This window comes from Lotus japonicus, chromosome 4 (assembly GCF_012489685.1).
Source record: "Lotus japonicus ecotype B-129 chromosome 4, LjGifu_v1.2".
Taxonomy (NCBI): Eukaryota; Viridiplantae; Streptophyta; class Magnoliopsida; order Fabales; family Fabaceae; genus Lotus; species Lotus japonicus.
This window is the reverse complement of record NC_080044.1, coordinates 44754326-44858148: the sequence shown is the minus strand read 5'-3', so window position 1 is coordinate 44858148 and position 103823 is coordinate 44754326. Positions and strand designations below refer to the sequence as shown.

At 36.2% G+C, this 103823-nt stretch overlaps 8 protein-coding genes and 1 pseudogene across 8 annotated transcripts; 4 read left to right on the top strand and 5 right to left on the bottom strand.

Moving 5' to 3' along the window:
* The first annotated feature begins 9460 nt into the window (after positions 1 to 9460).
* On the top strand, positions 9461 to 13178 carry LOC130713840 (uncharacterized). The gene is made up of 3 exons (XM_057563656.1): positions 9461 to 9826; positions 10701 to 10816; positions 11954 to 13178. The coding sequence occupies exons 1-3, from the start codon at positions 9819 to 9821 to the stop codon at positions 12295 to 12297; spliced, it is 468 nt and encodes a 155-aa protein (XP_057419639.1). The 5' UTR covers positions 9461 to 9818; the 3' UTR covers positions 12298 to 13178.
* Positions 13179 to 15798: 2620 nt separating this feature from the next.
* Positions 15799 to 18049, bottom strand: LOC130712798 (ABC transporter E family member 2-like; annotated as a pseudogene).
* Positions 18050 to 24006: 5957 nt separating this feature from the next.
* Positions 24007 to 26612, bottom strand: LOC130714090 (GDSL esterase/lipase At4g28780-like). Its single transcript, XM_057563965.1, has 5 exons — positions 26366 to 26612; positions 25822 to 25949; positions 25435 to 25677; positions 24740 to 24992; positions 24007 to 24422 (listed from the first exon to the last, which is right to left on the bottom strand). The coding sequence occupies exons 1-5, from the start codon at positions 26610 to 26612 to the stop codon at positions 24190 to 24192; spliced, it is 1104 nt and encodes a 367-aa protein (XP_057419948.1). The 3' UTR covers positions 24007 to 24189.
* A 4354-nt stretch (positions 26613 to 30966) lies between these two features.
* LOC130710472 (probable trehalose-phosphate phosphatase J) lies at positions 30967 to 31498 on the top strand. The gene is made up of 2 exons (XM_057559753.1): positions 30967 to 31071; positions 31219 to 31498. The coding sequence occupies exons 1-2, from the start codon at positions 30979 to 30981 to the stop codon at positions 31372 to 31374; spliced, it is 249 nt and encodes an 82-aa protein (XP_057415736.1). The 5' UTR covers positions 30967 to 30978; the 3' UTR covers positions 31375 to 31498.
* A 12247-nt stretch (positions 31499 to 43745) lies between these two features.
* LOC130714623 ((S)-ureidoglycine aminohydrolase) lies at positions 43746 to 51154 on the top strand. The gene is made up of 13 exons (XM_057564534.1): positions 43746 to 43922; positions 44012 to 44131; positions 44937 to 45024; positions 45104 to 45180; positions 46015 to 46054; positions 46200 to 46266; positions 48249 to 48334; positions 48597 to 48678; positions 49073 to 49129; positions 49267 to 49305; positions 50160 to 50230; positions 50794 to 50847; positions 50995 to 51154. The coding sequence occupies exons 1-13, from the start codon at positions 43889 to 43891 to the stop codon at positions 51062 to 51064; spliced, it is 885 nt and encodes a 294-aa protein (XP_057420517.1). The 5' UTR covers positions 43746 to 43888; the 3' UTR covers positions 51065 to 51154.
* A 1560-nt stretch (positions 51155 to 52714) lies between these two features.
* On the bottom strand, positions 52715 to 53615 carry LOC130710055 (uncharacterized). Its single transcript, XM_057559208.1, has 3 exons — positions 53425 to 53615; positions 53157 to 53323; positions 52715 to 53057 (listed from the first exon to the last, which is right to left on the bottom strand). The coding sequence occupies exons 1-3, from the start codon at positions 53580 to 53582 to the stop codon at positions 52903 to 52905; spliced, it is 480 nt and encodes a 159-aa protein (XP_057415191.1). The 5' UTR covers positions 53583 to 53615; the 3' UTR covers positions 52715 to 52902.
* Positions 53616 to 53717: 102 nt separating this feature from the next.
* Positions 53718 to 55508, bottom strand: LOC130712797 (uncharacterized). Its single transcript, XM_057562611.1, has one exon. The coding sequence runs from the start codon at positions 55506 to 55508 to the stop codon at positions 53718 to 53720; it is 1791 nt and encodes a 596-aa protein (XP_057418594.1).
* A 10672-nt stretch (positions 55509 to 66180) lies between these two features.
* LOC130712796 (uncharacterized) lies at positions 66181 to 67272 on the bottom strand. The gene has a single exon (XM_057562610.1). The coding sequence runs from the start codon at positions 67270 to 67272 to the stop codon at positions 66181 to 66183; it is 1092 nt and encodes a 363-aa protein (XP_057418593.1).
* Positions 67273 to 79590: 12318 nt separating this feature from the next.
* LOC130712795 (uncharacterized) lies at positions 79591 to 81550 on the top strand. The gene is made up of 3 exons (XM_057562609.1): positions 79591 to 80160; positions 80236 to 80793; positions 80978 to 81550. The coding sequence occupies exons 1-3, from the start codon at positions 79591 to 79593 to the stop codon at positions 81548 to 81550; spliced, it is 1701 nt and encodes a 566-aa protein (XP_057418592.1).
* Positions 81551 to 103823: the final 22273 nt, after the last annotated feature.

Below are 103823 nucleotides of genomic sequence, written 5' to 3'. Positions count from 1 at the left end.
ACAAGTCCCTGGACAGGTGTCGACCCTCTAATGGATGCCAAAGTCGGGCAAATCAGTCTCTGTCAGCTTCTTTTGGAAACCATGTGTTTCTTCACCTCTTACCCATGAGATCAGCAACCAAAAACATAGAGAGATGAGAGTGAAGAACGGCTTAAGAACCCTAGGTTTTTCCTCCATTGCAACGGCACTGTGAATCGAAGTTAACCGGAGTTGTGATCGACGTTGGAAAGCTTGTGGCAGAGAGGTTTTGTTCTCTTGCTTTCAGGTATGTAAAGTTCGTTCCTTTCATCTGCATGTTTTGAAATTTACAGTTAGGTTTCATGATTTGAGCTTGTTGTTGGTTGATTGAAGTAGTTGTGAAGCTTGTTTAGGGTTTTTGAAGAAAAGATTCCATGTTTAGTTAAGCTGTGACTAAAAGTTTTTGGGTTTTTGTCGGTTAACATGGTTGGGAGATGAATGTTGATATCTTTGATGTGTTAAATTGCCATATGTCCTTTCTACTTGGTCGATTATGTTGTAGTGTGTAAATGCCTAAATTTTGAATGTGGAACCCTTCAAATATGTCAGATTTAGTGTTCTACAAAAATTTTGTTGTTGAATGCAGATGGCTTCCAGGGTGAATTTGCTTTTGCACCATGGTGGACAACTCATAGTAGACAAGGAATCTGGAGCCTGGGAATATGACAATGGTGAAGTTTGTGTGTTGGGAGGACATTGATGGTGACACTTTGAATACATTCCTTGTGGAAGCAATGGCAAGAGAGCATGGTTATGAGAGCTTCAAGAATACATGGTGGAGGGATGGTGGAGGGGATCTTAACCTGAAGAAGGTTGATGGAGATGGTGTTGTGATTAACATGATCTCACTGGCCAAGTTTACTGGGGGATGTTTACATTTACTTTGAGAACCCTGAGTTTGAACCAGTCACTGTTCTGTCACCAGCACCAATGCTTGAGTTTGATGTGGTCATTGATCATGATGATGATCAGCTACTGTCTGGCCATGGAGTTGGAATTGGAAATGTTGGTGTTGAAGAAGCAGTGGTGGAAGAGGTTGTGGTTGATGAAGTTGTGGTGGAAGCGGCTGTGGTGGAAGAGGCTGTGAGGGAGGCTGTGGTAGATGATGTGGATCAAGAACCTGTGAGGGAGGCTGTGGTTCAACAAGAACATGTGAGGGAGGCTGTGGTCCAACAAGTTCATGTGGATAAATAACATGTGAGGGAGGCTGTTGTTGAAGTGAATGGCTCCAAGCATGACTTTTCAGCTGATGTTGATGCAATTTTAGTTGACATATTGAATGAGGAGAATGTTGCACAACAAGCTAAGAAGGGCAAGGGTAAGAAAGTTAGTAAGAACAAGCCAAGCAAGGGTAAGGGTAAGGGTAAGGGTAAGAAGAGAAAGAAGGTGAACAACAAGAGGAAGGGAAAGAGAAGAAAGGATGCGGATAGCAGTGAAACTGAATCCGCTTCTTATGGAAGTACAAATTCAGACAGTGCACATGACGAGCCTGCTGACCAAGTGGAAGAAACTGAATGGTCATGTGAAGAAGGGGCCATGAGCTATCACAGTGAAGAGCTCATGAGTCCTGTGAGTTCAGGTGATGAGAGAGAAAGTAGGACTCGTATTTTCCCCAGTACAAGGCACAACAGGGTGGGAAAGTGTTTTTGCAGCTTGGTATGGAATTTGAGATTTGACAACCTTTAAAGTTGCAGTTAGGGAATACACAATTGATGCAGGTAGGCAAATGAGATGGGAGAAGAATGATAGCACCAGGGCCAGGGTTGTATGCAGGTCACTAAGTTGCCCTTGGGTGATCTTATGTGCTTGGAGCAAGCCACAAAAGTGCTTTCAAGTGAAGACATTTGTGGAGACACACACTTGCTGCAGAACATTCAGGAACAAGCAAGCCAAAACAGCTTGGGTTGCTTAGAAACTTCAAGCCATATTGAGAAATCATGCCAACATTATCTCACCATGAAGCATTTGATGTTATGAAGGAAGAATATGGCATCCATCTAGATGATGTAAAACTTCCCAGGAGGTCACCCAAACAGACACAAACACAAGAGTTGTTAACCCAGTTCGGCGAAACTTCCCCCTGTGTTGTGGTTAGTATCCTTTGTAAGGCACTTGTTGTAACATCTCGATCTGACGACTGGCCTCACGCTAACAACACGAGTCATTTCAACGCGCTTTGTCCTCACATACGCGCTTCCCGGGAAAACTTCCCAGGAGGTCACCCATCCCAATATTGCTCCAAGGCAAGAACACTTAACCATGGAGTTTTTATTAATTAGGCTCCCGAAAAGAAGATGCATCTTGTTGTTATGAGTAGTACCAATCAAATCATTTATGCCCTCCTCAACAGTATAGTCTCATACCTATACAGTCTCAGAATACCTCTTGTTCAGGTGCGAGATCGGTTCATTCATGTGCCTCTCCGCCTAGAAGCCTGTCAGGAGCCCCTCCTTGTCTGTGCCGCACTGCACATGCGATCACTCCCCGCCCTCGTCGGCCCTGGGTGTCACAGATGACACCAAGATTTACAGAGCACTAAAAATGGCAAGGAAAGCTGTAGAAGGTAGTGAAAAGGAGCAATATGCTAAATTATGGGACTATGCTCAGGAACTTAGAAGGAGAAATCCTGGTACAACTGTTGCAATGGATACCATTCCCATCACTGGCTCCAATCCACAGTTTCAGAGGATTTATATTTGCCTTGCTGCTTGCAAGAGAGGGTTCAAAGCTGATTGCAGACCTCTTATAGGTCTTGATGGATGCTTTCTTAAGGGTTACTTTAGAGGGCAACTACGATCAACAGTTGGACAAGATGCTAACAATCACATCTTTGTGATTGCATATGCAATAGTGGATGTGGAGAACAAGGATAATTGGTTATGGTTCCTAAGACTCTTGCATGAGGACCTTGGAGATTACAGACAACATGGATGGAACTTCATTTCTTATATGCAGAAGGTTAGTGAGGACTATATTGACTGTTCTCGAATATTATAAGGACTATTTTGGTTTTAAGTTGTGACATTGAAGGACTAATTTGGTTGATATCTAATCCTTATTTAACTTTATTACTTGCATTGTTTTGATACACTTGCAGGGTTTGATTCCAATAATGCAGGAGGTGATGCCAGGAGTGGATCACAGATTTTGTGCAATGCATCTGTGGAGAAACTTTACAAGCAATGGAAAGACAAAGAATTGAAGAATGCAGTCTGGGATTGTGCTAGAGCAACTACTGTGATAGACTTCAACAAGAAGATGGACATGGTGAAGAGGAAGAGTGAACCTGCTTGGGCATACCTGGACAAATGGCCAAAAAATGCTTGGACTAAGTCATACTTCAGTGTGATAATATATGCAATAATGCTTGTTGTAAGACCCAGGATTTTAGAATTAAATAAATAATTAATTTCCAACTCACGCATAGGATTCTGTGTAAGCGTGAGGGGAACTTGACTTGTTTTTAATGTTTGGATTAGTATTATGAAGAAGAAAGTTTAGGAAATGACATAAAATAGTATTGTAGTCACTATACGTTAGCAAAGGGCTAATATGCTCTTAAAGCACTGTAGAAACGATATTCAAAAATATTCAGAGGAATATAAGAATTCCTCTTATTCCTTTCCATGACAAGTGTTTCGACACGAAACCCTGGACTGTACGAATGATCAATTTCAATTCTTGGAAGTCTGCCGAAACTGAATCCTTGATAGCTCAAGAACCTTAAAGTAAACTGTAGATGAAGACCTTTTCTATTTGGAGCTTCAAACGAAGATTTCACACGCATACACCCATTTCTTTCGATGTTTTAGACCTTTCTTCGGAAGGAAGTTTTCTCTTCCGACATCAACTGCAAAAAGTAACTTTTCGGGTTAAATCTATTAACACCGTTAGTGAATCATTTGCTTAAATTCCAAGAAGCCTGTTTCGAGTTCTAGAATTACGTCGCCGAATTTTATCTTATAATTCACAGAGGAATGCACAGGAAAAATCGAAATCGCGAAATTTTCATTTTCCCGCGTTTTCCATCTCCTATAAATAGCATAAAAACTCAAAATTCTCCACCATTCACCATTGTTGGCCGCGAGCTTGAGGAAGGAGAGGGGATGAGAGTTTTTCGCTGTTTCTTGCCTGATCGTCGCTTTGTTCGTTGCTACGGGTAGACCTCGAGGTACTGATGTTATTCCTTACCTCTGATCGTAAATTCTGTCGCTTTTCTCTATGTCTTTCTGTGCTCAAAGTTTTGAGTTTTTTGTAAAACTGTCCAAATAACTTGGTTTCTTTGTCAAAACCTCTTCTCTACTAGGCCAAAAGCATGAATATCCGGTTGTTATTCGTCGATTCTCGCCGAATCATCGTAGGAATTCAAAAACTGCTCAAATACCCATTTTTATGCTGAGGTTCCGCTTTTTGGATCAAAAACTCTCGACTGAGCTTAGCGTCAGTAGGATTAGTTGTCATAAATGTCGTTGGTATCAACCTCATCCAATTTATTTTTCAAAATTCCGATTTTGAGTTTCCGAGCTAAACATCTTGACCAAAATACCCCTAGTTGCATTTCGAATTCTAAAAATTTTAAGTGTTTCACTGGCCTAGATATCGCCTAACAATACCTAGGAATTAAATTAGATCGAAGAAAAAGTTCGGGAAACCCTATTTTGAGAAGTGGCCGAAACCTGTTTGTTATGGTACCGTGTCCAAAAATAATTTTTTGGTTTGTATGGTCTGAGCTATAGCGTAGCTCTTTCAATTGTCGAAATTTTTGCGTCGATTTCGTGTCATTCCGAGTTCTGTAGCTCAAGTTATGCACGTTTTAGCAAACGAAGTTATGTTGTCTATTCGTGCCTAAATAGGAACTCCGAAGCTTTAAAAGCTTTCTTTTTGGTTTCGATTAGTATTATTAGATTGTTTGTTTCTTATGGAGTTTGTGTTGATGAGATTGTGTTCCTATGTTCTAGGTTCGCAACTTCCATGCACAACTTCTACTCACGAAGGTAAGGGTAACTCAGTTTTAGCTTGTTGTTGAGTCTTGCATGCTTTTATGCACTGCATGCGTCTGAGATGAAGATGTTTAAATTTGATTGGCATTTGATTATGAATATTGTGCTGATCTGGGAAAATGTTTTCTGGAGGCTTCGGCCGAGTGAACTTATTGAGACGTGTGTCTCCGTTTTCTGAGAGGCTTCGGTCGTTTACTGGTTTCTGTCATTACTGCTTCTAGTGAATAGGACATGACTATGTTTTAGAGCACTGAATTATTGTTTCATCGCTCGATAGAGCTTAATGTGTTTGTGTGAATGTTGTGATTATGAATAACATGTGGTTACTTTGAATTGACTATTGGATTGGGAGGTGTTGTCTGACTTGGCATATAAGGCTTAAGGTGAAAGTGGCGATGAGGAGGTGTGGTCCTATCATTGTCCCGCCCTGTGTGGTGATATAAGTGGCGATCATGAGGTGTGGTCCTATGATTGTCCCGTCTTGTGAGACGCTATAAGTGGCGATCAGGAGGTGTGGTCCTATGATTGTCCCGTCTTGTGAGACGCTATAAGAGGCGATGATGAGGTGTGGTCCTATCATTGTCCCGTCTTGAGAGACGATATTGATCGATCCATTTTGATAGCAACATATAGTTGCATTATAAAGTACTAACATTTGATCTTATATTGTCGACATCTGATCTGACTTGTTGAGGTTATTGTTATTTGATTTGATGCTATATTGCTGAGGTTGTTGAGATCTGATTTGATGTTATATTGCTGAGGTTGTTGATATCTGAGTTGATTTTATGTTGTTTGATATATGTCGTTATCTATCTTGAAATAAGTTGCTAGTTTATGTGCCATGATATGCACTTAAATCTGAATAGCATGCTTTTCCCTTTTATACATGGTAATTGCATGGAGTTAACCCTTTCTGTTTGCTACTTGTTGTTTGGGCGCTTAACGCTATTAGGCGATGGAGATCCTTCCGCCGAAGCTTAGCTACTCGAGTTGAAGATCGGGTTGTAGGCGGTGGAGTAGAGGTGTAAGAAGCAGCTTTGTTTCTCTTATTGTGGACTATGTTTGAGTCTCCTTTTCTATATGAGAACTCTGTTATTAAATCCTTGCTTCCGCCACTGTTAAAGTGCACATACATATTCTGAACCTTACTTATGGTATGGTAAACTATTATTACAATATATTGGGAAACATGTTATTTAAATAAAGTTATGTTATGTTTCCAACCCTATGGCTGAAGTGTTTAGTCGTTTTCAGAAAAAAATTCCCTTGGATTTTAGGGATTGCAAAATAGTCCTTAGACTTGTTAGGTTACTAATGTGATTCCTCAGTTGAGAAATTTGGGCGTTACACTTGTGAGGTCTTCAATGCCAAGATCCTAAAGTATAGAGGGAAACCAATTATAACTCAGCTGGAGGAAGTAAGATGCTACATAATGAGGACTATGGCAAACAACAAGATGAAGCTAGTAGCTCACAGAGGTATGCTAACACCAATCCAACAGAGTAAGCTGGATAAGGAAAAGGTAATGAGTCGCCCTTGGACCCTTGTATGGGCTGATGATGCAGAAGGGAATAGATTTGAGGTTCAGTGTCATGACACAAGAGTGGATGTCAAATTGCATGAAGGAATTTGCACATGTAGAAGTTTGGCAACTCACAGGTATGCCTTGCAAGCATGCAATTTCTCACAAAAATGAAAGGCCAGAGAATTATTGCAATGGTTAGCTGACAACAGGTGCATACAATGCTACTTATGAGTTCTATGTACAACCAATACAGAGCCAAGAGTTCTGGGAGGCTACTCCATACCTGGAGCCAGTTCTACCACCAATGAAGAGAAAACCTGGGAGGCCAAAGAAGTGTAGGAGAAGGCATAGCACAGAGGCAACAACAGTTGGGGGCACAAGGTTGAGGAGAACATATACAGAAATTCAGTGTTCTAGGTGTGGTGGAGTCAATCATAACACTAGAGGCTGCATGAACTATGGTTGTCCACTAATGCCTACAGGATGGGTTCCTCCACCACTTGAGGAAAATGAGGAGGGTAACCAAACTGAGATTGATTTATCACATAATGCACCACATGAGGAAAATTTATCTCAGCCTATCATAGAATGCACCACAAAAGAACTAGGGTTTCTGATTTGGGGCTCCAAGGTTAAGAATTTGGGGTGATTTTGTAGATTAGGGACGAGGACTAAATTGACGGGTTAGAAACTTTCATTCTGACCGTTGGAGAGCCAACTAGGATGCCAACGTGTAAAAAAATGTGACATGTGGTGTTTTCCGTTTGAGGGACTAACGGAAAACTGAACCAAGGACTAACTTAACCGACAACAACACATTCAAGGATGAAAAATGCTCATTTTCAAAGTCTGAGGACCACTCTGTGATAAGTGAACACATTCAAGGACCATAATGACTGTTTACTCAATAAAAGTGTTTTGGAGTTGATCTCAACTGAAATCTGAACACACTCTTAGTCAGTTCAAACTACATTGTTATTCCATTTGGTTTTAATGCCATTTTTGTATTATACAATACAATGTTGACACCAAACATTGGATAAATTCATAATGTACTATAATGTACTGTATGAACTTATACTATCATGCATAATACGACGTACCAAACGAGCTTTAATTTTTTGAGGTACTACTACTTTTAAGTATTGAATTATGTTTTTAAAATGGGACTAGTCATTGAATCGGTGAAGACACTAGATAGTGGTTCAACAATGGTTGAATCTCTAATAATTAGATATATATATTTTCAATAGTATATTATATATTAAATAATTAGGTTAATCGTCTACTTGGCTCATGTCTTTGTCTCGTCGTCTGAAATTAGTTCCTCCCCGAAAAATTTGCAAATCTGGGTCCTCTCGTTTGCAATTTGTATGGAGCAAGTCCTCGCCGGAGTCCGAAGCTCCGACGAGGGGTGATTTGGCTTGCTGACTAGTTTAAAAATGCTTACGTGGATTTAAAAAATAAAAATAAATTACACATCATAAAATTTAATTTACTTAACAAAATTAAAAACAATTAAAAAATTAATTCTCCCAAAAAACAATCATAGTAAAATTAAACCCAGAAAATCAAAACATTTTTATCTCCTTCATAATCATCTTCATCATCTCACAAAGATCTTCATCTTCTCCATCCCATCATCTTCATCCCCTTTTTCAATGCTCAAATTAAAACAAATTAACCCAACAAATTAATACCCCAAATCAAAATAAACCCCAAAATAAACCTCCAAATCCCTAAATCAGAACTGTTCCAGCTTCTTCTTCCTCATCACCTCTTCGACTTCAACTTCTTCTTCTTGTTCCAGCTCCTTCACCCAGCAAGCAAGACCAAACCCAGCAACACCACCCATACCCAACAACCAAAACCAAACCTGTTTCTCAATCCAAGTCTCACCACACTAACAGCGAAGCTGCTCAATTGCAGGAGAGGAAGAAACACGTGAACCAGAGCAGTAAAGAGAAAGGGGTACAACTTTAGGGAGAATCATAACCAAACTGGAGAGAAACCCTAATCCCAAACTCTGACACATGAATTGGGTTGAAGGTGAAAGAACGAACCCAGAAGCGTGAATCTGCATCGAAACCTAACGAACCCAGAAGCGCTCGGTGGCACGCCTCGCCGGCGAAGCTCGTCCTCTGATCCAACGTCTTCTCCGCGGTGGCCTTTGTAAGACCCTGAATTAAATAACTAGATTATTGTTTTATTTTCAATATACTAATTAATTGAGCTTTTATATTCTATTGTTTTTATGTTTGATTATGACAAGTGTTCCATTACGGAACTCTTGACTGTAAGATCGATAGGTTTCGCTTTCTGGAAATCCGATAAAGTTAAACTTTATCTCCGCAGGGACTTAAGCGAGACCCTGAACCGTGTTCGAAGCCCCTTTCAGAGTTTTTGTCCGCGTTGTTTTAATCCTTTCATCTGTAGAAATCTTTTCCGTGAAGGAAGTTTAGGGTTTAGCTCATCCGGAGAATATTTCCCTAATCAGTTATGTGCCAGATTTTGGAGCATGTCGTTTCCAAAATATTTTCTCCTCAAATGATTATAATTATTATTGTCATTTTTCCTATAATTTATACTTAGCTCAGACGCATAATAAGACGACGTCATATTTGCTCTAATTGTCTCACAATTATTCTTTAGCTCAGTTTCTACTCATTTCTTGGTTCATGGATCGTTTTATTTTGCTCAAAGTGATTCAAATTTATATTTTACCATTTCATAGAGTTCCTCTTAATTTTTGGGATAATAATATATCACCCCTATATTTTTCTCTTAACTCTATGAGCTAAGTCATTCAGTGTCTAAATCAATTCGTACCGGTTTTAAAAATATCTTCTCAAAATATCTTAAAACATCTTATGAAAATATCTCCCCTAAATATCTAACCATCCATCCTATCCCTCCATCCACTCTCATCCTCGACTCAATCTCACTCTCTCCTCATTTCTTCTTCTTCTCGTTTTCTCCTCTGTGTTGCAACCCGTCACAATGTTTTCTTTCTTCTTCCTACCATTCTCCCATGCCAACACCTTCTCATCACCAACATAGTCTTCTTCCTCTCTCTTTCTCTTTTAATTTTCTTTCCCTGGGCATCATACAAACGCACAGCACCACACATCATCATAGCTTTTTCTCATTCCTTTACCAACAAAACACCACCACCATCATTAAATCACGTGGACAGCACCACAACACTACTACAAGCTTGCCATCTTCTTCTTCAACATATCACCACCACTCCTCACTATCATTATCTTCTCATGTTATGGTATAAAACCTCTTCTCCTTTTCTTTCATCATGTTTTTAGTCAATTATAATTATCCCTTTAGCTTCCATACATAGTGCTCTCATTAAAGTTATGATTATGGAAATGATTTATTGAACCATGATTTTTGTTTCTAAAAAGGTTGAGTTCTTGTCTTTGTAAAATTTTCAATTAGAACTTTTTCCAAAGTGCTTTTACAAATGTTATTCCCCATCACCGGATCTATGGATTTCACCGATTAGTTTTCTAAACAGTTGTTTTTTGAGTTAAGTAATTTTGAGATTTTAATGATTTTAATCTAAGCCTTGATTATTTATTTTTAAATGTAAAAAAAATGGCTTTGAAAGTGATTTTAGGAAAAAGGAAAATTTATACATAGTTATGTAGATGTGGCCGAGCCTATGGCATGTGTTTTGGGTTTGGAAAATCAATTCTGAAACTTGTTTTTGTTTAGTGAAAATCATAAGTTAAGTTTGAGGACTAAACGTTTATTGTGGGAAAACTTTAGGATTAAAGCACAAGAGGCTGAGAAGTTTTGGGTTAAACCGAAGTTTTAAAAGTCTTGGGGTTTTTTTGATAAATTTATTAAAGATTGAGGGTTGAAAAAGAACTTACTTTTATGTGAGGACCTTTTCGTGATTATGTGCTTATCAAGGGACTAGGGTTGAATTATTTAAAAGTTGAGGAGTTGTTTGCGAAATGTGTTTTTTTAAGGACCTTTCTTTAAAACTCACAAATATTTTTCTCTTTGGACTTTAGTCCTTGAAACATAAAGCATTTGAATTAGCCTAAGTAAGTTAGAAAGATTAGCTAATCTTGTTTTGGAACTTTAGATGTGACCTTAGAGGCTAAGGTTTAGTATATGAACTTGTGAAGGGTACGAAGGACGAAGCGCCTCGCAGCGAAGCTAAAGAATAGAAGGAAGCGAGCCGACGTGGAAAACAAAGATGTGATTGGATTGAAGTTGCAGTTTAGGAAGGAAATTGGCAAAGGTAAGGGTAACTCAGTTTTAGTGTGTCATTTGAGTCTTGCATGATTTATTCGCACTGCATGCGCTTGAGATGAAGATGTTTAAACTTGATTGGCAATTGATTGAAATGTTGGTATGCTTTCAATGTTGTTTGCTTGCTTATGTTGACTGTTTCTGAGGCTTGTGCCAAATGTTTTCTAAAGGCTTCGGCCGAGTAAACTTATTGAGACGTGTGTCTCCGTTTTCTGAGAGGCTTCGGCCGTTTACTGGTTTCTGTCATTACTGCTTTCTAGTGGATAAGACATGGTTATTGTTGATTGATTTTGGCATATAGGGCTGAAACTTAGTGGCAGTGCAGTGGTTGTTGTTCCACATGCCTGTCCCGTCTTTCGAGGCGTTATTAAGTGACATCCAGTGGTTGTCGTTCCACATGGTTGTCCCGTCTTTTGAGGCGTTATTTAAGTGGCATTCAGTGGTTGTTGTTCCACATGTCTGTCCCGTCTTTCGAGGCATTATTAAGTGGCATCCAGTGGTTGTCGTTCCACATGGTTGTCCCGTCTTTCGAGGCGTTATTAAGTGGCATTCAGTGGTTGTCGTTCCACATGTCTGTCCCGTCTTTTGAGGCGTTATTAAGTGGCATTCAGTGGTTGTCGTTCCACATGTCTGTCATGTCATGTATGATGTTATAAGTGGCGATGAGGAGGTGTGTCCTATCATTGTCTCGTCTTTCGAGACGCTATTCATTGACTCATATTGTTGGTTTTATTGATATCTGATTTGATGTTATATTGTTGAGGTTATTGATATCTGATTTGATGTTATATTGCTGAGGTTGTTGATATCTGATTTGATGTTATATTGTTGATTTTATGGTTATCTGATTTAAACCTAAGGTGTTAAGTTGTGGATATTTGAGTAAATATATGTTGTTAAGTTTTTTGATATCTGAGTTAAAACCATATCGTTGATTTTGCTGATATATGATTTGATTTCATGTTGGTAGATATACGGTGTCATCTATCCTGAATTAAATTGGTAGCTTACTTACCATGGCATGTATTAGATTTGAATAACATGCTTTTCTCTTTTATATGTGGTAGTTGTATGAAGTTAACCCTTTCTATTTGCTACTTGTTGTTTGGGCGCTTAACGCTATTAGGCGATGGAGAATCTTCAATGGAGCTTGATCTTCGTACGAGTCTGAGAGAAGAACTTGAAGAACTGTGGATGACTCGAAGAATAGAGTCGGGTGTAGGGCTAGAGCCTTGGGTTAGAGAGCTTACCGTTATTGGTTTAAGCTTGCATAAAGATTTTAGGAATTTATATTTGAGGTTTCGGGTAGGTTCCGATGCAATTGCTTTCCTGCGGTTCCCCGATGTGGAGATCGTAGGGAGTATGTCGGATTCATGGTGTCATTGCATAATAGGTTTTTTGTTGAGTTGTTTCTATTGGCTAGGTTTTGTAGTTGGGAGTATGCATGACATATTTTGGAAATACATTTGAAAAGAAAAAATATACTCGTGTTTATACATTCGTTTGGAAAATATTGCATATTTATTTTATTAGCTTGTTACCGTAACCCTTGAAATTCGGGGCGTTACAACCTTGATCTTCATTTTCTGGTCGATTTGGGTTTGTTGCTTTTCACGTTCTTGGTTTTCTGGTCGATTTGGTTTTGTTGCTTTTCACGTCCTCTAATTTGGGTTTTTTGCTTTTCACGTTCTTGCTTTTCACAGATCTTGGTTTTTCACGTTCTTTTCTTCTGTGTTTCTGGGTGTTTTTCTTCTCATCTTTTTCAAGGTCACCATTTTCTTCACTTTCATACCACCAACCACACCAGCATCAAGGGGGAAAGGTGAACAAGTGGCGATGGTGGGGTGAAGAAGTGGTGGGGTGGAGAAGAAAGGAGAAGCAACGGCGGTGGTGGGCTGAAGAAGTGGTGGGCGGCTTGTTAGGATGGAGAAGATTGGAAAAATTTGTTTCCCTTATTTTAGGGTTTAGGATTAGTTTGTTGTTTTTTTAAACTGGGTTAGTTTGTTAATTGTTTTTATTAATTACATTAGAATCAGTTTTTTTTTTATTTGAAAGTTAGGATTAGTTTTGTTAATTTAATTAAAACTGATTTATATTTATTTTTTATTTTTTATTTTTCTTTTCCTTGACACGTCAGCCTCATTTATCCAGTCAGCATGCTTATTCATCACTCGCCGGAGCGAGGACCTGCTCCAGACTTATTGCAAACGAGAGGACCCAAATTTATAAATTTTCTAGGGAGGGACTAATTTCAGACGGCGAGACAAATACAGGGGCCAAGTAGACGATTAACCCTAAATAATTTTTTTAGCATAAAATGTTTAAAAGTTAACTCAAAAGAAATTTTTGACCAAAATAAAATCATTATAATGTATAATTGAGGAGGGATCCATTAACTCCAGGAGTAAGTTTTTTAATTGACTCCAAATCTTAACCCTCAATTTTATTTAAAAACAACGAATTAGATTAATACCTTTTTTTTTATAAGCATGAGATTAATACTTAAAAAAGTATCACGTGACATCTCTCCTGTTTTTTGCTTCAGCAATCCTTTTTCAGTTTTTCCCGTTCCCTCATTTCCATGTTCATTCCTGCTTCGCGCCGCTAGTGATCTTAATTTCTCCCTGTTCATTCATCATTCTTCTTTGCAAAGATTCAGACTCTAATTTTTTGTGATGCTATTTTGATCTTTGGAATCAAAAGTGACACAAAGCTTAAAGCCCACCTTCAATATACCAATAGAAACACAAAATACGATTCCAACTCTCTAAAACAGAGCTTCTAGACACGGAAAAAAGTATTCTCATAATACTCTGAGCCATTATATTCACTCTTCAGAACTTGTTCGGCAGTTCCATGTGTGAGTTCGCAAACCTGGGAAAGATGGGAATGAAATGGTCACATGAGAAATTTTAGAGTATTAATCTCAGTCGTTGTTTTTAAATAAAATTGAGGGTTAAGATTTCGAATCAATTAAAAAACTTATTCCTAGAGTTAATAATAGATTCCTCCTCTGTATAATTTATAGATAATAAATAATTGAAAAATTAGTCATTTTGTTTGGACTTTCTAAACATGCCTTATTCAATTCGGTACGACTTACTATAAGTAAATATTGAATTACGGCGAATTTTTAATGATGGTCTCAAAACTATTGGTAACATGTTTTTTTTTAATTAACTTACTAATTACTAACGGAAAAGCCCACCGCTAATTAGAAGTTAATATTTTTTGGGATTAGTTACTACTAAATTACTGGCGGAAAAAATCGTCGATAATTTTAAAGTTTGAAATCGCCGCCTATGGCTTGGTGGACTTTGAAAATTTATTATCGACGCCTTTAACCACGGAAACAACAATATTATTGACGAAAAAATATGCGGGTAATTTCAAAATTTACGCCTACAAAAAACTTAATGAACTTAAAAAAATTAAAAAATTAGTTAACGAAGTATAAATATCCCAAAAAATGTGTTGGTAAGCTACCGACATATAAATTGTCGATAATTTATAAATACGAGTTTGCAGACCATCTTTAAATAATGATAAATTTAAAGACCGCAAAATATTCCTTTTGTTGCATCTAAAAATGTCAACTCGACATTTTCATTCGCAACAAAATGAGTTTTTCTGGTGTGCAGAAATCAATTACCGACGAAAATAAACTGTCGGTAATTGGTTGATTTATTTCTACTTTTTTTTAACATATGAGTTCTTTCCACAAAGTTGTGGGCATCACTATTACTATGAGCTTAAATGGTGAAATGTCACTCTCAACTACCAGGTTTGCTTGAGTTCTGATGTTTGTTTTAGTTTATGAACTCTATCAAAAAATTTGTTAGATCTCAATTATTCTCAAGGTTCCAGTGACTGTTCAGTACTGATTTGTTTTCTAGAAAATAAATTTATATTGAAATTGTATTGAGAGATTGGTGCACTGAGTGTGGAGGCTTTAATAGCAGCAATCTCTAAACGAAGTCTAGATTGACAAAGGGGAGAAGAGGATCATGGCCAAAGGGTGGTGCATCACCTCACTCACTGTTTCTTATTCTGTTTCCGGCTTCGTTCAAAATTCATTCCAAGTCATCCCCTAACAAATGAACAACAGAGCAGCATACTGATTAATAAAATTCAAATATGAAACACCAAAATCACAAAGCATAAAATTAAGACCAATTTAGCGAAGATGTCATTATTTTCTTCCTTAAAGATAAGAGTGGAATGAAGTTTACCTTTCTAAAGAGTGCTTCTCTTTCTCCCAGCAAATTCGAAAATTCCTCGATAGTATACCACTATAACAAATGAACAGAGTAGCCTACTGATTAATAAAATTCAAATATAAAACACCAAAATCACGCAATTAAGACTGATTGGATCCTCTAGAGTAAGGGATCCACAAAGAGCAGAATGCAAGTGATAACAAATCCATAATTTGTTATCATCAACCATATTATTATAAAATCAGTTGACATTTCTAATCAAAAGATATAAAATTCATAACTTTTATCGATCCTAAGACGTCCAATAGAACCGAATGAGATCAGGGAAACAAGAGATCAAACCCCTACAAATAACTACATTGGTCAAGTATGAATTGGTGAAGATGCCATTCCTATGGACTGCTTACTCATTGTAAATGCAAATTAGAACTTTCAGAAACTTATAAAAGGTAAACTACTTTTGAAAAAGAAAAAAAAAAACTTAAAGTCAAGGTAAAGATACAAACAAAGACTCTCAATAGAGAACAAACATAAGAGTCATGAAGCTCAAATTCTAAAACTGCATTTAGGAAAAATTAATATGAATAGTAAAAAACAAATAAATAAATCAGTCCAATCAATTTGCAGAGATGCACTAGGAAGATAATCCAAGCTGGAGTTAATAATATCAGTTGTAAGTAAGAAACATCTTCTGTTGGAATATTAATCATAAAAATGCAAAAAGCTTTGAGGATGCAACAACAGTTAAGGTTTAATTTGAGAAAGCTATAGGCTGGACATTCACCTTACTTTCAGGCTCTTTTTCTTCATATTCAGTGGTAGAACTCTCCTTGTTTCCATCAGCAGCATCTTCGACATCAGGCTCCTCATCGCTCAAATCATTTTCAGTTTCATTTGCCTCTTCATCAGTCCTAAGTAAATTATAGAAATAAAAATAATAGCAATAATTATAAACGATTAATTTCATCTGAAACCAGGCAGGCACTATTACTACAAAATTTACAGAAGTACTATATTGTATGAAGTATGCTTACTGAGCAATTTCATCAGTTTGTGTTCCCCAGCTACCTCGTCCAGCGCCTTCACGATTTGAATCCAATTCTGCAAATAGAGCAAGAGACATTATCAATATTGAGAAAAAAAAAAACAAGTTCACCAAGAGAGAAGCAGAGAATATTAACATAGAAGAATACGATCAGCATTTATAAATTAGGATTGCAAAAATATAAATGCACTATAAAACAAATCAATCTTCAATCCTGTTTATGACACACACAAACAATTAAGTGACAAGAAAACGCTAATAGTAATATATGCATTATTAATGCAGGCATTTGAAGTAACTTGAGGCGCAATGTGTTTAGAAATATAACTTCTATCAAATTGCCGCCTTCACCGAAAGAATGCAATAGCTTACAAGAAAACTTAGATAATTAATACTGTCATCTTGTCACCAACTATTATTTCCTAGCATCCAAAACAAGAAGACATCAAACAAACCATAGAAAAAATAAAACACTAACATTGTACACATGCATCAGACACAGACAATAACCAAACCATGGATAATCAACTACATAGGTAGACACAGAACATATGGTCTAACTTGGCATTTTTATAAGGAAAAACTTTATTTTTCAAAGGCTTCTATTTAGGCCTAACCCGGCCTTTTTATACACCTTACCTGGCCTACTAGCCTATTTAAAAACCTGTTTCTTTTGAAGGTCTTGGAGTAGGCCAAGGCCTATTTCTAAACAGACTAAAAGTCTAAATAGGCTAGAATCTGTTTAGAAGATAATTACTAATAAAGGCCAACCATGATAAAAAAAAAAGACATATCCAAGTAAAATAACAACTTGTAATGTAGAATAACAACTAAACTAGAATTTGACCTGGATGATAATAATTTCCTCTCAATGTCTCGTATAGTATCGACTCTTCCAAAAGATTCTGCAACAGTAGCAGCACAGATCAGTAGCACGACATATCACAAAAATATTTTGAAATTTTAACAAACATGCATGAATATGAATAGAGAGTAAAAAAGAAAGTTACCGCCGTGGACTGTTCTTTTGGAGGAGCTGCAGTACAATCAGTTGCAGGATTACCGTCACAAAGAATAACTTTGTCGTTAAGTTGAAGTGCCATGAAGGTATTAGATTCAGCCACAAAAGCGGTTTTATTTGCATGAAGAATAAAGCTCTTAATGACTTTGGCAGTGACCTGTCTCTCTTCTTGAGTAAGATATGCACTTGGCTCATCTATCAGATAGATGTCTGCAGGCTTTCCGAGACACATACATAAATGAAGTCTTTGCAACTGTGAATCAGTCAGATTCACAACTTTTTGGTCCATAAATTGATGGATAAGAAGCGGCTACAAAACATCTGATTCAAAGTACTGGGGATCATCAGGAATTGTTTGGCGCAGCAAGTTTCTAGCAGTTGAGCGTAGTCCTAGTATCATTGGAAGGCCAAGGCCAATCCTCTGAGGCTTGTATGAAACATTATATTTAGGCATTTGGAATATCATCATGTCAGGCGTTAAGAAACCACCCTGTGAAGAATGAATGAATATATGAAACCTATACCATTGATTAAAAAAAGAATGAATGAATATATAGCAACTGTACCAACCAGCAAACGAAGAAGTGTTGTCTTTCCTGTGTCCTTGACACCCTGAATGACAATAATCTGAGATTGAGTAAATTCTCCTCCAGATGAATGAAGCTTGAAATTGCCTACAGTTTTGACCATGTTTGGGTATCTGTATAGAGCAGGTTCTGTTGGAGCTGGAGCCTCTGTATCATGGTTGTTGTGTTGTTTCTATAATTTTTTTTTGCTTTTGTTTTTCTTCTTCTTCTTTTTGTTTTTACGTTTAGTAATATTGACATTCTCATCGTTTTTTACTCCTCCCTTGATGATTGTGGCTAGAGAACGGTTCAAAAGCTGGCTCATGCTCATTGTACTCCCCATGAGAGAACAAGATATGAAATTCCCCATAATGATTGAATAAGATCAACGATTAGAGTTAAAAAGAGTTTGTGTGTGTATTACAAACCCTTAAACTTTCTTATCATATTTATAGAGAGAACAAGGTTGAGGATAATAGGGTTTCGTTTTGTCCAGGACGTTTCCTTGTGAACTAAGGCAAAGACTGAGAGAGAAAACTGAAAAGAGTCTTTTGGCGTTTTGGGTCATCCACTGCCGTTTTAATTTGGTCCCTTTTCTTTATACAATTTTTTTTAAAGTATGTATCTGCTTTTTTATCACTTCATCTTAAATTTTAATTGTATATTACTAGTGCTTTTTACCCGCGCACGCACGGGAAATTTATTTATTGTATTTGATACATCGGTTAATATTTTAAATTATAAAATATTTAAGATGCTAAGAATGTAAGAACAATCATAATATAATATAAAGATGTAGATATTTAAAGAGCATAAGCCAAAAGCTTTAAGTTTTGCATATGTGAGGTATAAGTGTATAACTGAATTTTGTTTGTGAAGATGTATACTCGTGTTGCATAAAGGGTAATGCTTTTGTGTTTTAGATATGTAACAATACATAAATATATAAGTATTGTTTAAATTATTAAAAATTCATTTAAGTTATAGAAAAAATGAATTTTTATTTTTTTAACTCGTACAAATTTTCATTTTACATATAAAATGTTCCTCCCGTGGGAACTCTTAACCCTATAGTTTAACTTAAACAAAAATACACTATATATGTATTAACTAGTGTTTTTTACCCGCGCGTTGCACGGGGAATACATCTATTATATTTGATAGGTCAATTAATACCTTGATCATTAAAAATATAATATACAACTGATGAAATAGAAGAGTATGAAATGATGAGCAAAGTGGACAAAAAGTCTTAAATTAAAACCATTGTTGCATAGATTGAACTTCGTACAATTGAATAACTAATAAAAAAATTGGTTAACCAAATCTCAAATTATGCAAAACATATTAGGGGATGTGGTTTAATGATGGCTAATAAACAATAGCTGCTTTAATCTACAATGAAAAAAAGAGAAAAGATTCTTTATGCACGTGATTATGCGAGTTCATTTTTTACACAATAAAATAAACTAAGTTTGACCCATATCAACATGAAGTCGTTTCACATTCTTCATGAGCCTAAAGACAATAACACAAATTATAGATATGAAGAATCACCAATAAAGCATTCAGAACACATTTTAATCTTAGAAAAAAAAGAATGTACCGCGAAATTTGTTATTGTATTTGATACATTAATTAATACTTAATGAAGGTACTTTCTTGTTAAAATATATTTCTTCCCGTAGGAGAATTTAACTCCTATAATAATTTGTACAAAAAAATTAAAGTGGACTATATTATTCTGTAGTAAAAAATTAACATCAAACTATATTATATTATGTTTTTCTTGTAACAAAAAAAAATTCCGATGAAATCTTATTAACATTTATTTTTATGTAGAAGTATTTTCATGTAAAATATTCTTCCTATATATAAAAGCTTTTAGGCTCTTTCTAATACATTTAGATCCAGCTTCTCCTTACTCTCAAGATGCCTGAAAGTCTTTTCTCAAGTCTATCTGGTGGGTAATATCGATGAAGATGATGACACCCACCATACCTTGCTTGCTTCAAGGTCGATCTCTTGTATCCTCCTCCTGCCGAAGACTTTAAGAGTAAACCTTGCCATTTTCCAGGAGGTTCCCTTCCATTGTGAGGCTGCAATCCAGCGGGTAGCTTCGGTGCCGCATGTGGATCAGTGGATGCTTCGATGGTGGTTCGTGATCCTCATGGCCCGGTGCGTGAAACGATTTGGAGGAGACCACCGTGAGGAGTCTTCAAGGTTAATTTTGATGGAAAGCATATGCGGTTTCTGGCATGGGGATGGTGGCTAGGAACCATGACGGTTTGATCCTTGCTGTTCCGGCGGGGGTTGTAGAGCGGCCCTCCACAGTGGTGGAGGCTGAGGCTTTAGCCTTCCGGTGGACGATTGGATTGGCTATTAACCTTGGGTTCATACGGGTTTGCTTTGAGACAGATTGCCTCACTCTCTTTCAGATGTGGAAGAAGCCTCCGGACGGGAGGAACTTCTTAGCTACTATTTTTAGTGATTGCTTTCAGTTGTCTCGTTCTTTAGATTTTGTGTCTTTTGTTCGCCGTTCAGGCAATGCTGTCCGAACTTTTTGGCCAGGAATGTTGCCTCATACGCCGGTTTGGTGTGGATTGAGGAGGTACCGCCTTAAGTCGATGTTTTGTAACCGCAAACCTTTTGGCATATATGCCCCCTATTTAATTGATAGCAGGTTCTTTAAAAAAAAAGATTGGAAAAGAAAATAGCAACAACTCTATCAAAAAAAATATCAAACTCCCTAGCTATACAACACTAACCAAAGGCACATTTAGTTCCTCGTTAGATAACTTCTCTTCTATTGTGAGAGTCTTATTTTATTTTTGAATTATTTTAAGAGTATTAATTAATTTTTATTGAATTTTCGTATTTTTATTTAATTCAGGATTTTATGAGTTTTTATTGTGATTTGCTAGATTTTGGTAGTTTTTATCTATCTTTAATTAGTACTCTTTTAAATTTTAGATTTGATTAGGATTTAGGTTGTTTATTTCTTGATTTTAAAAAAAAAAATCACGTGTCAATTCGTTAGATAGAAAATTCCACGTGTCACTCTCAGGTTTATTCTCATAAAAAAAATTCACGTGTCAATTCGTTAGATAACTTATCTTCTATATTGTGGGTCTTTTATTTTATTTTTGAATTATTTTTAGAGTATTAATTAATTTTTATAGTATTTTTATTGAATTTTTTTATTTTTATTTAATTCAGGATTTTATGAGTTTTTATTGTGATTTGCTAGATTTTTGTAGTTTTTATTTATCTTTAATTAGTACATTTTTAAATTTTAGATTTGATTATGATTTATGTTGTTTATTTTTTGATTTAAAAAAAAAATCCACGTGTCAATTCGTTAAATAGCTTATGTTATGTTGTGAGTCTTTTATTTTATTTTTGAATTATTTTTAGAGTATTAATTAATTTTTATGGTATTTTTATTGAATTTTTGAATTTTATTTAATTCAGGATTTTATGAGTTTTTATTGTGATTTGCTAGATTTTGGTAGCTTTTATCTATCTTTAATTAGTACCTTTTTAAATTTTAGATTTGATTAGGATTTAGGTTGTTTATTTATTAATTTTATCTTAATTACTTCTTTTAAAACTTTTTTTTCTATATGTTTACCAAATTCTACTTCAATATAGAGCTTTCATACAATAGTCCTCCATCATATAATGAATTTAGGCATACCTCAGATTTAATTAAAAAATGATTCAAATTTTCCCTATAATTTTTATAACTATATAAAAAAAATTCAAAAATATATAAAATACGAAATATGTATTATATGTCATGCTTGGAATCTTTTTTATATTTTAAGTAATTCAAATTTTAATTAAAAAATAATTAAAATTTTAAAATTAATATTCTCTATAATTTTTATTACAATAGTGAGTTTTCATGCAAACACTGAAAATAGTGATGTTTGCCCAAAAGTTGATTTTTCCACACCTTACACTAAATAGATTATATAGAAATCATTCTTACATGAGTTTTTCATCAAACATTGACTTGACTGAATGTAATAAATAAAATAGTATATAATTGTTGAAAAAACCACTAATGCTTTATCCTTCATTCCATTCTCCCATTCCTTTTATGATTATGCAGATTTAACTTGACAAACCAAGCATTTGAAAGTCATTTTTCCATAGGAATAGAAATAAAAGGAGACCATGTAAAAAAATACACAAAAAAATCTACAACTTCTTCTTCCTCTCCCCTCAATTCTTTCACTCCCTCAATCCACTTCACTGACAATGATTAGGTTAATCAAAACATACACAAATCAATGTTTCACCTCCTATAACATAGGACACAAATTTTAGATGCAAATTAAGAAAAACGAATAAAATAGAATCACATACAAAGGAGAATCATAAAACATAAAAAACAAATCAAAATATTGCAAAATTCCATATAGAATATAAAATGGACTCACCATCCATGGCTTCCAAAGAATATCTTTTGGTGGAATATCTATAAATAAAAAAACCTGAAGAAAAGAATTTGACATTAGCATGGCAAGTGATGAACGAAATTGACCTTGAAGTCAAACATGAGTGAATGAAAGTTAAATGTAAAGTAAAATAAAATTGAAAAAAATAAAATCTAAAATTTTAAAATGTACTAAATAAAAATAGATAAAAACTATTAAAATCTAGCAAATCACAATAAAAACTCATAAAATCCGGAATTAATTAAAAATCCGAAAATTCAATAAAAATACCATAAAAATTAATTAATACTCTAAAAATGAATCAAAAATAAATTAAGATAAAATCAAGAAATAAAAAACCTAAATCATAATCAAATCTAAAATTTAAAAATGTATTTTTTTTATTAAGGAGAAATAAGGTAAGGAAAAATCAGGGCACATGTGGCACGTGGGGCCAAGGAGAAAGAGCTTACATGTAAAATATTAGGTGAGAATTAATCTGGGAGCGACACGTCACTAACTTGTCCTGTGAGAAGAAACCCAAAGACAGAAAGATAGGAAAACCTAGAAAGTGCCGGAAAGAAAACAGGACAGAGCAAACAAACCAAAAAAAAATTCCTATATATTTCATAAATTTTGTAGGTACCTTGCAATATTGACTCAAACTTGGATGACTTGGTATAAACACAAAATGATGTCATACTTTATGATTTATCATTTACAATCCTGATTAGTGTTACTATCACATCCTTTTTTTTCCATAATATGTGTTTATCGTTTGCTTTATTGGTGATTCCTTATATCTATTATTTGTGTCATTGTTTTCATGTTCATGAAGAATGTGAAACGATTTCATCTTGATCTCAATCAGGCTTAGATGACAAGTCTTTTGGTCCACTTTGCTTAGCATTTGAGACCCTTCTATTTCATATGTTGTTTAATATATTTTAAATAATCAAATAATTGATTGATGTATCAAATACGATAGACATATTCCCCGTGCAACGCGCAGGTAAAAGAACACTAGAATTTCCCCTTCTATATTGATTTATGAAATTTATAAGATTTTGTTTCTCTGATAAATGAGAATCCATTGAGTAAGATGATTTGCATTTAAGTCTGCTCTGAAACCTAAAAGCGGTTGTTGTTTGTATTTGCGTATAATTTTCAATTGTATGTTTTAATTTTAAAGTACTATAATGCTATCTACGTGAGATTTTGTTTTATATAAAAAGTATCATTATACTTTTTTTATACAATCATTATATTCTAAACTAATTAATTGATATTATTTTAATAGAATAAATTTAATATAATTAACTTTAGTATTATTTTCAAAATTTTAAGAGTGTATATTTATATAAGTATATAACTATAATAATTTGATAATAAGAAAAGTAAGAGGAATACAAAATATTAATACATATGTACTATAAAATTATGACCTGAATTTATTAGTGCTAACAAATTAGAGTTACGAGATCTCACGGGGAGAAAACATTTTACATGAAAATGAAAATTTGTACGAGTTAAAAAAAAATAAAATTCATTTTCTATAACTTAAGTGTATTTTTAATAATTTAAAAAATAATTATATATTTATGTATTGTTATATATCTAAAACACAAAAGCATTACCCTTTATGCAACACGAGTATACATCTTCACAAACAAAATTCAGTTATACCACACATATGCAAAAATTAAAGTTTTTGGTTTATTAACTTCTGTGTTTTTCAAAATTTGTGCTCTTTAAATATCTACATCTTTATTATGATTATTCTTACATTCTTAGCATCTTAAATATTTATAATTTAAAATATGAATCGATGTACCAAATATAATAGACATATTCCCCGTGCAACGCGCGGGTAAAAAAGCACTAGTATTTATTTATTCAAACACATCCTTAACCTACACCATTTATCTTATAGGCATAGTAAAAAATACTCTGTTTCAAAAAAAAATACCCCTCACTATATAGTCGCCATCCTCTAGTTTGTTTTCAGCCAAAACCCCCTCACATAATCAATTATTAGTCTTGTTGCTTTCTGTTAATCAAACTAGATCTTGGAGTCCAAGGCCATGATGGTGCTGAGGTTCATGGGGCTGATAATGTCACTAGATCCATTAAACACTCCCTCAGCAATGAACTCCAAAGCACGCTGGCTCGGATGGAAAGCATCCCAAAATGCATAGACATCCCGGTCAGGGCAAACATGTGACAAGGGGGTGCACGGTCCTAGCCCATTGTATGGACCTTGACCACAACATGCAATCTTTGAGGTTTCAAAACCTGCATCAGAATTGACTTTGACTTAGAATTGAAACAATTAAATTGGCTCATATTTCTCATAATTGGTTTTTTCGGTCAGAAGTCAAAGATACTCACATGAGTTTTACATCATAATTAATTTTGACTCCAAAATCAATTTTAAAATTGTTAATTGTAGAAGGTGTTACGAACGTGCACATAGTAGTGTATGTTTGAAAACCTTTCTTCATGTGATTATGAAATTAAAATTAATTTTGAAGAGAAACTGATGAAGAAGAAAAAGAAGAAAAGGACATCCAGAAAATAAGAAGAGAAGAATAATGTTGAATAGAACAGACCATATGCTTGAGGATTGGTGACGAATTCTGCATGCACTGTGTTGGTATTGACAGCAATAAAAATGTCAGAGCCTAATTGAGAGTTGAGATCTCTGGTCATTTGGATCAACATAGAGGTGAAAATATCTGCAGCTTCCTGTATCTCTGGCACACACTCACCGTCACTACTTCTCGCGGCAAGCTGAGACGGAATGCAACCTAATGGACCGGTTCCTGTCACCAGTACTCGACGAGCCCCCAACTCGTACAACCTCTGTATTAACCGTTGAGATTGTGATTATATACTTGCACATGTATAATAAAGTATTCAGTTTTTTCAAATCTCAACTCTTAATTGATCAATCAAAGAATGTAATGACTTAATTTACCATCTAAATGTACTCAAGCCTGATAATGACGGTTTAATTAACCATCTAAAGAATTTTGGGTTGCTTTTACCTTAAAGATGTTACATGAATGAATTCCTTTCAATTCAACCTCAGTGGTATTGTCCTAGATTCAATGGGGCCAGCTATATAAATTCAAAACTTAAATTTTCATGATGCAATACACATGTGGTGTGCATATATATGTCCATAGACATCAAGTATTTGAGAAGTGAATGCCATGTTTCAACCACCAACTCTGTGACAGACATCCAAGCCATAGAGAAAATACAAATTAGTAACAAATTAACAAAGATAAAGATTAATCACCATGAGAATATTTTGGTACTCAGAGATAAGGAGTTGAGAGAACTGAGGGACTGTGAACTCGTGAGACCTTGGAGTGACAGGAAGAAAGAAATAGTTGTTAACAAAGTCGTTACCACCAAGTGTCATGAGGTAAAGAGCTCCATTCACAATGTTCTGAGCTTCGTCAGCCCCAACAAGTGCACTTAACCTTTGCTGGTACTCCTCAAAATATGAAAATTGCTGGAACATTCTGATGATGTCCACCTGTTTGTAATAACACAACATTGTTTATGTCAAGTAAGTTCATCACTACAGCCTTTCAGCCTAATTCCAAGAATAGGTAAAAGAATTATAGCATTGGCAAGGACTAAAAAGACTAATATAATGTTATATTTAGCAGAGACTTACAAATTGGATTCCAGTGTCATTGAGGATTCCAATCCCTGCAGAAGCAAAGTTGGCACCAAGCAAGAGGTTTTGTCCTTGAAATTCAGGGCTCAGGTATGGCAATGGGGGTTCAGACCCAATTTTCTGGCCTACAATAACATTCACATTCCACATGAATCAATATCATCGTCATCACGTGTCACCCATCATGAACCAACTATCACAAAAATCGAAACTATTGGGTGAAAATACATGAAGCGTGAACAATGGGAGCACACTCATCTATCTTGTACTGAAAGACAACTTTTTTTAGAACAAGAAAGAAACACACTTTAGATCAGTTGGTCATATAGAGAGACATTGATAATATTTCAAATGGTTTGTGTCAGCACCACATGTAATTGTAATGTAACAAACACTCAATAAAGAAACAAATGCAACATGGATCATAAGATAAACATGGGGTTTTCAATTAATTTTCAGAGTCATCACAAGTTAAGTATGAATATGACTTGAACATGTGAATATGTCCATTATATATGTATGGTGTGAGTGAAGTACTTACAGATAATGTCAGGAAAATTCAAGCCATTGGAGAAGCGTCCAGTGGGGAGATGAGAGGGAAAGTCAATGCCATAAGGGGCAGCGTCAGCACGTGCCGGAGTTGCCAAGTAATTGTTGTTGCCACTATCAACCAATGAGTCTCCAAACACAAAGAAAGCACGAGCTGCTGCCTCTGTTGCTTTTGGAGGAGCAACCACCGCCATGGTGGCCACCACCACCACTAGGAGGACTCTGATCATACTGGACATCATCACCTCAATTTTGTTAGTGTTTCTGAAATCTAGGACAGACTTTCAATGGTCTTATATATTAGCGACGTGTTTATTTAAAATATTTTTTACATTATATAATTTCTTTTAGAATTGAAATAAATAAATAAAGACATTTCAATAAATATTGCTCCTACAGTTTTTTTTGCATGTGTAAATAATTAATGTTACTCAAATTTAATAATTAGTATTGAATAATAATATTTTTGGTTACAGGAGGATTTTTTCTAAAATTATTAAAGCTTTTTCTTACATTGGCAAATAGAAAAGTTATTAAAGCTTTTGACAATGCAGTTTTTTTTCTTTCAATTTTCAATTTTATCATTTAATATATTTATTAAAAAAGGAAATTTGTTATTACTTCATGTCTTTTAATAGTTAATGTATTTATTGCAAAAATTAAATATTGATTACCACCATGTTCCTTTTGCTTTACCTTTGTCCCTACTTAGAAAATTGAAATGATCATAAGTTTCATAACCTTTCAGTGATACCAGTGCATATTAATATAGGATTGCCCATTAATATAACCTTTCTTTTTAAGTGTGTGTTTGGTTTCAAATCGGGAGAGGCCAAACGTGGATTCAGAAATCCAAAAGCAACTATTTCTTGCTTCTGTAAACGTGGATCGGAGCCAAACGTGGATCCTGAATAGGTTTTCCAAACACACACTAAGTCCAATAACACATGCTACATATTTGTTCTGTTCATATCATGTCACAGGACAATAAATGTGAGAAAAGCTGCCCCTACTTAGTACTTACTGCTTACTGACGACATGGAGTAAAATTACGGGATGTACTCCACCTCAACAATATTTTTACTAATAAGAAACATTAAAAACAGAGAACGAGAAAAATTGAAGTTCAGCCTTACATAAAAGAATTTTAATACATTCATATTCACATTTTTCTAATCTCTTTTTTTTCTATCACATTATCTATTATATTTTACATTTCTCTCTACTATTTAGATGCATTTGTGTCTCTTTAAGGGCGATGCACTTATGAATGCTTGGAGTATCCGTGGTGGTCTCTTTCCAATAATGAATATTGAAAACGTAATTGTCACTTGCATTGACTTGAAATCTTTATCACCTGACAGTCTCTGAACATTAGTTGCTCTTCAAAGGGTAATAACTAATACAATCCAATTTATTAGGTATATAAATTTGGGTATATACCCATGTGAATTGCATAAATGGCTCAGGTAAATGTAGATAATCAACTTTTCCCTCCTTCTGAAAATGCTCAAAATGTCACACTGACTCTCACTTATAACAATGTGCACGGACAATCCCCTCTGGAAATTTCCTAACTTTGCTTTCAAGCAGAGACATAGTACATGTAATATTATCTTACAAGTAAGCTTTTGGGTCGTTTTATGAGATTAATAAAAGAGTTTAATAATTATATACTGAATAAAATTGTGAGATTCTCCTATATCACAATATTTTAGATGACACTAATATTATCTTACAAGTTGTCAATTATTTTAAGTTTTCTTATTCTGATATTGATTATTTAATTTATTGTTTCGTTTACTTCAAGTTACTTTAGAGATGACATGGAAGAAACCTCTAATAAAATTTAATAGACATTCAATTAGATTTTACTATTTTATTTCATATCATAATTAAATTGAAATTTTAAAAACATAAAAGAAGTAAAATGAAAATATGATGTTTTTTTGTTGACGCGCCACCTAATATGGACTAGTAAAATACTAGTCTAACTTTGCACCAACATTTTTTACCGGTGACCATCTGTCACCTTTCCAGTTACTTTTTAGAAGAAAAAAAAATCTCATTATTCTAGTTTCTCCCCTATTTTCCTTAATTTCCGCCGGAGAAGGGGTTTCGATGAATTTTCTCCACCATGGGCTGCGCCAGCTTTAACCCTACCGACACCACTTCCTTCCATGTAGTTGAGCTCAGATCTGCCACCCTTATCTCTAGCCCAAGTTCGTTATCGATCCGTCGTTGCTTGCTTTGAAAGCTCTGTTCAAAAGGGTCCTTTTTTATCCCTCTTTTCCCAGAGTGAATTTCTGGTGATGTTAAATGAAACTCCCTATTCAGGGTGCCCTTTAGTTTATATTTTGAAATTTCATCTTGTGATTCATCAAGCTTGAAACTTTGGGGAAATTTCATCTTGTGATACAGAGTGAGAGCAGGATGGAAGAGAGATCAACGAAGAGGAGTAGAGATCGCGAAAGGAGAAAAAGAACGGGCTTAGATCAAGTGGATTGGCTCTGAGGCAGTGATGGGTTTGTAGTGGCAATGCCAAGGGAGGATTCTTAAACCAATACAAAGGTGGTTTCGGCGCGGTCTGCGGAGGCAAGCATCGGCGGAGGGAGAGGCGAATGAGGGCAAAGACAGAGTGGTCTCTGCTCATGATAGTGGGTGACCTGAATCTTGCAACCCTATATTTCAATAATCATTTTTTTTTGTTTTTTTGTTTGATCATAAAATAAAACATAAAACCGGGTAACTGAGTATAGTAGGTGAAACTTGATGGTGCAAAATTGATCCAATTTGCAACGGGTGCATATTAGGCGTCACCTTTTGTTGAAATGAAAATATGATGTAACTGAGCATCTGTATAAAATAATGGTGGCATACAATATTATATATTCTTTAGTCAAGTACGTGGGATTTGATTTAAGACTCCAACATGACAACATTACTAGTTGTTGATCTCGATAAATTTAGGGTGAAGACTACAGTGTCTCCCTTTTTAGGGATGCACCGGTGTCCCCCAAAATTTCAATGTGAGATTACAAATTTGTCCCTTAATATTGTGGCAATTTACAACCTACACTAGTGCTTTTTTACCCGCGCGTTGCACGGGGAATATGTCTATTATATTTGATACATCGATTCATATTTTAAATTATAAATATTTAAGATGCTAAGAATGTAAGAATAATCATAATAAAGATGTAGATATTTAAAGAGCACAAATTTTGAAAAACACAGAAGTTAATAAACCAAAAGCTTTAATTTTTGCATATGTGAGGTATAACTGAATTTTGTTTGTGAATATGTATACTCGTGTTGCATAAAGGGTAATGCTTTTGTGTTTTAGATATATAACAATACATAAATATATAATTAATTTTTAAATTATTAAAAATACACTTAAGTTATAGAAAATGAATTTTTTTTTTTTTAACTCGTACAAATTTTCATTTTCATGTAAAATGTTTCTCCCCGTGAGATCTCGTAACTCTAATTTGTTAGCACTAATAAATTCAGGTCATAATTTTATAGTACATATGTATTAATATTTTGTATTCCTCTTACTTTTCTTATTATTAAATTATTATAGTTATCTATCTATCTATACTATATATAAAAGCAAAGTTTCTGCAGCCTTGAGGGCAAATCAGTCATTCAACACTTTAATGCACAACAATCTAATTTTTAGCATGGACATTTTAGTAAAAGTATACATTATTTCCTCAAGATTCGATCCTAGCCGTTTATTCCTCAATCACATTTTCCCTCAGCCTTTTCCCTTTCTTACGTTTCTTTTTCTCCTTCCGTTCCCACAGCCTTCCGTTTCGTTTTCCACTCGCTTCCGTTTTGTTTCTCAGCTGTCCGTCTTTTCCGTTCACTTGGAAGTTGGAATGTCTCCACTCTGCATCTTCACTCTCTTCACCTCTCTCCCTCTTACATTTTTTTGTTTGCAATGTTGAGGCCAGAGATTCCTCTCCCCATTACATCGCAAGGCCCTCTCTTTAACCCCAAAGTTGTGGCTGTCGTTTTTGCCGCAGCGGCATCGGCGACGAGGTGAAGACCCTGAGGGCTCCGGCGGCGTGCGAGGTAGGGGAGATAGGTGGTTGGTGCAGAAGATGTAGAGGACACAACCTGTGCCGTCGTCGATGGCGAACAGGGGAAATTGTTCCGTCCATTAGGAACTTCAGTTTTCGGTGAGTTTAAAAAAAAAAATTCATTGTTTTTCTATTGCTTTGGCTTTTTCTCCATTGTTTCTTTGCGTGCAAACCTTTGACAGCATCTTCCTGTTTGATGTTCATGTGGTTATGGATATGGAACTTCAGTTTTCGGTGAGTTTAAAAAAAAATTCATTGTTTTTCTATTGCTTTGGCTTTTTCTCCATTGTTTCTTTGCGTGCAAACCTTTGACAGCATCTTCCTGTTTGATGTTCATGTGGTTATGGATATGGATTTGACATGTTGTTCTTTCTTCAGTTTCTGGCTGAGACTTTATTCTTATCTTAGTTTTATGAATCAAAGAGATTATTAAACTTGACATAAGTTCAACATCCATGATCAGGTTATGGAGATACGCCCAAATGTAAACTGGGATAAAGGTCGTGCATTGATGTATTTGCTTGACACTCTTGGATTTGAGAGCTTTAACGATGTTCTACCAATTTACCTTGGAGATGACAAAACAGATGAAGATGCTTTTAAGGTATGGTTAGTTAAAATAGGAACCTCATTTAGTGATTTGTTTTGGGGAATGAATGTTAATTAAACCACTCTAGGCAACATAACTTAAACATAAGGTGCTAGCAATTGTAAAGTTAATTATGACTTGATGTGGATGCAATGCATACAGGTTATAAGACACATTGGAAGAGGATTTCCCATCATTGTTTCTTCAATTGTCAAGGAGACCAAGGCTTCATATTCTCTGCGTGACCCTGCTGATGTGATGACTTTCTTGACATGTTTAGCAAAATGGAAGAAGAACATGTTACAGAAAACTAAATAGACTTATGAGATTGTAGGCTAATTTGTTCCTTTTTAAATTTAACAAATTATCCTTGAGTTTGTATGTCGAGACAAGGACTTGAGGATGATAATAATAGGAAATGATTCTGTAGATGTACTTCAGCTCTTCAGATTTTTATGGAGTATCATAGTTCTAATTTTACAAAGTTACTTTTACTTCTACAAATGTTTAAACGGCCAAGATTGAATCCTTGCAAAATCATGTGGAGTTTTACTGATTACTTATTACGTGAATGTACTAATGTACTCCTTCAGCTCTTTCTCCTTGATGCTACTGCTTTCATGTCTCGAGAATTTGGGTTTTTCTGCATCACATTCACATCTTCCAAGCCCTACGGCACCGATCTGCATACCAATTGCAAGGTATTATGCTTCTTTCTCTGGATCCCTACATCTCATGTGCAAGTTAGCATCTTTGCCATTAACTGCATTCTTTTGTTCTAGGTTTATGCATTTCCTTTTTAACTTTCTTGCCTGCTGAGTGTTGAATTGCTCCTTTTTTTCCTTTTGCATTTGATCATGCTTGCAGGCCCTAATCTAAATGAAGGATACGTGATTTACTTGATGAACTTCAAAGTTAGGTATCACCTTGATGATATTTGATAATTTTCTTATCCATTTTCTTATATTTAAGTACCAATGTCTTTCCTTTGTCTTTTGTCATAACCAATTTTTGGTTTTACTTATTCCTCTTTTATAGCTTTTAATTTTCAATGGGATATATATGCATGATGATGATGAAGTGAAAAGTAGTGAAAAGTTGATGAGAGGTAAAAAAGCAACTAAAAGGATGAATGATTACATAACAAATTTTGCCTCTGCTATGTTCTGGCATCTATACATCCTAGCTGTTTGGATTTGTGCACCCAACAAATTTGGTGCACAAAAACCACTTAACTAAGATACTAATTGTGGGAAGAAGTCAAACTGATTATGATCTCTTTTGTGCACCAGAATCAGATAACCCCAGAATCAGTACCCAACACGTTTTCTGCACCAGCTTGGCTTCTTTCCACATTTGTGTGTTTCTGTCTCTATCTCTGTAATAATGTTTTTATTTTTTAGATGTGCAGGTTGGGTACTGAGTTATATCTATGAGAAGTTTTTAATTTCATTTCTCTCATTATTTAGTGCGTATAGTTTTCCTTTCTCATTTCTCTCATTGTTGAGCAGACCTGCAGAATGCTAAGATAGTTTCCCATTTGATAGATTTATGCAACTATCTCTTAAATCTGGAAGATGGTAGTTGGGGCTAAAAGAGAAAGCTGCAGAACTAATGTCAATAAGCTTCATTGTGATTCGGTTATGACCACCTACAAAATCTGTTTCGCGAGAAGGATACATGCTAAAGGATTTATACAATTTAAATTCTAGGTAAAGTCCCTTTAGAGTTCTGATTATTTGATAGTTGTGGATGCCAGTTATCTTTAAATATTAAGTTAGAAAGCCCTATCTTATAAAATTTTGACTACCTCGCTCTCGCTTTCAACAAATATTTTTTCAATTCCACTTACCCTTTAATTATTCTGTTAGAAAATTCAATTTTTTTAGAAGTTCATTATATGATGATAGCAGTGGATACTAAAGGGAATAATCTTTGATATTTCAAGTTAGATAATTAGGGAAAGGAAATAGACAAATCAATGTTAACTATTTCAGTGATTCTGCTTGGACAGTTATGTTGTTAATGGCTGACTATTTTGTTGCTATGTATGTATGTGCAGCTCAACTGAGTTTGCAAATTGCATGTATGAGTACAAGATTTGATGACCCCATGGTTCACAGAAGTTGAATATATTTTTGTTTATCAAATCAGAATATGGAGAGGAAATTTTATTAAGTGTTAGCTCCTGTCTTATCTTTATATAAGCCGAAAGTTGTGGCAGTGAGAGTTGTAGCTATATCATTTATAGGTTGCTTTGTTGCTCTGATTTTTTTTCCATTTATATTTATTTCTCCTCTCTTCCCCACCATTTCTTCTTCTCCTCCCTTCTCTCAGGCTAATTCCTATCGATCTTTACTTTCTGCAGTTGATTTTGGGGAGGAAGCAGGGGTTTTGTCTCCCAAAAGATCCGTCTCGAGAAAACGAAGCAAGAATGAAGCAAACAGTGAAGGGGAAGATCATTTTCTCCAACTGTGGTAAGAACCCTTCTTCTAAATTTTTCTACCATTTGTTTTGTGGAAAACGACGTGAGATGGAAGAAATCCACAAAGAGCAAGATCATTATCTCCAACTGCGGTAAGAACCCTTCCTTTTTCCCTTTTTCTGCATTTTGACTTCAGAGTTCAGACTTCTAATTTTCCTACGATTTGTTTTTTCACATTAGGTTGTTGTCTTCTTTATTCTTATTTCTCCTCATCCACTCCAGTAAGATACAGTCTTTATTCCTCAATTCAATTTGTTTTTCACATTATGTTGTTATCTTCTTTATTTTATTCCTCATATGAGTGCATGATTTCAAAAATGACATCTTATGAAGAAGTATCCCCTGGCTCAAAAAAAGTTTTCCAATACTATAATTCATGTTATTCTCTCCTCATACTGTTATCTCAATTTATTCTCTCCTAATTATTAACAAAATCTCTCTTCTACTTTCTATTAAAATGATATTGTTTTTAGTTTCTTAAGGCCAAGAATTGCCACTCATACATTTACAAGTTTCAATGCCCTCATTTTGGAAGATCTCTCTTATAAGGTCTTATAAGGTCAAATGTGACATCTTCTTTTTCATTTATATGTGCTTAGTGTGGTTATTGAAGAATTTAGTGATTACATATTAGTAATTAATATCAGTTAGGGAATTCCAGAGGGCATGATTAGTTAGTTAGTATTTATACAAAACATTAATCCTGAAAAATAAAAGGTGACAGTTTAAACATTAAATATCAATGACAATAAAAACTTTCCACTAACCCTTTCCATTACAACAATTATAAGTACTAACTTTCCACTGACTCTCTTATAAGTCCAACTATTTTTCTTCTCTATTTGTGGCCATTCAATACACAAGCTGATTTATTGTTGAATGCATATAATGACAGGAGTGGAAAAGGGAAAGGCATAAGCCAGGTGGGACAACTCCTATTGAAAAGAACGAAGAGGGGGGAAGAGAAGGAAGAGGAAGAAGAAGAAAAGGATTATTCAGAGAAGCCGGACAACAATAGTGTCATAAATGACTTTTCTTTGTTTCTTCAACTTTCTTGATATGTTTCCAAGTGTTACTTGCTATACTTAATTTAAGGGTATGCTATGAACATCATGTTATTGCATCAGAAAGTTTGAGCTTTCTGCTTTCTTAATTTGTCTAGCCACCATTGTAATATATCAGCTATATTCAATATTAATTGAGTTATTCATGGTGAATTGACAAAGCTAGAACTTTATTATTGAAGGGAGATTTTTTTTTTGATAAATTGAAATGCATATTTTTTCATGCTCCGAGAGGGTAACAGTAATTTATATCATTTTTGTAAGTGGTTAATTAGTTCGTTATATTGCATTAGTTTGTGGTTAATTATAATGATAAAGTAGTTAAATTAATTTGATGTTTGAAAAAATTCCTTAACACATGATCAATTAGTTTAGATTTCTAGAGGTGGATGTTTTAACATTAAACTTTATAAGAATGCAAAAATTATTCACCAAAATAAATGGTTAATATCAGTTACAGTGTTATATGGGATATTATAAATGTGGATGTTAAAACATTAAAATTTATAAGAATGCAATCTCACCAAAATAAATGGTTATTATCGGTTATGATATTCCATAGAATATTATAGATGTTTAATTTTTTATAGAATATATAAATTAATATTTATATTAATCTTAAGAAAGTGAATATCTATGACGAAAATTCATGGGAATTGATAAAATATTGTTTTATATTATATATTAATTAATATTATTATTGATATAAATATTAATATTAATCTTAAAAAATTCAAATCCCTATCACCTACGTTTTTTTTATTTAGTGTTTAGTTAAATTAATTACACACTAAATAAAAATTAATATTTATTATTGAACTCCATAAGACATGGTAAATTCTTTTATTTGTAAAATATTTTAATTAATATTAATAATAATCTTTTAAAAACTAAAGGTAGTTTTTTCTGGGTGAAAAAGGTAGGGATTTAAACATTAAATCTAATATGAATATCAAAATAAATGTTGGACTAATCCTTCCGACTTCATCAAATTTATAGTTTTTTTTTTTCAAAAAAATAGTTAATATTTGTTACTTATCAAATTATTAATATTAATATTAATTGTTTAGTTAATAATTTATACATCAAATAAAAATAAAATATCAATTATGAAACACCATAAGACAAGATAAATTTTCTTGGGATATAAAATATCAGTTAAGGAATTTCACAGGACATAGAAAATTAATATCAAATTTATACAATATATAAATAAATATTAGTATTATTCTTTAGAAATTAAATTTTAAAATTTTAACATTAAATTTGATATGAATGTTACAATAAACTTTTTACTAACCGTGTCACTTATACTTAGATATTTTTTTGGTGTTTATTTAATTTACACACTAATTAAAAAGTTTAATATCAATTACAGAAATCCAATGGGTAAAAAGATAGGAATTATTGGGTAAAAATCTAAATATATTTATCTCATTATACTAATTATTGTGTTCTTCTATTTTTTTCTTATATTTCGGGAAAGCCAACGGGTCAATCAAAATATCAAATTTAACTCTTAATGTAATCATTCTATTTGAAAAAAAAAATATTAGTATAATTATTATTTACTCCATGTCTTTTCTATAATATTTCATCTCTCTAAAATAAACAATTATTTTTTTTGGTACATCGAAAAGATAAATTGTACCCGTCAGTAATCGATCCCTGAATCTTCCCCTATCCAATTAAATAGTTCAACATTGAAATAAATGTTAAAACACAAATTAATATAATTATTACGCTACTGCAAAATAAATACAAAGACATACCACACACAAAAAAACACTTCACAATTTAAGTTTATTTATATTTAAAATTTTTAATTTTTTTAATGCATAACTTTTTTTATACTCGATAAACAAAATAATACCCCTGTGCAACACACGGGTACAAAGAAATTTGTTTCCTCTATAAAAAAACTAAATTAAATAGTGCAACATTAAACACAAAACCCAAGAATAAATTAAATAGTTGTGCTTCTACAAAATAAAAGGAACACATTCTTCATGGAGAAATTTTACAAATTTGTGTTTTCTTATATAAAAAATTATGTATGTCCTTTTAATTTATAAATTATATTTTAATAAACATAACACAAATTTGAAAAAATTTCATACAATAAACAAAAATGAATATCCCCGTGCATCGCACGGGTCAAAAGTACTAGTATACTTATATAAATATACACTCTTAAAATTTTGAAAATAATACTAAAGTTAATTATATTAAATTTATTCTGTTAAAATAATATCAATTAATTAGTTTAGAATATAATGATTGTATAAAAAAAGTATAATGATCCTTTTTATATAAAACAAAATCTCGCGTAGATAGCATTATAGTACTTTAAAATTAAAACATACAATTGAAAATTATACGTAAATACAAACAACAACCGCTTTTAGGTTTCAAAGCAGACTTAAATGCAAATCATCTTACTCAATGGATTCTCATTTATCAGAGAAACAAAATCTTATAAATTTCATAAATCAATATAGAAGGGGAAATTCTAGTGTTTTTTTACCCGCGCGTTGCACGGGGAATATGTCTATCGTATTTGATACATCAATCAATTATTTGATTATTTAAAATATATTAAACAACATATGAAATAGAAGGGTCTCAAATGCTAAGCAAAGTGGACCAAAAGACTTGTCATCTAAGCCTGATTGAGATCAAGATGAAATCGTTTCACATTCTTCATGAACATGAAAACAATGACACAAATAATAGATATAAGGAATCACCAATAAAACAAACGATAAACACAAATTATGGAAGAAAAAAAAGGATGTGATAGTAACACTAATCAGGATTGTAAAAGATAAATCATAAAGTATGACATCATTTTGTGTTTATACCAAGTCATCCAAGTTTGAATCAATATTGCAAGGTACCTACAAAATTTATGAAATATATCGGAATTTTTTTTTTGGTTTGTTTGCTCTGTCCTGTTTTCTTTCCGGCACTTTTTAGGTTTTCCTATCTTTCTGTCTTTGGGTTTCTTCTGTTTGGTTTTTGTCTGGCTCGATCTTTGGGTGTACTTTCGGGTTTTTTCCGCCGGTGTTGGTTGGTTTGTATTTCCTGCTTAAGAGTTTGCTCTCAAGCCTTTTGATATTTTATATATATATATATTTATCTTTCAAAAAAAAGTTTGACTTTTTTATTAGTAGTTTGTCAACACTACTTTAGTTGCATATAATAATGAAATGTGTAAGAAATATATATTGATTCGTCTACTTGAAATTTGTCTTCTAAAGGAGAAGAGCCGAAATATATAGGGAGTTTATGATCTTTTATAGTATATCAAGTAACAATTTTGTGTCTAAGGGTGATGATTGTCCTATTACCACAACGTGATTCCACCCTTAGTACATTCATTAAAAAATTATTCCTTTTTTGAAAATGGAAGAAATAGCACGTGATTCTTTTTCTAAAAATTCAACGTGTCAATACATTAGATAACAACTGTGATTCTGTTACATATTTAATTTTTAAAAAAAAGTGATTATTAAACAAAAGATGAAATAGAAGAGTCTGAAATGCTAAGGAAAGTGGACAAAAAAGAATCACCAATAAAGTAGATGATAAATACATATTAATCATGGAAAAAAAAAGAACGTGATAGTAGCACAAATCTGAATTGTGAAAGATAAATCATAAAGTATGACCTCATTTTTTTTATTTCAAGTCATCCATGTTTGAGCCAATATTGCAGGGTGCCTACAAAATTTAAGATATATATCAGACTTTGTACATACTTGTTTTAATCAATAAAGAATTATTTTATTGTAAGGGAAAATAGAACGAACCTTAAACCGACAATAATATTTTTGCATCAGATGTTCATCAACTTGTAAGATGTCATAGACATCATGTTAACAATGAAATAAAGTTAGGCCACTTAGAAGTCAGTTTGTATTAAAAAAACTATTAAGATAAAAAATTAAACTAACCACTCATATGTTCTCAAAAACTTCTTGGTAGACAACATTGCGCTTGGAGTTTGAAACTACCCCTTATTTATCCCATAGTGTTTTTTACCCGTGCGTTGCACGGCAAATTGATTGTTGGAGTTGACATTAATAAAAAATATAACAAAATGTGATGAGTATAGAGAAATACGTGTGGTATAGAGTAAATTATATAAGTTGTTTGTATGAGAGCTGTGATAGTAGAGAAAGAATGACGTAGATTCTCTCCCATCGTTGGGTTAAATAGAGAATAAGAGAGGGAATTAGTTTGCCATGAATCGACATTTAAATAAAAATAAAAATATCAAAATATAAAAACAATGATAGGCTTAGTAAATTAATAAGATTACTCCCTCCCAATAACCAAAAAAATTAATAAGATTACAATTGGAAAGCTAAAAAAATTGATCAAACTTTGTTCTATGTCTACTCAAAATGAGAAGATTGAAAAAATACATTGGACCCACAAAATCTGCCCCCTTTATCTCTCATCCCTTGCCAATCAAACACACTAACTCTTATCTCTCTCTCTCTCCTCTATTTCTCTCTTCTCTTTCACTACCATATCAAACAAAGCATTAGAGAACCTAGTTGAATAGTTTAGCAAGGCTATAACAAAATGGCATAGGTGTTCTTGGAAAATAATTTTAAAATTTCTTTAAATTATTTTTCAAATCTTATCTAATATAGCTTTTGTTTGAAAGTAACATATCCACTTCATTAGCATTCTTTGTGTGCAATCACCCTCCTCTCTCTCTCTCTCTCTGTCTCTCTATTCTCCTGCCTACAACTCATTTCCTTCTTCTAGCTTCTCATACCTTATTTCAAGTAGTGCCTTGATTTCTTTAACGCATTTGATTCAAATTAGCCTAATTAAACCAACCAAAACACATAAAGAATAAAATTAAAAATAGACACATAAGTAGCTTCAAACCAATACATTAATCTTATGAATCAAATGCTAGACATAAAGAACTTTTAACTAAAAGGATTCATTCTCCTACCTCAGAAATTAAAAGCATTAAGCCACATGCTTTTCCTTCCCAAACTCTATCTCGAGCCTTTAATGTACTTCAACAATTCTTCTCTAATTTTTTTTTTGAAATCTCCTTCATTCTTCATTCCTTAGCATAGTCTGAGAAAACAAATCATAATATGTCTTAGATCAAGAAAATCATTTCAACCTACAATATTATATCAAGAAACTGATTTTGGAGCAACACGCGTAGGTAGATTGGCGGAACCATCACCTATAACCCGAGTCAAAATAACATTAGACATAAACAAAACTATGCAAAGAAGGAATTTGAAGAGGAAAAGGGAGAATGCTCACCACTTTTTCCGGCCAGCTCTCCAATTGAGTCATGGAACTTGACAAAGAGGGGAGTCGAAGCCATCATTATAAATTTAGTAAGGAGTAGTAGTAAATCTTCTTTCAAAATATAATTTATTTAAATCTTAGATAATTAGGGAAAATCTTTTAAAATTCAGGTTTCAAGATAAAATAGCACAACATAAGAGAGGCTATCTAACAAATTGACAATAAAAACAAAACAAAATCTTTAAAAAATATTTAATAAAAATACGATAAAAATTCGGATTTTTTAGAGTATTAATTAATTTAAGATAAAAATAAACAACCTAAATCCTAATTGATTTATACTCTAAAAATAACTCTAAAATAGAATAAAATATTTCCTGTAGAATCACATACAAAGGAGAATCAGAAAACATAAAAAACAAATCAAAATATTGCAAAATTCCATATAGAATATAAAATGGACTCACCATCCATGGCTTCCAAAGAATCTCTTTTGATGGAATATCTATAAAAAATAACCTGAAGAAAAGAATTTGAAATTAACATGGCAAGTGATGAACGAAATTGACCTTGAAGTCAAACATGAGTGAATGAAAGTTAAAGGTAAAGTAAAATAAAATTGAAAAAAACCATAACATATTATGCAAGCAAAGGAAGAAAATAATTTGAAACCTCCATCTGCAACCTTTCCAATCAGTCCAAGGCAGCAAATCGGAGGGATGCGATTGCAAGTCGATGGCAAAGTGGTTCCGTTGAGAGATGAGACGATTTTGTGGGGGTGGTTCCGTTCAGTGGAGAGATGAGATGAAAATTGCATGAAGGAGATGAATTCCATGGAGGAGATAGTGGAGGTAGGCAGGGTTTTAAGAGGGTTTTTGCTGATGGGATGTATTATTGATTTAAATCACTTATCACAGATTTTATATTAAGATAAAATCATGAAATAAACAACATAAATCCTAATCAAATCTAAAATTAAAAAATGTACTAAATAAATATAGATAAAAACTATCAAAATCTAGCAAATCACAATCAAAACTCATAAAATCAGGAATTAATTAAAAATCCGAAAATTCAATAAAAATACCATAAAAAAATAAATAATAATATAAATTAAGATAAAATACAGAAATAAACAACATAAATCCTAATCAAATCTAAAATTTAAAAATGTACTAAATAAAAATAGATAAAAACTATCCAAATCTAGCAAATCACAATAAAAACTCATAAAATCCGGAATTAATTAAAAATCCGAAAATTCAATAAAAATTAATTAATACTCTAAAAATAAATCAAAAATAAATTAAAATAAAATCAAGAAATAAAAAACCTAAATCCTAATCAAATCTAAAATTTAAAAATGTATTTTTTTATTAAGGAGAAATAAGGTAAGGAAAAATCAGGGCACATGTGGCAAGTGGGGCCAAGGAGAAAGAGCTTACATGTAAAATATTAGGTGAGAATTAATCTGGGAGCGACACATCACTAACTTGGCATGTGAGAGCGACACGTCATGCTAGAAGTTGTTCTTTTCTAATATATATAAAATTTAAAAGTGTTCTAAATAAATATAGATAAAAACTATCAAAATCTAGCAAATCACAATAAAAACTCATAAAATCCGAAATTAATTAAAAATCCGAAAATTCAATAAAAATACCATAAAAAATAATTAATACTCTAAAAATAAATAATAATATAAATTAAGATAAAATACAAAAATAAACAACATAAACCCTAATCAAATCTAAAATTTAAAAATGTACTAAATAAAAATAGATAAAAACTATCAAAATCTAGCAAATCACAATTAAAACTCATAAAATCCGGAATTAATTAAAAATCCGAAAATTCAATAAAAATACCATAAAAAATAATTAATACTCTAAAAATAAATCAAAAATAAATTAAGATAAAATCAAGAAATAAAAAACCTAAATCCTAATCAAATCTAAAATTTAAAAATGTATTTTTTTATTAAGGAGAAATAAGGTAAGTTAAAATCAGGGCACATGTGGCAAGTGGGGCAAAGGAGAAAGAGCTTACATGTAAAATATTATGTGAGAATTAATCTGGGAGCGACACGTGTTTATCTTCTAATCTCCGCACGACACATTTTAATCATCAAATTATCATGCCTTTATATTTATTTCTTTTTAAAACTTTCAAAAAGTTATGAAAAAAATAATGACATCATATTGATTTTTTATTTACAACTCATAGGAATTAGACTTCGACCTATGAGTTCAAACAATCACTTTTTATCTATGTGTTGCACGAAAAACTTTCTCTTGTGCTTAAGACATGTTCAATACCATACTTTAGCAATATTTTCAGATACTAAATGACATACTTAATGAGAGATATATAATGCTACATAATGTGTTCCTCTAATTTAATTTCCCTCTATTTATAACTCATCTCGTCCTAGTACTATGTAACTACTATAATAACATCTAACTAACCTAGCAGTCCCTGATTAATTTCCCCTTCTATTACATCCTTACATGAGTTTGAAAATTTAAGTAAACACACTTCTCTTAGGTGATAAATGGAAAAAATATAGAAACAACTACAGCCCACAACTAATGAGAAACTCTGCTAAATTCACCTAGCAACCATCAAATCTCTGCGTGTCCATGGTAGCTCTGTGGACCCTCAGCACCAGATCAGCTCACTTTTCCTGGAATTAATATTTAATAAAAATAAGACAAATTAAGAAAAAATCAAGAAATAAACAACCTAAATCCTAATCAAATCTAAAATTTAAAAATTTACTAATTAAAGATAGATAAAATCAAGAAATAAACAACCCAAATCCTAATCAAAACTAAAATTTTAAAAAGTACTAATTAAAGATAGATAAAAATACCAAAATCTAGCAAATCACAATAAAAACTCATAAAATCATGTACATATATGCTTTTTTTTAATATTTTTAATATCAAATGAGAATTAATCTGTGTGTGACACTTCATCAATTTGGTATGAGAATTAATCTGGGAGCGACACGTCATTAAATTGGCCTGAGAATTAATCTGGGAGCGACACCTCATCGAATTGGCCTGATGGAAGTTCTTCTTTTCTAATATATATTAATTAATATTAATTGATTGATATTGATATTGATTATTATCTACTACATCTTATTGACTTACGAAAATCTCATTATTTATAAAAATATATTATTCTTTTACTTAAAAAAACGTATAATATTCTTTTAAAAACTAACATATATTATTTTCTTCTGGAATCAATCATCTTCACGTTCAAAAAAATAAATAAAATCAATTATGTGTTAAAAAAAGTAAAATACTTTCATCTTCAAAAATTTAAAAACTAACCGACATATAAATTGATTCTGTCATTTTTTTAACCTATCATCTTAAAAAGGAGAATAATAATCTTAAAAAATCAAAATTATAAATAATAAAAATGTTAATAATACACATATAATGTTTTTTTTTGAAACAATACACATATAATGTTAATGGTATTTCTAGTTTCAAAAAAAAATAGTATTTCTAAAATTAAAATTTTTGAAACAAAATTTAATCATCAAATTTCACTTTTAACTATAACTCAAGTGGTAAGAGCTATCTGTCAAAAAAAAGTGGTAAGAGCTATAGACATAAGAGTTGGTTGAGATGAAGGGTAAATGATGTTTGAACCCTGAGAGGACTAATTTACTAACATTAATAACAACTAACATTTGCCTATATAAAAAAAACTTATATCATTTTACCAACATTCATTTTTCTTTTCACTTTGGGTTCATCCAAACAACCTATAAATCATCATATTTTCTACTCCCTTTTCTTTCTTTTCATTTTCGTTTCTCTTAATTTTCTTCTACATACCAAACACACCCTTCTAAGACCAAAGAAGGGAGAATTGTTGGTCTCCCTTTCTCTCTTCCACCACCCAAATTCACACATCCTAGCCACTCTTGGTACTCCAATCTCTTTTTCTGCTTCTGAAAATGCCGAGTATCTTTGTCTTTCTCCTCGTTCTGGGTACTCACTTCTTTCATTCCACTCTTGGTACTGTTTGCGAAAAGGAAATACACTGCAGCACTCATGTTTTGTTTTTTCTGTGTTTTCAGGCCTGTTTAAATATGCATTGGCTGAAGATGGGTTTTGCTCTGCTCCTTCAGTTCTTAGCTTGGAATCAGAATCGAAGCCTCTTTATTGGAAAGCTGCAAACCCCACTCTCAACATTCAAGGTTGGTCTAATAGTTTTGTTCTACAAATTGTATTTTGGTCTAAAAAACAAATTTTTTAAATTTTTATTATTAATGTGTTGATGTAAGTTGTTTAGTGAAGCAAGAAGCAAATAGAATAGAAACTACTGGTGGTCACTGATTTGATTTTCCTTGAAAGTTGAAATCTTTATGTGCTAGTAGGTTACTTGTTAAGCTGAAGGAGAGTAAGAGTTGAGTGAAGTTGCTATGAAATTTATGACTCGGGTGGAACTGGAAATAATCAAATTAATCCTGAGTTACATAGTACAATACTTGTTTGTTGCTTAACTAGTTCAAATAAGCACCTATTTATGTGTAGATATGTTTTTTGTGCATGTTTATGTTTATCTGTGTACCCAATAGTTCATTTATTTAAAAAAAAGGAAAGGCTTTGACTAACTTCAACAAATTCATGATAAAGCTAGTTTTGCAGTCAAATACTCACATGTCATTCCTATGGCAAAGTTTGATTGAAAGCTCAAATAAGCACTCATATGAAATTTTTTCCAAGACAAAATTGTGGCATCATTACTAGTACTACTATGAGTTTAATATTTTTGGTAGCTAAAAGAATTGGCCTGAGTGGTGAAATGTGACACTCAACTGCCAAGTTTGATTGTTGGGCTACTTGCCTGAGTTCTGATCTTTGTTTTATTTTGTGGACTACTACCAAAACATTTGTTAGATGTCAAGGTTCATGTGACTGTTGAGTGCTGATTTATTTAAAAGAAAAGGAATTTATATTGAAATTGTATTCAGATGACTTTGTTGGGGTTTTGTTTGTCAGATTTTCCTGGATTCACACGCAGTGTTTATAAGAGAGATTACGCCTTGATATCACCAGAGAGTCATGTATATAGCCCGTTACCTGATTGGTATCCTTGACTTTCCTTATTTATTTTGGTGAAGCTTTTTAAGCCTCTTGCTGTATGGTAACTTGAATTGCTTTGACAGGATAAACACGTCTGGGGCATATTTAATTTCACCGGAAATGGGCTCTCACTTTGTAATGTACCTTGCTAAGCTGAAAGGTTGGATTATGAGTTATGACTCATTTCGAGGAATCTATTGTATTAATTTTGTTGCTTAGCCTTAGATATGGGCCTCATTCTCATTCATCGGATGAAATGTTGTTGCTTCAGCATGGGGGAATAGATTATTCTAGACCACGTATATTTGCTCACATTCTAATCTTATGATGCCATTTTCTTCTCATATACAATGATGCATAATTTTTATGCTGCTTCTTTTCTTCAGTGAATATGATATGTAAAAGCATCCTTCACATGCTAGATCAAATATCATTGAAAAAATGAAGTGACATGGTAAATATTGAACTCATGAGTAAGACTATCAAAGAAAAAAGTTTTAAAGTGTCAGAAAATCTGGTTCATCACCCACTGAGGCATCATATTATATTTCTCTATAATTGAAAATAGTATTTATATGGTCCAATACTTCATGTCATACTGGTTTAAGAACTGCTGTCACATACTTCACGTGTACAAATCAAAGCCCTGCTGCACCTTAGCAAACTCTCTTTCTTGGATTGCATGATTCAGTGTCATTATATCTGGTACCCTGTTTATCATAGTCCTGGAACTAATTCTCAGTCTGAATACCACTTTTCTCTTGTATCAGCCTAAGTTTTAATATCTTATTCACTTCTCCTTTTAGGGATCATAATGACATATGGTTACAGTTTCCATTATATCCTCCAAGTATACTTTGACACTGTCCATTTACTCATCTATATTGACATTTCATTTGTGACGTTTAGTGTATAATGTACTGTGAAATTTATAGTTTGTTACAAGACGGGATTAGCTGGTATGCTTCTGATCTATGCTTTTCCCCGTTTGCAGAGAATTCAAAATCTGGATTACCGCTGCATGATGTGGAGAGGTTGTGAACTTGTTATTTCAGTTTTTCAATTTCTAAATCTACTGCTCCCCAATTCCATTCCATGATACTCCAAACCATTTGACACTGTTTCTGGTTTTTAATGCATGTTTGATATATTTACAAGATTGTTTCGTGATTCATGTAGATTCATCTTCGTGGTCCAAGGTTCTGTCATGCTCACTATTGCTCCTGGTGTTAGCCATATACTGAAGGTAATGCGTTTTTTATTGCATGTAAATGAAGTAATTCTGTTAGATTAATCACTTATTTTCGAGTACTTTTAAATTAATGTCCCTAACAGTTAATATATAAATCTCAAGTTTGATTGATGTATCTTTGAAATACCATTAGTTCCTTTTTTTTTGGTAATAGAAGATGGGTATGTTGTGAGATAGTGTTAGAAATTAATATATAAACCATTCATGTGCTTTTACCCAACAACTTAGCCTTTAGGGATGTTGGTTCATAACATGATATCAGAGCCTCTATGACCAAATAGTCTAGAGTGTGATCCTTGTTGCCTCCATTATTCTAATAAAAAGTTGAATTTCAGCACAAGGTAGATGGACCTGTGCATTGTCCATGTTTCAAGCTCAATGAGGTCTTGCGTGAGGGGGCATGTTAGAAATATAATATAAAACTGTTCATGTCTCTTCACTAACAACGTATCCTCATCTCTTCTTGACAAAGCATCCACCACCTGGCACCTGGTTAGTGCAACCTAATATGTAAATAATGCCGAATTCGTATCTTGAGAGTTCAGCAAACCAATTTTCATGGTTCTGCATGATGATCCATTGCTCAGGTAAATGACAAAGGATCTTTTGATATGTACAAACCTCTGTGACGAAGTAGATAGAATGCTAGGGTTCGATAGCTAAAACCAGGGCCATTAATCCATTCTCATACACTGATGACTCACCTCAGCAAAGAATTTTAGAGCGCTTCGCTGAAAAATGCTATAGGCCTTTTTGTTGGGACAACACATCACTGAGATCTATCCCCAAACCATCACACTCTGTTATGAAGGTTTACCAAAATCCAGCGTGCTAAGATAGGGACCGGGGCCACTAGTTGCTGCAACTGATTTAAGGCTTTCTCAGCCTTTGATGTCCATGGAGAGTTCCCTCTTTTTAGAATTGGACCGTAGTCTTGCTTGAGAGACTCAGCCGAAGATTCCAAAGCTTTAATGCTGGACTCCATAGCCTCGGTCTTGGGATTCAGTGGTGGGACAAGGGTCCCAAAGAAGAAAGGTAACAGAAAGAGAGAGAACTGATAGGGGGAGTAGTGATTAATGAAAAAAGGGAGGATCCCCCAAGGGCTTCCCCTTACAACTGATATTGGTTCTGTTATTCAACGGATATCATGAAATTTGACAGTCCGACTAATAGTAATAACCTAAAAACATAAACCTAACTAATAGTAACTGCCAAACTAACTTTGCTCCTGTTCTAATAGTGTACACCTTCCAAGCCCATGCCCCCATGGGTTGGGCCCTTTCAGTGACAAAAGTAAAAAGGGTAGGAATGAAGCTACAAATTGAAAGCAGCCTAAAATGCTTTCCTATTACTTACATTCTATTATTTGGTTTTCTCAAATTTTTAGCTGAGATTGTAATGCAAGACTGTCTCCTTTGGTGAACCCTGTTTTGAGCTTATATAGAGGAGAAAATATATGCAATATATATATATATATGTATATATATATATATATATTTCCCGCTAGTGTGCCACCTATAACTAACCCTACATTATTTGCACACTGCTCAGAGATGTGAAGTATGACTGACTCATATTGATTAACCGCTTAAAATATGATCTCTTATTTTATTTCTTACATTCTATAACTTTGTTTTCTCAAAGTTTTAGCTTTGTGATTCTAATGCAAGACTGGCTCCTTTGGTGAACCCTCTTGTTTTCAGGTTATAAAAAAGAAGCATAGAAATAAATATTAATTATTTCTCACTATCATAATACTTAACCTTAGTCTATTTGTGCACTGATTAGCTATGTGCAGCATGCAATGCAACCTAAATTAGTGAAAATATATTGCTACTGTATTAGTTCAGGTGTATTTTGTTTTTTTCCTTGCTACTAGCCTATATATCATATAATCATATTCTTAAGAAATTTGATGATCAATATATTCTTTTAAAAGGGGATATAGATTTTTGATGCAATGTTTTGACTTCCAGGTTGATTCTTATGCTTATTTGCCTCCAAATTCTGAACATTCAATTGAATGTGATGCTTCTGCCACTATTGTGATATTTGAACGAAGGTTTGTACTTTTCCCCCCTTTTACAATTTATAAATATGTCTCATTCCTTGATCTGATCATTATGAGAATTGAGAATATATGTAATTAATTATTTGTATGGAAAATGTATTGATGAACCCATTTTATATTTCATGATTCTTCGACAAACATTCATAACATAAGTTGGTACAGTTAGACAACGTATTTTTGTTGAATAAATTCAAACAGCAAGCAGTCACATGAGTACCCTATTGACTTACCAAAGATGTCTATACCCTGTCAGATATGCTCCACTGCCAAATCATGTCCCGGAGCCACTGGTTAATTCAACAGATAAGCAGCCACTCCTTGAAACTCCAGGCGAGGTAAGTTGTTCCAATATTCTAAAAGGCACTATGCTTTATTTCTTCTTTTTATTTAAATTCAACTATTATATTTTCCAATTTATGATGATAGTTCATAAAAAAACATTTATACTTCGGTTACAACTATTAATGTCATTGTCTGGAGTAACTCGTACATGCTTTGGGGTTCAGGCCACTATCAATAATGTGACTCCATATCTAATTACTCTCAACATGTCACTGCCTACTGCCTAGCCTGGCTTTTCTGGGTCTATTACACCAAATGATATTAATTTATCAAGTCTGAGTGTTTTGTTTTACTCTCTTTTTCTCTCTCTCTCTCCTTGACAAACAAGATTGCAAATTGTATACATGTACCCATGCACTTTTTATTCCATAGTGTATGCATTATCAGGTTTTTGAACTGCGGAAGCTACTTCCAACATCTTTGGCATATGACTTCAATATCCATGTAAGCTCTCTGATGTACTCAAACTCCAATTCATTTGGCAAAATCTGCTATTCATTGCATTTAATTTTCATATAATCATGGTTTCTGGTCAATTTTATATAAATGTTTCTGATGTACCCAACAAACTGTGCCTGCAGATTATGGATTTTCAACCTGGAGAGTTTCTCAATGTGAAGGTAATCTTCTGTTCCTCTGCTGGTGAATTAGTGATATGGATATGCTATGTATGCATGCCATACAGATGCGTTGAGAATGTGGGTCATTACAGTGGGGATGTGCGATAAACACCTCATATTTATTGGGAAAATCAAATATATGAAGTTTGTGTTATACACTGTTACAGTTTTTGTCCTAAACTTTCGGAAGTTGCTGTTAATATGTGTAGTTTTAAGTTGTGGTCATCATGGGTTAGGTGATTACTGGGATGCATTTAATGTAGACTTCCTGATTTAACCTATTATTTCAAGGTCCAATATTTTTAAATATCAAATAATAATGGTCTTGATCACCAATGTCCTAAGAGCAACAATAATTAAGGATTCAAGAAATATAAATTATTTATTGGAAATCTCAACTGGGAATACACCGCTAACTTAACTTTCTTTGAATATTTACTATTTTTTAAATCTTAATCATAGTGTTTAGGGTACATGTTAACATTCTAAAAAAGTTTAAGTTGTTTCTTGTGATGTCACAATCGTAACTTGTATAAATCAAGGACCTGAACGATTAAAATTAACATACTTATGGATATAAGAAGTTGTATATTTCATTTTTTTCTCTTGACGATGAAGCTCAACTTATCACATACAAAACTATTTTTTATCAAATAATAATAAAAGAGAATAGACACCCTTAATCCTTAATGCAGTTGCACTTCCATTAGATTGTTTTTTATATTAGCAGGGGCATTTTCTTGTCCATGTTAGGATCTATCATACACTTCATATGAGTTCACAAGAGTTAGTTTGTCTTCTATGAAAGTTTAAAGGCCTTTTTAATTTTTATATTAACTATGTGTCTTTTGCAGGAGGTCCATTATAACCAGCATGGTTTGCTGCTATTGGAAGGGCAAGGCATTTATCGCTTGGCTGATAGTTGGTAAGATTTACTGACCTGAATTGACAAAAATAAAGTAAAATAGGCCTATATGCTGCATGGTGTTCAAGATAGTGGCATTCTTTTTCTGTGCTTCAGTTAAACTTAACAATTGCTACAACATTGAAAGAGAAGTTTTCACTGGCCTATGTGGAAGTATTGTGGATGGTACATACAAAATCTATGACTTTGTGCCATGTCCATCTAACCCCTTGAGCTTTCGGGTTGAATTGTGGATCTTGGCCTTATAGTGGCTACCAATTGTGTTAGAGCTATTGAAGTATTGAATTTACCGGGGCAGGTATGAATTTATGTGCATCCTGGTTGAGAGAATTACACGTTCTCTTGATTAAAGTCTCCCAATTGGGATATAATAAGTCTATGCAGTGTCCCTGCCAGATATTTGGGCTAGATGTTGGCTTGTGTTTTTCACTGAGTTATTGGATGGAATATATGGGTTTATTCTTTCCAAGACTCACATGTTACAGGTTATATTTATTCTGATCATTAAAAGCTGATACTTTGCAACTATTCTATTGATGTTTTTGTGGGTTGTCTGTGAATAGGTACCCGGTTCAAGCGGGTGATGTAATTTGGATGGCACCATTTGTCCCACAATGGTAAATTACATGAAACTACACTGTTCCCCTGTCTTTCAGTTTCCTTTTGAAGATTTTGAGTACATTCTTAACAGTACATCATTACATTATAAGCAAATTCATATCATCTTACAACATAATGTTCTTAAAAATCTGGTGCTGTTTCAGGTATGCTGCCCTAGGGAAAACTCCAACACGGTATCTTCTGTACAAAGATGTCAACAGAAGCCCATTGTAATTGTGATTTTGATAGACTGTTGGATAAGTGACATGAATAATAGTGGCCACCTTATTTGATGATCTAAATAAAAGTTGTTACTTGGATACATTTATTAGCTGTCACATGCTTGATGTTTTGTGTTTATATTCATTTTAATTTCATTTTATATTAGTAATAATTGAACACTACTAAATTATCTCTAGGGATGAATCCTTCATTTTCAATGCTAAGGACTAAGGAGTTTTCAAATAGTCTTTTGAAATTAATATATTTAGAAATCATCTATCAATTCTCTCAGAAGTGTGAAGATATATGAATGATTTCAAATTTTTATAAGCAGGATTAGGACAAAGCCAATAACTTTGGAAACTGAAGTGATAAGATCAGAATCTAGGCCGCTTGGTCATACAAATTCTGAGATTAAACTATAGATACTCCTTGGTCTTACAAATTTAGAGATTAAACTATAGATACTTCATGGTCTTACAAATTTTGAATAGAAGAATTGAATTGATAAGGTGGAATGGAGTCATTTGGAAAATATGAGGGGGACAATGGAAGAGCAAAACTGTTGAGGAAATCAACTGCTTCAAAGTCAACAGTCAAAGTAACAGTTGTCTGAAAAGTAGAGGTTGTGAAGGCATTGGTGAAAAATCCTCATGACTATTTGGCATTATGTGGTATAAAGCCCTAGAGCACTTCATACATATAAAATTGTGCTTTGGCAATGGGAACACTGGAACAAAATTAAGAATCCCCTTTATCCTATCTTTTGTTTTATGATTGTCAGTAGCATTATCATCAAATGATGTTTAATCTTCCTATGGCTATCATCTAGGAGCCAAACAAAACCAATTGGAATATGGATTAGAATAACTTGTGGTATATGAGCTTCCGCGTGCCTCAACAGAGAGTTTATGTGAATGAATCTGAATTGGCCCTACACTTTAGAGATATATTAAGCAAGATTATGTGCACATATGCTCTCCACCTCATATGAACTTGAGCAGGAACATTATCATATAAACATTATCTACTTTTGTGCAAGAAAGTATTTCATCTTTTACATATATTTTGAGTATCTGAAGTTATCACAAGCAGCGTTTAATACTATAGTTCCTTGCATTAAGTCTTTATTGGTCACTAAATTTGATTCCATGCATTTTTAAAGCTTCTCTTTATTTGAATCAATTTTGAAACTCAGAAGCTACTCACATAAGCTTCTTCACATAATTGATTATGACTTTTGAATCAACCATAGAAAAGTTTCCAAACATTGCACTCAATGATTATCTGCTCAAGAAGTGATCATTCTTTGGCCCCAATATAATACCAATGATGTCCTTGTTGACATTAGATAAATGAAAACTATAGGATGATTCTAAAATTCTCAGATAGTTTAATGCCCACATGCTCAACACAGTTGCTGCTTCTAGATACTTGATCCAGGCTTGGAAATTTGATACTTGATACATACATGTGAGCAGTGTTATCAGACTCGGACCGGTAATCGACTCGGTCGAGGCACTGGGTCAATGAGTCAATGGTTCAACCACTGGGTCACTGGTTGAACCGTTTGACTCGGTTGACAATAAAAAAAAAATTAAATACCATAACAGAATACCATAACAAAATATCACAAAAACAACAAGGAATGTTTTACCACAACAAAATGTCACAACTCCAAATAACATGTCACGACTCACAAATAATTGAAATAAGTTTTGAGCATCATCAAACAACATCGGTTTGACGCTTTAATTATAACAAAAAGCACATAAACAAGCTTAAAACATAATTCAACAACCAAGGTCTTGTTACAATGCTAAATATAGCAATAACAATGCCAAGTTTCTTCATGTCCAAGTAGGAAAGGGAGGCAAAGCTTCATCCAAGGAAGGCATCACTTCATCATCAAATAAACTGAAAGTTTCTCCAGCATTACTTTCATTCCCATTTGCACCTTGTGCATCCTCATCATCATCATCATCAAACAAGCTGAGATTTAGATCTACAACAAAAATAGAATTTAAATGTAAGGTAAGATAACAATAAACATCAAGTGGTTCCAAATACAAATACAGAATAATAATAAATTGAAGATGCATACCAATATCATTAGAAATAGGTTGGATGGTCATGTTGGCAAGGTCATTACGCAATGCATCCACTTCCTCAACAGTTAAGAATGGCGGTGAGTCCTCCATAACCCAATTAGAATGATCTTCAATTACTTCAAAATTGATGGGATCATAACTTTGATGCCTCAACCGGTTCCTAAGTTTATTAATTTGCCCATATATCAAATTACAATAAAATTCAAGCACATTTATTTAACTGCAGAAGCGAATAATCAAATAAGAATATTATTATGATACCTTTGTTGTAACCTCAAGTTGTAGCGAACATAGACAAGATCATTCAGTTTGTGATGCTCTAATCTATTTCTTTTTTTGGAATGAATGTGCTCAAATATACTCCAATTTCTTTCACAGCCCGAAGCACTACAAGTTTGACTTAAAATACGGATAGCCATCTTTTGCAAACTTGGTGTGCCACATCCATAAGATTCCCACCATTGATCTAAAATATCACATGTAATGAAGTATATGAAATCATATGTTGAAATATAAGTCTAGAATCTAAATCAAGAATCAAAGAATGCAAATTATCAAGTATAAATGACTAATTTTTTACCTGGCATAACTTTACTCCTTTCACGGATAGCACTTTTTCTTCCAAAATCTAACTCAGCATCTTTGAATAATCTCTTCTCACTTGTCAACCTATCATTCAACTCAATATCTCCAGAAGAATACCTATCAATGACATCTAAAAGGCCAGATATTGTGGACTCATGCTTCTCAAATTCATCACGATTAAACCGACAACCTGGATTTAACCAATAACATGCAGCATGAAGATTCTTACGAAGCTGAGAATCCCAACGACTATCTATGATTTTCAAGTAAGGCTCCACTTTCTTCTTATTTCTTTGGAACCTCTTCACCATCTCCTCTCTAGTTTTGTAAAAAGCTTGGTAAAGAAAACCCATAGCAGGTTTATCTTCACTGTCAACAAGACGCAACAATTTAACAAGTGGCTCAGTTAGTTTCACAATATCAGCACATTTCTTCCAAAACCCAGAATCTAAGACTTGCTCCACAAATTTCTTTGCCTTGGTATCTCTAGCATAGGTTGAGGTTGTCCATGCCTTATCTACCACCATGGCTCTTAAAGCTTCCATTTGAGCCAAAATACTCTGTAATGCAATAAAATTAGTAGCAAAGCGAGTTGGGGCTGGACGAAGAATTTCCCTATTATTTGTATGCTTTCTCATCAAGCTCAATGCAAAGCAGTGATTATAGATGTACTTGGTAATATTAGAAGCTTGTGACACAGTCTCTGCTACTTCCTCTAGCTTCCCAATGTCTTGGAACATCAAATTAACACAGTGTGCAGCACAAGGAGACCAATATAACTTGGGAAACTCAGCCTCTAATAACCTGCCAGCAGCAACATAGTTTGCAGCATTATCTGTCACAACTTGAACAACATTTTCAGGGCCAATATATAAAATAACTTCCTTAAAGAGCTTAAAAAGCATTTCAGCTGTTTTTGCATACTGAGAAGCATCAACTGATTTGAGAAAAACAGTGCCTTTAGGACAATATACCAAGAAATTAATGAGGGACCTCCTACACCGATCAGTCCACCCGTCTGCCATAAGAGTGCAACCAGTTCGCTTCCACACTTCACGATAACTCTCAACAAGTTTCTTTGTGTCATCAACCCATTTATTCAACAAGAAACCACGAACTCTATGAAAGTTTGGAGCTTTATACCCTGAACCCATGGCACAAACAGCATCAATCATAGGTTGAAAGTATGCAGAATTAACTGCATTGAATGGCACAGAAGCATCAATCATCCATCTTGAAATGGCAAGGTCACACTTCTCCACAATTTCTTTACTTTGCAACACACTCTTCAACGTAGGTTGAGCTCCTGGAGTTGTTCTAGGCACAAAAAAAGCAGATATGCGACCAGTGTCCTTCCCCTTTTGAGATTTAGAAGGTGGTGGTCGTGGCATTGTAACCTCTTCATCGGGTGTCATAGAGTGCTCATCAATTGAATTACTTTCCTTATACTCTTGTTCAGCTTTTCTTTTCTTGCCTTGGCATTCATCAATGCTTTCTTTCATTTTCACTCGAACTTCATCAGGCACGTTGGGGCATCCTGTTATTTGCCCTGACTCTCGCGCCAAATGTGCCTTCATCCTATTAATTCCACCACCTTTGATATTTTTATTACAGTACAAGCAAATCAAAACAGATTTTCCATCCTCAGTAGCTACGTAACAATGCGCCCAAGCCACATCTGATTTCTGCCTACCAGGTTTCTGTACCTGTGGTGGTGGTACTTCTTCAGGTTCAACTGATTCGGGTCCATTAGAAGTCATCTACAATAAAAACATACAGTGTGATTTAGAGAAAGTTTAACTGAAATAGAGAAAAATATAATACAACTATACAAGAGATAAACTAATAATATATTTGAACTGAGATAGCCAATTACTGATTTAAGAAATTGAACTCAGATAGCCAAATGCAATTACTGATTTAAGAAACAATCAACAATGTATTTGATTTAAGAAACCAAGAATTTAATCATTCATATATGTTTGACATACTGTATATCCAGGCATCATCAAATGAAATTACCAAAAGAAAAGCAATCAGATATGAAATTAGCAAAAGAAATTAGCAAAAGAATAGAAAGATTGTGGTATACAACACGAATATACTATGGTGATGAAATTGTACTGAATTATTGTGGTATACTATGGTGAAGAAATTGAACTGAGATAGCTTAAAATAGAAACACCAAGAAAGGAGAAGAAGCTCACCAGGAAGAAGAAGCTGAACCGTGAATCGCGAGCAAGGCGTGGTGGAGCGGCGGCGGAAACAAGCTGCGTCACGTGGTGGAGCGGCGGCGGCGCAGGCACTGAAGGATGAGGAAGATCGAATGGGTGAAGGATGAAGCACTGAGGTTGAAGATCGAACGTGAGAAGGTGAAATTGAAACTTGAAAACCCTTCTGCTGCTGAAGCCTGAAACGACCCAGTTTTGAGATTTTTGAGTTTTCAGTTTTTTTTTTTAAAATATAGAACCGGTCCAACCGTAAGGACCGAGTCACCGGTTTTTTGATTGAACCGGCCGGTTTTTTCCGGTTCACAGCGGGTGAATTGCACGGCCGATCTAATGCTCGGCTCGAACCGGTTTAGGGTCCGGTTCCCGGCTCAACCGGTCGAACCGGCCGGTTCGAGCCGAGTCTGATAACACTGCATGTGAGTGAAGTGATCTCCTTGAACCTGAAGCACATCGTGGCCCCACAATGTACGGCTTCCATCTGAGGTCTATAGGTATATGCAAGAATTTTTCATGGTCTAGGCTCTTAGGATCATGATTGTGTTAATGTTTAGTGCGAGTTGTATTGCAAGTTGAAACCTCCAGAGTCTACAGACTAGAGTCCCAACGAGCATTACCCATGTAATTTAGCCATGTAAAAGTTTCAAATACACTGTAATGCAACTAGTTGACTAGTTGCATGTCAAGTACCCAATAGATAGAAATTGATGTATAATAGAAGAATGAGAGGTTTCCTGTCACCAATAAATGGGCAGCGATAGATAACTCAATAAAACATCATATATAGAGAGTCAGTTTTAAGTGTGCGGCAATGCGAAGGGTGTAGATTATTGGATTTACAATATATTGAGCTTTCTGTTTTATGCCTAAAGTTCATGGCTTACACAGAACTTGCCAAATGAATCTTCTGTATGTACTGGCTTTTCTCTTCAGACATCAAGCCTAGTAACAAATTTTGTTTGTAACGAATTTTTTTTTTCCGATAAGCCCTGAAATTATATTGATATGAAGCACAAGGGGTACTTCAACCCAATCCAAGAAAAGGAAAATAAATTGCACCTACAAACCAAACAAATACTAATGAAAAAACCTCAACTAAAAAAAAGCTTAGTTACATTGTTAAATTAAAATGCTTCATGTACATGCAATCAATTAATTACACGCAGCAATCAACCATCCACTAGTTAGTGATTAAGCGTGTGAGGTATTTTAGTACTTTGGGCTAGTAATAGAAACAATGGTGTAAATGACCAGCACTCTGAACACCCGGATCTCAAGCACTCAGATTTATCTATATCTCTTGGCATCTACATCCACGCATGTTTAGAGTTAGGGGACAGTTGTTCCGGTACCCAGCAAACGATCAATGTTGATCGGATTCCAAACACTCCGGAATGCTCTACACCAACATCTCTCGGAATTGCCATGGCTAGGGTAACCGCTACTCAAACACCGGAAAATGAGCGCCAAGCACCTTACCATCGTAACTCAGCGGAACCAACGTCCTCTATTTTGACATTCATCTCAAAGCTCTGCATAACCCCCGAACCCAACATCTATTGTCATAACTCATACAATCGTATTGTATGCCACGAGAACAACTCGACCTTGACCGAGACGGGGTCAGGAAGGCCCATAAGGCCAACCCTAAGATGGGAGATGTGTACAGTCAACGAGCACCCCTCACTTGATGTTGTGAACCCTCAAGAGGTCACCACCGGATGCCCCAATTACAAACATAAATTAGTACAAGGTCAGCAATCGACTGCCTCTCTGTAATGACTACATCACCTTGTCTGATTACATGGTGTCCCCACAACTAATTGCTTTCATCGAAGTTGATTGCTATTTCGCAATCACTCATCCTAGTCAAGGGTGCAGCTTCGGGTGCATTCATCCACCAAGTTCCATCCAATGTCACCAGCTATTTGCTCAAGGTACAAGCACGATGCTCAAAGATCGCGCAACAACACACAAGCTTACCCCGACCCATTTGACTAAACAACAAGTGAGAAGATTTAACAGTGCCCCTCCATTGTTGTACCTCGTACCCATCATGACGCCCAACCTCAAACATCCAACCTCGGAACTTTCAAAACTCAATCCTATAAAAGATAGGTCCCGCATAGCACAAGGTACACACATTTTCATCGCTCACTTCTTGCTTCTCCCTACATTTTAAACTTGAGTGTTAGAGTGTCATTACAGGTCCCTCAGGCCGGCATAACTCGATGAAAAAACAGAACCCTCTTGGTCCAGAGAAGCACTCTGGGGAGAAGAATCACAGTACCTTACTATTCCTCCCTCACTCAACACTCTTTCGAGTAATTTAGTCAGACTTGCTTGATGAAATGGATTTATTTTTTCTGACACTTTAACAATCATACTAATTTTTAGTAAACACAATCAGAAAGTCAATGGAAAAGGAAAATGATACAGCGTACCATGCATTTTAGATTAAAAACTGAACTACTGAAATTAGCTATTTTCTGAGATCTAAAAATGTGAATTCTCCTATGTAGGAATATGGGACTAATTATTATGCAGCAAATGGTGTGCCTAGGTCTCATGCGTTATGCTTTCCTTTTGCTCTATCAAATGTATTAAAATATGATTGTCATGTGAAGGGGTTATTCCAAAGCCACTAGAGCATAGGAAAAAAAAAGAATTCTTCGTTTTGATTGGATGAAAAAACCTGAAAAAATAACTAGGGTATGTATAGGCTAATAGCCATAGAAAGAGGGTATCTATGCCTAGCTTAAAGATTCAATTAAGGAAATAATTGCTTTAATTAATGATTGGTTTGTCATCTAAACATAATAATCAAACATTGAGTGGAAATTAAACCTGTGAATACACTTTGTTTGCAATGGAATTTGGTGTGTGTTTGTGTGCATTTGTTCAGCAACTATGAGAAGGATATGCATAGCATGAGTATATATGATTTTAAGAATATATACATTGTGTGTTTGAATTTCTGTTGAATCAATGTTAAAGTCAACATGTTAAAATATTAAAATTTTAGTTTTGTAATCTAAGTTAAACTTGTTGAGAATGAACCAAACTTAGAGAGAGAGAGAGATAGAGAGAAAAAACGGTTACAACTGAATTCTATTATATTATGAAAGGTAAAGGTTACGCTGATCAGTATATGAGTATATATAGTCTTACATAAAGACTATTGTAATCTAACCATTAGTTAACTAAGCAAGATAGTTGACTAACTATCTAGTCTATTACTAGATCTCTAATACACCCCCGCAATCTCAAGGTGGGTGATGAAGTGTGAACTTATCAACAACTCTGAGATTGGAAGCCAAAGTAGCAAATCATGTTGGAGACAAGGCCTTAGTAAAGATGTCAGCAACTTTATCCAGTGAGGGAACATGCGTCACAATCAGACTTTTAGTAAGAACTTTCTCTCGAACAAAGAAAATATCAAGCTCCATGTGCTTGGTCCTAGCATGGAGAATGGGATTATGAGTAAGGGCTACAACACTCATATTGTCACAGTAAACATGAGGAGTTTGATAGGGAACATTTAGTTCTGTTAGCAAAGACTGGATCCAGAGAAATTCTGAAGTTGTATTGGCTAAGCTGCGATATTCAGCCTCTGTGCTAGAGCGAGCAACCAGAGTTTGCTTTTTAGAATTCCAGCTGACCAAATTTGGTCCAAAGAAAATGCCATAACCAGAAGTAGACCTTCTGTCATCAGGGTCAGAAGCCCAGTCAGCATCACAGTAGGCTCTAAGAGACATAGGTTGGTTTCTAAAACCCTTTTGCAGCAACAGACCATGATGTGCAGTCCCTTTTAGATAGCGAAGGATCCTTTTCACTGCAGTCCAGTGTTCTTCAAGAGGCTGAGAAAGGAATTGACACACCTTGTTCACAGAAAACTAATCTCTGGACGAGTGAGAGTTGCATACTGCAAGGCTCCAACAATGGACCTGTACTGTGTTGGATCCTGCAAGTAATTTGCTCCATGTTTAGTCAATCTGGAGGAGCTGACCATTGGTGTAGAGATCCCTTTAGCATCTGCCATATTGGCCCTCTCAAGAAGATCATTGATGTACTTGGTTTGAGAAAGAATTAAAGAGCCATTCTAAAGCCTCTGAACCTGAATCCCAAGAAAATAGTCAAGATCACCCAATTGTTTCAAAGCAAAATCTGAATGAAGTTTCTGAACTAGCTGCTGAATCAATGCAATAGAAGACCCAGTGACAATAATGTCATCCACATAGACAAGGAGATAAACTCTATCATGTCTAGAAGAGAAAGTGAAAAGGGAGGGATCACACTTGCTGGACTTGAATCCATACTTAAGTAAAGCAGCTTTAAGCCTTTCAAACCAGGCCCTAGGGGCCAGTTTGAGTCCATACAAGGACCTTTGCAGTTTGCAAACCAGAGTCTTATCCTTATGTTCAAAACCAGGAGGTTGGTGCATGTACACTTCCTCTTCCAAGAAGCCATTTAGAAAGGCATTGTTGACATCCAATTGCTGAATATGCCAACCAAAAGTGACAGCCAATGTAAGAATGACCCTAATAGTTGTTGGCTTGACAACTGGGGAGAAAGTCTCTGTATAATCAATGCCAGGCCTTTGATGAAAACCTTTGGCCACCAATCTGGCCTTATACCTGTCAATAGTCCCATCAACATTCTCTTTGATTCTAAAACCCATTTGCAGCCTATAGGCTTTCTGCCAGAGGGAAGAGGAACTAAAGACCAGGTTTGATTAGAGAGAAGAGCATCATATTCCTGCTGCATAGCCTGTACCCACTTGGGATTTTTGAAAGCTTGTTTGGCTGTTGTAGGTTCCGCCTGAGCCAATAAAAGGGTAGGAAACAGTCGAGGTTTCACAATTCCAGATTTTGCTCTTGTGATCATACTGTGAGTGTTAGTAGAATGCAAAGGGGCTGCTGCTGGCTCAGGAACAGAAGATACAATAGGAGATGGAGAAATCTGGTCAGCATTGGATGAAGAAGTGACCATTTGAGGTGGTGAAGGGTCTTGTGGTGCTGAGTCAGCAGACTCAGAAGAAGAACTTGCAACTCCAAAACCAGGAGGTGGTGAAGGAGGGGCACCAAGTTGCTGAACTGGGGCAGAAAACAGAGGAATATGAGACAAAATAGGAGCCCGTACTGGTACTGCAGCAGTTGAGGAGGGGAATAACTCAGAGTAAGGAAATTTGCCCTCATTGAACACCACATCTTTTGAGATAAAGATCCGTCATATGCTGTCCAAGCACTTGTAGCCTTTATGACTAGAGGAATAACCAAGGAAGAGACACTCCTTGGATCTGAAAGCCAATTTAATGTTGGCATAGGGTCTAAGAAAAGGATAGCAAGCACAGCCAAACACCTTGAGAAACTTACAATCAAAAGTTTGATTATACAGCTTTGTGTAAGGACTCAAATTACTTAGAGCTGAAGAAGGAGTCCTATTAATGAGAAAGGTGGCTGTTAAGAAGGCATGGTCCCAGTATGTGAGAGGAAGCATAGCATGAGCAAGCAAAGTCAGGCCAACCTCAACAACCTGCCCTCTTGAAAGAAGTCCAGGTAATCTCCACATTGCCTGCTTCCAAAATCTGCCTGGCGCTCCTCCACCAGTACTCGGCGTCACCCAGCAGCATGTACGTAGCTAGCACCACCTTGGTGTCATCAGGGGTCTGCAACACTCCAAAGATTTTCTCAAGTTCCTGGATCCAAAGGTCAACCTTTTCCGGATCCGACTCACCACTGAACCTCGGCGGGTCCTGGCGTTTGAAGTCATTCAACCCCCTAGTCTGAGCCTGAGCTAGCTCCCGAGCTTGTTGCTGAGTCCTCTAACCATGCTCTTCAGCCTCTCGCTGAGCTTGAGCAGCATTGTTGGCGGCACTTGCAGCAGCTTGTTGTGCCACCATCTGGGCCAGCTGAGTCATGGCTTGAGCCAATTGATCGTTAGATGGGTCTTGTCGTGGAGGCATCTTTCAACCTGCACAAGTTTACCATCCAAATTCAAACTTCACTTCCAACAAGAGTCTTAGAGTCTAAGGACTCCAAGGGTTGAGCATCACAGCAATGACGCTCCAGACAATCTCACAAGTCGATCAACCATCTTAGCAAACAAGTTCTACCCAACTCTCTCGGACTCAACTCACTAACCCAAAGCTCTGGTTTTCTCAACCAAAACTCTGATACCACAATGTAACGCCCCGATTTCTCGAGGGTCACTTTAGTAACCTTTTTCCAAAAACTTGTGTAAATTTTAACTGAAATAAAAACCTTTTCGAAACATTGCTTACAAATAAAAAGTAGTAACTTAAGAAGTAGACTGAATAATTCATTTTATTAATAAAAGCTTTGGAAGCGTACAATGATTCTTACAAATTACAACATAATGATTAAACTAGTGTTCGACCGCCCCCGAGCCAACACAGCAAGAAGGTCTCTAGGTTAGGTTCAAACCCTATAAACAAACTCAGCTCACCCCCAAGTACAGACTCAATTATCACACTCAATACCCGACTCATAAGTCACGTGCCCTCCAAGGCTTCCTCCAGCGCTCGCATCATATCGTCTCGTATCCTCTGCTCTCGCCAATCTCATAGCTGAACCATAAGTCGCGCAGTCGATGTCTCGAGCCTTGCCGTCGTCCACATCAAGCAGATATAGGGTCGCATCTCGACTGATCACACGCATGCTTGTTGTCTAGGCGTTAAGCGCCCCAAACAACAAACAACAAACAAGCAAACAAGCAAGGGTCAACTTCTAACACACACACATCATAAGTAGGGTATACTACCCTATCAATCACAAGTTCTTCACTAAGCTAACATTCACAAATATGGAGACTATATTAAGTTCTAAGGTTCACAAGTATAGGGAACTATCTCATAATTCTAAGTTTCACAAGTATAGGGAACTATCTCATAGTTTATTGTTAGTCAATGCTTGTGCACATGCATGCAGACGCTTTGAATATCCATAAGCCAATCCCTCATGGAAAGGCAGAACGAACACGACTCCACGATCGGGGTTGGACACCTCCAACGCACCGCTGCCCAACAGCTTGATGATCGGGGTTGGACCTCTCCAACGCACTGCCGTTTCACATTTGTCCTTTGTTCAGGTCCATCCCCTGAACGTCACCACTGACTAGCCCAGTCCAGGTCACCAGTCGTGGCCAACCAAGCCCAGTCCAGGTCACTTGGCCCACAAATGCATGCCATGCAAGTCAGTCATCATCACTAGGCCCTAAGCCCATCACGTTCATCTCTTATGAACAACATATCATCGCATAATAACTTGCATGCATAGCAATAAATATAGCTAACACCCTAGGCATATATGCATGTTCATAATAACACTAGCTAGCATTTATGGCATCATCATATAGCATATCTAGCACATACATCATCAATAGTCCTAGCATCATGCTTGCTAACAATCACAATCACAAACAATTTATCTAGGCCGAGGCCGAAGTGCCCTTACCTTAGTCACAGCAGAACACGTCCTAGGACTTTGGATTTGGCGGGGTCACGCTCGCTCCGAACTTCCTAGTCATGTGGACAGAGTAACGGTACGAATTAGTAGTCGTTTAGCGATAATATATCTTTTCCCCGTCTTTTCAAAAATATTATCTTAAAACATCGAAAAATCACAACTTTCTCTTTCATAAGATCAAAACCCCTTTTCTAAAATAATTGTTTGAAGATCATAAGAACGTTATAAGAACATCATGAATTTCTTAAGAAAAACCCCCAAAAACATAAACATTCCTAAGCAACCCGATCAAGATCATTCTCTTCTGGTTTTTGGCAGATCAGCTTAAGCTGCAACCACAGAGCATATTGAGAATGGCCTTGCTCAAGGCTTAGGAACTAAAACAAGAAAAAAATAAAAGAAAGACAAGAGAGGGAGAGGAAGCTCACAGCTAGAGAGAAGAGAGAGCAAATGAGCTTGGTGTGAAGAAATGAGAGGAGGAGAGGGTCTATTTATACTAGAGGTTTGGGGACAAAGCATTGAAGGGGTGATTGAATGTATTTTTCCCTCCAAAATTCTTGAAAATTTCGGCCACAAGCTTGGTCAAACCAAGGGCCTCTATGCAATTTATTTCTAGTCCATAACACCCTTTAAAACCATGCTTTAATCCTCCATTTAATTTCCATTAAAACCAAAACTCTTGAAGGCTCAAAATTAAATCCTTAATTCTTTAAATCAGATTTGTCAAGGCCCTTTAAAGATTTGAAAACTCTCACTCAAGCCCTCCCACTTAATGAGAGTCAAAGGAATCAAACCCTTGATTTTCTCCTCCATAAAGACTAGCAATTAAGTGGAAAACCATTCCCTCCTCCTTCTCCAAGCTTGGCCGCCCACCTCATGCAAATATGAGCAGATTTTCACTCAATAAAACTATCAAACACAAAACAAGGTGGTTTTTAGGTGATTAGGTGCATTAATCACAAAAATCCCCTCTTAATGCACCATAAAACCCTAATTTGAAATTCTAAAGTCTTTTTCTCCTTCCTCCCTCCGAAAATTCGACCAGCCTCATAAATGTTCCAGAAAATAATTTTGAAAATTTTTATTTAATAAATTATAGGTTTTAAAATAATTAAATACATTTTATTTTAATAAAAACCCATTTTATTTAAATAAAACTCTCAAAAAATAGGGGAAAGGAATATTCCATCATGGAATATTTTTAGAGATATTCCCAGCACCTCCCCATGAGGTGTGGCCCATGAAATCGTCCTTGCCGACTCGATTCGCCAACTTATCGCCCCTGTCGGGCCGATTTTGACCTAAAAGTCACCGTCGCAGAACCCTAGCAATATTACTGTCAAAGTGCTCGTATCGTCGCGCTCATCTACGTTTAGAGGTTTCTAAGACTTAATATTGCTTCTAACAATTAATCACCTTTTTAAAAGGCTTAATATCACATATAGCACCAACAATTCACAAAATATTATTTAATATTATAATTAAAATAGTATGCCCTAAAACCGGGTCTTACAATACCACCCTCCTTAAAATAGTTTCGTCCTCGAAACTACTATAGGAGGACACACCACGCTTCCATTGCGCACTCTGATACTTTCCACGAATTTTCGGTCGTCTCGACGCATAGGTTTTCGTCCTTAGTCTCATCTTTCTCGTCTTCATGTGACATCTCTAGTGGTCTGGTTCCACATCATTTACACAAAGGGAATCTGTCTCTCCTTAACGTTCCTTTCATAGTCCAACACCAACTATCATTCCGATCACCATTTTCCAATATTAAGTTGATCAGGCTCAATATCCAAAAGATGACAATTAGAAAAATAACTGGTAAGGATGTTCGAGTTACTCACATTACACTGTCTATAACCTAGACACTCGTCGTAGAACCTCATGAAACTCTCCCGTAAGAACACGACCCAGACTGCCTCATTGTGGTCACACGAAAACAATAAAAATTTTAAGTCAAACAGGTGTTATGCTCATGCCGGTACACGCTGGTCGGCGTCCCGTCCAGGTGTTCCAAATGCAACATCAACAGCTCAGACACAGAAAAACAAATTTTCCGGACACCGAGCTCAAAGGTTCCATCCACCAATTCACTCGTCCAGTGGTTCCATCCACCACCTAGTCCATTCGACAGTTCCATCCACCATCTGGTTTGTCCGATCTATGGTTCCATCCACCATATATGATCGTTGGTTCCATCCACCAATCCCGTCTTTCCTGATGGTTCCATCCACCATCTCGGTCTGACCAATGGTTCCATCCACCATTCCTGCTCAATTGATGGTTCCATCCATCATCTCATCGATCTGACGATTCCATCCACCATCCCGATCAATGCACCCCGATCATTGGCTCCATCCGCCATCCTTTCTTAGCTGATGGTTCCATCCACCATCTTCGCTAAGTGAGGATAATCGAGAGTGAAACACAATCACACAAAACACCACAAAAACATAAGGAAGATAGTGACTTGGTCACCCTTTGACTCACAACAAATCACACACATCATAGTTAAGCAAACTTCTAGCGAAGACTTGGGTTGCAAGGAAATCTCTTATTGAATATCATCAAGAGGTTACATCTTGATTTAAAAGTTAAAACAAAAGGTAGCAACCGCTACAACATAGATAAGTGGAATACAATTCCAAAAAAAAAAAGGCAAAGCCTCAAGTTCAAAACAAAGTGGTGACAAGGTCACTAACAGAACTAGCCTATTCCCGAGCTAGCTCCCTGGTGTTCTCAACTTCGTCAACGTTCAGGGTGTACACTCGTCCTGCTGTTACCGGACGCCTTCCTCCTGCGGCATTCAAGGTTGCTCCCGCTTCAACCTTTGGTGCCTTGCAATCCCTTGCCACGTGTCCTGGCTTATTGCAGTTAAAGCACACTCTAGGGTCTTCCTTGCAGACATTAGCATAGTGACCCACTTTTCCGCACTTGAAGCAAGTCACGTCCTTCCCTTGGGCTTGGTTACCTTGACCTTCATGGGTTGTCTCATTGGATGTGTTCTGACCCATAACTCGATTGTTGCCTCGCTGGTAGTCATAAGGCTTCTTCTGAGGTTGTTTCCCTTTACCATGCCCCTCATAATCTTGATGGCTTGGCCTGATTGGTCCACCCCTTCCTTGCCTACTCCCTCGATGGTTCTTCATAGCCTCAACTTTTCGGGCCTTCTCGACTAGCACTTGGAATTGCCGAATACCCAGGGGCCTCACAGCTTCCTCAATGTCGAACCGAACCCCCAACATAAAGCAGTTGCACAGGTAGGGTTCGTCCACTTGCAGCTGGAAGAATCGGAAATGCTTTGATAACGCCTCCATCTTGGCGGCATATTCTCCGACAGACATGCTCCCTTGGTGGAGCTTCAGAAATTGTGTTTCCTTATCTTCTCTTGCGGTCTCTGGGAAATACTTGTCGAGGAATGCCCTCTTGAAAGAAGTCAAGGTAATCTCCACATTGCCTGCTTCCAAAATCTGCCTGGCGCTCCTCCACCAGTACTCGACGTCACCCAGCAGCATGTACGTAGCTAGCACCACCTTGGTGTCATCAGGGGTCTGCAGCACTCCAAAGATTTTCTCAAGTTCCTGGATCCAAAGGTCAGCCTTTTCCGAATCCGACTCACCACTGAACCTTGGCGGGTCCTGGCGTTTGAAGTCATTCAACCCCCTAGTTTGAGCCTGAGCTAGCTCCCAAGCCTGTTGCTGAGTCCTCTGAGTATGCTCTTCAGTCTCTCGCTGAGCTTGAGTAGCATTGTTGGCGGCAGTTGCAGCAGCTTGTTGTGCCACCAACTGGGCCAGCTGAGCCATGGCTTGAGCCAATTGTTTGTTAGATGGGTTTGTCGTGGAGGCATCTTTCAACCTGCACAAGTTTACAATCCAAATTCAAACTTCACTTCCAACAAGAGTCTTATAGTCTAAGGACTCCAAGGGTTGAGCATCACAGCAATGACGCTCCAGACAATCTCACAAGTCGATCAACCATCTTAGCAAACAAGTTCTACCCAACTCTCTCGGACTCAACTCACTAACCCAAAGCTCTGGTTTTCTCAACCAAAGCTCTGATACCACAATGTAACGCCCTGATTTCTCGAGGGTCACTTTAGTAACCTTTTTCCAAAAACGTGTGTAAATTTTAACTGAAATAAAAACCTTTTCGAAACATTGCTTACAAATAAAAAGTAGTAACTTGAGAAGTAGAGTGAATAATTCATTTTATTAATAAAAGTGATGACCCGGGTTTATATGATGTTTTTAGGATTTTTCCTTGTAGGTTTTGAGTCTTTTTCTTGTGTCTCATGTAGTGTTTCATGCATTCTCATGCATTTTTACTTTTATTTGTGCATTTGCATTAGTTTAGTAATTTTGTAGTTTTATAAGGGTTTTAGTAGCATTTTATTAGAGTTTAGGAGTCTTAGGCAATTTCCACTTGTTTTGGAGCCTTTGTGCAAAACTGACCTTTAACTTTCAAGATATTTTCCAAGCTTGTTCATCAAGGTTTCAGGTTGAATCAGCTGAAGAGGGAAGGACTAGAGGCTTGGAGAATTGAATGGAGGCTTAAAGAGGAGTAAAGAGGAGTTAAAATGAAGATAAAAAGGCTTTCCAGCGAGTTAAATGCGCATAGGCGTGCTCCATTGGCGCCTAGGCGCCAATTGCTTTTTCCAGGGTTCTGGAATTGGCGCCTAGGCATGCTTAATTGGCGCCTAGGCGCCAATTACCTTCCAGAGGCCATATTTCAGAATGGAATTGGCGCTCAGGCGCTCTGAATTGGCGCCTGAGCGCCCAGAACAGCTCAGCCTCGTTTATTTTTGCCTATAAATAGGATTTTAGTCATTTTCTTTGGGAATCTTGGATACTTTGTAAAATTCAGAGGTAGAGGATCATCTAGGAGAGTGAGAGAGGGCTTCCAAGCTTGTAATTCAGGTTCTTAGCCAAGCATGGCTCTTGCCATGCTTGGCTAATCTCTCTTCTTATGCTTTGGTTTTCATGTAAAACTTTTCATGTTTGAGTTATAATCTTAAGTTCTTTCCCACATGTTCTTCTTCTTTCCTTGAATCCCATTTTCTGAACATCAATCTAAGCTTGTATGCATGCTTGATTTATACTATTCTATAATCAGAACGGAAGTTTGTTATAGATTAGGGAACCGATTTGGGATTACCCCTTCTATACTTGCTACTAGGAATAGAGGAAGGGTTGGGGTTTGATGGCCTGAAATTGCATGATCTAAAACCTCATATAAATGACTAAGTACACAAGGAATTGGGCTTAGCTTTTAGTATGAGAGAATGACTTATGTGAGGAATCAATAAGTGAGTAACTAGGCTATATCATCAAGGAGAGATTCATGAGAACATGTGCTTAGAATGATGTACTTGAATTGACTAGTTGAACAAGAACCCAAAGCATGTTATTTTCTGAGTTTATGTTTATTTTCCCTTTTTACTACTTCGACGTTTCATCATTTCAATAATACCAACCTTCAAACTCAAAGCTTTAAACTGAATCTATTCACTCACAATCCCTGTGGTTCGATATTTAAAACCGGGTGGATTCGTACACTTGCGGATTTACCAACAAGTTTTTGGCGCCGTTGCCGGGGATTGTTTGTGATTTTTTGGTTTGAGTTACGAGTTTGAGGTAACGTCTACCTAAGACTCAAACTTAGGGCTGAATGGGAGACAACCCATGTTTCTTTTTTCTGTTTTACGTTTTGTTTCTTATGTTTTTTTTCTAGGAAATAAAATGGATACAATGGCGCTCGAGCGGTGGCAATTAGCACTTGAGCACCTTGTTTTCCAGCATTTGAAAGACCAAAGGAGAACACTTGGAAGCACTTAATCACTTGAAAGGAGGTTCTTTTCTTACTCTGAATTTTAGTCGATGCATTTTTAGCATATTTTTCTTTTATAGATTTTGTTTAACTTTTTTATCATGCATTTTGTTTTTATAGAGTCTTTCATACCTTGGTCTTTTTACCCTTTACTCAAATGATATGTTCCCAAGTTTTGCTTTCTCACATGATGCTGGTTTTGAAAATGTTTTTAAGTGGATACTTTGTGTTTTCTTTTGGGGAGTGATTGTATGTTTGGGAAAGAGAAGGAGAGACTTCATTCTTCTAAGTGTTATCTTGAGGATAGAGTTGATGTGAGTCCACAAGGGTCCATCTTTGACCCTTCACTATATAATTTCCCTGGAGGATCCTGACTCACTTGCACTTCTTGGTTCTGTGTTTCATTTCTTGGGTCCTCGAGTGTAGCTTTAGGAGACTTGCATTCTTGAGACTGGTAGGTTTTCTTGTACTTCAGAAATTGTTTTTATAACATCTTTTTCCCTAGTTGACCCTTTTGAGCCTTATGGAGATTTCTTTGTTACCTTTGTTATTTGGGCTGGTTGTTTGGTTGGAAAAATGGGGAGTTGTGGGTCTTAACTCTCAATGGAGCTAGTTTATAGAAAATGCAATTGTCTCTTGCCCCAAAGGAAAAAATTCAAAAAAAAATTCAAAAGATGAACTCCATGGCCGGATGGAGTTCCAAAAAAAAAGTCAAAAGAAAAAAATGAACTCCATGGAATGGGTGGAGTTCCAAAAAAAAAAAGAAAAAATTCTGAAACAAAAGGGGGTTAAAAGACTTGTTTGCTAAGTATCAATTGCTCTAAGCTCCGGTTTTCATGAAGGACCACACTCAAAATCTTGTGCAACCTTAGTCTTCCTTAAGGACCACCTACCATGTGCTTTACCTAGCCAACATTACAACCCTTTTGAAGTCTCAATGAATAATGCATTGTCAACTTTAGTTGCTCTTGAGGAAATGATTCTCAGAACCTATGAACTTGCTTGTGTGCTCAGTGCACTAAACAATTGTCTCATGCTAGGATGTTAGCTCTAAATGCTTCTCATAGTGGACTCTAATTCTTCTTTATCTAAGAGTAGCATGAAGTTGATTGTTGAATCTTTCTCTTGGAACTAACTGCATTTACTTGATCCCCCGGTTTTCTAAAAATGTATCCTTCTTTTGGCATGTGTGTTGGGAGACATTCTTTGTGCTTGTGGGCAAGCTAATCTTAGTGACGCTCGAGGGCGAGCTGTCGTTGAGTATAGTGGTGTGATGACCCGGGTTTATATGATGTTTTTAGGATTTTTCCTTGTAGGTTTTGAGTCTTTTTCTTGTGTCTCATGTAGTGTTTCATGCATTCTCACGCATTTTTACTTTTATTTGTGCATTTGCATTAGTTTAGTAATTTTGTAGTTTTATAAGGGTTTTAGTAGCATTTTATTAGAGTTTAGGAGTCTTAGGCAATTTCCACTTGTTTTGGAGCCTTTGTGCAAAACTGACCTTTAACTTTCAAGATATTTTCCAAGCTTGTTCATCAAGGTTTCAGGTTGAATCAGCTGAAGAGGGAAGGTCTAGAGGCTTGGAGAATTGAATGGAGGCTTAAAGAGGAGTAAAGAGGAGTTAAAATGAAGATAAAAGGCTTTCCAGCGAGTTAAGAGCGCCTAGGCGTGCTCCATTGGCGCCTAGGCGCCAATTGCTTTTTCCAGGGTTCTGGAATTGGCGCCTAGGCATGCTTAATTGGCGCCTAGGCGCCAATTACCTTCCAGAGGCCATATTTCAGAATGGAATTGGCGCTCAGGCGCTCTGAATTGGCGCCTGAGCGCCCAGAACAGCTCAGCCTCGTTTATTTTTGCCTATAAATAGGATTTTAGTCATTTTCTTTGGGAATCTTGGATACTTTGTAAAATTCAGAGGTAGAGGATCATCTAGGAGAGTGAGAGAGGGCTTCCAAGCTTGTAATTCAGGTTCTTAGCCAAGCATGGCTCTTCTTATGCTTTGGTTTTCATGTAAGACTTTTCATGTTTGAGTTATAATCTTAAGTTCTTTCCCACATGTTCTTCTTCTTTCCTTGAATCCCATTTTCTGAACATCAATCTAAGCTTGTATGCATGCTTGCTTTATACTATTCTATAATCAGAACGGAAGTTTGTTATAGATTAGGGAACCGATTTGGGATTACCCCTTCTATACTTGCTACTAGGAATAGAGGAAGGGTTGGGGTTTGATGGCCTGAAATTGCATGATCTAAAACCTCATATAAATGACTAAGTACACAAGGAATTGAGCTTAGCTTTTAGTATGAGAGAATTGCTTATGTGAGGAATCAATAAGTGAGTAACTAGGCTATATCATCAAGGAGAGATTCATGAGAACATGTGCTTAGAATGATGTACTTGAATTGACTAGTTGAACAAGAACCCAAAGCATGTTATTTTCTGAGTTTATGTTTATTTTCCCTTTTTACTACTTCGACGTTTCATCATTTCAATAATACCAACCTTCAAACTCAAAGCTTTAAACTGAATCTATTCACTCACAATCCCTGTGGTTCGATATTTAAAACCGGGTGGATTCGTACACTTGCGGATTTGCCAACAAAAAGCTTTGGAAGCGTACAATGATTCTTACAAATTACAACATAATGATTAAACTAGTGTTCGACCGCCCCCGAGCCAACACAACAAGAAGGTCTCTAGGTTAGGTTCGAACCCTATAAACAAACTCAGCTCACCCCCAAGTACAGACTCAATTATCACACTCAATACCCGACTCATAAGTCACGTGCCCTCCAAGGCCTCCTCCAGCGCTCGCATCATATCGTCTCGCATCCTCTGCTCTCGCCAATCTCATAGCTGAACCATAAGTCGCGCAGTCGATGTCTCGAGCCTTGCCGTCGTCCACATCAAGTAGATATAGGGTCGCATCTCGACTGATCACACGCATGCTTGTTGTCTAGGCGTTAAGCGCCCCAAACAACAAACAACAAACAAGCAAACAAGCAAGGGTCAACTTCTAACACACACACATCATAAGTAGGGTATACTACCCTATCAGTCACAAGTTCTTCACTAAGCTAACATTCACAAATATGGAGACTATATTAAGTTCTAAGGTTCACAAGTATAGGGAACTATCTCATAATTCTAAGTTTCACAAGTATAGGGAACTATCTCATAGTTTATTGTTAGTCAATGCTTGTGCACATGCATGCAGACGCTTTGGATATCTATAAGCCAATCCCTCATGGAAAAGCAGAACGAATACGACTCCACGATCGGGGTTGGACACCTCCAACGCACCGCTGCCCAACAGCTTGATGATCGGGGTTGGACCTCTCCAACGCACTGCCGTTTCATATTCGTCCTTTGTTCAGGTCCATCCCCTGAACGTCACCACTGACTAGCCCAGTCCAGGTCACCAGTCGTGGCCAACCAAACCCAGTCCAGGTCACTTGGCCCACCAGCCTCATAAATGTTCCAGAGAATAATTTTGAAAATTTTTATTTAATAAATTATAGGTTTTAAAATAATTAAATACATTTTATTTGAATAAAAACCCATTTTATTTAAATAAAACTCTAAAAAAAAAAGGGGAAAGGAATATTCCCTCATGGAATATTTTTAGAAATATTCCCAGCACCTCCCCATTTGGTGTGGCCCACGAAATCGTCCTTGCCGACTCAATTCGCCAACTTATCGCCCCTGTCGGGCCGATTTTGACCTAAAAGTCGCCGTCGCAGAACCCTAGCAATATTACTGTCAAAGTGCTTGTATCGTCACGCTCATCTACGTCTAGAGGTTTCTAAGCATTAATATTGCTTTTAACAATTAATCACCTTTTTAAAAGGCTTAATATCACATATAGCACAAGCAATTCACATAATATTATTCAATATTATAATTAAACTAGTATGCCCTAAAACCGGGTCTTACAATGTGTGTGTGGACAAGTAACTCGATGAACTATTCCATTATCAGCAAAAAACTTCATAAGAGGTCTGAATTCTCCCCCTCCATCACTCTGAATAGCCTTGAGTTTGTGACTAAACTGCAATTCTGCCATAGACTTGAACTGAGGGAAGCTAGTATAAGCTTCTGACTTAGCCTTGAGAGGATAGATCCAAGTATACCTTGAATAGGCATCAACACAGGTGAGGAAGTAATGATAGCCACAAGAAGACTGAACAGAGGCTGGTCCCCATATGTCCACAAATATAAGTTGCAGGGGAGAAGAATAGACTGAGGTTGATGTATGAGAAGGAAGCCTGTGAGACTTTCCAAGACAACATGCAGCACATACAGTGGTAGAAGGCTTAATAGGAACAACTAAACTACATTGTCTAAGGGCATGCTTGAGGGCCTCATGATGAGGGTGCCCAAATCTATTGTGCCATAGATCATAAGAAGAAGGAGCAAGTGCTTGACTAGCAGATTGCACATGCTCTTTATTGGAATGTAAAGCAGAAACAGAAACTAAAGAAGTTGCAGGAGAAGAATGCTTATCAGCAGTAGTAGAAGCTTGAGCAGGTTGAAAGTCATCAAAACTGTAAAGGCCATCACTGCCAAGCTGTCCTTGAAGAAGCAATTCAGTAGTTGCCTGGGATTTTACAAAACAGTCAGTTGGCCAGAACTCAAATAATACTCCATTATCTTTGGCAAATTTGCTCACACTAACAAGATTTTTTGTGATTGAAGGAACCAAAAGCAGTTTCTTAAGTGTTAAAGTAGTGTGAGGTTGTATAGGTGAATGTAGACTAGCTGTGCCAATTGACTTAATAGACACACCTTGACCATTGCCCATGAGGACATGGTCATTGATGGCAACAGAATTGGTGTCTGAAAACAATGTAGAATCATTGGTGATGTGATGAGTGGCTCCAGAATCAGGATACCAGCTCCCTGCACTTTGTGGATTGCTGGATCCTGCAAAGAATCCCTGAGGTACTGGTCCTAAGATTGAGCTAGTGTCAGAAGGAGCTATAGGTCCTGCAAGATATGACTGTGGAGGCCTTTGAGGAGGTTGTGAGGCTGAATGGTGAGCAGGAGAAAGTGCTCGCTGAGAATGCCAACCAGGTTGAGAGTTGTGATGTGGTTGAGCATTGGAAGAAGCATAGCCTCTAGGATAAAACTGCTGTGAATACCAGGAAGGTGCAGAAGGTCTTCCAGGTTGACCAAACCCAGGCATGGATGGGAAACCTGCCATAGGAGGAAACCCATGCATAACACCATATCCTGGAAATCAATATTGTGAAGGCATTGCCCCAGGAAAACCATACTGTGGAGCAAAACCTCCCATCTGTGAACTGTTAGATGATGCAGAGGATCTGGAAGTGTGTTTGTGATAGCAAATAGAGGCATCATGGCCATATTTAGAACAAATCTGACACTGCACAGAGTAATCTCTGCCATTGCGACCACGACCACGGCGGCCGCCACGACCACCACTGCGTACACCTCGATAATCACCGCCACCGCGATAATCACCATGATAATCACCACCAGAATCGTCAGCAGAGTGCGAATTTGGTGTTCCATACGTGCTTGCAGAGGATTGCGCAGTAGAGTGACCAGAAGAAGAAACATTAACTTGTGCAACATTCGCAATGATCAAGGAATCACTCGAGTTCTTCTCCTTAACACGATCCAGTCGCGCTTCATGACTGATGATCATGGATTCGACTTCGTTGAAGGAACACGGAGTCCCACAATTGAACACAAGAGTCGTAAGAGGACTAAATTCCTCAGGAAGACCATCAAAGATGAAATCCAGATGATCACGAAAGGAAACAGGATCGCCAATTGAAATCAGAGTGTTGATAATCGATTTAATCTTACGCAAGTAATCAGAAGTAAATAACGAACCTTTGGTGATGGATTTCAACTCAGATCTGAGTTGCGTCGATTGAGCTTGTGCCTTCGACTCATGGAAATCAATGATTTCATCCCAAACTTGATACGAGTGACTACAATTGACGACAATCGGCAGAAGCGATTCAGATAGCGATGAAAGTAACTAAGTGAACAACGCTGAATCTTGTTGTTTCCAAGCAGAATACGTTGGATTGACAGTATCAGACACGCGATCTTCATCAGAGAGATAGCGATCTGGAATCACAGGATTTGCAACAAATCGTTGAAGCTTGTGCGTGCGAATCACACCTTCGATCTGCTGCTTCCATGAGAGAAAATTTTTCTCATCAAGCTTGATGCTTATACAGTGAGAAAGAGACTTAGAAAGAGAACTCTCTGTAGAGAGAGAGTTTGCAGTAGAGGAATCACTGGCAGCCATGGCTATGGATCGAAACACGCTCTTGATACCATGTTGAGAATGAACCAAACTTAGAGAGAGAGAGAGAGAGATAGAGAGGGAAAACGGTTACAACTGAATTCTATTATATTATGAAAGGTAAAGGTTACACTGATCAGTATATGAGTATAGGGCCCATTAGGGTGGGCAAGTTATATTTTGGTCCACCGGTGGACCAGGCTTAAATACCGTTGGATTTAAGAATCTTAGAATATTCTTTATTTGAATGGCTAGGATCTGATGAATGATAAAAGGGCAAAAGTGCCAATACACATCTCTTCTTCTCCCTTCTCTCACCGGTCTGGTACCCTCCTCCCCCACAACCACCCCCTTTCGTTCTCAACTTATTTTTCTTTTCTTCTATGCAACTATGTTAAGCGGCGGTGGAGACGGTGCTCCGAGGCGGAACGTTGAGGCCCTTGCAGGTCTAGATGCTTCCTCTGATGAGGCTTCCGAAATGGGCGTTCGGAGGATCCAAGATCTATGGGTGTTGTTCGAAGACAGCAGAAGCTTGAAGACTGTACTGAACGCTGAATTGTGAGTGCAGGCTGCTAATGGCTGTTGGTGCTTTTGCAAGGTACCATAAGCTCTCTTGTGACAAGAGATCTGTACAGGAATTGCCTAGGTGATGGTTATAATTGAAAAGGTTCTTTAAGGGGCACTGTCAGGATAATAATTGTAGGAGCTGGTTGTTGCAACAATTTCTTTCCCCATCGTGTGTTGCTCATAGGTATTTTAGGATCAGGATATTTCCTTTTTGAAAAGGTTCCTAAGAAAGCCAAATGCTTTGGGTTGTATACTTTCAATCTAATAACATTTGATCTTTCAAAAAAAAAAAAACAATTGGTCTTGATTTCATGTCTGCTTGCCACCGCCATGGACGTCTTCTCCAATCTCCCTTGACATCGCTTTCTTCCTCAACTTTGTTGATCTCTTTCTCTAGTTCGTACAGATCTGAAGGAGAGATGGAATATTGGGTGATTGATTTGTTTATGAAGAAATGAACACAAGATGGCTGGCGTTGGCGGTGGACCGGTGGCTAGCTGGGAAGAAGTGGGAAGAAGAAGAAGGAGGAAAGAGAAAGGGAAAGATAAAGGGAACAGGAAAATGGGAAAGGGAAAGTCAAAATTACCCCTGGTCCACCGGTGGACCAAAAATATAACTTGCCCACCCTAGTGGGCACTATAGTCTTACATAAAGACTATTGTAATCTAACCATTAGTTAACTAAGCAAGATAGTTGACTAACTAACTAGTCTATTACTATATCCCTAATAAAACTCAACGTAATGCACATAGTCAGCAAATCAATTAACTAGTTGATGAATAAAAAAGACAAGGATAACCAACTGAATTCGAAAAAGTGTAGAAAAGGCAATATATTCGAGTCGGTTCCTGGTACTTTCAAATTTTCAATTATCTTCTGGAGTGATCTTTCACTGTTATCTCCCCCTCCTTTATAATAAGTATCTTGTCTCTTGTGATATAATAACAAATCAAAGCATCTTAATTTCAAATATTGACCATATGAGAATTTAATGGCAAAAGAAATCTGAAACAGATCCTTTTAGAGATGTGGCCAACACACCCACTAGCTAGGAAGAGGAGAGGTGAGCAGTCAGGTCAATGCAAATTTGGATGACCCAACTAAAATAAAAACAAAGCAAAAGGTTAATAGCACTGTGACCTGCCTTCCTCCCTAATTAAGTGCAACTTAACCACCAATCCAATTGAAACCAAAATTGCCCGGCCCTTGTGCTTTCTCATAGATAATAGATAATGAGTGCCCCCCCCAAAACTCATCCACAATGTGTAGTTCCAAAATTTTAGAATGAATTTTTGAAAGTGCTTGTGGTTGATAATTTCATCCCTAGAAAAAAGAAATACTTTCTACAGAGAATACAGTGATCGATGTTTTATTTGATATGACTAATTTAACAGACATTTTACATAATAAAAAATTGTGAGAGTAGCTTTCTAGAAAGAAAAAAAAAATTGTAAAAGTATTTTCTAAGTCCTGAGACAAATTTGCCAACACCCAACACTTTCCATAAACAATTTGACCATTCACTCTAAATTTAACAAAATAGCAATACGATTTTTAGTTTAAATTTTACATGTCTCTTTAGTTTATGTATTCTTTACGAGAGGTAAGGTATGTATATGTACGTACCACTTAAATTAATTGTGGATATTTTTATCTAAGTGATAGATTAGTCTTGCTACCACAATTCATTGAGATTTAACTCTTCTTAATTGATTCTTTTAATTGAAATGGAGTTGTTTTAGGTTCAGAAAAAAAAAATATAGAAATGTAATTTGTCCTTTTCGATAATCAAATGATATGCTCATGACTTTCTCTCATGCATTAATAATCCCATTTACATTACACTGTACTAAATGTATAACGCACGCTGGCTGTAACGTATTTGCACCTTAATTACCTGGACATTGCATGGCTCTAAATAAAGCTTTGATTTGAAGCTAATTAATCATCTAACTAATCACTTACAGCAGTACTATACAACCACTACAAAAAAATCAACATTTTGCGGCGGTTCTGGGAGCCATTTGCCACGGTTGAAACCGCCGCAAAACGTATGCTGAGGCGTTGCCGCAGTTACGAGCGTCGGGGAGGCGTTCTGCGGCGCTTTTGCCAACCGTGGGAATAACCGCCGCAGGTATATAGCGGCGCTTGAAACCGCCGCAAAGTGTGTACTTCATTCTGCCTCTGTCCTGCGGCGGTTTAAACCGCCGCGAAATACTAAAATGTATTTTTTCAACCCTTTTACAATGGTTCTTAATTAGATAGCCAACAACTAAAATAAATTTTTCCAACCCTTTTACAATCGTTAACGAGTGGACAGGACAGAGTTGTCAGCTTATGAAAGTCAACCTGTGCTGACTATATGCTTTAGACCATTTCATTGTAGCCTTGTAGTCCCTGATGCATGGGTACGACCGTTTTGGCCGCGTACCCGTACCGGGTACGTACCCGGTACACATACGCTACGGGTACGCGTACGGTACGTACCCGTTATAAAATAATAAGGGTTACGGGCCAAAACGACGTCGTTTTGGCCTTTTTTTTATTTTTTTTTCCTAGCTCAAAACGACGTTGTTTTGGCCTTAAAAAAAAAAAAAAAAAGAGAATCAGAACCCTAAATCGCGTGAAAAGAAGGAAACCCAGCAAAAGAACTCAAGAAACACGAGAGAAGGAAACCCAGCAACCACCGTCGTGCACTCCTGCGCCGTCCTCTAGGTCTCACCGCCGGCCACCACCGCAGGTACCCGCGCTCCTCCACATCATTTTTATGTTGCTTTTTTCCTTTCATTTGTTCTTGCTTTGCTTTGTTGAATTTGGTTGAATGGTTGATGCCCTGATCAATTTTGATTCTGTGTATTGCATAGTGGTTGAAGCTTGTCAATTTTTTGGTGGGTCTTGCATACAAGCATTTTTCGGTTTAGAAAGTTCCATTTTGTGCAAGTTTTTAAAGCTTGATTGGATTCTATCATGTTGGCATTGTTTCCATGTGCTTAAGAATCATGGCTATGGCTTGAGTTTGTCTTGTATTCTTCATTTTTCCCGTTTTCTATATTTTGCATGCATTTTGGCCATATTTTGGCAGTAAGCTGTGTTACTGTTAACATATGAAATCAAATGACATCTTATTTTTCACATTAATTGGATTCCCTTGTTCTTTGTTAGGTTGATAATTTGATAAATGTCTTCTCAAAGTTCAAGCGGCAATGCTTCAACTGCGTCTAGTAAATTTTCCTGTGGAGTTGTTCCGAGTAAAATTCCCCTTTGGGGTTATGTCATTGTAAAATCAAATAAGGCTGGTGGACGTGGGAATACATCTTGGACTTGCCACTACTGTGATACTACATTTAATGGTTCCTATTCTAGAGTGAGGGGTCACTTAATTAGGGTACCACAGTAAGGGGTTAACTTTTGTAAGAAAGTCTCAGATGATTGCTTTGAAGAGATGAAACAAATTGAAAGGGAGGCAGTTGAGAAAGAAAAACTTGTTCAAGTTCCTTTACCGACGGGAACTACAAGTTTGAGACCACCCTTGGATGATGGGAGCAAGAAACGGAAAGGAGGAGCATTAGAAAAGGCATGGAACAATGAGGCTAGAGATCAATTGACTAGTGAAATTGCTAGATTCTTCTACTCAGCTGGTTTGCCCTTCAATGTTGCTAGAAATCCATATTTTGTGAAAATGCTCAACTTTGCTGCAAACTATACTATATCGGGCTTTGTTCCACCTGGATACAATTCTATTAGGACTACATTGTTGCAAAAAGAAAAGGCCAACATAATGAAACTACTTGAGCCGATCAAAGATACTTGGCTAGAGAAAGGGGTGAGCATAGTGACCGATGGATGGACAGATGTGCAGAGAAGACCTTTGATAAATTTTATGGCAATTTGTGATTCAGGACCTATGTTCTTGAAGTCTGTTGATGGATCTGGTGAATTTAAGGACAAACATTATATTGCACGGAAGATTTTGGAGACCATTCGTGATGTTAGGCCACTAGATGTGGTCCAAGTAATTACTAAAAATGCGCCAGTGTGTAAGGCTGCTGGTTCTATTATTGAAAGTGAGTATCCGCATATCTTTTAGACTCCATGTGTTGTTCACATATTGAACCTTGCACTCAAAAGTATTTGTGCTCCAAAAAATACTGATGCTAATCAAGTTGCCTACAAAGAGTGTAGCTGGATATTTGAAATTGCTGATGCTGCTCGTTTAATTAAGAACTTCATCATGAATCATTCTAAGCGTCTATTTATGTTTAATCAATTTGTGCGCTTGAAGTTGCTTGCAGTTGCTGATACTAGGTTTGCTTCAACCCTCATCATGCTTAAAAGGTTGAGAGATTTTAAGCATGGTTTGCTATCTATGGTTATTGATGAACAATGGTCTAGCTACCAAGAGGATGATCCTGTAAGGGCTACATTTGTGAAAGAAACAATTCTAAAGGATAGTTGGTGGAAGGAGGTTGATTATATTCTAAGCTTTACTAATCCCATATATGACATGCTTCGTGCTTGTGATACCGATGAATCAACATTTCATTTGGTTTATGAGAAATGGGATTGCATGATTGAGCAAGTGAAGGTTGCAATATTTCAGCATGAGGGAAAGGGGCTAGATGAGTATTCGAGTTTTTGTGAAGTGGTGCATGGCATCCTAGTTGATAGATGGACTAAAACTAGCACACCACTTCATTGCTTAGCTCATTCACTTAATCCAAGGTAAATTTAACTCAATTTTTTCTTACATTTTGCATTCTACTCTTTCTTTGATGAACCAACTAACTTTGACTTGTTCATTATACTTTCTATAATAGGTATTATTGTAGGCCATTGCGGAAGTTCCAAATAGGGTACCACCACATAAAGACAATGAGATATGCATTGGAAGAATGCAATGCGTAAGAAGATACTTCCAAGATGCAAGGGAAAGAAATGAGGCATTTCAAGAGTTTTACAACTTCTCAACTGGGGCTGAAGGTCTTGACCGATTTGATTGCTTACAAGATAGATGGGATCTCAAGCCAAAGGTTTGGCGGATCACATATGGTGCTGCACTCCCTAAGCTTCAAACCATTGCCTTGAAACTTTTTTCTCAACCATCATCATCTTCTTCTACTGAGAGAAATTGGAGTACTTATTCCTTCATCCATTCATTGAAAAGGAATAAACTCCATTTTACAAGAGCTCAAGATCTAGTTTTCATACATACAAATCTTCGTCTTCTCTCAAGAAAAAGCCAAAGTTATAAGGAAGGTGAGACAAAAATGTGGGACATTGGTGGAGATGAATGGGATCTTGAAGGCTCTAGTATTCTTGAAGGTGCTTCCCTTTCCCTTGATGAGCCCGAGTTGCAGGCTGTTCTTTTCATTGAAAATGAGAATGACACCGATGGAGTTTGAGAAGTTTAAATTTGTAATTTTGGTGGTTGAAGTGGCTTCTCTTTGGTGAACATTTAGCTTTTATGTTGTTGTGGTGTTTGAACAATTATTTGGTTTTATGTTGTTGTGGTGTGGTGTTGAACAATTATTTGGTTTTATGTTGTTGTGGTGTTGAACAATTATTTGGTTTTATGTTGTTTTGTTGAACAATTTAATATTATGTCTTGGATGTTATTTTAATTAATTATATTTATCTTCTTTTTTTTTGCATAATTTATTTATATTTAAATATTATGTATAAAAAAATATACATATATCTAACGTACCCGTACCCCTATTTTTTCAAAAATCGCGTACCGCGTACCCAATACCGTACCCGTACCGGGTACCGTACCCGTACCCGTGCAACACAGCTTGTAGTTGTAGGTATAACCCGCTAACAAGATTGGTTCAACACACTACAACAAATAATGGATTTTGCGGCCACTTTTTAGCGGCGGTTGCATCAACCGCCGTCTCTCCTATTTAAAACATGATAGTTTGTGGCGGTTGGCCTTGTCCGCCGGTAAAAGTTTTTAGTTAACGGCGGTTGAAACTGCCGGTATGTGTTTTCTTAGCTTTGCGGCGATTTAAACCACCTGTATCTGTTTTTGTTACTCTAGCCTTTGTTGTGATCTGTTTATATAGTTTTGGGTATATACCTTGTCTAATAAGGAAAATCATAGTGGACTAATTGAGTATACTTTCATGCCATGAATTGTGTTTTTCTTCAATGTCCATCACATGAAAATGGATTATGGGTATGGTGCTATGCTATCAGCTCTTTTGTTTTTTGTTTTTGCCTCAATTTCTCACTTCCTTTTCTGTTTTAGTGACATGTTCATTTCATTATGTTTGAGATGTTGTGTTAGATGATTTACTTCTTGACTGTCAATAAGAAGGAAGAACACTTCATTCATATTTTGAGAAGTGGTTAAATGTGCTGTCTTTTTTTTTATATGTTTGAATTCGAGTTATTTCTCTTTGAATCTGTGATGTTGTTCCTGACAAAAGAGTCTATAAATGCTATGACCTATACCTAGTTAATATGTTATATACATAGGAAAGTGTCAAAATAGATGCTAAAACTTCATTTATTATTTGTTCAATAGCACTAGTATGCTCTTTTGATTTGTTCATGAAAAGTTGAGGATAACAACATGACTGATAGAAGGTCTGAAAACTGGAACTAGTCATTTCTCTTCAAGTTTCATAGCACTGTTAAATTGTGTTTGTAAACTTTGAATAATGTGTATGTGTTGGATGTCATATTTGGGTTTGAATTATTTTATACTTAGTGTTCTACTACACAATACTTCTGCAAGTATTTAGGTTTGTTTGAATGGATTTTTTGTGGTACACATTTTTTTTATGTATGGATCAATTTATTATGTAAGCAAAATTAGAAAGCTGGCTAAAAAATTGCAATTTTAATTTTTTTTTTCAATTTTATGGAGATATAGCAGCGGTTCAAACTGCAGTTAAGTTCACAACATTAATAGCGGCGGTTGCAACCGCCACGAAATCCTTAGATTGGATGCGTTTATGTGGAGACCTTAGCGGCGGTTGGAAGCGCCGTAAAATAATTTGGGGCTGTTTGTGTGATGGTTCTACCAACCGCCGCTAAATCCCCTGGCGACGCTCAACTCCGCCGACACTCTGATTTAGCGGCGGTTTTAACCGCCGCCGGTCCTACTTACGACCGCCGCTAAAGGCCTGTTTTGTTGTAGTGACATGATAAGATCAAATTCATATACACCTCTACCATATTGTGTCACCTTCATTTTCTATCTATTTTTCTTTTCTCTATTAATTACATGGGTTAAATATGTTTTCCGTCCCTGGACTTTCATCGGGTGCCGGTTTCCGTCCCTTGCTGGAGTAAAAGCTAACTTCAGCCCTTGAACATAAGGAAAATAGTTGGCTTTCATCCCTGCAGGAGTGGTGGCGCTGACCACCGTAGCCACATGCCACAGCAAGCTGACGTGGTCAATTAAAAAATACATGTGGCTTTTTTTATTTTATTTTTCAAATTTTAAATCACTAACAAAAAAATTTTTAAATCACTAACAATATCAGAAATCTAATTAAATTTAATTCTTAAAACTAATTTAATTTTTAAATTAAGTAAACATGACTAACCTAACTAAACCCAATTCCTAAATCTAATCTAATCACCCTCTAAAAAAAATCTAATCTACCACCGTATTTCATCTTCTTTTTTTTTGCTTCATCTTCTTCTCCTCTTCTTCTTCTTCTCCCATTACCCATCATCAGGAGATCCACTACCACCATCGTTTTCCTTCATCTCCTCCTCTTCTTCTTGCTCATTGCTTCATCTTCTTCTCCTCTTCTTTCGTATTACCCATTTTTTCTTTCAAGACCCACATGAGGCTCTCTAGACCGGATCTGGTTAGGGTTTTCAATTTTTTTGGAGTTTGTTGGTGGTTGGAGGTAGTGGCTAGGCACGGTGGCTGGGTTTTGCAGGAAGAAGGAGGACGAGGGTTAGGGTTTGTTGGAAAAGGGATCTAACCAGCAATTTGGGATTCTCGCTTCATAGCTGCTGATATTGGCCTTCTCTATGAAGATCTGATTTTTGGTTTGTCTTCTTCTTCCCCCTCTGTTTAGATCTGATTTTTAGTTTTCCTTTTCTTCTTCCCCTTCTGCTGGATTTTGGGATTTTTGGGTTTCAGTGAAAGTTTTGGTCTGGGTTTGGGATTGCAGTTGCCATGGGGTGGGGATGGGTTATGGGGAATGAGGGGTGGGGGCTGCGGTGCGGGATTTGGTTGGGTGGTGATTTTTGGGTTGTTCCATAACAGAGAAGATGGTGGTTTCTGGGTTGGGATGTGGAAGATGTAGCATGTTTTCTAGGTTTTGCGGTGTTCTGGGTTTCGTGATTGGGTTGATGGTTTTTAATTTCTGGAAGGGACAAGGGATTGGGATTGGGGTGAGGGAGAGCGTGGGAAATGGGGGATGGAGGGACGAAGAAGAAGAAGATGTTGATGAAGATGAAGAGATGAAAATGTCAGATGAACATTTTTATTTTATTTTTGTAGTTAATAATTTTTATGTGATATCATTAAAAAATAATAAGTTTAGATAATTTCATAATCAGATTAGATTTTTTTGAAACGGAATTGGATAATTTAATCAGATTTAGTTATTGTTAGTGATTTTAGATTAAAAAAGAAAAGAAAAGAAAAGCCACATGTATTTTTTTAAGTGACCACGTCAGCTCGCCGTGACATGTGGCTACGGTGGTCAGCGCCACCACTCCGGCAAGACGAAAGCCAGCTAGTTTCCTTATGTTCAAGGGCTGAAGTCAGTTTTTACTCCGGCAAGGGACGAAAACCAGCACCCGATGAAAGTCCAGGTACGGAAAACATATTTAACCCTAATTACATCAACATATCTTTAACCTTTTCTTTCATTTCTTCATATCTTTCTCTTCCTCCACCTCTTCACACCTCAAACAAAAGACGATTATTCCATCAAACTAGATTGAGAAATTTTGTAAAAAAAGACATGAAAAAGAAAACTGGATTTTGAGGCTTATATATTATTTCGAGGTTATCTTTGAATATTCGACTATTGGATGACATCACCAATGCCCAAATAAACATTAACACATGCTACAAAATTAAACGTGGATGAAAGTTTTTTTTATTAATTGAGATGAAGATTCGTTTACCTAATTCATTAATTAGTTCAGGCTTGTTACATGGCAGAGAGAAATTCTAATTTCCCTTAATTATGCATAAGAATATTAGAATTTGTGAAAAATAATTCTATCTTAAAGCTAGCTTGGAGGTGTTGATTATCTTCTCATATAAAAGAATGATCTTGATCATATCTCAAGGTAATTTTAGACTTCTCACTAGAGATATGACCTTAAAATTAAAGTGCATTATCTACTTGTGTTTCTTCTGCTTAACCAAATCAAGGAGAAGATTCATCTTTGCCTAAGATAATATATGAAGCCATTTCGAACCCAAGCAACCGGATCCGGCCAGAGTGATCTTGTTGAAGGAAAAGTTGGTTTCAGAATAAATTGGAGTGCTGTAACATCAAATGAATTAAGTGATCACATATAGCAATGTGATTAGCATGGGCCATTAGCAATTTCCCATTACATTGGGCACACAATCATCATGATGTCAAGGTGTACAGTGAGTTTTATTTGATTAGATAACCACTAATAAAAAATGGACAAACTATCCAAATGTTGCTTCTAAATTATACGCAGGCAACAATGGATAAATGTTTAGCAATTTATCCTAAGTATATTTTGTTCATAAAAATGTATGAATTCACAATTGAAACAACTTAAAGTCTCCTGTTAGTAAAAAAAACACCAAATTAAATTGCACCGTAATGGGGAAAATGTGCACAACATAAAGAAAATTGAAAATTTTCCAATAGTTGAAGGCATAATGAAGGTTTAATTGAAAATCAATGACCCTAATCTTATCTTATTCCACTATAAAAAATTGTCACATTTATGGAAGACATCAACTGTGTGTCAGTGGTTGCAATCGTCGGAATGGGAGGGGTAGGTAAGACCACCATTGCCCAGATTCTCTACAATGATGTGCGGGTGAGGAGCCACTTCCATTCTAGATCATGGACCTGTGTTTTGGAATCATCAAACATAGCTGAGATAACCAAAAATGTTTTCGAGTCATTCACACGGTCTCATTCTGATGTCTCCAACTTGAATGTGCTACAATCCGAGTTGACTTATATGGTGGCTTGTAAAAGGTTTTTAATCATTTTGGATGAGTTTTGGAATTAGAATTTTCTTGATTGGGATGTCTTCTAATTTCTTTTTCTGTTGGGACACCTTTTCTGTTGGGACACCGGGGGAGCAAGATTATTATCTCCACAAGTAGCCAACCTGCTGCGGTGACAATTTGCGCCGATTTAATTCATTCCTTTTTTGTTTCTAACAAATGAAGATGTATGGAAGTTGTTCTCATTTCACGCATTTAAATCAGGAAACCAAGATGATGAGCATGCAATCATGACACAAATAGGCCAAAATATAGTTAGCAAGTGCAATGGATTGTGTCTAGCTATAAAGACACTCAGAAGTCTCCTAAGTTATAAGGATTCATGATGTTGCCAAGTGGAAAGATAAATCCACTAGGAGGATATGGGAGTTACCAATGGACCAGACCAACATCCTTCGCACTTTGAGATTGACCTTCAGTCATGTACCTCGTCATTTAAGGTCTTGCTTCACTTATATATTGTTCCATATTCCCTAAAGGCCATGGAATAGATAAGAGGGACTTGATCTATTCATGGATTGGTGAAGGTATCTTGTCACAATCGTAAATGGGGAGGAAAACGGAAGACGTAGGAGAACAATGTTTCCAAGAGTTACTATCTTGGTTAGTATTTCAACAGTCAGCTCAAGAGACATATACCATGCATAGTCTTATCAATGACCTAATAGAGTGTTATGCTATTGAATTCTATTTCAAGCTAGAAGAAAATCATCCAAGTGAAATCACAAGCAATGTTCGTCATTTGTCATATCTACAAGGCATACGTGATACTTCTAAACATTTTGAGATCTTCTATGAATTACAACATCTTAGGGACCCAATTCTAAGGTACAGGACCCTGAATCAATTACTTCTATGGTTGCTCATTTATTACAAAAGCTGGAATGTCCGCGTGTGCTATCTCTCTCTCTCTCTCTCTCAATACCCAATTCTCACATTTCTGGGCTCTATTGGAAACTCAACTCACCAGAGGTATCTGAATCTCTCTTATTTGTCTACTGGATACTTTTTGCAATTTGTACAACCTAAAGACATTGTTACTGTTAGGATGTCGGCTTCTCACCACATTACCAACGAAAGTGTCAAATTGTGTCATCTTGATATCAATGGAATCGGTGTGAAAGGGATGCCTACAAGATTTAGTAAGCTCAAATCCCTCCAGATGTTGATTAGTTTTGTTATTAGCAATGATGGTAGGGAATCAAAAGTTAGTGAGTTGGGATAGCTTTTCGAACTCCATGGAGCACTGATAATTCTGAACGTGCAAAATATAGTTGATGAAAGGGAAGCCTCAAACGCAAGGTTGTGGAGTGAGAAATATCTTCACAAGCTTGAATTTAAGTGGATGACTACAACTAGTAATGTACAAAGTCAAACTAGGGCACTCGATGAGCTAGAGCCACATCATGATGTTAAAACACTTTCAATCAAAAAATTTGGAGCTCATAAATTTTCAAATTGGATGGGAAGCTCTTCATTTTATAGTATGGTGTTTCTACACATTGATTACTGTGAGAATTTCTTGTCATTGCCATCACCTGGACAATTTCCCTCCCTCAAGGAACTCACCATGGAAAATATGACAAAGGTGAAAGAGGTAGGTTCATAATTCTATGAAAATGTAAAGGTATAAGGTTTTCATGCATTGAGGTTATTATTATCTCGAGAAATGATGCAAGGAAATCAATGTCTCCAAGAAATGGTTATAAGAATTGCTCATCTCTCCTCACCTTCTCTAGTGATGGCTTCCCAAGTATTCTAACATCTCTTCAAATTTATGAGTGCAAGAATGTACAATTATTCAATCCTCAAAATTTTCAAGAGCCTTAGTCCAATCCTGCCATTGAAGTTTAGTGGTTAACAAGTTGTTGTGGTTATATCACGTCTTTTCAATTATCCCCCCCCCCCAAACTTCAAGATTTTCTTGTACAAGATTGCAACAATCTCAAGTCTATTACATTTCAAAATATTCACCAATATATTCAAAAATTGGAACTGATTATGTGCTCCAAGATGACTAAACTTCCTCAAGGAGGTTTTCCTACACCCCAACCCGAGTCACTTTTTATCAGCAAATGTGCTAATCTCCCGACTTACATGGGGTATTCAAATAATGACATCATTGAGTTCTCTGCATCTAAAAGAATTACCAATTCTCTATTTTCTGCAGCTCACAAGGATCCAGTGAAGGTATGAAAAACGGTAGAAAGGGGGGGTTTGAATAACGTTTTCAGAATAAAACTTCCACCTTAAGATTTTGACAAATCTTTCGAGAACAAACAAGGTGCTTAAGATAAGGGAATAGAAAAGCACACAAGGATTTTATCCTGGTTCACTTGATGAATCACTCAAGCTAGTCCAGTCCACCCGTTAAGGTGATTTCTTCCCTCTTAGAATGAAGGCAATCCACTAATCAGATAATTGTTACAACTGCACTTGAAACCTACAAGTGACTAACAATACACTGACTTAGCTCACACTAGGATTCACTCTCTTAGTCTTCTCTAGGATCCGATCAACCTTGATCTCCTAAAGGTACTAAACAACTGTTTAAGAAAGATTGTCTACAAAGAAATTGCTTCTCAAAAGCTTATAATAAATACAGTGAATTCAATGAAGAAAGAATGCTTAGAAGATTTGAATATAGCTTGCGCGTGTGAGATTCTTCCAACAACATCTTTCAATCTTCACCCTCTATTTATACTCCAAGGATTAGGGTTTGAACACTGCATGGGAATGCTACCGTTGGAGGGCAGATCTGGAATTTCCAGCTTCTGCTGTGGCTGAGAATGTTAGGTAGGTCGTCATGATAGTACATTTGCTTTTTTACCTTGGATAGTGACTTGACCTTTAACCTAGTAGACTTCTGATCAGAGGAATGCTTCATGTTGGAACTTGTGAAGCTTGTTGATCAGAGTCAGAGGGAAGCATGGATCTTCTGACCGTTGTACCTTCTGATTCTGAACTCAGATGAGAAGTACTTGGTCTTTAGAGCCATTTTGCTTCTGGACTTCAGAGTCTCCACTTATCAGCTTCTGGATCTTCAGAGTCTTCTACACCATCAGAACATCTGAACCTTCAGAGTGTCTAGGTTGTCAGAACGTATGGATCTTCAAAACTTCAAGTGAGCTGAGTCCTTATCAGAGCTTGGTTGACTTCAGATCTTCTGAAGTTTTTCTACTGTTCAGATTGAACATAGAGATTGCGAAAGCGTTGCTTGGGTCACTCTTTGAGCACAGTGCTTCTGATCTGTGTGAGATTGTGTTAAGGTCAGAACCTGTTAAGAGCACACTCAGAAAACACGTTAGAGTACCACAATTGTTCATACTAAAATGTTAACTTGTAATCATCAAAACATAGAGTTGTACTACTCGATCAAAACTTGATCTTACAGTTGGTGTAGAGAGCTTTGTTGGTTTCTTCTTTGGTCCTGGGTTTCACCTTTGATTCCGTTAGTTGGAATCTGTAGCCTGTGCCAGTGTGCTCACCCAGAAGATCAACAATCGACTTCTCTGTGATAATGATTCTTCTGCCAGCAATATAGGAAACCACTTGATTGTCATCACAGTCGGCATGTTTCCAGAATTCCTTTACCAACTTGATGTAAACCGGACCACGAAGCCTGTTGAAGTATTCTTCCCAGCCTTGAACTTGAACTTCATGGCGAAGATCATACCCATTTGTAGCAATGTTGTCAAGGTCGAATCTCCATTCAGCAAGAACCTGGAGTTCATCAGGAGGGTAGACACAGGTAACCGCACAACCCCTTTGTGCAAGAGGAATCATCTGCCCTTGATCTTGAACTTCTAGTTGGTTTCTCTGATTTGCAGAACCCGATTGACCGGTAGGTTGACCTACTACCATGACTGGAAATCTTCTTCCATCTGCAGTTTCACCTCTGTTAGATTTCACAATCTTTGAAGCGGTTGAAGGTTTAGGTAGAAGAGAAATGATGAATGAAGAGAGAGAGAGATCGTGGGGATTAAGGAATTTTGCAAACTAAAGAGAGAGAATGTAAAGCAAAAGTGATGGAGAACGTGTGTATAGTGGGTTTTTGAAAATAACTGTTGTTGATTAAAAAGCAAGGTAAAATCAACGGTTAAAAATTAAAGATATCATAGCGACAGATAATACACATATCACACGAAGGAGAGAAGCACATCAACACTCATTACGACAGACTGTTAGCACGGGCACAAGGAACGATGTATCATAGCTACTGACACACGTTTACTGTCTCAGCTTCAGAGTGAGCACAAATGGGTACTTAAACTCTGATGGAGTTACCTTCTGAACTAGACATCTTCTGATAAAGAAGCATCATAGTCAGAGGTTCTGATCCATCTTCATGCTGGACAAAAGTCCATATTCAGATTTTTCAGAATGAAATTAAATCTATCCTCTGCTAAGGGCTTTGTAAAGATATCTGTCCATTGATGGTCAGTATCAACAAACTTCAGAAGAAGTACGCCCTTCTGTACATAATCTCTAATAAAATGATACTTTACCTCAATGTGTTTTGCCCTTGAGTGTAAGATTGAATTCTTACTCAGTGAGATTGCAGCAGTATTATCACAATAGATTGGGATGTTGCTCTCAAGTATTTGATAATCCTCAAGCTGATGTTTCATCCAGAGCATCTGAGTGCTGCATATTGCTGCTGAGATATATTCTGCCTCTGCAGTTGATAGTGCAATGGTTGACTGCCTTTTGCTTGCCCATGAGACTATGTTGCTTCCCAGAAATTGACAATTTCCAGAAGTGCTTTTTCTCTCTGTTCTATCTCCAGCATAATCAGCATCACAGTAACCTGAAAGCTTATACTCTGATGTTTTCTTATACATCAAACCAAGGTTAGTGGTGCCTTTCAGATATCTCAGGATCCTCTTAACATCATTTAAGTGGGTTTCCCTCGGATCTGATTGGAAACGAGCACATAAATGAACACTGAACAAAATATCTAGTCTAGATGCAGTTAAGTATAGAAGTGATCCTATCATACCACGATAGAGCTTCTGACACACTTTACCACTTGCATCTTCTTTCTCCAGAATGCATGTAGGATGCATTGGAGTCTTAGCAATTGTAGATTCTGTCATGTTGAACTTCTTCAGAAGTTCTTTAGTGTACTTGCTTTGATGGATGTATGTTCCTTCTGGTGTTTGATCAACTTGTATACCAAGGAAGTACTTGAGTTCTCCCATCATACTCATTTCAAATTCAGCCTGCATCATCTTAGAGAATTCTTTGCATAGAGATTGATTACCAGAACAAAATATAATATCATCAACATAAATTTGCACAATTAAAATATCATCTTCGTAAGTTTTGCAAAAGAGAGTTGTATCGACTTTTCCCCTTACAAACTCATTTTCCAGAAGGAATGAGCTGAGTCTCTCATACCATCAAATCTAACATGAATAGATTCTTCAATTATTTTAGCATCAGTATTATAAAATCTGAAACCTTTAGATCTATCAGAGTAACCAAGTAATAGACATTTAGAAGACTTAGCATCAAACTTATGCAATCTATCCTTAGTATTAAGAACATAACAAACACAACCAAAAGGATGAAAATAAGAAATGTTGGGTTTTATATTCTTCCACAATTCATAAGGAGTCTTATTCAAAATTGGTCTCACAAAGATTCTGTTCTGAATGTAACATGCTGTGTTTACTGCCTCTGCCCAAAAGTGCTTAGCCATGCCAGTTTCTTGGAGCATGGTTCTAGCCATCTCCTGAAGAGTTCTGTTCTTCCTCTCAACAACACCATTTTGTTGTGGAGTTCTAGGACAAGAGAAATCATGTGCAATTCCATAGGAATCAAACAGACTCTCAAACTTGTCATTCTCAAACTCTCCACCATGGTCACTCCTGACACGCACAATCCTACAAGCCTTCTCGTTTTGCACTTGGGCTATGAAGGTAGAGAACACAGAATGAGACTCATCCTTGCGGGTTAGAAATTTTACCCATGTCCAGCGACTATAGCCGTCAACAATGACCATCTCATATCTCTTGCCACCTATAGACTCAGTTTTCACTGGTCCAAACAGGTCGATATGCAGAAGTTCCAACGGCCTTGAGGTCGAGACAACATTCTTTTCCTTGAAAGGGACTTTTGTGAATTTTCCTTTCTGACATGCTTCACAAAGAGCATCTGAAGAGAACTTCAGAGTGGGTAAGCCCCTGACAAGGTTGAGCTTACTCAGCTGAGAAATCTTTCTCATGCTGACATGCCCTAACCGTCTATGCCATACCCATTGCTCTTCATTAACAGAAAGAATGCACTTCACATTCTGAGATTCCAACTCAGATAATCTGATCTTATAAATGTTGTTCTTCCTCTTGCTGTTAAACATAACAGAGCCATCGATCTGACTTACAGCCCGGCAGGACTTTTGATTGAAAATAACATCATAACCCTTGTCAGCTAATTGACTTATAGACAATAAGTTATGAGTTAAGCCGTCTACCAATAAAACATTATCAATGCATGGACTACTATCAACACAAATAGTACCAGTACCGACAATTTTACCCTTCTCGTTGCCACCAAAGCCAACTTCGCCTCTAGGCTTAAGTTTTAGCTCTTGGAACATACGCCTTTCTCCCATCATGTGACGCGAGCATCCACTGTCCAGATACCATGATTGGTGTTTCAGTGGAGCTATCAAGGATATCTACAACATAGATAATCTTATCCTTAGGTACCCACTTTCTGGGTCCTCTCTTGTTAGTTACCTCAGAGGTTCTGATCACCTTGGGTTTCTCAACATGATAGTGTAAAGGAATTTTAGCATGATATTTAGACATGGAGAAGGTTCCCTTTTTGAGAGGGGAGTTAGCAACTTTAGCAGTTAATGGTTCAGGCAATATAGTACCAGAGGGTACAAAGCAATCATACAAAGATTTGACCTTAGGCATAGGAGGCTCATTTCTATTGGGTTTAGAGTAGCCAATGCCATGCATTCCATTTCTGCTTACGTCATAGATCATTGAAGCCATTATGCTTCTATCTACGCTTCTAGCTAGGAATCTTTGAAAAGATTTTTCATACTTGGTTTCATTCTTACTATCAGAGGCAGCACATGCAACTACTTCTTCTAACTTAGCAATCTGGTTCTTAAGCACAGAGTTAGAATTTACTAAAGCATGATTATCATTTTTCAATTCAGAAATAATTTTCTCATGTTCAGAAGGAGTCTTAGAAGCAGCAGAGAAATCCTTTTTCAACCTTTTATGCTTAGCTAATAAAGAGTTATACTTATCCATAATATCAGACAAGGCATGTTTTAATTCAGAGGTTGAGAAGGAAGCGAATACCTCATTTTCATCGTCTGAGTTAGGATCTTCTTCTGATGCTGAGTCAGAGTCAGTTGCTTCTTTTGACTCTGCTTCTTTATCTTTGACAATAGCCATGAGTCCTTGAACTTCACCATCAGAGTCAACATCCTCTGACTTTGATTCGTCAAAAGTCACCATCAAACTCTTCTTTGTCTTGAAGTGCTTCTTTGGCTTCTTGTCCCTTTTTAGCTTCGGACAGTCACTTTTGTAGTGCCCTGATTCTTTGCACTCGAAACATGTGACTTCCTTGATTGAGGACTTCTTTTGGCCTGATGAGGATTCAGGCTTTCCTTTGGCCTTTCCAGAGCCTCTGTACTTGCTCTGCCTGTGCTTCCAGATGCGGTTGAGTCTTTTGGAAATCAAAGTCAGCTCATCTTCATCAGAATCTTCTGATGCTTCTTCAGATTCTTCTGCTTCAGCTTGGAGAGCTTTTAACTTCTCAGATTTAGCTTTCTCAGATTTAGATTTCAAGGCTATAGATTTCTTCCTCAGATCCTGCATCTCTGAGCGCTTCAGCTCATGGCATTTCAGTATGCCGATGAGTTCTTCTAAACTCATACGCTCAACATCTCTTGTAAGCTCTATTGAAGACACTAAAGGCATCCCACTTTCAGGAAGACTTCTGATGACCCTTATGACATGATCTTTTGTAGTGTAGCTTTTGTTGAGAGGTCTTATTCCAGCTACGAGCAACTGAAATCTGGAAAACATATCCTCAATGGACTCGTTGGGTTCCATGATGAAGGATTCATACTTCTGAATCAAGGACAGCGCCTTTGATTCCTTCACCTTCTAGTTTCCTTCATGAGACATCTTCAAGGATTCAAAGATGCCCTTGGCAAACTCACGATCTGTAATCTTCTGGTACTCTTCATAGGAAATAGCACTAAGAAGAATAGCTCTAGCTTTGTGGTGCTGTGAGTAAAGCTTCTTTTGCTCAGCAGTCATCTCTGATCTGTAAATCTTCTTGCCATCTGCATCAACTGGACGCTCATAGCCATCCACAATGATATCCCAGAGATCTGCGTCGAAGCCCATAAAGAAACTTTCAATTCTATCTTTCCCATATTCGAACCTTTGACCGTCGAACATGGGAGGCTTTGCATTGTAGCCATCTTTTTGCATTTCACTGGTGGTAGCCATTTGTTTTTCACACCATCCCGGATCACTGAACACTATTAGGTGTGGTAATCAGAACTTGCTCTCTGATACCAATTGAAGGTATGAAAAACGGTAGAAAGGGAGGGGGGAGGGGTTGAATAACGTTTTCAGAATAAAACTTCCACCTTAAGATTTTGACAAATCTTTCGTGAACAAACAAGGTGCTTAAGATAAGGGAATAGAAAAGCACACAAGGATTTTATCCTGGTTCACTTGATGAATCACTCAAGCTAGTCCAGTCCACCCATTAAGGTGATTTATTCCTTCTTAGAATGAAGGCAATTCACTAATCAGATAATTGTTACAACTGCACTTGAAACCTACAAGTGACTAACAATACACTGACTTAGCTCACACTAAGATTCACTCTCTTAGTCTTCTCTAGGATTCGGTCAACCTTGATCTCCTAAAGGTAAACTAAACAACTGTTTAAGAAAGATTGTCTACAAAGAAATTGCTTCTCAAAAGCTTATAGTAAACACAGTGAATTCAATGAAGAAAGAATGCTTAGAAGATTTTAATATAGCTTGCGCGTATGAGATTCTTCCAACAGCATCTTTCAATCTTCGGCCTCTATTTATACTCCAAGGATTAGGGTTTGAACACTGCATGGGAATGCTACTGTTGGAGAGCAGATCTGGAATTTCCAGCTTCTGCTCTGGCTGAGAATGTTAGGTAGGTCGTCAGGATAGTACATTTGCTTTTGTACCTTGGATAGTGACTTGACCTTTAACCTAGTAGACTTCTGATCAGAGGAATGCTTCGTGTTGGAACTTGTGAAGCTTGTTGATCAGAGTCAGAGGGAAGCATGGATCCTCTGACCGTTGTACCTTCTGATTCTGAACTCAGAGGAGAAGTACTTGGTCTTCAGAGCCATTTTGCTTCTGGACTTCAGAGTCTCCACTTATCAGCTTCTAGATCTTCAGAGTCTTCTACACCATCAGAACATCTAAACCTTCAGAGTGTCTGGGTTGTCAGAACGTCTGGATCTTCAGAACTTCAAGTGAGATGAGTCCTTATCAGAGCTTGGTTGACTTCAGATCTTTTGAAGCTTTTCTACTGTTCAGATTGAACATAGAGATTGCGAAAACGTTGCTTGGGTCACTCTTTGAGCACAGTGCTTCTGATCTGTGTGAGATTGTGTTAAGGTCAGAACCTGTTAAGAGCACACTCAGAAAACACGTTAGAGTACCACAATTGTTCATACTAAAATGTTAACTTGTAATCATCAAAACATAGAGTTGTACTACTCGATCAAAACTTGATCTTACATCCAGAACCTACCCTCTCTCAAAACTCTGAAGATTGAATATTGTGAGAAGCTTGGTTGTCTACCTAACTTGCAAGCGTCTTACTCTCATGGCTATCCCGCCCTTGAAAAATTACAGTTAAAAAGTTGTTGTTATAATAACCTTGTTTCCATTACCGCTCTTCCCCAAACTTAAAGATCTTCATGTACATGCATGTAGCAATGTCGAGTTAATTACACCTGACCCAAGCTTTCCCAAGTATCTTAAAAAATTGAAACTCAAGGAGTGCTCCAAGCTGCCTCGGTTTCCTCAAGCAAGCTTGCCTGCTCCACAACTTGAAACATTTTCTATTAGAAAATGTGCTAATATCATTCCAAAGACCGCATGAGGTCTTGGGGTAATGAAATCACTAACTTCTCTACATCTCAAAGAGATTCCTAGTCTGACTACATTGTAGTTCACAGGGATCTAGCACTTGTCCTTTCTAAAAAATATGAAGATTAAAACCTTCCCAAACCTTGAATCTTTGTGTTTGGATAGACTGCACCCACCCTTTTTCATCTTACCATCAGAGGATCCCCTTCGTTAAGATTGCTATGTGAAAAGGACACAAGTGAATACTGGAATATGGTTAAGCTCATACACTCTAGAACCATTGAAGACTAGATCACACACATTAATGGATATATTGGATGAGATTGACCTGGGTTAGTCAAGGAAAGGAACCTAAGCAAGTCCAAGATGGAGATGGAAAGACAATTATTTATGCAGTCACTACATTTTACAAAATGATATACACGCAACAACTTCAACACTGACAAGTCCAGCCAAAGATTGTCCATGGCAAGATTTAGAGTACATCTATTCAGAAACTATAACAGAACTTAAGCCTTTAAGTACCTTCTCCTACATATATGGGATTATGTAGATTCTAGGTTAGTTTATCCCCTACTCCTGACTTTGGCGGGGAATGTGGAGTACTTTTTGTAACATGCTTTCCAATGAAAACTACAACAAAAGATAGCCTTGGTACTCTATTCAACAAGCAAGAGTTCATTTTAAAGTATTATCAATTGAGCAAGACTGGTCAGAAAATTTTGAGCAGTATGAATGGAACAAAAAGGAGATGGCATCAGTTGATCGACACAATACTCCTTGACTAATCTTCACAGGCTTCAATGATGCCAAGTCCAGCCAAGGGTTTTGGATGGCATGACCCAGGATACATCCATCAATAGTTATGATAGGACTTGAGCCTTTAATTACCTTCTCCTACAAATATGGAAGTTGCTCGGTTTGATGTCTTGTTTTCAACTACACAAACTGCAGGGTCAGATTCCAGGTCAATTTATCCTACTCCTGACTCTGGCGGGGAATGTGGAGTACCTTATTGAACATACTTTCCAATGCCAACTACAACAAAGGATAAGTATTGGTACTCTATTGAGCAAGCAAGTTTTCATTTTACAGTAATATGAATGGAACAAGACTGGTCAGAAAATTCTAGGCAAGTTTTCTATTGCAATGTGAATGGAAGAAAAAGGGCATGGAATCAGTTAATTGAAAAAATAAACTTGTGTTAATCTTCATGGGACATAGACCAATGTACATCTCCAACCATGGATTGTTCTCTACTAATAAAATATTTACTGAAGCTACTAGAGAATAAGGTTGAGAGTTGGAGCCTGATAAGGATTTTCGAGTTTGGTTATTTAAGAGCCAATGCTACTAAGAAAAAGTTCACACTTAGAATGAAAATTTGGGAGTTCGACTACGAGATCTACTACGACTTGTGCCTTTATAGAGTTTCGTGACTCATATGTAATTCAAACTGGGAGAGTTCAATGAACCATGCGATCATCCAACCTGCCAAGCCAACTTTTGATGTATGGACATAATAGGCAGGGTGGTCCTTACTGATATGAGACGAATCTAAAACTAAAAGTAGTTCCAAAGTCATTTTGACGTGTATACAAAAACAAATTCCTCTTTCTCTACTTGTTGATACCTCTACTTTTGTCCTTGAAATACTTCTCTAATGAAGTAGACTAGTTGTTGGCCATCTTTTTCTTCCCCAAAGATAACAAATATGAGGGCACTAGTCGATATGCCAAGGTACAAGTAGAGGCGCTATCTGCTTATAAGCTTTTGGGGAATGGCAGCGTGGTCAAGCCTCGCTTGAGACTTTGAGCGCTTGCTCGCATTCTTCATTCCATTCAGACATTTTTTTCTTCCTCAGAAGTTGGTACGATGAGGCTGCTTTGTGAGCCAAGCTAGCTATGAAGTGTGAGAGTGTCGCGATCCAGCCAACAAGTTTTTTTCCTTCCTTGAAGCTCTGCGGGCTTGACTTGCCCATCACGACTTGACACTTGTTTAGATTAATTAGATTCAACCCTCTATTATTCAGCATGAAGCCATGGAACTTTCCTGCTTCCACCTTGAAAATACAGTTACTCGAATTGAGACACTTGTTTTATTTCTTGAGTTCTTGAAAAAACAATCCAAGATTAGCTAGGTAGTGTCATTGGTCTAGTGTTTTGACGATCATATCCTCCATATTCACTAGTAAGTGGCTCGGGCATTTTTTTTGTTCGAAGGGAATTACGTTGTAGCAGTAGATTACCTCTTCAGTAATGAAGATAGTCCTATATCTGGTTGTAGTTGGAATATATGTCCATGAACAAGAGAGTGCGGCAGCCCGATGAACTATCCATCCAATTATCTATATTTGGTAAGGGGAAAAAGTCCCTTGGGAACACCTTGTTGAGGAATGTGAAGTCTACACACATACACCATTTGTTGTTTGGCCATTTTACCAACACAATGTAGGCCAACCATGTCTTGTAGCCCATTTCTTGGATAAATCCGGCATCCAAAAACTCCTTTACATTTTCCTGAATTTCTAGCTACCTTTTAGGGTTGAACTGCCTCATTTTTTATGTAATCAGCTTGTATTTCGAATTAGTCGACAGTTTGTGGCAATAAAAGCAAGTACTTCCTTATGCTATGTTATCTGTCCATACCCAGGTGTAGGTTCATCATTAACTTCCAATGAGAACCTGTAAGAAAAAATAAGTATAAGTTTGAAAACTAACACTGCGTATCTCACATGTTTGTGCATGATGAGTACTTGCAGGCCCTGGCAATAAAGACTTGCAACCATGTGTGTGAATGGATAAAAGTGTGGAAAATGAAATATTTTTGCTAGGAGCTAGCCCCTTTTCATGGTGATTCCCATGCAAATACTGTAAATATGTACAATAATTTTAATTTAATACAGTGATGCCAACAAGAAGTGGAAGCCATTGTGGATCATTAAAAAGAAATATTTCTCTAATAATTTAAAAACTGGATGGAGAAGAAGAAATGGTTGGTGGGTTTCTTGGTTTTATTTTTATTTTTTAGGCTTAATTGCATTTTTGGTCCCCCACGAATGATAAATGTGCATTTATAGTCCCAGTGAGGGGTGAGAATAGTAAAATGGGGTACAATAAGTAACTTCTGTTAGAATTTTAACGGAGGGGACCAAAAACGCTAACAGAGACAAACGTGTGGGACTGATTCTGCTATTTTCAAACGTTTAGGACAAAAAATGCACATTTATCATTCGTGGGGGACCAAAAATGCAATTAAGCCTAGTTCTTATCCTAATCTACCCAATGTATTTCTACTTAGTATATCGACCTAAGTATGAGAGCCCCTCTCACTTTCTCTCAATCACTGCCACAGAGATTGGACTTACAATAAGCAACACCGGTTCGAAGAGATTACAACTCAACTAAAACAAACCAACTCTATGCCATATGATGATCAATGGAGGCAGTAGAGTGGTGTACAAAATAACAGAACAAGGACTCACAAAACACAACCCTAAAAACCCAATCCTTGGGTGCCCAACGCACACTTAGAAACTAGGGTTAAGCCTCCTTAAATAGTCGTTCTTCAGCAAGCCTTGATCTTCAATGGGCTTGCACAAAAATAGAGTCCACAAACAGATCTGGAACAAATCTTTTTAAACTAGTAACAAATCTTATCAAATAACATTTGAATAAAAGATAACAACTTTTACAATTTAAACCAAATCAAATCCTCTTCAGCAGATTTGATTCCACTATAATATATTCCAGATAGAACACAGAAGCTTCTTCAACAACCCTAGCTTGAATACCAAGTAATCAAAGCACAGCTTCACAGAACAAACATGCAACACATAGTAGCTGCGTAGGGACAAATGTCACAGGCACGATGTTACAACATCTGCTTCGACATCAGGTTGTTTTTGACAAAATGCAGACAACCAAAAGTAACAACAATAATCGAAAGGGATTAGGTCCTTATTGTTCAACCCCATCTTCAGAAAACAGGGGTAAAATAATATTTCATTTCAAGGGCGCTTAGCACCAACCTGCTGCCTTGTTTCATTCAAAGGCTCGATTTAACACATTTTAAGGCACTTCTTGAGACTTTTGGAGAGAGAACTCAACTAGATTACCGGGGATTATCTGAACTTCCTTGGTCAAGGAGTACTTTGGTACTATCGCGCTGGCGATTCCTGCCTCGATCACGATGGGATCTTCATGGTTATGATTGATACACCCGAAATTAATGTTGTTAAACGCGATGACCATGTTAGGAAGATCATAGTTCATGGGTTGACTTCTACAAGGAGATTTGCATCATCTCCTTGAAGGACTTCTTATGGGCTGTCGTTGAGGGTCCTCCCCCTGCGAATCCACCCTCAATGACTAACATCTCAAGATCTATGGATGCTTGGTCTCCTAATCCCTCATCCTCCAGGATGGGTAGTTCAGAGTGACGAGGGCTTCGTTGGTTGCTTGTTGGGTAGTTGTTGCTTGGGTCGTACTGATCATCACAGAGATTGATGGGTTGCCCTCCACAAGAGATAGTACGATTCCTTTGTTGCACTCTTGTGTTTTCCATGGTAGAACTGGATGGGAATGCAATTGATCGATTCACCACATACGACGCCAATATGTTATGGTAAGGGATTACTGAACCTCAGTATAGGACAATGACAATGTGGAAGGGATGCTTCGCTGAAGGGCTTCCTTCTTCTCGTATCCGGCGACCAAGTGGGCGCGAATGTGGGTACTCTCAAGGCACTGCGATGCTGAAGCCATCAAAGTTGAGAGAGAAATAATGATTATGGTTAGAAGGTAGCATGTACTTGAGGAGTGTCCTCTTAACATGTATATAAACATAGTACATCTACACCAGAGCTTAACAAATGTGAAGGGAATCAAGTGAATATATAATATTACTCCTTCTATTTCTCAATAACTGACACTTTAAGGTTGTCCACATTTATTAAGGAATGATATTTAATGTTTTTGTTTTACTAAAAATATTATCTAATTTCTCAATATATCATTTATCTTTCTTATTAATTCTGACATTTCAATGTTCCTATCACCATTAAGTCAAGAGTAAAATTGGTAAAATGAGATTAATGCTCATTTGAAATCGTAAAAGTGACAAGTAAATAGAGTAAAGAAAAAGATTAAAATAATGACAGATATAGAAGTAATATATAATAGATATTATGCGATAATAGTTAATATTAATTCGCAATTATTATTCTTATCCGCGTAACATGTTCATATTGGGCAAAAATACTGAATCTATCATTTTTATTCCGTAACATTGGCCTTAGTGGAGAAACATTTATGCTAGTCACATGAAAATTGTATGACCAATATGCACAAGTCTTCTTGCATGAAGATCAATCTAAATATTTGTGATGCTTTAATTGGATGTTGCATGCGTAATCGCTTTATTAGTGAGAAGTGTGATATAAGGTGCAGCAGGTTTACACAAGAACCTGAATAATGTTATGTACACACCTCTTTGAGAGGTGGAAAGAGGTGGAAGGAAAAGAGAGATAGGAAGAAAAGAAAAAGTAAGAGAGAGAAAGTATGAGATGTGATAGATGATTAGAGGAGAGAGATAGAAATAAAAAGAGGTGAAAATAGAGTGTTTAAAAAATGAGGTGTGTATATATCATTAGTGATACACTTAAGTTATATAAAAAATAAATTTTTTTTTAACTCCTACAAATTTTCATTTTACATATAAAATGTTCCCCCGTGAGATCTCGTAACTCTAATTTGTTAGCACTAATAAATTTAGGTCATAATTTTATAGTACATATGTATTAATATTTTTTATTCCTCGTACTTTTCTTACTATCCAATTATTATAGTTATAAACATATATAAATATACACTCTTAAATTTTTTAAAACAATACTAAAATTAATTACATTAAATTTTTTTATTAAAATAATACCAATAAATTAGTTTAGAATATAATGATTGTATAAAAAAGTATAATGATACTTTTTATATAAAATAAAATCTCACGTAGGTAGCATTATAGTAGTTTAAAATTAAAACATATCAATTGAATATTATACGCAAATACAAACAATAGCCACATTTAGGTTTCAGAAAGATAAGCAGTAGAAAATTGTGTGCATCTCCATAACAAATATTTCTAGTGTTTTTACGGTGAAATTTTCAAATCAATACCTTGGTTTATTTCTAGCTTTTTGCCCCGTAGGAGCTTTTTCTGTTAATTTTACATGAATTTTCATGTAAAATGTTCATCCCGTGGGACTCTTAACCCTATAGTTTAACTTAAAAAAAATACACTATATATGTATTAATGTTTTCTAATCTCTGCATGACACATTTTAATCATCAAATTATCATGCCTTTATATTTATTTCTTTTTAAAATTTTCAAAAAGTTCTGAAAAAAGTAATGACATCATATTGATTTTTTATTTACCACTCATATGAATTAGATTTCGACCTATAAGTTCAAACAATTACTTTTTATCTATGTGTTGCACGAAGAACTTTCTCTTGTGCTTAAGACATGTTCAATATCATACTTTAGCAATATTTTCAGATACTAAAGGACATACTTAATGAGAGATATATAATATTACATAATGTGTTCCTCTAATTTGATTTCTCTCTATTTATAACTCATCTCGTTCTAGTACTAAGTAACTACTATAATAACATCAAACTAACTTAGCAGTCCCTGATTAATTTCCCCTTATGTTACATCCTTACACGAGTTTGAAAATTTAAGTAAACACACTTCTCTTAGGTGATAAATGGAAACAATATAGAAACAACCCAGTCCGCAGCTAATGAGAAACTCTGTCAAATTCACCTAGCAACCATCAAATCTCTACGTGTCCATGGTAGCTCTGTGGACCCTCAGCACCAGATCAACTCTTTTTTCCTGGAATTAATATTTAATAAAAATAAGACAAATTAAGAAAAAATAAGAAATAAACAACCTAAATCCTAATCAAATCTAAAATTTAAAAAGGCACTAATTAAAGATAGATAAAAACTATTAAAATCTAGCAAATCACAATAAAAACTTATAAAATCATAAATTAAATAAAAATCCGAAAATTCAATTAAGACACCATAAAAATTAATTAATAACCTCAAAATAAATCAAAAATAAAATAAAAGATCCAAGATATAATCAAGAAATAAACAACCTAAATCCAAATCAAATCTAAAATTTAAAAAGGTACTAACTAAAGATAGATAAAAACTACCAAAATCTAGCAAATCACAATAAAAACTCATAAAATCCTGAATTAATTAAAAATCCGAAAATTCAATAAAAATACCATAAAAATTAATTAA

What these genes read in the sequence shown, in the direction of transcription:
- LOC130713840 (XM_057563656.1), top strand. An exon ending in TAGGAAGGAAATTGGCAAAG is followed by an intron (nt 10,817 to 11,953) that starts GTAAGGGTAACT and finishes TAACGCTATTAG; the next exon opens with GCGATGGAGAATCTTCAATG.
- LOC130714090 (XM_057563965.1), bottom strand. Translation starts at nt 26,612, where the DNA reads ATGTCCAGTATGATCAGAGTCCTCCTAGTGGTGGTGGTGGCCACCATG. An exon ending in GAATTTTCCTGACATTATCT is followed by an intron (nt 25,950 to 26,365) that starts GTAAGTACTTCA and finishes ATGTTATTGTAG; the next exon opens with GCCAGAAAATTGGGTCTGAA. An exon ending in ATGACACTGGAATCCAATTT is followed by an intron (nt 25,678 to 25,821) that starts GTAAGTCTCTGC and finishes TATTACAAACAG; the next exon opens with GTGGACATCATCAGAATGTT.
- LOC130710472 (XM_057559753.1), top strand. Translation starts at nt 30,979, where the DNA reads ATGTATTTGCTTGACACTCTTGGATTTGAGAGCTTTAACGATGTTCTA. An exon ending in CAGATGAAGATGCTTTTAAG is followed by an intron (nt 31,072 to 31,218) that starts GTATGGTTAGTT and finishes CAATGCATACAG; the next exon opens with GTTATAAGACACATTGGAAG.
- LOC130714623 (XM_057564534.1), top strand. Translation starts at nt 43,889, where the DNA reads ATGCCGAGTATCTTTGTCTTTCTCCTCGTTCTGG. An exon ending in CCGCTGCATGATGTGGAGAG is followed by an intron (nt 46,055 to 46,199) that starts GTTGTGAACTTG and finishes TGATTCATGTAG; the next exon opens with ATTCATCTTCGTGGTCCAAG. An exon ending in GAGAGTTTCTCAATGTGAAG is followed by an intron (nt 49,306 to 50,159) that starts GTAATCTTCTGT and finishes TGTCTTTTGCAG; the next exon opens with GAGGTCCATTATAACCAGCA.
- LOC130710055 (XM_057559208.1), bottom strand. Translation starts at nt 53,582, where the DNA reads ATGGCTATCCGTATTTTAAGTCAAACTTGTAGTGCTTCGGGCTGTGAA. An exon ending in AACTTGAGGTTACAACAAAG is followed by an intron (nt 53,324 to 53,424) that starts GTATCATAATAA and finishes TAATAAACTTAG; the next exon opens with GAACCGGTTGAGGCATCAAA. An exon ending in ACCTATTTCTAATGATATTG is followed by an intron (nt 53,058 to 53,156) that starts GTATGCATCTTC and finishes TTTTTGTTGTAG; the next exon opens with ATCTAAATCTCAGCTTGTTT.
- LOC130712797 (XM_057562611.1), bottom strand. Translation starts at nt 55,508, where the DNA reads ATGACTTCTAATGGACCCGAATCAGTTGAACCTGAAGAAGTACCACCA.
- LOC130712796 (XM_057562610.1), bottom strand. Translation starts at nt 67,272, where the DNA reads ATGGCTCAGCTGGCCCAGTTGGTGGCACAACAAGCTGCTGCAACTGCC.
- LOC130712795 (XM_057562609.1), top strand. Translation starts at nt 79,591, where the DNA reads ATGAAACAAATTGAAAGGGAGGCAGTTGAGAAAGAAAAACTTGTTCAA. An exon ending in GGCCACTAGATGTGGTCCAA is followed by an intron (nt 80,161 to 80,235) that starts GTAATTACTAAA and finishes CATATCTTTTAG; the next exon opens with ACTCCATGTGTTGTTCACAT. An exon ending in ATTCGAGTTTTTGTGAAGTG is followed by an intron (nt 80,794 to 80,977) that starts GTGCATGGCATC and finishes GTATTATTGTAG; the next exon opens with GCCATTGCGGAAGTTCCAAA.